Below are 139,767 nucleotides of genomic sequence, written 5' to 3'. Positions count from 1 at the left end.
TTTGCAGTAGCAAAACTGCTCTTTTACAAAAGGAAATGATATTCAACCAGAAGTAATGGCACTGGAGTCGTGCAAAGATGTGTTAAAACCTGCTGTGAATCCTCCAGCCGTGCAAAATCAGACTCTCTTTCCATTAACCCTAAAATTGCACAAATCAAACTTGCAAATATAAAGTACGCCTAATGGGAACACATCTATTTAGAAAAAAACTCAGATTTTGCAAATTTTTTTATGCTGGCATGAGGAGGCATTTCATGTGATTTGAAAAAGCCATATTTCGTAAAACTGCAATAGAAACACTTTTTTGTTTTTATAGGTCACATGTCGCTATGGCTACGTGCTTGTTGGTAGGAACTGGATCCCTCATGATGCAGCAGGAGCTACAAGAGCTGTTATTGCATCACATAAAAGTCCAAAAGTTTTTAATCCACAATTCCTCTGTGAGCTTGTGGAATTTCACCTCCCAGAAATCCCCCGTATGTTGCTCCTCCTACGTATAGGGGCCTTGCCTTTCCATTGGCGCTCCATAACATGCCTACTTGGCCTTAAATCGCTTAATTTTTGAGCAAATCTGTAATGGAAACCCGTCTACTGCAGGGTTACATTGTTGGTTTTAAAACATGTCTCCTTCGATATACTAGTAATCTGCTCTGCCAGTTGCGTTTACACATAGCTGTGAAATTGCTGCCCGGGTGATGTTTGTATTGTGTATAAAGTGCTATATTGTTGTTTAGTTATGTTTAGATCTCAAGGTTCACATAATGAGTTTAGCAGGAGCAGAAACTATGCAAGGGGGAGACATGGTACGTTCACACCAAACACAGAGCCATTTTTTTTGCATCACACGATTACAAACAGTTAATGCAAAGATGTAAATAGATGTCAAATTCATTCAAGCTGAAATTTTCCAACTTGTGTGACGCTGTGTCACGAAAGCCTTTAAACATGGAAATCAGGTGTATTCTCCTGACGTTACTAAGAATCAGAATTGGAGAACAGACTCATTACCACCATCTGTTGACTCAGTCTGTTCTCATTCTTAACTCGTAAAATAACACCCCTTTATCAGTGCATTTGGCGTAAGAATGTAGCGCCAAGATATGAGGGCCTGCTTGGGACATTAAACGCTGTATGCTGTTATCTTACAGGTAACTCTAGTGTGTAGTGTAATAGTGTGTGTGAGCGTATTTCACTATGTTATGCAAGAGCATTTCAATCATGTGTGTGAATGGTTTTCAGTTGTGTTTGTGAGCATTATTATTCCAGTTGGTTGCGTGGGAGCATTTCAGTTGTGTGTGTGTGTGAATGAGATTGGTTTCATATGTGTTTGTGAGAGGTAATTCTGACGAATGTCCCACACGGCCCCTCATACCTAGAGGAACCTTTTGCATGCACATGAAATGCCGCTGGATGGCGTCAGGTGAGAGCAAAGCTGGGCAGAACTGGTTGTGGTGTTATTATATGCTGGTGGACCGCCTGACAGCAGATGCAGAAGGATACCTAAAATGTAATACTGTATTTAGATGCTGAGATCCACTAACAAAGGTGCAGCATGTGATTACTTGAGTTGAGAACATCAGTGTTGCACAGAGCAAAACAGAAAGACACAGAGAAAAGTGAGCGAGGCCATCGGCTGGATCACAGCACTGAGCCTCGAATCACTTGATTCCAGCTTTTCTACAAATCAAACTGAAATAAATATTAGTGTTTGCTGCCTTTCCCAGTTAGTAAGCACAGCTGTTAAGGGCAAATATTTAGAAGTTGTGAAATACTGCAAAAAACACTTTAGCAGCTGTTTTCACACAAGTAACAGGAAAGGAAAAATTCACTTAGCATTCGGTGTGAACACACCTTCACACCCAGAACATATCACTCCTGATGCATGTTACTACTAGGCTGTTCTAACTTTATTAGTAACTGAAGGCTGACATTCAAAATTGCTGCATATTTCTGAAGAAGAGCAGAGAAGAGGTCTCAGCATTAACTGTTCATGAACACGACAGATCAGACTGGATCACTAGCGTTTTTCCCACGACGGAGCCAAAATAGATCTTTACAATATTTATTTTTTCTGCAGTGTCGCCTGGTTTTGTGGATCAGGACTTCCTCATGCTGTTAGTCAACATGTGTCCAGTCTGTGTGTGTATATATATATATGAACATGTCGTGTGACTCCTATAGTCACACAGCAGTCTAGCAAATGTAGTCACCTCTCTAAATAAAGAACGTCCCGTGTACCTCATATGTCCAATGAGACATGGCAGCAGGTTACTCAGACTGAGGTCTGAATGAGGAATCACTGCAGTTTGATGGAGAGGATTCAGCAGAGGTACAGAAATGCAAAAAATAATAAAAGTAACATCTACTTTGAATGTAGTATATTGAAAATATTCACATTCTGTGTTTTTTTCATCTAAAAACGTATCATGAAAAAATGTGGCATTTAAAGTTCTGAAAACTAATGAATATTTGATATTTATGATTAGGACTGATGTTGGTTAAAAAAATAACTCAGTGAAAGTAGAAAATTCTATTAATATAGACTATAATATTTTTCAAAGCTTGATTTTAAAATTGCATTTTGTGTGCAGGGTGATATGAGTGTGTGTAATATTAAAGCAGGCCCTAAGGGGTTAATAATAAGTAGCCCTCGAATACAAGTTCAAGTGCTTTTATGTGAAGTGCTGGTGAACAAGACAATGAGCCCTATTTGCTATTCAATAGCTCATGATGCTGAAGTGCATTTAGAGCGTGTACAACTCCACTTTGTTAGTTAAATTAAACTAACAAAGTGGGCACAAAGTGAGGCGCGAGGGGCAAAGGGGTTGTTTTTAGTCTCTTAATTAATATGTGTGTTTTGGGCTTATGCTTTTGTGTATTTACACTGTGATTTTGACAAACTGGAGCATTTTTTTCTGCAAAGAGTGCAGCAGTAGGAGCAGTGATGTGACTGCAGCAAACATCAAACATCATCAAACATGTGTTTCTTCACTTTTCAATCTGACACACAGCACCCACGCTGTCATGCTGGCCCACAAGCACCGACATTTGACTTCTCCAGTCCTTATATACTGCAGACAGATGAAGCATATCACTCTCTGTGAGAAGGAGGAGGGGAGGGTGGCACCTGGAGAGGCACACACGGGAAAGCACGCAGAAAACAGGCACCACCTTTCACCCGTAACCGACAGCTATAACTTCTTTCATATAAGTGCAGCATCCGTTTCTCAGCTTCGGTGCTCCTCAAGGTCACGATGAGTAATCTGCCGCTGTGAGATCTCTGATGTGTTAAGATCTTTGGTGTGTTGAGCGGCTGCAGCCTCTCATCACTGACAGCTCGCTATCTATATGACTGATGGCAGTTTTTTTTCTGCTTGCTGGATTTCACCAGAGTGCATTTAAGCTCCTTTAAGACTCTTCCTCCAGGTGCCTCTACAGCCACTTTAGATAATGAGACTCATGGACGATAGTGTCTCGATTGATCCATCATCCAGGACCGACCCCCCTCTCAGCACCAACCAACAAGCAGCAGGTCGTGACCTGTGTGTAAATGCATGTGTGTGTGCGCGTCAGGGGGGTTGATGAAAGGGGGGATGTGATAGATTTATAATCCAATACTCCTTACGAAGGTGGATAGCAGCAGTCGATGGCTCTATTTTTATCTGCAGTGTTAGAAAATCTATTAATATCTCCATACTGGATGGAAATGAATTCCTATAATCCAAATGTCCTGATGTGAGCAGCTGCAGACATTATCTAAGTAAACGGAGGCCACATTTGGTGTAAATTCCTGTTTTCATTTCATTACTCTGCGAGGCCACATCTGTTTCCCATTTTGGGGCTCGCTGTCAAAACCACAAAACTGGAAGCTGCTCAGCTCCCAAGATCCTCTGCTCCCGTCATATGATCAAGTCGCTGACTCAGGCCATCACGGGACGTCCGCTTCATGCCATTACAGAACTGAGTTGGCTCTGAATAATGAGAAGTAATCTTACATCACTGCAGAGAGAACCAAATGACATCCCATTTTCTATATGCATCCCGATCTATATGAGTCCCTCTGGGACAGATTACGTAACTCTAATGCTGTCCCCTGTTGAAATGAATTGTGTTTAAGCACCAGGAGACATTCAGATTCTTCTCCGCTGCCAATCTGCTAAGAGAGAGGCTTTAAATCCCGATGTGAACTGTGTGCACTTTTCACTGACCAGTTCAGAGATTAGAGCACAGACACCAAAGAGGTTTAAAAGGCTTGTTTTGATTCCAGCAGATTAGACTGTGTTGTCTTTTTTTTTCTATTCCTGCTCAGATTATTTGTCGCAGGGAAAAATAGAAAGTGTGCTAAAGAAGTTGTCGTCTGGGACGCTCTTGTCCTGATTTCTCCTCTTTTGGAGTGTGTGTAAGTATTTTTATTACAGCATATTTCATTCCCCGATCCTGCTCAGGGGATAAAGGGAGTAACAATAAAAATGAAACTAGGAAAAAAAGAAAAAAAGACAAGTGGAAATGGGTGTATAAATAAAAGATGGTGGTGTTTGATGACGTGATTTATCAACAAAAACAAGGCAATAAAGGTGTACAAAAAACTTTCTTTGAAAAGAACAAAAGTGACACTTAATCAAACAACTAATTGACTAAATCAATAAACACACAAGAAGATCATCACCCTTCCTCCAAAACAAAGGAAACAAGCACGGAAATAGGCACACAAAACTTTTAACTCACTCAACTTTTTTTTCAGATATTTTTTTTCAGATATTCTAGAAACAAGGACAGAGAAATTAAAAAGTCTGTAGGTGCAATTAAATTACATATATATATGTTTATATATGGAGGGAGGTGGAGGCTGAGCATAACTGCAGCATTACGGGACTACGGGCAGAAAGAGAACCATAATTAAAACAAGAAGCAGTAAGATGATGGTGTGAGAAATAAATTACAGACCCCAACATGCACAAGTAAAATCTTCCTGACTGAACTTTTGCTTCATTTGTCAAAATACGGTATGCAAAGTTAAGAAAAAAGAAAATTCATGTTTACTGTGATCCAGTGATAAATGTTTTTTTTTTTTTTTTTGAAGAGGCAGCAAAAAGACGGTTGAGACTACTCGGAGGAATCAGGTCCTTCAACCAGGAAACTCAGCAGGGGGAGATGGATCAGATCAGAGCAGCTTGGATTACCAAAAAACAAAAAAAAAAAAAACCAAACATCTTTTTGACTTCAGACTCTTCATCAGCAGCATGTAACCTCTTTAACTGCCTTCAGAACATGCATGTGATTATTTGTGAACTGAACTGTTTGTTCTGTCCTGTGAGCAGTTCAGACAAGAACAGCAGACATCAGAAAGCCTTTTAAGTTCTTTATTCATCCAAACAGATTAACTTTAAACCTTTTGATACTAAACTGAAGCTGTGCACTGAAAAGATCATTTCATATCTGAAAACAAGTTGCATTTTAATGTTGTAGCATTTGTTACTGTATACAATGCACTAAGAGACTCATTAGACGAGGATTTATTTAGGAAACTGTGACCTGATTTCTGTAGCTGTGTAGTCAGACAGACGGAGGTCAGCACTGCCAACGGGGAAATCAACCCAGGAGAGAAGAGGCTTCCCTGTTAGCACAAGTTAAATGTCTGTATTTATGTAATTGAGGTTAAGAGAACATGACCAGAATGTAAAATGAGTTTGAACGAAGCAGACTGTGCTCAGTAGGTTCATTAGAGTTGGCTGAATTAGCCTAGAGGAGATCCAGGAGTCCTCCTGGTCACAAAGTCACTGTGGGACAAAAACTAGAAAAAACAACAAGAACAAGGACACACAATACACAAATATTTATGCACAAAACATTCATGTTCTCCTCTGAAACCACGGTGGGGGGTGGGGGGATTGTTACTTTGGTCGAGGTAAAATTTGCACCCCTGTGCTCTGGTTTTTTTATTGCAAATGAGGTAATATGCAAAAAAAAAAAGGTGCAAAATTGACCCCTTATGTCAAGGCCATGAACTTTTGTGTTAAAATTATGTGTGGGCAACACAGAACACTGCAAATGAAAAGTCATTTACGATACTTTTTTTATGGTGGACACACAAACTCCATGATTCAACCACTCCGTGATTAATGTTACGACCCAACAGGCAGTAAAAAAGGCCATAAAGTCGTACAGTCGACGTACAGAGGAAGTCGTCGAGGGGTCAAACAAACCCCAGACTTTTACCCATGAGTGTACTCTTTGTGTCCTGTGTGAAATGTGGACCTCCTTTACCTTTCAACTTTCAGTTATTTTAACTGAAAACTGATTTTTTTCTAAAAAAATAATAACAATCCAAATCCATCTTCTCTCGTATTGTATTGTATCATATCGTGCATCACAGTAGCAGCATCCCAGAACGTAAAGAGCAGACGCAGGATACCTAAAATGTAATATTAATGGAAGTCCACTGACAAAGCTGCAATATGTGATGACTTGGGATGAGAACATGTTGGTAGATATGTACAACTGAAGGCAGATGACCGGGAATAGCCTTATGAATAAGAATGTGCCGATTTTTAAGTCTACAGGAGGATATAACAGAACATCCAACCCAAGTATTCAATGTTGAGAAAAGTCTTTGAGATTTGTAATAAGTCTAAATGCTCCATGGCAGACAATGCCCAACATATAGAGGCATTGTTAGGATGTATGCATGAATAAAATGTAACAATTGTTCAGCACAGACACAATATTGGAAGCTATAAATCTTCTTCTGGCCTCAAGGGACAAACAAGACTTGCTGGGAGAGGAATACAATGAATAACATGTGTGATGTTTCAGGTGCGCACACTGATTAGAAAACTCTTTAGCATTCACACCTCAGGGGGGTCAATGTAGCCAAGCTGTACATCCAATATGTTCCCTCAAATTGACATCATTAATCAGTGTCTCCTTCCTTTGTAGGTTCGTGCCAAAATAAAAACGTTCACAAACAGACTGATTCCTCCTCTTAGACAGCATGGTGACTCTCAGTTGTTATGTAATACTTTAAAATGAATTAAACATGCACATTTTTATGACAGAGCTGTGATTGATTTCTCTTCATGTCAATAATGCAATCGAGAATGAAAGAGTGTTTCATGCATAGAGAATATTGACAGTTTAGTTTGCAGATAAATGGGTGAAATCATTTTGCATTACTGCAGGATTAGTCTCCAGTGAATTTTTTTCTGTCAGTGTGGGTGTTTTAATGCAGAGCCTGCTGGTGGATCTGTGCATGAAAGGTGCCAGTTCTTTTTAGAGTAATGCTTCTGGACTTTGGTGAGTGGAAATGTTTTTATATGAACTGAAGCTCCTGTTTTTGGTTTATTTCAATTCCCTAATAATGCATTTTCTACAGGGTCCCAGGTTCAAATCTCAGGCAAGCCTCCAGCACGAGCCCAGCTCAGGCGAAGTAACATTAAGGAAGAAACTGAGTTTGAATTGATGAAACTTTAAGTTTCAAACAGAAAGAAGAAGAAAGGGGAGAGTGTGCCCCCCTCTCGAGCCTGCTGGCTGGCTGGCAGTGTGGCTGACAGAGAACACTGCTGGGTGAAGGAGGGGCTTTTAAACCCAGGTAATCAGTCCAGATGCCAGGCATCAGCAATCAGTGCTGGTAGGCAGGGCTGCACCCTGATTCACCTGCAGCCGGCAGAAAAACAGGCAGAGAAAATGTCCCAGGAGACAACAAACTAAAATCTTACCTTGCTTTCATTCATCTGGCCTATTTGTTTGATTTTTTTTTCATGTTGTGGTTCTTTTGAAGATATGATTTAATAAACTCTGTGCTGCATCAGACTCATTAACAGTTGGAGTTGAGCTGAAATGCACATCTTTCATCCAATAGGTGAAAAGATAAAAGATTAATTTGAATGATTTAAAATCAAGCTTAAAAAAAATAAAATATACAGATCGGTTAATGAGTAAATATTTGGATAAATATGTAAAAAATTTGAATACATAAACATTATCATCTAAATTACAGTCACCGACCAACATGGAGGAGAGAGGTAGGTAAGATGAGTTTTGTTTTTCAAGTAATTTTAGCATTATTATTACTATTAATATTATTAGTTCTGTGAGGTGTTTTTTTTCCTTCCTCTTTTTAAGACTGATTAATTCATTTTAAATAATTTGACATCACAAGCCATTGTAAGGCAGCCGGGGTGGGGAGGGGAAGTTTACATTTTTATTTTGGTATGTTAATGGCCCCATATGGATGAGCTACGGCTGGGTATATATGATTTGTTATTACACTAATTGTTATTATTTGTAAATATATAATAAAAATTCGATCACCAACCAAAACATCTGTGAATTATCACCTGTCAGGAAGGTGAGATCCACAATTTAGCAAACAATCACTGCAGAGGATGTATTTAACGACAGTAAACAAATAAACAAAAACATGAATCAGGTGCACTCAGAAATGAAGCGTGACATGAGCACTGAATCCAACTGACATCTGTACAGTCTGTGAGTGTGTGTGTGTGTGTGTATGGGCCTCGGACCATCAGCTCGCTCTCAGCCTCCCCTCTCTTCATCTTTTCGTCACGTGCTGCTGAGAAAATCATCAACGAATCCGAAACTGGCAGCAAAACAAAGTCATTCATGATTCCTGGCATCTAATCTGAGGATGTGGCCTGGTTGTTGTGCGCCTGTGCCTTCCGCAGATGCACACATGTGCTGCGATGTTTAAGGGATTAGTATTTATTCTAAGCAGAGAGAGAGAGAAAACCCCCCATATCACGCACACTCAAATGAAAGCCCTATTCACAAACACAAGCTGCCGGCACACATTCATAATTTCTGCGATGGCTGATCTGTCACGTGCTGATCTGTCTCCAGGTTCGCTCTTCAGGGATTAGCCGTCGACATGAGATTTTTAAGTGCCTCACGCTTCTGTCCTTTAAGTCATATTTTTAGATGAGCAGAAATGCTGACACTGGAAAATTAAATGAGCTCAAGGCTTGTAGCTTAAGTGATACTCTCTTTATAGTGGTGCCAATACTTTAACCCTAAAGAGTACTTGAGCGCTGCGCATTAGCTGGACTCTCATTAAAGGACGCGACAGCTGAGACCCTGACATGGATTTAAGAGCTAAAAGGTCTATTTGTGCATGTATGCTTCAGTGTGTGGGACAGCATTAGTGCGACCTTTGAAACCAGCTAAAAGTCCATCACAGCTTCCATTCATAAAGACAGAGATTTACATCCACGGGTTCACTAAGGTTTAATTGTCAAGAGGCTTTGAGCCATGTTGGAAAATGTTTAATAGAAAAACAATAAAAGCGGGATTAAAAAACATAACCACCAACCTTCTGGACAATCCCTACAAGTGTTAGGGAACAAGTAGTTCAGTATTTTAATTTGCTGAAATTGCTGTTTGTCACGAATGCGCCGCCATTATGCAATCACTACATTTCTTTTTATCACCACGTTGGTTTGAGGGGCGGTCTGTTGTTTGTTTTCTCTCTGTCTCATTACAAAAAAAAAAAAACATTAGAGGAGGGAAATGGATCTGCAGAAAAAGAAATAATCCCTGCATAATATTCACGGTTATAAGAAGAGGCGCGGCCCGTGGATGGCAGCAGGACGACCAGATGTCACTGGCAGCCATTACAAAAGGATGAGCACTTCAGAAGCCCCCCCCCCCCAAAGCACTTCCCATTGGCCCCCTGTGCTGGGGTGCATGCTGGGCAGGAGCCAGTGTTGCTTTGCTGATTCAGGGGTTCAATTAAATATATCAGCCAGTCAGCATTGTGGCAGAGTTTTGCAACACATTAATAGACACCATGGATCAAAACACCTCAAAGAAGTTTCTGTAGAGAGTTTAAGTTCTGAATTTTGCTTTTTTTTGGGTGTGGCTTTTACATCCTGATTTAAGAAAAAACAACATGACAACCCTTAACCCTTTGAAACCTGTATCAACATCACTTTTCTTGTGCTGCATTCAGACGTCTTCACAATTATTTAAATCATGAAAACATGGGAAAAAAGAATATGGGCAACATGATAATTTTTTGGGTAAAATGTAACTGTAAGAAGACATGTCTTCATTAGTAAAATTCAAAACAGGAGTCTGGAACCCTTTGTTTTGTATGTTATATATGTACATCATAAAATGATTCAAGTACGTCATGTGGCAAAAAAATATGTAACTGACTTAAGTATGTTAAGTGAAAAGAAGTCCAGATTGACTTTTATTTTCAAGACAGGACACAAACAGTTGACTTCCGGGTTAAAGTCGGGTTTGTTTGACCAATGGGCAGATAAGGAGACTGTGGGCCCCTGGGCTCAGACATGCCAAGACTCCACCACTTATCCAACCTACGAGGAAAACTCCATCCTCATTTAACCTCTTTTTGTTGTTGCGTTGTTTCTCTTTATAGTCGTTACACATTTCTGTGTCTCTTTGTAGTTATGTCACATGTCTTTGTTATCATTTAGTTTTCATTTTGGTCTCTTTGTAGTTGTTTTGCATCTCTGTAGTAGTTTTGTATCTCTTTGTCATATTATGTCTCTTTGTAGTCATTGAGAGTCTTAGTGGTTGCTGTATGATAGTTTTGCCTCTTTTTGTAGTCGCTACCGGTCTATTTGCAGCTATTTTGCATGAAATATAAAATCACTGGCTCACACACAAGCTGTATGGCTTGTAGTGTTGGATCATAAACATGCAGAATGGACATTATAACCCGACAACATTACTGTCATCTGCTGATTACACCCATGCCAACGCCGTCTGCTGCCACTGCTCCCTTCACCATCACAACCAGTTTCATGTTGTTGGTAAAAGGCCCCCCAAAAAAATCAACTCAAAATACTGATTAATGACACTTTAAATATGATTAATTACAGGCAACAGATTGTATTGTCTGCTGACTAAAGATCTAACTTTGGTTTATACTGAAATCGCAGTGTTAGGGGTTTCAGTCCTGTTCCCCTTCATGAGTTTCTTCCAGGTTTAATCATCGTTCCCCAGTTTGTACCATCAAATCAAGCAAAGATGGAGTTGAAAGTCATCTGTTTTGCACACAAACATGCACGCATGCACACACACACACACACACACACACACACACACACACACACACACACACACACAGACAGGAAAACAGAAGAGGGCAGTGGGAGGGAACCAACCCACTAATTATTCTCCTCACATTGCATATGGACACGATGGACATCAGCTGTTGATTTTTGTCTCGCAAAACGACCACATGCTGTTGAAAATCTGGTCACGTTTCTGCCTAATCATGCAGAAACAGTTCTCTACAAATTGTACTAATTTAAAGGGTTGGGGATGGAAGCAAATGAGGTTCACAGGTACACTGTAATGCCAAGAAACTGAGCTTAATTTTACAGCTGATATGCTTTCCCTAATCGCACGGCTGCAGAGTGAATATATAAAGACCACAGCTCTCTGTTGACTAATCACTTGTCTGTCTCTGTCAGTGCTACTGTGAGTTTTAGGATTTGGACATGAGCGCCTCCTGGGGCCAAAGGTCAGGCTTCATGAGTCCTCCCTCCTAATTGGCTCAAGTTCCTCATTGTTAAATGCAGGCAGGGCCGACCCCTCCCAAGGGGCCAAATCTAATTAAACCCCCCTGGAGTTTACTGAGTGTACTCCTGTCCTAAAACACTGACGGATGCAGTTTCATATGTAGATTGCTGGTTTACCCTCAGGCTACACTTTCTTTCTATGTACAGCTATTGATGGGCTGTTTGCACCCTGCACGTCTCACTGCTGCGTCGAAAAAATGTTAAAATTCAGGCTACATATCTAAAAATACATCTGATTTATTATCATTTTACTGTTTTGTTTAGATCTTCTCTACAGTTGCTTGTGTGTAGAAGCTGCCTCAACATTTGACAGTTCTGTTTGCTCAAACTTAAAAACCTTTTGCACCTTTGCTCTTCATCGACTGCAGCCTCCGTCCTCTCGTCCGTCAGGAGCGGCTTCCTGCCTGGCAGATGCCCCACGTTCTGCTTCAGGGAAAAGAGGAAGCGCAAGGCTGCCCCGCTCTAATCAGAGAACCACAGGCGAATGAGGATTAATTAAAAAGGAAAGTGAGGTTGAGCCCCAATCCAGCATCGCCTACTGGGAGCCAAATGCAGAACTCAAAGCATCCTGAAAATCTGCTTACGTTCTGAGAAAAACAATCTCAGCGTTGCAAAGAAAATCCCCGATTGCATATACCTTTTCTGCAGATACTGAGCGGACACTTTATCAAAGTCTTTTCCACAGTTGTTGTCGAGGTAAAAATCTGATGCAGAAGTGAAATAAGCATGCTTGTTTTTATTCTGGCAGGTGGTTGGCTCAATCCCAAACCTTTAAAACTTCAACAAGGATAAATCAATATGAATCAAAGGCCCACATCTCAGCAAGGGACCCCCAAGAGACACTGGCAATGTTTATCTAAATCCATATTAGGAAAGTTTTGAATGGAACAACATTTTCAAGACTTTGGTAGTCTTACTGCCAAACCAAGAATAAGTCAAAAATGTAAAAGCTGTCCAGAGGGTGTTGTTAAAGGGCAGTGAGAGTGCTCAGATTACATAAAGTTCATCAACACCAGCGTCACATGTTGCAGATTTGCAGTTGACTTCTGCATCTACATGTTACATTTTAGGTATCCTTCTGAGTCTGTGGTTTTACATTCCAGGATGTTGCTACAGCATGGGTGACTATGGTTAGGCGACAAAGTGATGGATGGTTAGGATAAGGGCAAGGAGGTACATGGTAAGGTATAGAAAAAAAACATCACATTCAAACAGGAAGTGAACACCAGACACCCGCATCAAGTGTGGGATTGTGGGACCCATCCACCTCCCCTCCCGTCTGCCCTACCGGCAGCATTTCAACCTGAAGCCGTCCTGATGCGTAACTTGTGCACACCACAGCTTCTGTCCGGCCAGGTTCTTAACTTTTGCCACCCATGTGTGTATTGGTTGGACGTGGCCGGTGCCATCTACCGGCCGGTTCTTTCCAGCCACGTTCTCACCTCCTGCTATCTGCCCGTGTTTCATGTGTATGCGAAAGGTTGGCATTGCACTTGTACACCGGAAGCTCTGACAGAGCGCTATTCAAATTTGGAATAAGAACAGGCAGGGGTCATCCTCTGCATGAAATTACTTTCCTGTCAGATTGACTCGAATCTTTCTTGTAAATATCAGGAAAAATGTTGGAAAGATGGATGGACCAACTGACCAACGCTGTCACCCCAGCTCTTTATGAAAGACTGATAACTTGTGCATGTCGCTCTAAAGTGACAAAGTATAGGGGGTGATGGATGATGGATGGCGCTTCACTCAAATGAGATGCCTGCTAAGCTGCAGACTACAGTTCAACACCATCAAACACCCAAACTGGTTTTGATTTAGCAAGGCATTATTATATTGTCAATGGCTCTTTAGCACCCAAATTTGGGTGTTTTTAGCAATCCATTGCTGTTTTTCTAGCAGAATTTGGAACACGAAAAGTTGTTGTTTTTTATTGAGACACTGGCATTGTTTCCAGCCCAGATTGTGTCCCCAAAATTTGGTATTGTAAGCCCAAATATGATCTTTCCTAACCCTAACCAAGTGTTTTTTGTGCCTGAACTTAACCAAACATTAACCACAGTGCTGTTGAAACGTAAAGTTTCAATGTATCCGCTACAATGTACATATGTAAAGTATTGTGCATACTTGCACAAGTAGTGCTCTCCTCCATATGGAGGTTGACTGTGGACGAGTCTACATCAAACACATAAGAAGAAGGCTGACTTTGAGGCCGAAGAAAGAGGGAGAAATGATGTTGCTTTATTTGACTTGTCACAGGGGCTGCCATGTATTAGCCATGTGTTAAAGTATTCTCTAACTTGCCTCCTAGTTTTTTTCTTTTAAATTTGTGTTCTCTTTGGTCGGAGGTTTCTTTTTGAGGGAGGTGGAAGTGTTCGGCACAAAGGTACCACAAAAGTCACTCATTGTAGATGACCGTGGTTTTTCAGATTTTAAGAAGCATGCACCAGGTTTGCCTGCCAGCTGTCCTCATAAAAAACAACTTATAGGAGCATCAAGAGTTTTGAACCCAACTTGCTGAAGTGAATTTAGTTTAAATTCTGTCCATCTCCATAGACAGCCGTGGTTTTGGATCTCTGCTCTCACCTCAGTGTTTTTTCTGTTTCTCTTTCTTCTGTGTAGTCGTCTGTTCATGCTACTCATGAATGGAGCTCTGACAGGCACACATGCTTAAATCCAGAGGGAAGGTCTCTTTGGATGGGTGACTTTGCATTTTAGGCTGGGATGCATTCACTGTGAAAATGTTTCTGCACCCGTTTGCAACAGTTGAATGCTTGAATAGTTCGACAACGGCCTTTGAGGTAAGTTTGCTCCCATTTGGTGGGTGTGTTGGGAATGAAAACCAGCGCAGCTGTGACACAAACCTGATAGAGCAACGAAGGCATTTATTGCACATGGAGCATTTTAAATGTGTTTGAAAACCTTCGTAGTGTTACCAGATTTCTGTTACCAGAGATTCATTTGGAGAGAGAACACATCAGGACGTCAGGTTGTTCTCATGCAACGTTTGTACATTGTCCTATGAAAGGTAATGCACCAAAATTTAAACATATCCCACATGATGAGGAGCCAGAAATTCTTGTATAACTTCGGTTTGTTGGGTGACCAATGCCCTGACAGGAGTAAAGAAGGTAGTGATCCTGAGTGGTCCAGATAGGATGCAGGTTGAGGATGGTGGATGAGTCACAAAATACAGGACTGTCCCTGCCGACTGATTTGAAACTTTAGTGAACTTTAAGTGAACTTTAGGTAAATTTAAAGTTCTAAAAAAGTACATCCTGACCATGTTTCTTTTCCCAAAACTAGCCACTGTAACTTAAAGTTGCTTACATCGATTACAGAACGTTACATTAAGAACATAATGTCATCGGTGGGCCTCTAATTCATTGTATATCATACCATTGCAGTGCATTCATTAACCCATGTAGTGGCGATCAGCATCAGCGCTTTGCAACAACAAATTCAGTCCACTAATGTTGTCTCCAAAAACATTGATTTAGAATCTAGAGATACAAAAAGTGCATCTCAGATTTTATCAAAAGACAAAAGACTTCTGCCAAAACAATTCCATGTATTGTGTGCACGCCCGTTCTTATTATGAATTCATAAAATAGCTTTGTCAGCACTTTCGGCATAAGTGCACAACAATGTACCTTTTACGTGCAACACAACTTGACAGCATCAGGTGAGAGCTGAGGGCACCTACAGCCTGGGCGGGAAGGATGGGTTCATTTGGGACTCCAGTGTTTGCTTCCTGTCTGAATGTTTCATTCTTTTTCACCATCTTAGCACGTGTCTCCTTCCCTTAATCTAACCATCCATGCCAGCATATGCTTTTGTTGACATTGCGGTGTTGGTTGGTTATCTTTGTTCAGAAATCAGTTAATGTCTTGGTATTTTGGTGCATAACAGTCACAATGTGAGAGGAAAAATAAAAAAATGAAACAAGAGCAAGTTGTTCTAAGGTCAAGAAGCATAAATATTAAATAGAAATGAACAATTTGTACATTTGTGTTGTCCAATCCATCTTTATGATTGCAGCAGGCTTCCAGTAAAGCCATTCAGAGCAGCTAAAAACACTGCTCCCATTAGAGTTGGTCTGAGAACACAACGTACCAGATAGTCACTGCTCACAAGTACAGTAAGTACAAATGTGTGTGTGTGTGTTTGCAGCGTGAGGTCCATGCTAAGCAGGTGAGTTTTTTTTTTTTGCCTGCAGTCTGAACGCAGCGTCTCTGTTGTTCTGACAAAAGGTCAGTCCACAGAGGGAAGCTCAACAATACGGTGATGAGAAGGAGTCACTTTGTTCTGAAGGATTCTCGTCAGTCAGACCTAATGAACAGCAGCTGGAAACCGTCAGCTCGTTTACTTCACAGTCTGAGCAAATGATGTCTGCATGACCACAGTGATCCTGGTTTCACAGGATAATTACCTCCCAGGACGAATGAGCTGAACTGAGATGCTGATGGATTTTGCCACCAAGGACGTTAAAAAAACAATAATTTTAGTGTTTTAATTCAGAAGCCTCATCAAAAACAGTCAGTAGCGTGATTTCCATCATAGATTTGCATAAAACTTAAGTGATATTTTCAAAATGTCATTTAAAACAATTGCAAGACATCTGCATTTCCATTAAGTGATATTCTGCAGCATGGCGATGGATGTTCAAAACATTAGCAGCTTTACTTCCTTTGCAGCCATTGCACTAGATGTCATCATTTCCAATCCAAAGCCATGTAGATGTGTTATGGAGCGATAATGGAAAGGCGAGCCCCTTACACATTGGAGCGGCCCCATATAAGGGATTTTTAATTTCACAGATGAATTATAGATTCAAAACTTCTGGATGATCTGCTCAGCTTTTGCAATAACAGCTCTTGTAGCTCCCGCTGCATCATGACCTACTGACAAGCGCATGGCCATAGCATCGTGTGACCTATAACAGCCAAAAAATGGTTTCTGTGGCAGTTTTGGAAAATATGGCGTTATCGAATCGCATGAAATACCACCGCATGAAAGCTTAAAAACTTTTATTTTTTGTGATAGATGGGATTTTTTTGCGAAATTGTTGTGTCTCTATTACATGTATTTTATATTTGCAATTTATTTTTGCGCAAATAGAGGATTAACAAAACCCCACCCATTGTGTTTATGAGTGTTTGTCCATTGTCTGTGTATAAATGAATGTGTGAGAGGAGGAAGGGGATGTTCCTCGCCTCTACTACAGAGTCGAAGCCTACTCATCTTTATTGTACCCAGCTGTTGTTCAATCCAGAGATTTGGCTTACCCGCGCAGATCTGCCTATCTCTCCCTGCGAGCTGTGATAGTAATGTACTGTCCTGGAAACATGCCAGCACTCACTCAGTGTGGCGGATCAAAAAAAGAAAAATCACAAATCCCCTCAGAGCTGACAGCTTGGGGATTTTGCCACCCATATTATTATTATTTGCACGTCTCGGGCACCCTGGATGTGTTTTAACAGTTTTATGAGCCTGCTGGGACTGAAGCTGCGTTCAGACTGAAGCACCTCTGTGTCAGTTTTCTTCACTTGCTATCAGCGCTGGAAGAAGATCTGTGATCTTCAGTGTTTTTCACTAACAGCAGCACCATGTGAAGGAAACTTTTATAACTTTCGTCTATCTTTCATAGCTTTGGCCGTGCAGACTGCTCATCCTCAACATCTGGCTGCTGCCTGCCCGCAAAATAAACAGCGTGCACATTATTGACAGTTTCAGTCTTCTCTGGTAACATGGACATCTTTTTGGTGCAGATGCTCTCCATTTGAAAAAAATCTAGTTTATAATCTATCCATGCTTCCACATCCACCTGCTCATCGCGACATCACAACAGGCCCATCCATCGCACCGCAATCTAATAGTGGTTCTACACGTTTTTTTAAAGTAGTTTTTACTGGTTTAAATTACCTGGTCCCTTTGTTTGGGGAGGAGGAGATCTCTGTGAATAATTTAGCTTCTGGCAAAAACCTTCTGAACAATGAACACTGATGGAATTCTAACCAGGAGAAGTTTCAGCTGGCTGAGTTTAGTTTTTATTTATTAATTTACATAAAAGACAATTAAAAAGTTTAAAAACTTTGCAGGAGAGGTTAGAAGCCCAAAACTGCTTATGGAGATTCCCAGGGTTAGTTACTTTACAGATTAAGATTTTGCATAAAAACACAAGAGTTCATATGTTGTATGTTTTCTAATTGTTAAAATGCCAAACAGCGGCAATGAGTAGTTGATTAATCAATGAGCTGATCGACAGTAAATTAATTGCCAAATATTTTTGCAGATATTTATGTGTTGAGGGGACGTTGTTGAGTTTTTGGGGTATTATTTTTCCTAGAAAAATGTTAATTTATTTACTAGGTGTTTTTCATTTATTAATTTATTCAGTTTTTGGGATATTTTTATTTTTTCTTTGTTTTCTATTTTTTTTACAATATAATTTGATGGATTTTTTTGGTAATTATTGTGAGGTTTAGTTTAGTTTTAAATTTAAATTTGTGGGTGCTTTTGTTTTAATAGATTTGAGTTTATGGGTGTTTTGTTTGTATTACTTATTTATTACTTATTTTACTGATTAAACTTGCTTTTGCTGATGTAGGCTGTGTATGTACTTATCAAAGCAGGACTTCTGTTTGTAAAAGAGTATTTTTGGGTGGTAATTGTAGAGGACGGCATATGTCTTTTACAACTGTCTAACCCAGCTTTAAATAAGCCCATTTTCTTTACTTTCATTGATGCACAAAAGTATCCTGGTGAAAATGTGTTGATGTGAAAACGAACAGGATGCTGGGATTGATCGTTTTATATATTTATAAGAAAAAAGGCGTTCTGTTAAAATAAGTAAAAGACTTAATTCGTGTTTGTAACTGTAACAGATCCTTTCTCCGTTACACTACTCGTCCCGTGGGGATTTAAGGGGCTGCCACATGGCGCAGGTCCAGCCTTAAATCTGAGGGATTGTTGCTCCAGCTGAGCGGAGGGATGTGGATGCGGAGGGCGCAGCAGCATCAGCATCAGCCGCATCAGAGCCGCGGTCAGACACACACAGCGCAGCAGCTCCAGCGCACACAACACACACACACACGCACACACAGTCGACCTAAATTATTTTAGTAGCGCAATTATCCGAAAACTCCCTGAGGTGTTCGGCAGTCGGAAAAGGAAATTAATGAAGAAGGAGGGCGAAGTGACTGTGATGTGACAGATGTTGGAAAAGTCTGTTTGAATGTAGACGGAAGAGGAGGAAGAGGAGGGAAAGTGTCCTGAACAGAGATGTTTTTCTGTTGGAGACGGACGATGGGAGCTTTGCTGCGATGTTTCCTTCACTGACAGCTTCAGCTGGTGAGTTCAGAATCTCTGATCCCCAAAAACAAAAACTACTGCTCAGGTTTTCACCACTTTAACTTGTTGTTAACCCGAAATTTTCCTACATCTTTTAGTTATTTACAGCATTCCTAAAGAGGTTTCCTTTGTATCTGTGATGCCTGGTAACTGAGTTTATTGTATTTGATGTATTTATTACGATGGAATCACTACAATAATCCCTAAGTGTGCCAGAGGTTTCTGGTGTCATATTTGCGCATTTTTATCATCCAGACGGATCACAGGATCACTAATTATTTTCCTTAAACGTTCATTTCAATCAGATTTAAGGTTGAACTAGCAAAAGAAAAGTTGACAATGAGCAGTTGGAGGTTTTCTCTATCTGAAGCAAAGGTTCCTGCTTATTTATTGCTGGCTAGTTTTATGATGTTTTTTGTCCTCATTTGCGTAAAAAGCTTCCCTCATATTTAGGTACATGATAGTCCAAAATCTCTCTGAGAAATCCCATTTTAATGTGTATAATATATGATGATATTGACCTATATTAATATTTATTAGAGGTGGAGGATATAAATCGTTACTACATTGTATCACATTGTATCGCTATATTTTGTGTGGCAATATTGTATCGATATGCCAAGTATTGATTGTTTGTTAAATATTATTTATTTATGTATTCATTATTATTATTATTATTATTATTATTATTATTATTATTATTATTATATATCATATTCTCCTTTAATTAATATATACATTTCGTATTTCATTTTCTCCTTTTAAATATATTTTTATTTCACGTTTAATGTAGCCGTAAGCCGCTGTAACAAGTGAATTTGCCCAGCATGTTGATCAATAAAGGCTATCTTATCTTTTCTTAAAATAGATATTGACAAAGTTTTCCTTTGAGGACAAAATATACAGTTGGAAAAAGGTCATAAATCACAATATATCTCAATATGCTTTATTGCAATACCCATGTCTAATATTTATATTCAGGGCATGCGCGTGCACTTTTGCCACTCTGTAAGCAAAAACAGCGTATGCCGTCCCCCAATTTCTAATGTGCCACCAGTAATGCCAATAACACACAAAGACCAAACTGCCATACATATATCGCATTCAGCAGTAACAACAAATGAAACTAAAACTTCAACAACCTGGTTCAGAATGAGAGAACATAGCTATTTTTTCAGAACAATACAATTTCAGCTCCTTAAACTATGGAGCCATTTACAGGGCAACGGTTTTTGCATGAAACGTTACATTTTTGTTGCCGTTTGGCCTTTCGTTCACATTACAATGGCAATGGGGACCTGAAAACACAAACTTTTAAAACCAGGTTCCAGAGTGTAATTTTTTAAAAACGCCACCCCTTCCGTTGCCGTGTAAACTGGCAATACGCACGGATCCTGTGAGAACGGTGACATCATGACTGCACTTCACGCATGCTCGTGGTCTTCTTCTGTGGTGTGTCTTTAAAAACCTGCACCGCCACTCACTGGCCTGGCATGTATGGTACAGCGTTTTTGGTTGTTTTTGCAGATCTGTGAGCACGAGGATCGTCCTCACCATGTTACTTTTTTAAATGCAAAGGAAATACCTTTCTGTTTAAGGATTGTTCTTGTCTAAATGTAGCCTAAATAATACTAGTGCAAATCTCTCTATATACACTAATTTCATGTGTGCAATTGTGCACAAACACATCTGACTAATGGACTACAACTTAACGACTAGAGAGCAAATGAAGCTTACTTTTCAGGAGTGTACACAACATTTTGTGTGGCCAAATATATGTCTCTTTCCATTCATGAAAAATTTCTGTATGCTCAGCTAATTTTTCATGGGCAATTAGGATGCCTGTCATATTTTTCAGTCTTCAACACTTTCACTTGCAAGAGCTTATTTTCTCTCACTTACAAGAAAAGAAAAAAAAGTTCAAAACAGAAGTCAAATGTAACATCCTTGCTTGCTGAATAAATGAGTCAGGGCATTTTCAGGCTCCCTCATTTTGCTGTAGTTGAATGTATAGTTGGATGTTATAACAGCTGCAGGTGTATTACGATTGACAAAACATCTCCACAATGCATTGTACTTACAGAAAGCATAGCCTAGTATGCTAGGAGCCTGCAGTTACTGCTATCGGTCACTGTGCAATTTCACTCATCAATATTTGGCACACATTTTGCTGCCACCCTAGGCAACTGTAGCCACATTACAGTAGATAAAGACAAAAACTAAAATTACAAAAATTGTAAATTTACATTTTAAAGACAGTACAGGCAGTCCAGTTGCACTGGGGCCCATGAAGTATGTGTGTGTGTGTGTGTGTGAGGGGGGCAAAAATGTATTGACTGGAAAGGAGATGCTTGTGAGCGAGTCAGATTGCCACCTCAAAAGTGCACCTTTGTTTAAAGAAGTTTAGTTAAAAATGTTGCCATTTACTTTATATCATCGAAAAGGCAGACGCCACCTGCTCCATGGTTTTCTTTTGTTTTTCTTGTTTTTAAAAAATTCTGTAGCAATCTGTAACAAAATTGAATGCTTATTCTACATAAACTGTCAAAAATATAAAGATATAGCCTACGTATGCAATATGATTGTTGAGTAGTATGTATGTCATTATTGTCCAATGTCAAATCTTAATCTGATCATGTGATGATACAGTCGCTAGTTTGGGTGCAAGATCCTGCCAGGTGGGCCCGTCATATTGTGCACTGGGGTCCATCAAATCTACCTGATGTCCCTGCTTTTTTTATATTTCCCGTATTGTTATCAAAGATCTTGATCCATTCTAGAAAAATGTGCTGTTACATCTTTACTCTTCAGCCCAGTTGTTTGTTTTTTTGTGTCTTTTTGTGGTTTTGTGCGGTGTGACACTGTCCATGTGATCAGTAATCCTTAGGAGAGTTTGTTCCATAAACCTAAAAAGGGCCACAGCAGACTGAGTTTTAACTGCAGGATTACAGACATCAGCAGCAGCAGCCTCATTTTCACCCGGGGACACTGTGAGGCTTTTAAAAACTCCGATCGAACCTCTGTTTGTCGCCCAGAAACTGTATCACTGCCACACTTGGCCCCTCCTGTTAGATTTGACGATGATCTCACCTGCAGGCTGATATAAGCTTGGATCAGCGTTTCAGAGAGGGCGCAGAGGTGAGCTGAGAGCAGCAGCAGAGTCTCTGTCCTTTCCTCCTGTTGTAATGAGGACACACATTGCATCGGCTGCAGTGTGGCTCTGGAGGAGCAGATCACCATCAAGGGAGAACCAAGCATTTGACGCTTGGGATTCTGCCAGATGGGCAATTTAATCAGAGGGCATTTTATGCACAGGAAGTATGTCAGTCTCCTTGTTAGGGGATGATTTATCAGGACTGTTATATTGGGCAGCTGCTCCAGACCTCAATTGATTTCAGCTTCAGGCGAAGAAGTAAATGACAAGTCCTTAACTAGTTTCTTTACTTTGCCTTTACGGCCTTGGCGGTAGAAATATGCAGCCAGGCGTTAAGTGTTTGTGCACAACTTAAATCACCAGAATAAATGTTGGAATTGTACGTTTCTGAAAACCACACATACATTTGCATGTTATTAGATAGCAGATACATTGAAACTTTTACATACTAAAAGAATGTTGTCTCTGGCTGGTAATAATACACCCAACCCCCTCTTAAACATTATTTGAAAAATATCAGCTTATGCCATCACACAGGAGATTTAGTGTCCCACAGGCGCGATAAAACAGGTTTGTTCCTCAGTCTGTCAACCTTTTAAATCAAAGAATGGTATTTAAGTACTCTCAGTGAGCCTGGGTCGATAAATAATAATACTAAAGTGCCAATAAAGTGCTGCAGGGATGACGTTTTTCTGTAGTTTTCCTGAGTTTAATGTCGCTTTCGTTCCCTCGTCAAAAAGCCTATGGGATGTTTCCATTGGAATTTGGATTGCTACAGAAAATAAGCTCTGTGGCAAACAAATGTTTATGATGCTTTCACTTTTTGGTCAGCAAGATACTCTTCATAAATGAACAACACTTTTATAATTTTTGAAGAATAAATGCAGCTGCCAGATGTAAAAGGCTAACATGACTTCATGTCGCTACCATGAGAACGTAGAGCCGTGTTCGGCATGATGACGGTCTGTAGTCTCATTCAGCCACTTGTTAGCAACTGCTTCTTTTAGGATACACTCCCACGTGTAAGGGGCTCACCTCTCTGTTATGGCTCCATAACATGCCTACGTGGCCTTGGATTTGAAATAATGACGACTACTGTGGTGGCTGCAACAGAAATAAAGCTGCTAATGTTTTGAACATCCACCGCCATGGTTACTGGGATGTTATCACCAGAGTAGAGGTTGCATAACATCAGTCAATGAAAATGCAGTCATCCCTGTTTTGTTAACATTTTGACAATACTGCTTAATTTCTGAGCAAATCTGTGATGGAAAGTTGCCTTGTGTTCGCAGCTGTAGTTGTACTGGTATTTTTAAGCCAAAACATAATCTTTTCCAAACTGTAAACATGTGATAACGTTACCTCAACATAGCCACGCAAACCACACTGCTCGTGGAATGAACAGAGATGTAAAGTTTCAACATATCAGCTACATAATGTACAAATCTTGCTTTGCAGAAACATTCAACATCTATTCAAGAGTACTGGCTTTTAGCTTGAAAATGTTTTAAAAATATCTTTCTTTATAAAGCCATATGCTGCTTGCACGCTCATTGTCCTGTTGGAAGAAAAGAGCAAAGTGGGTGATGGATTATTTCACTGCAGCTTTGACTTCTTTCCAACAGCAGCGCCTTAATGCCAGGCATAGCTAGAGATGTTTGGGAGCTGTCTGCATGGGAGAAGATGTATCTGAGCCTGAAACAATGCAGCCGCACAGCTACCCACGATATTTTTCAATCCTAACAGCAATGAGATTAACACCTCAGTTATGTTCAGCACTTCTCTTGTTTCTGCAGAGGATAAACATCTTCGTGATTTCTGAGTTGGTTTGGTGCTCTTTCATGTGAGCCTCCAGCAGACCTGCAGTTGGAGGGTTTGCACATGAAAACAACTATCCGGGCCAGAATCTGCGGTGCACAGCACTTTTGAACCCACAGCGCACAGACACACAATTTCAGGCCACACAGTCATTTAAAGTCTTTTTGAAGATGAATAGGAAGATCAGATGTTCACTGCCACTGGAGCAATGTAGTGAGGGCATGAATAAAGAGCTGAATGGCACTGGCCCGGGGCTTGTGTCAGCAGAACCCTTGTGTTGTTTGGCCATGAAAAAAACATCTTTATATTTGAGGGCTTCTTTTGTGCTGCATGTTTTTCTTTCATGCCACGTTTCCTTTTCCAAGATGTGCGCTTCCTTTCTGGTTTGATTATATTCTGTTTTCACTGCAGGGGCTTCTTGTCTCATAGACATTTTACATTTTTTAAAACTATCTTCACAGTCTGTGTTTTAAAGAAATAATGTTGTTCTTGTTTAATTTATTTTTTAGTTTCTTTTTGTTGTTGTTGTTTTTTAGTTTCAGTCATGGAAGGTGGTGGTGTCTGCTAAACAATCCACCCTCATATCTCATGTGCTCAGTGTCATGTTTCTTGTGCAAAGGCAGGAAGAGAACCCAAATACAGGCACAGCAGGTTGAATTAAAGGACCATAACCAGAGCCAAAGAGTAATGAACAGGCTTGGCAGTCCTTAAATGCAGACAGATTTGTAGAGGCAAGTTTACAGAACAGAGAGATGATTCTGACAGGTGGGGATGGCTGGAGAGCTAAAGAGGCAACAAAGATCAGAGTGGGAAAGTGGCTGGTATATGCACTCTTAATGAGGGAATGAGGGGCAGGTGTGGCAGGGAGGAGCTGGGCGGGGTGATTACAAGGACCAGGAAACTCTAGGGGCATCTGGTGGACAAGTTGGGAACGACAACATCTGCAAACATGCAGAGGGCTGCAGGAACAGTCCTGTTTGCCTTCTATAGAAAAGCTTAGGGATGTTTTTGCTCTTCTTTTCCTGGAGCTTACCTGTCTGTCAGTTAGTGTGCATGTGGCTCTATGATGGCTTTAAAGCACATGATTTACATCAGGCGGTGCTCTTTTTGGTGCCCATCTGTCAAGCTGCGTCTGTTGAGTCATGGATGCTATTTATTCCTCGACATGTATTAGAATATCATTTATTAGTAGTATTATTGAACAGCATGTGAAATCCCCTCCCTCCACATCTCTCCAGTGTCAGGATTTGGGGGAGGTCCCATCCAACAACGCACATGACTTTCTGAAACCAGTCTGATTGTAACCCACGCAGTGTGTGTTTGTGTGTTTGTATGTGTGTGCGGTGTGTGTGAGAGAGTGTTGGGGGAGTTAGGCATGGTTTGTGCTAGATGTCAAGTAATAAATAACCAGCTAAATAAATCTGCAACATAATTCTTTTTAGTCATTATTTTGCTTCAGAGTCAACCTGCAATTACACAATGACATCACCTTGACTTCCTGTATGGAGCCTCCATGCAAAACAGTGATCAGAGATGGGCGGTACCTCTGATACCTGTACAAGAAATATGTAATATATGTATTATAATAACCATGTTCTCAAGTGACGCCACCTGTGCAAGAATCATGTGGACACTGCAGGTACCATCCCTCTGTGGTATAATAACACAGCGCCCACTTTTATCCAGCTTTGTTCTCACCTTACGCCATCCAGCAGCATTTCATGCACATGCTAAAGATGCCTTTTGGCATAAGGCACTGACAAAGTTTGGAATGACAGTGGGCTGGAGCCAGTTCTTACGTGCACTGAACTCCTTAACAATTGATCCACTTATTGGTAGATGGACCTGCACTTGTGTGGTTTCTTTCTAGTCTTGCAATCACTCAAAGCACTTTTACACCACAGACCTACATTCGCACACACTTTTTAACACCGGTGGCTTATCTTTCCTTAAAAGGTGCCTCCTGCTTCTCACTTACACATTCAGCCAAGCAATTTGGGGTTCAGCATCTTCATCAAGGATACATCGACATATAGATTAATGGCAGGTTATCTGATAAGTAGACGACCCGCTCTGAACCACAGCCGTCCCTCTTCCTCTCTTCATTCCAGGCAAACTGATCTTGCAACCGTTGGAAACGTCACTTCCTGACCAGCAGAGGAGAACATCAAATGTGAAAGCCACCATTTCATGGCTGTATGTTCAATAATGATTTCCATTTTCTATATCCATTTAATCAAGGTCATGTGGGCTGGAGTCTGTTTAGCATGCAGAGAGGCAGGATCCCCGGAGAGGTCCGTCCTTCATGGGGCTCCAGTCATATATTATCAAAAGAATAACTAAAAGCACATGGTGATGTCACTGTTATGCAATCAGTAGGTGCAGAGAGGAAGGAGCAGTCAGATGATCAGGTTGAAGGATCTTTCTGCTGCCTGTTCAGAGAGCTTTTACTGCAGCATTTCTCTCCACATGCATCACGCCCTCTCTCTGAAAGGACAAAACACCAACACTGTTATCACCAGAAACAATGACAGCAGCGGTAATTTGTTCAAATGCTCGAAACGATTGCCGTCTAAGTGTTCTTGACAAGTGACCTCTTGCAGTTGTGCGATTGTTCTCTTGCAGGAGCAAAGTCAGGAGCAGTGTGACATTTTATACCTCTGCAAAATGTTGTAAAGGTTGTTTGATTTGGTGAGTTTTTGTGTCTCTAAATCAAGGTTCTGAGCACTGAGGGAATCTGTGAGCTGCACAGATTGTAAAGCTCTTTAAAATTAATGAATAAAGCTGATATGATTTGATTTGACTTACAGAGGAGGTCAGGCAGGAAAAACTCTAACAACAGAGTCTCCAACACTTAGTGCTGCCTCCTTTTAACACGAAGGAGATTGTTTCCCAAAATTAATACTTTCATTTGAGTTACCTGAAACTTACAACAGGCCTATTTTAACCTTGCTTGTGATTGTTCAGAGGGATGTATGAATATTTTTGCTTCAGTTTTGTACAGTGGTAGTGGAAGAGAGTGGAGACGCTTCATCTATCTTTATATAAAGTGTATGATTTGCACATTGAGGTATTTGGTCAGAGTGTGAAGGTAAGAAAAGAAACTAGTTGAGCTGTTTTATAAGTTATTTCACCCTCTGTTCCCCTGATGCTGGAGGCTTGATGTTTTCTGTGGGAAGTGATAGCAGTGTTCAGCATGTGTCAGAGTCTGCAGGGAATCGAGTCTGTGACCTGTCAGTTACAGGAAGTCTCCAATCCCCTCCCACACACACGTACAGCACCATGACGTGTCCGCCACCCCCTTTTGCTCCGCTAAGGCTCAGTTGGAAACCAGGTGGGATTGTGGATCGGCTCGCCCAGATTAGCATGCAGACCGGTAAGTGTGCCAAAGAGCAAAAGCTCCACCTGCACACTAGTGAGGGCAGATTATGGAGTTGATCGCTTTTCTGTGAAATGGAAATCAAAAAAAAAAAATTGTGATTTCTTTCCGCTCACCTCATTTCCTCGTAACCTGCAGAGCTGAAGTCTTGTTGAGCCATGATAAGTCTCTTTACAGATTTCTTTGACATAAACTGTAGTTTTTGGAAAAATAAATTTGACTCTTGAGTTCACTGAAAAATCTGATGAGTTGATCTTAGAATAATCTTACACTGAAAAAGAGAATTATTAACCAACTTGAAATAATTACTTCAGTCGGTAACACATAAAGCAGTTACGTTTTGTCAACTCAATTTCCAAGCAGATGTGTAAATTTAATTTGATATCTTGATTTCTTGAAAAAATTATCTTGAAAAATTTATCTTGAAAAAAAAAACCCTGATTCATTTATGTGTTACCAATTTAAGTAATTATTTTAAGTTATGTAACAGTTTTATTTTTTTCAGAGAAGAAACAATTTCCCTGAAGAAGAAAAGAAAATATAAATATAAATCCTAATTTATGTTTACTTTATATTCAATTAAGTTTACTTAAAATCTAGCTATGTTTACTTAATTTTGCGAAGTTATTGCAACTTAGATATGACAAGTGAATTATCTGATTCTCTCTAAGTTCTGACAACTTCAGTAAACCGAGTTAGTTTTACTTATCTATGAGGAAAAAGAGGACTTTGCCAATGATGAAGTTAGGAGATCTACAGGTTGTGTTTTGTTAACATGTTTAAATATGACTGACAGATATATAGATAAGTAAACTTGGTTTTCTGGTGTTGCTAAAATTTAAAAATATTTATTTAATTAAACTTGTCATATTTAAGTTGCAATGACTAAACATAATTAAGTACAGATGACAAATTAACAATTAGATATAATGGAAACATAAATTAAGACTAATAGTTGTATTTACTTACATTTTTTCAGTAAATTGGTTTCCTAGATTTTTGAAAGAAAAATTAACTTTTCAGAATTTAGGGTTTAGAGGTCGAAGGTGAGGACGCTTATTCAAGTATTGCATATTTTGTATATTTTGTACTTTTCCCCACATTTCATCTTTTTTTCTCATTTTCTTTTGTTTTCTCACCTTTTTCTCCTCGATGCTTTTGTTCATTTTGCTTTCTTTGCCTCATTTCTTTTTTTCCACATTGATTCATTTATCTTGCTTTTTCCGTACTTTTCTCCTTATTGTGTTCTTTTTTTGTTTCTTTTGGTGATCTGAAAAATGAACTTGATTGACACTTTTGGAACTTGTTTACTTTTTTTTGGTGAAAATGTGCCATTCTTTGCTGGGCTCGGCCTGCTGCTGTCACTCTCAGATCTGAGTGCTTGTTTTCTCAGTGGGCTGAGGGACGTTCAGTCTTTGTCCTTTTATAATCGAGGCCATGTGTTTGATATCTGACAGCCAGTGAAACACCAATAATCTGCTGTCCCACATTTTAAGAGGAGTTGATTGCAGTTGAAGTCGGTGCTGAAGTTTGATCAGTGTTTGACCTGTTCCAGGTTCAGAGCCCATCAATCAGCTCCACTTTAACGCGTGACCTCCCCTCATCCCTTCGGTGTACATCGACGGATCCGATGCGTCGCCGCTGTTAGCTGAGACGACCTAATTTGTCACATCACATAGGCGCTGCACTGAGACTAATTCCCTTCCCTCATTTATTTGTGCTATTATTAATATTGCAGACGGCGCACTTTGCGTGACGTCGCGCAGAGTCTTAACTCTCTCCTCATCAGAATGAGGAATTACAGCAGAGTGCTTTACCCAACATGCAGTCTGGGACAGGACCGATGTGAGTGGATCTGTCACTGTGACCCACTTCCATAACACGGTACATGAGTGTCAATACTCAAACATACCCAGACTTACAATGCATCTGTCCCTCTGTCTCTGTCCCTGTGTCTTTCTCTGACAAACATTTACTTTGTCACATGCACACAATCAATTTTGATTTGACATTTTCACATGTTTCAAGATGGCAATTCTTGTAAATATGGAGAAGACAACTGAAGACAAAAGGAACACCAATTAAAGGGATACCAAACGTGGGTAGTAAATGTAGATCAACTGCAGTAAACACAACACGCTGTCATTCCAACTCGTCACATGTTGCTGCTCTGTCAGTGACCTTCTGCATCTACTTAAGAAGTTTTAGGTATCCTTCTGCGTCAGGTGTTTATGCTCTGGGATGCCGTTACTGTGATGTCAACAAATGCACATGGTGGGATGAAGAAGCACGGTCTTTATGTTTACACAACAGCACATGGCAACCGACGGGACTTTCATGATGGTTCGAATTTGGCAACCAAGTCATGGGCGTTTAGGATTAGGCAAAAGAGGCACATGGTAAGAATAAAAGAAAGAAAAAAAAAACCTTCTACACGAGAAGTAAACTCTGGACTCCTGCAAAAAAGTGGGTAGTTTGTTGGGACCCACCCACCTTGCCACCTGTCCGATAAGCGCACTCACTCCTTGTATTACATCGTCATTATCAACTTTATTACCTGACGCTGTTTTCAAGCGATGCCCCCCCATTCATGTTGCATGTGGAAGAGCCTGGTGCTGTCTGGCCATCCGTTAGCATATAATAACAACGTCACCGGTTCTGTCAGAGCATGTTCTCATCTGACGCCGTCCAGCCATGTTACATTTTGATGCAGAAGGCACTGAAAGCATTTACAGGGCAGAAGTATTTGATGAGTTAGGAGTGAGAATGGGCTGTGTAGGGCCTAGATTGGGCAGTTGTCAATATGTTCTCATCCCAAATCGTCACATATTACATATTACACAGGTTTCATAAGGTTAAATCTGCTCCAAACACACAGCTCACATGCACTCAAACCACACCCTATAACTAGTCTGAAGCCAGCGAAAAGGTAACTGTCACAGCAGATCTAACTTCAGTTTTAAGTTGAGTAAAATCTTGACCATTTCAAAATAAGATACATAAAATCCAGTCTAATCCAACATGCAGACGAAATAAACGTGTTTCAGTGTGCAGGCATGGAGGCAAACAATTAATCTAATCCTGTTTGTCACAGACACAAGCTCACAGCCACACTGACACACACTTCTCTTTATCTCTCCCCACACACGCCACTTTCCACACTGCACCCTGCACACAGGGCTGTCCTCGGTGACATTAGTATTCATGGGTCTGCTGTTTCCCCACAGCCTTTTTAAAAAATTAGTGAATTAGAAAATAGCTTTTTTAACCTCCACATGGTCTGTAAAATGTTCAGCAACGAGTGCAAATATTATGTAATGTAGACGTGAATTACGTGAAGATTACTTTCCTCCAACACAAACTGGATTATGTGATGACAGCAGATGCTCAGTGCTCACCTGTACATCATCGTGTCTCTCACTGAGTTTAGATTATAATTAAATTCAGAGTCGGCAGGTGGACAAATAATCATCATGGTCTCAGTATGCAGCCTGGTCTCATTGAAACACATAAAATAACTGCAAAGTCTTCACGTATTTCCTGGTGCTGGCATGAAATGTGTTAAAATGATGTGCAGAAAAAACAATGTCAAAGCAAAATCAATGAGGATTTTTTTTTTTTTGTTGTGGCGGACACGCTAATCAAGTATAAAGAGCGAGGATGTCCACATGTTAGGGTGGACCGGTCAAACAAACAGGGACTTGCAACTGCTGTTTGTGTCCATTGTGAAACCAAAGGTCAATGTAGTGATGTGACTCTACACAATTTACTAACTCCTTACATAGCGTACATTGTTAAAACCACAATCTTTTCCCAAACTCAACAAAGTATTTGTTGATCACCTCATCACTGAACTCATCATGCTGTTTAGTTGGAGGATCATAAGCATTTATTCCCACTGGACATTATTTTCTTTTCATGATATGTCAACACCTGCTGTCTCATCAGCAGCTGTTCACTCAGGTCTGTGTTAGTCCTGCAGTGCAGCAAACAGGAGGTCTAACAGGATTCATGCACATATTAACCAATAAGTTTCAATGACTTTTCAGTGACTTTTCCATGACTTAGAAGCAAATTCTGGAGACCATACATTCTCTGAATTGTACATTGATACTTATGGTTCTTTTTCATTGCAGATATATATTATTTTAATTGTGTGGTTTTTTTTTTTTTTTAAAATTGCTGATTTGATTTGTTGAATTTTCAGTCTTCAAAAAATTCAGACTTTTCCTCTAAATCTTTTTTTTCTGTGAAAAAAGGAACACATTTTGTGATTTTTTTCTTTTAAAATTGATGATTTCAAAGACCAACATTTATATAATTTTTGGTTCTATGAAAATGTACAAAATTCTGGCAATTTTTAAATTTAGAAAATGTGATTATTTATTATCTAATTTTTTTATTATCACAACTAGAAACTGTATGAACAGAAATTAGTTTTTCATTTTCACATTTCTGATGGTCTTTGGATACATCATGTGTTATAATACAGGTTTGTGAAACAAAGTTCCATGACGTTCGCAAAACTTTTAGACTATATTTAGTTTTCCAAATCTTTTACAGGCCTGGAAATTGCTATCTGCAAATTCCATGACTTTTCCAGGTTTTTGTGACCGTACAATTCCCGTCTAGTTTGTTTTTCTTTGATGGCCATCCTCAGTCAGACTCCTTTCTTAGGTGGAAAAGTTTTCTCTGTTTTTTCCCTCGTGTTTCAGACAATTATTTGTTTATTTGACACAGACACGACTCCCGACATGGTCTTGTTTACAAGTCCTTCCCCCGACAAACCCAGAGGGTAAAGACCGCGGGACTTTTGTTTTCCTGCTCTGCACCCGACAGCTGTTCTGCCAGCAAACCTTTTAATATTTGCTGCTCGCATGCAGGAGGTCTCTGGGGCCGTCACACTGCAGCAGGTGCCAGAAGCCCATAAAAAAACACAAACACACACATACACACTGACTCCATCACACACTCCAGCACATTTCTACACACAACAGAAAGCACACAGCAGTGCAAAGACACAAACTCACGCTCTGTGATCCCCACACTGTTGTTCTGTTCCAGCCGCTTTAATTGGGGATTTGAGCCAGGCTCTTGTCTTTCTCACTGTGACGAGCTAAAAATAGCTCTTTGACAAGTGTCAGAAAACCCAGCCGGGCTCAGACTGTGCTTCTCTGTCAGATGGGCTGCTTCAAACTCAGAGGGAAACAAAGACTGTCACCCTGCAGCCTCTCTGAGGTCATGTTCCTGTTTAATGCACCTGTTGCAGAGGAAGTTTCCACCTAAAACCAACCTGCTGCCTGTCACATCTTACTCTCACATTTTGCTGCAGCTCCCAGAGTAACAGGCAGAGAGCGAGGCAGAAAAGGTGTTACTTAAAAGAGCCGAGCTCAGAGAGAGAGAAAGAGAGGGCGAGAGCTCCGTCTCAAAGCTAATGAAGCCATAACGCAGCCGAGAAGAAGAGTTCAAGTCAATTGAGAATCATTGCCTCTTCTTTGCTCCTGGCTTTGTTACAGCAGGATGATAATATACGTTGCTGTTCACTGGAGCACTTTGTTGATTATGATCCTGAGCAGAAATGCTCAAGTTAGCAGTTTGGTGAATTAGATGGACACTAAAAATGTTCCCGCAGAGCTGAGCTGAGTGATTCTGAGCATCGTGATGAGAAAACAGACACCAATAGATAGAAACACTTCCTGCACACCAGTGGCATCAAACATTTAAAAGACACCCCCCCCCCCCCAAAAGCACCTAGGGTTCCAAAGAAGAAAAAAAGAGGTTGTGCAAAAAATTTTAAGACATAAAAAAAGCCAAATAATTGTTAAGAAAAAGAAAATCACCAAAATATGTTAAAAAGCACCAAATGTTTTCAAAAAAAGAAAAGCCTAGTCTTTTAAAAATCACTAAAACTTTTAAAGTAAAAATAATTTAAAAAACCCCCCCCCCCCCCCCCCCCCCCAACCCTACCCCCCCCCCCCCCCCCCCCCACTACCCCCCCCCCCCCCCCCCCCCCCCCCCCCCCCCCCCCCCCCCCCCCCCCCCCCCCCCACCCCCCCTCCCCCCCCCCCCCCCCCCCCCCCCCCCCCCCCCCCCCCCCCCCCCCCACCCACCCCCCCCCCCCCCAAAACCCCCCCCATCCCCCCCCCCCCCCAACCCCCCACTAAAACCCACCCCCCCCCCCCCCAACCACCACCCACCCCACCCCCCCCCCCCCCCCCCCTACCCCCCCCCCCCCCCCCCCCCCCCCCCCACCCCACCCCCCACCACCCCCCCCAAAACCCCCCCCCCCCAACCCCCCCCCACCCCCCCCCCCCCCCCCCCCCCCCCCCCCCCCCCCCCACCCCCCCCCCCCCCCCCCCCCCCCCCCCCCCCCCCCCCCACCCCCCCCCCCCCCCCCACCCCCCCCCCCCCCCACACACCCCCCCCCCCCCCCCCCCCCCCCCCCCCCCCCCCCCCCCCCCCCCCCACACCCCCCCCCCCCCCCCCCCCCCCCCCCCCCCCCCCCCCCCCCCCCCCCCCCCCCCCCCCCCCCCCCCCCCCCCCCCCACCCCCCCCCCCCCCCCCCCCCCCCCCCCCCCCCCCCCCCCCCCACCAGATCCCCCCCCGCCCCCACGACCCCCAACCCCACCTCAATCCCCCCCCCCCCCCCCCCCACCCCCGCCCTCCCCCCCCCCCCCCCCACCTGCCCCCCCCCCCCGCACCCACTGCCCCCCCCATCCTTTTCCCCTTTGTCCCCCCCCCCCCAACTCCCCCCCCCCCCCCACCCCTCCCCCCCCCCACTCCCCCCCCCCCCCCCCCCCCCCCCCACCCGCCGCATGACCCCCCCCCCCCCCCCCCCCACCCCACCCCCCCCCCCCCCCCTCCCCCCCCCCCCCCCCCCACCCTTCCCCATCCCCCCCCCCCCCCTCCCCCCCCCCCCCCCCCCCACCCCCCTCCCCCCCCCCCCCCCCCCCCGCCCTTAACCCATACCCCCCTCCACCCACCCCCCCCTCACCCCCCCCTAACCTCCACCCCCAACCCCTAACCCCACCCCCCCCATCCCCCCCCCCCACCCCCCTACCCTCCCCCCCACCCCCCCCCCATACCCCCCCCCCCCCCCCCCCCCCCACCCCCCGGACCCGCCCCCCCCCGACCCCCCCCCCCCCCCCCCACCCCCTCTTGGACCTCCCCCCCCCACCGCCACCCCCACCCACCTCTCGACCTTCCCTCCCCCGACGCCACCAAAAAAACACACCACACACCCACCCCCAAAACTCCCCCCACAGCCTCATGAACTAACCCACCACCCACCCCCCCCCCCCCCACCCCGCACCCACCCCCCGGGAACCCCCACTACACCGCACCACCCCAACCGCTACCCCTCCCCCCCCCTACCTCCCCCCCTCCACCGCCTAATCCCGTACCCTAATAACTCCCATCCCTTATCCACCCCTCCTTATTTCCATATCCCCATCCATAATCCACATTCTTTTTACCATATTCCTCCCCCTTCCTCATTCTCCACCCTACATAAAAAAAAAACACCCAGATTCAAAAAACAACCAAATCAACAACCTAACTTTCTAAGACAGTAACAACACCCCCATCTTTCCCCACCCACTTCTCTAACATACCATTTTACCAGCCGTGACAACACCTTACTCTCCGAGCACTCGCCTCGTCACAATGCCGTACGTGCGTCTGTTACTCTACAATTTGTCTCGGCAGCTGCGCCCAAAGTAGTGAGAGCATGAGACAGAGAAGCGACGAGGCAGCAGAGTAAGGTGTGTTTTTCTCGTATAGGCGCGAATAAGGTCCATCTGTCAACGGAGAGTCGCACACTTATAGACAGGAACAGTGAACACGCACAGAGGCTGCGAGCGTATATACAGTCTTGATGAGTCTCCCTCGTGAGATGTTGACATCGCAGCTCCATACTGACAGACGAGAAGTGAACACGACGTCCTCGTAGCCGCCAGCGGCTGGCTGACATTCATGACACGAGTGTCAAGTACGAACATTTGCTAAGACTTATCTATTAGAAGCTCGTCACAGAGTGAGAATAGACCTAAGACCTGGCTCATTTGTCTCTCTCAACAGTTAACAGCAGGATTATCTTAGTAATCAGACAGTTATGCAGTAGATGGGCATCACAGACTGGCGAGGCGAGCTATGAGAGGAGATGTAGTGAGTATGTCGTCTGTTGCAGCATGTGCGAGCGTGCAGCAGTCGAGCGCAAGAGGGACAGTTTGAAGCGAGGGGCGAGTTGCGCACGGGGGGGAGGGCGATAGTACACAGGTCTGTATGAGAGAGTGGAGCAGGAGAGGAGTGGAGTGTGAGTTAGGGTGGTGGTTTGTTTTATTATATATTATGAAAATCTATGTCTGTATGAGCGTGCGCGCGATAGCGCGTCGAGTGCGAGTGCTGAGCGTGATTTTTTTATAGGGGAGGGCTGTATCATAGGAGAGAGATGAATCTGGTTTTACATTTTCAAAGCGGTGAGGGTACAAAGCGCAAGTTAAAAATATAAGTAGTTGTTTATAGTTAAATAGAATACTTCACAAATGCTATCATCATCATTTTATTGACAAGAGTTGGAAAAATAATCTGTGTTTTTGTTAGAAGTGGAAGAATTACATTTAGCCAAGAACAAGTATTAACAAATCCAGGCTTTTTTATTAGTAGTAGCTGTTTGTTATATGTGAGAGGAGAGGAGCTGGTGCAAAAATAATTCTTAAAGCGTTGGGGAGGGAATTATGTTTTTTAAAGAGCACATGCCTTCCAAACCCACAGGCCTGTGAGTTTGAAAGGCATGTTTTCTTTAAAAAACATAATTCCCTCCCCAACGCTTTAAGAATTATTTTTGCACCAGCTCCTCTCCTCTCACATATAACAAACAGCTACTACTAATAAAAAAGCCTGGATTTGTTAATACTTGTTCTTGGCTAAATGTAATTCTTCCACTTCTAACAAAAACACAGATTATTTTTCCAACTCTTGTCAATAAAATGATGATGATAGCATTTGTGAAGTATTCTATTTAACTATTAACAACTACTTATATTTTTAACTTCACATTTTTTTAAAGTTAAAAAAAGTTTAATAATATTGTTTGATTGTTTTTTAATCTTATTAGTAGTTTGATGAATATAATCCTTCCATAATCTGAACCATTGAAGGAACATAAAGCAACAGTGGAGAGCTGATGACTAAATCTGCAGCTGTGAGCCTTAGCTGAAGAAAGTCCTAATTTTAACACGAGGTGGCAACTGTCCACCGATTGATGTAAGACGATCAGGGCCGAGCCGAGAGACTTGATGAGTTTTGTCTGATGACAGAGGATAGACGGTGAATGGGGCACACTGAGGAAGTTGAATTATTTCAAAGAATTAAGGGACAGAGGGGGTTGGCCCAAAAGACGGCCGGACGCTGCCAGAGGATTGTCTGCACAGAGGTTACGTCCGATTGGATTTGATATTGTTTGCATTTTGGCATGGAGAGGGTTTATTAGGTAAGAGTTGGCTCCGGCTCGGCTTCAGGAGAGTTTTGCACAAAGGTTACATCAAATGGCAGCTTCTCGTTGGGTAATCCAGACTATGCAAGCAAACCCAAGCAACACCTGGATTAACAGACGTCCTCCAGGAACGAAACAATATTATTATCAAACCGAACTCAACAGAAACGTTAAGTGGACTTCTCAGAAGTGATTGCAAGATAGACGACAGGAAGTTTGATCACTAAAGATCACTTTTATATAAACAGACGGCTGACAAACAACAGCTGTTATTTAACTGAATTTAACAGAAACAGTCAACAAATGACAAACAGCAACAAACGCGACGACTAAAAGATAAAATGTTCAATGTGCAATTTCAGAACAGAAAACAATGATAAAAACAATCCTCAGACCAACACAACTGTTGTGAACTACGCAAATTACTTAAATTAAAATTAAATTAGATTAATTTCAATTAAATAATATTGACTATCATTAATAAGTTAGTTAGGTTTTTATTTTGACAATCCCAAATAAAATTAGAGAGCAAAATAAAAACAGAAGCAAGAAAAACAACACCAGAATGCCCACTGAAAATATTCATGTAACAAACGTAAGTATTTCAAATGATTTCAAATGAAGGAAATTAACTTATCAAATCCTTTCCCCCCTTTTATTTGTTGCTCATTGCCACCTTTAACCATTTTTGGAAACAAATCTTTTTACTCAGATTTCAAAGGGTTAAAGCCATCTTGCTGCTTTTTTCCTCTAAATTCTGCTTGTAATTTCAGAGACGTTTTGGGCTTATTTCTGTCTGCATTATTCAGAATGCATGAGTGTGACTCAAAGTTGGAAATAGAACAAAGACTCTGAATGCAGGGACTGTCATATCGATACTGACTAATTCCTGAAAACATTGTGGTTATAAAAATAGATTCCAGTCCATTTGACATCAAGCTGTTTTGTTTTATTTTTAAGAAGGAAATCACCCATTTGAGCTGTTTGGAGTTCTCTGTGTTTCCCTCGAAGTGACTGCCGGTGCTCTAATTTGAAGCTGCATCATTAATAGAAACAAGCAGTGGCTGCGTAATAGAAAATAGTTAGCAGAATTAAGAGTGTAACGGGACACTCCTGTGACTATCCCCCCCTCCCCAGGGTGACAAATACACGTCCAAATTACAAATGCGTCTATTCCTTCACTTTCTAATTTGACGGACGGGGTCAGTGCTGGCCCTGACTTCAGGGTCGCCACCTTTGGCTGGAATGAAGCTTTTATGATGTGTGCAGAGACGCAGAGAAGGAGCGGTTCTGATTGCTGATTGGTTGCAGGGTCTGAGCAACTGACTGCACGCCCGCCTGAGATATCACACACCTGCCAGTCTGTGTCTCTCACGAGTTGGCTCAGCGGGGATCAACACGTTAAAATTTTGAGCCCCTCCCATGAAGAACGCAGAGAGGAGAGGAAGGAGACTGATGGAGGTTCTTCAAGGCTGAGAGCTGATATTTGATAATGAGTGTTTGTTGAAAGTTTGCATCCAAAGGAGAGAGCTGTAAGACCATCAAATCATAGGGTTCTTTAACCCTTTGAAACTTGAGAAAATTGGCATTATTTTTTTAAAAACATGGGAAGACGGCAACGAGCAACTTCACAAGAAATGGCCCCAAAAAATTTGTAAGAAATTAGAAAAAACTCAAGAAAATGACCTTAAAATGAGCACAAAAATAGACAAACAAGAAAATGACCTTAAATGGCAAATTTGTATATTTTCCCACAACATTATTTTAAGAATATAATTGAAAGAATCATAGATATATTTTTCTAGACAATTTCTCTATTTTTAAAATATAATATCTAATAATACCCCTCAGCTAATTGCCGGGGTTATTCTTTTGTTATCTTTTACTTTTTTAGCAATTTGCAGGATATTTCTTTTTTAGTCGCTCAATAGGTTTTTCCGCCAAGAAATGAAACGCATTTTCTCAGGTTTGAGATTTAATTGCTTGTTAAAGGTGTTTGAACACAGCACAAGAAACCTGAGGTCGATCCAGGTGTTAAAAGGTGAAGGTACTACCACCTTATCATGACGGAAAAACTCAATATCTAAAGGTCAAATGTAGTGCAAGCAAAGCAACTAAAAATGGACAAATGAAAGTAAAAACGTATTATTTGGGGTCTCTTCAGACTGTTTTCCTGCAGCTGTTGCAGAAAATGCCTCCTCTCGATTGAGGGCGGCTGTCTGAAGTTGAATAAAAAGTCAGTATCGGTGTCTGGTGTGTGTCTGCACTCAGATATATCGGTCTAACAGGAGACCTGGGAGTCTAAGAGCACAAGTGTTGGGTTGTGAGTCAGCGCTCCCAGCCAACCAGTATAAGAGCTGTGTGCATGAGGAGCAGGGACCAGATAAAGAGTGCAGCTCTGGGACTGTCGACAACTGAGAGGAGAGGCTGCAGCGAGGGCGACTCACCCAACTGTCTGACTGTGGAGAGACAGAAGCTGCAGCTGCTGCAGGTTAGACTCACATTTGGATTGTCTCAGCTGTATTTCTGAAGGGTGAAATATAATTCCTTGGCTGGTTATGAAACAGTGTTGCTCTGTTTGAATGCACTTTCTTGCTCCGAGTTTTCTGTGCAGTGGTGGGGCGTTGTTGTGTAAAGATTTAGAGTTGAGTTTTTTTTAAGGGTTAGTTCTCTTGGTTGTGCGTTGTGTAGCAGGTCTCAGCGGTGGTTGTTGGAGAGGCAAATACATAATTTACATCACACACTTTCCCAGCACCTGTTTATTCAACTAGAAAGGCCCGACACCAACAGAATAATGTAATTATGTAATATTTCAGGGTGCAGCGTTTCACATTAGTGAGGCTCATTGTGTGTGTGTGTGTGTGTGTGTGTGTGTGTGTGTGTGTGTGTGTGTGCGTGCAGGCTGCTTTTATTCTGTATTCAGTGTTATCATCAGTAACATTATTGTTTATTTTAAAGTGTCTGTTTCTTATTTGTCTCTTAGTGTTCATATTTTAAGATTTCACATCCACTTCATTATTTTATTTTTAAATTATTTATTAATTGTGTGTTGCTCGCTTTATGTTTGCTTAATGACTTTGTTTGCTCGTTTGTCTACTTTTCTTGGTTACGTGACTTTTGTATTTATTATTATTGAGGTGAGAGTCTTTATGGAGTTGAAGGGGGTTTGTAATCTCAGCATCACATCCTTGTCCTCTTTTGTTGTTGCATTTGTTTTGTTTTTTGTGGAAATACAAACATTAAATCTCAAAATCAAAAAAAAAAAAAAGGGGTTTTCTCTTTTTTACTTGAGAAGAACAATTATCAAGTCATTGTGGCAACTCTGTTGTCCCATTGTTATTTATTTCTAAATGCTCAATTATTCAAACCCATTTTATTATTTAAGTCTATGATTTTAGCCTGCTCTTCCTTCAGATGAGTGATTTCATAACTCGAATTCAAAAGATGATTTCTATTCACATCAGGACTTAGAGCAGATTGGGCATCATTTTGTCTTTTTTTACATCAGTTTCTTACTTTAAACCACAGTTCTTCAACATTTAAAAAATATTTTATAAATTAAAATATCTGGATTCTTTTAGAATCGTTGGGTTTAACTTCAAGAGTTGTTTCTTTATAAAAAGTCATTTTTTCCAAATGTAGAGACAATTTAGCTTTGTTTCCTGTTTATAGTGACTTCGCTGTTTTGATATTATTTAATATAATATGTTATTTTTTTAAAAGTGATTCCTTGTAGAATTTACAGCATTAGTTGTCTGAGAATCTCTTTAACTTTCAAGCAAAATTGATATTATAACTGCAATATTCCGAATCTAACTGAGTCAGTTCAGGAACAGAGTGGCGATTTTCAGCTTAATGAGTGAAGTAAAGTAAGGAAGCACCAAATCACAAATGTATCTCAAGGGGCTTTGCAGCTTTGACAGCATAATCTACCAACTTTTAATGGACTTTTAATTAGGATTAAAAAACAAAACAAAACAAAAAACTCTTGAAGGATTTATGGGAAAGCAACAGAGAGATCTCTCCCAAACCCTAACCTTAACCCTAATGAATTCATTTTATTGCTTGATTGTAGGTTTGTTGCATGGGACTTTGTTTGGGTTTGGAGCACTTGTTTTGTGACACTTAACTGACCCCCTAACATGTGGCAGGTCTTGTACATAAAGTGCAGACAGAGTCCTCGACTCTAACCTGATTCGTCTACAATTTTTGTAATTCTCTTAACTCGCCCTGACTCCATTTGGCGTGCCCAAATCCAGATGCCCGGGCCAGGGAGTAAAGCTCTCATCCCACCGAGGCCTCATCTGCACAGAGACTCCGCGCATGAAGCCGGACGCACTAATACTGTTTTTTTTTAGGACAGATCATACGTGGACACTTCCACGGGTGTTAAGTCCTGTTAATGGTACTTTCCCAGTCTTTGGAAGGATAAAAACAGGATAAAAAGTGAGTTATTCTTTGATATTCAGTTAAATGGGGATTTTGTTGTCTGTGGTGCAGAGATGTGGGCCGCTCTTATCAGCTGCAACATCTGCTTCACACCGGACTCTCTGTGTGTATTTTTTTGTTTTGTTCTTTGTCAAAAAGAAAGTGGACAACACGCACCGAGGGAGCAACAGAAATTAATTATGGGACGTTGTCTGCAGCAGAAACGGTGTCACCATGTTATTGTTCTGGTCTTCTGCACACACAGTTTGATATTTCATCCACTGCAACTCATAACAAGCTCACACCACAAGAAACAATTAGAAACTGTTTGTCTTTTCCTTCACTTGAGATCCACATTGGTGCCCCAGTCACTCGTCTCTGTGAGACCAGCTGGCACAAAATGAATTATTGAAAACCAGGGCAGGACCGCCTGCTCATAAAGTCGAATTTGTGGCTGGTTTTTAATTCATCTGTTTGTCCTGGTTTTCCATTAGCAGCAGGAACACGTCCCAGTTGAAGCACCAAGATGATGGACAGACTTTTTTCTTGTTTCAGTTTATTCAAAGTTCTCCATTTATATTCTACCGAAAGTGTATGAATAAAACACTATACTTGTAGACTGATGATATATTCCCTCCTATACTGTGGTGGTGAGCAGTAACATCCAAACAGTGCTCTGAGGATGCTCAGAGCACTGTCTGGATGCTGTTTTGTGTTTGGACATCAATTTAAACTTGTGCTTGTTTCTTTCATTTTATTAAGACTTTTTTCTCTCTCTATATATATTGTGCCCAGGCTACTCTGAAAGGGATGCTACTGAAAGAACCACATCTGCACAGAGGACTTAACCAAAGTCTGATTCCAACGTGACGGGCACTGGTTATGAGAATCTGCACTCTGAAACTGAATCGGTATGTCTTACAACAAGTTTAAACCCTTAAAACCTGGAGCAACATCGGTTTTCTTGTTCAGCTTTCTTGCGCCTTTCCTAATATTTTAACCTTTGAACCAAAATTAGCATATTGATATGATTTCTTTCAAAAATGGGGAAAAGTCCATGAGCAACTTGGCAAGAAATGTTCCACAAACTTTAAGAAATTAGTACATTTAGAACATTATTTCTTAAAAAAAAAGCTAAGGTAAAATGTCTAGGGATAAAGAAAAAAAAGCCGGTGTAAAACTGTTACAATTACAATTAAATAACTACAATAATTACATATTTAAAATGATGTTACAGAATTATATTGATTTTAAGCACTTTTTAAACTTTCTCTTTCTTCTTTTGCTTGTTTTGTTTTGACTTTTTATTTAGCTGATTTTTTAGGCAATTGTCTTGCATCTTTTATACATTTCTTGTTAATGTTTTGGCTTTTTTTCCCTTGGTCTTTGCCTTTCTCTCATAGTTTTTTCTAAGAAATCAACATGCTCAGGTTTCAAATGGCTCCACTAAATGAGGAAAATAAATTCACCAAAATATTTCCAAATAGGGTTGTTATACTATAACTTCCAAAAAAAATCCATTAACTTGTCTGTCTTTATTGTGAAAAACATCAAAGCTAATGTCTTGTGTCTGTGTGTCCTCTCAGGCTGGGGGTAAGATGTTTGTGGAGTCAGTGGTCCGATGGGGGGCATGGAGCATCCTGCTCCAGTTTGGACTGGGTGTATCTGCAGGAGGCTGCCCTCCACGTTGTGTGTGTCGACCTGAGGCTAAAGAAGTGATCTGTGCTGGCAAGCATTTGAACTCTGTGCCAGAGGGCTTTTCCAGCGATGCCAGGCGTTTGGATTTATCCCACAATAAGATTAAGACTGTGGGGCGACGCCAGTTTTCCGGACTCCTGCAACTTCAAGAGTTGGATCTCAGTGATAACATAATCTCCATGATTGAGGTGGAGGCCTTCCAGGGCCTTCAGAATCTCAGGACGCTTCGGATTAAGAACAACCGACTCAAGATCATCCCGGTCGGGGTGTTTTCTGGTCTGTCTAGTCTGCGCTTTCTGGATTTGAGCCAGAATGAGATTCTGGTCTTCCTGGACTATACCTTCAAAGAAATGGTGAACCTGCAAACGCTGGAGGCTGAGGAAAACGACCTTGTCTTCATCTCCCAGCGGGCTTTCTTTGGTCTGCAGAATCTGCAGGAGCTCAACTTAGACCGCAGCAACCTGACCTCTGTTCCCACTGAAGCGCTGTCCCAGCTGCAGAGCCTGACGTGTCTTCGCATGCTTCGCCTCACCATCTCTACACTGCCCAACAACGCTTTCCGACGACTCCACCGGCTGCGAAGCCTCCTGATTGCAAACTGGCCGGCACTGGACACTGTGGCGAGCAACAGCCTGATTGGTCTGAATCTGACCTCGCTCGTCATCAGCAGCTGTAACCTGAGCACCGTCCCTTACTCAGCACTCCGTCACCTGGTGTACCTGCGCTACCTGGACTTGTCCTACAACCCCATCACTGTTATCCAGGGCAATCTACTTGGGGACCTCCTGAGACTCCAGGAGTTACACCTGGCAGGAGGGAGCCTGCTACGAATAGAGCCAGGGGCCTTCAGGGGCCTGGCCTATTTTCGTATGCTCAATGTGACATCCAATCAGCTCACGACTTTGGAGGAGAGCGTCTTCCACTCTGTGGGGAACCTTCAGGTGCTGCGGTTGGACGGGAATCCCCTGGCATGCGACTGTCGGCTTCTCTGGGTGGTCCGCCGCCGAGTGCGCTTAAACTTTGATGGACATCAGCCCACTTGTTCGTCTCCTGATGCGGTCAGACAGCGTGAATTCAGAGACTTCTCCGAGAAGGAGCTCCCGAGACTGTTCACCTGCCGCCCAGCCCGCATCATGGACCGCAGGCCGCAGGAGGCCAGAGTGGAGGAGGGCACCACGGTTCTCTTCTCCTGTAAAGCTGATGGGGATCCGTTCCCATCCATCACCTGGATCTCATCTCATAAAAATGTGGTTTCTCCAACAGGACGGATCAGAGTTTTGCCCAATGGTACTCTAGAAGTGCGTTTCGCCCAAGTTCAGGACAGCGGCATGTATCAGTGTCTGGCAGGCAACGCAGCCGGCAATGACAGCCTGACCGTGGGTCTGTACGTGAAGGGGCTCCCCCGAAACAGAACCATGCCCTTCTTCTCCGAGGAGGGCTGGGTCGAGCCTTCAAATTCCCAAGCTGCCAACTCCTCCGCTCAAATGGCCAAACCGTACCCGTTTGACGCAAAGACGCTGATCATCGCCACCACCATGGGCTTCCTGTCCTTCCTCAGCTCAGTGGCCATCTGTTTTGTCTTCATGTTCTTCTGGAGCCAGAGCAAAGGTCAGATCAAGCACACGGCCACTATTGACTTTGTTCCTCGGTCTTCGATGGGTGGAGGAGGGGACGGAGGCGACGGTGGCAGGTTCACCATGAAACTCATTTAAAGTCATGGAAGACCTGAAAGGGGTGTCCATAATGACTGTGAGGTCTTCTGAGCTTTGGACCCCAGATGGGACACTGAGGGACAGAGACCTTGATTCAAAGGCTCCTTTAAGCAGAGAATCAGAGCTGGTTTGTTGAACTCGTCTAATTTTAGAGTGGAAGGTTACATCTCAGCAGCCACTTCTCTACCGAATGAATATCTCATGATCTGAGAACAGAGAGATGTGAACAGATTGTAGGCAGAGCTCTCTCTCTCTCAGTTGCTGTGCTTTTTATTTTTTTGTTGTCAGCAACTTATTTCTTTGAACATGCAAATGACCACTCACCAATCACAGATCTCCTTTTTTATGTAGCATGTAACTATGAAATAATTTTTTGGACTAACACATGGAGACACAGCTTTCTGCATCGTCCAAACATATCAGGTGCTTGTTTAATTGTCTATATTGTACAAGTGTGCTTGTATGTGTTCACTCGCCAATACAAGCCAAGAAAACATTTGCCCTTTTGACCCCCGGGTTGCTATTTCTGCTTACCCACAGAGGATCATGTCAAAGACTGCCAATTCAGCATCGGCTGGAAGTGTGTGTGTGTGTGACTACACAGCTTTTGATACTTGCAATAAATCTATGGAATAGACTAGCCAAATAATTTCTGATGCTCAGCTTTATGGTTTTGCAGCATGCTTAATGTGTGCTGCAGTGGAGATATGTTTTCTGCTATGAGCTACTTTAAATGATTACGTAGCAGTGTAAAGGGACTGATGGCGTATCATAATGTACATAGGAATGTTTTATTTCCCAATTAATACTTAACAGACTTCATCAGGTCCAGGTTGGACACTGTCTTTCTTTTGTAACATACTCTTTTATCATGTAATGACAATAGATGAATCTTTGTTCCATCAGTTTGATTTCTCATTTTTATATTTAAAAAAATACACTTTTTTTTTATTCTGTACCCACAGAAAACACTGACTAATGTGCCTCAGTAACATTCTCACCATTGACAGAGAGAATGCTCACCTGATCGTTGTTATCCTGTAAATATTTAGGTCAAGGACGTTTGTGTGCGCTGGGTACATTTTTATCATTTATCTAGTAGTTCTGGATTAGTGTCACTCGCACTCTTGCTGTGTAGAAACTGTAGATGGACGACGCACAAAGCAATGCTTTAATATGCCGGAAGAGGATGTAAATGATGATCACACAAAACACTGACAGATTTGTTTATTTGCTATCTTCTGATTTTTTTTTCATTGGACTTTATTAAATGCCTATATTTAAACCGGCCCCGTGTGTGTGTGTGCGTGTGTGTGTGTGTGTGTGTGGATTGCCTTGCATTGTTTCATGTAATATTTTGGAATGGTATCAAATGGGGAGAAAAACTGATCCAATCATCTCAAAACTAATCTCTCGGTGGATCTTCTTTTGAAATTACTCAATTGTTAGGAAACTGGCAAGAGATGGAGACTTTTTTCTTGCATAACCAAAGCACTTAATCTCTGCGCTGTGAGTCCATTGTGAGGACGTTGTGTTTCGATTCAAGACAGAAAGTGGCCTTGTTGCTCCTTTTGTAAGACGACAAAGCTCCAGCTGGCAGTTGGCCATGCAATTGTACGCCTGTCTTCTTTTTTTAATGATTGAAGATGGAGGATTATGTGAAGAGGAATACCGTCGTGTCTGTCTGTTTTCTGTCAGAGCCGCGTTTAACCCTCTGCTGCTGAAATCTGAACGACTCTCTTTAGATGTTTACTGACATTTTCTGTCTGCGGCTGCATGTTCTTCACTGCTTGCCACACCCAGCACAGTTGCCAGAAATAAATGTTGGCATTGTACGTTTAAGCAGACCACATATTGATTATATTTGCATTTTTTTATACATATTGTTTAATTCCTAAAGGGATGTGTGCTGATTTTGTCACCTTGAGAGATTTCTCCAGCACCATGGAAATAAATTGTTCTCTTTTTACAGAGACATTGTGGCATTTCCAGCTGCCAAAATCAAGCCGAAGTTGTCAAATATAGCCACTTGGTCAATGATTTCCATGTCAGTTTGAAACGCCGCTGGATAACAACACAATATAAGGAGCTAGGTAGTTAGTAAGTCATAGAACAGGTGGGAGGGGAGGTGGATGGGTCCAACAAACCCTGGACTTTCACCCAGGAGCCTGCTCTTTGCTTCCCATCTAAATGCTAAACCAAACCAGGATGTTTTTTCTAAACTTAACCAGTTCATTGCACAAGTGAATAAACGTAAATACGAGGTGTTTTACCAACACGTTCTCATTCCAAGTTGTCAGTGTGTGTCTAAATATTATGTTTTAGGTATCCTTCTGCATCTCATCTATACATTCTGGTATAGTATGCCTGGTGGGATGATGCTGCATGTGGTTATGTTTAGACAACAATAGCACATGGCAACCAATGCCGGGATGCAACACACATGCTGACTCGGATGGTTAGGATCAGAGGAAAGAGGCACATGGTAAGGTACAGAAAAAAAAACCAGACGGGAAGTAAATACCAAACTCCTGCATCAACATTCAGGTTTGTTTGACCCATCCACCACACCTGCCCTACAGGTGCTCTTCCTATATTACATCATTATCAGCAGTGTTTCAACCTGACAAGGTCCCACCGCATTTCGGGCAGATGTGGCAGATGCCGTCCAGCTGTCTACCGGCCTACAATAACACTGCTATCGAGCTGCGTTTTCACTTTACACTGTTGCAATCTTACACCAAAAGAACTGACAAAACGGCGCTATTTTAAGAGTTTGGAATGAGAACGGCCTGGTTTTACCAACATTGTAAGTTTTTCTTTTTTTTTGTTAAAGATTGTCATCATCTAACAAGCAGAAACTGAACACTTCCTTTGAAAACACACAGTGCGTTTAACAAACTGACAAACCATCCGAGAACGTCAACAAAAGATGCTGGAGGATACAGTGTGACAAGTTGGGAGTGCGAACGTGATGCCAAAACCAGGTATTTTAAGCCAAGAAATGATCATAACCAAGTGAACCATAACCAAGTGATTTTTGTGTGACCATCTAAGCACAAGATAACAACAGCAAAACATACAAATGTTATGTATTTGTGGTTTGCAGAAACAGACAATGCATTTTTTTTCTGGCAATTAAGTTGCTTTCCCTGTAGTTCAAAGACTTGCAGTGAATCCACTGGATAGAAAATCACTTTTTCTGTGTGATACAGTTGCCCAGAATAATCCCAAAAAAAAAAAAAAAAAAGAAAGAAAGAAAGGAAACTGATAATCACGTGTATGAGCAGAGATTTAAACCCTTTTGGATTATCTCTGCATGTCTCAATCTGTTATATAGGTCTGTCTGCTGGGTGCTATCCTCCAGCCCAGCTTGGACTGTCATATTATCTATTTTAATACAACTATTTGCTCCCATTGGACAGAAAGCCAAAGGGGCAGATTAAAGTGGTGTTTAAAAGCCACTCCCTCTCCAATGACTGGCATGCACACGCCATCGAGGACGCTGTGGTCTCTTAGCATCTGCTGTGAGGTTCATTTCAGGCTCCTCCTCCATTTGGAACATTTCTTCACAACACGAAATGCATTTTACATTTACGTTGTAGGCATTTGGCTGACACTGTTATCCAGAGTGTCGGGGGAATAGGCTTAAATGATTAGATGACCTAAATTACAAGTAGCTACAGCAAGGATGGCAAAGCTGAGGTGCTGGAAATAGAACAACAAGTAAAGAGAGGACTATATTTGTCTTTTACAAAGCAGAAATACTTAATTATCAATCCCCTTATTGTCATTAAAGTAATCAATTTCTCTCTCGATCATGGTATTTCTTTATTATTTTGAAATACACTTGAGTCAAATATATTTCTTGGAGTTTTGTTTTCCCTTGCACTCACTAAAAACCCTAGCTTTCCTCCTAAAATGTCAAATTTCATGCACTGATTTGTTGAAATGGGAGATTAGTGTAAAACCTTTACAGGATCTGGCTCTCTCGTCATCTTTAAGTTCTTTTTTTTATTATTCTGGTCTTGAAAATGTCTCACTTTCCTCTGCCTACAGCCGTCCCTGTCTCTGCTTTGATTGTCCTGCTTGTGGCTCAGTTGGAGTTGACCTGCACAGGATGAAGGTGGTCTCTACAACCCTTCAGCAAGACGATGAGCGGTGATGAGAGGTCCTTGAAAAGATGAGAGAGAGAGGAAGAAAATCCTTTCTAGCTTAATTACAGTGACAAAAGTGGACATGACTCTACATATTAAACTGGAAAAAAAACTTCACTCTGAGGGGCTTCACACAGACACACATTCCTGTTTGAAACATTGTATTAATTTCTCTTGCCTGTCACAGAAATGTTTATTCCAAACCAGAAAACAGATATGTTGGATGGATAAATAACAAAAAGACAAGATTGCTTTACAGTCCTATGATAAGAAGGGCAGAATGTTGTCACCTTCTTTAAAGGGCTTTATCCCCTAAATTATTTTCAATAGCTGAGATCACGGTGAGTCTTCAGTCTTTCCACAATTTCTGGGGCTTATTTTGGGATGGTTGTCTCCTAAAATGCCTGATTTCACAGCAGTTTTGCACTTGTTTGAGCATTTTGGTTTTTTTTAAATTATTCCTAATAAATAGTGTGAGCAAGTGAAAAAAGTAAAAAAAAAACTTTTTTGTGTGTAATGCAATAAAAAGGCAATTTGTTCCAGTGAGAATAAAACCACACGGTTCTGAGTTTGTGATTTATGCAACACTAACATTATCACTGATCATGTATATTTAATGCAACTCTTCTTGATCCTTTCAACACCTGCAATAAATCTAAATGCAAAAGCCTCCGTCACGGCGTTTTCTCATTTGTTGTTCGCCTGTTTCAGCTGTTCTCTGGTTGCGTTTTGTTACTGAAAAGTTTGTCACTTGAGTTTGTTTCTGTTCCACCACAATGTCGGTGCAAAACCTTTTATGCCCACTTTATTCAAAACATCAGGGAGTCTTGCAAGTTCTTTAATGGTAATTTTTGTTTGTAAATGTGAAATATTTGTGTTGCGCCTCTTCAGAGCCAGACAAAAGGAAGTGAGCTCAGAGGACTGCCATGGTTGGTGAAGTCTTTGGAAATTGCAATGATTTGTCAGATTTGCAGAAAAAAGTTGCAGTGATCGGACATAATTACATGCAAAATTCATGGGAATTTGTTGAACATGCATCAACTGTTTGATTGCAACATCCTGGAGGGTCTGATCTACACAGACTGCTTTATTGTTCGGTCTAAACGGAGGTGAGTATACTTTGAGCTGAATGCTGATTTTAAAAATAATGGACGTAGGGGGATTTAGTTTATTTCTGTAACCTGTATATGGCTATTTCAGATTTATTTCAAAACTCCTAAAATAAGCTGCAGGAAACCAAGCAACAGAAGTCTAACCAAACATGAAGACAAGCTGACTGAGAACAAAGGAAGTGGGCAGGTATAAGTAGAGAAAGACTGATTGTGGGAGTGAGTTCAGCTGTGCATGAGGTGAAGCGACTGCAGTGAGGGACAGGTGAAACTCATTTGGGGAAGAGCAGACAATTAAGAATGGCGGAAAAACACCTGAGCAGGAAGTGAAGTGATCTGAAACAAGAGGAGATATGAGTGACAAAATAAACAGGAAACATGAAGCATGGATAAAGAATAGATTTAAACAAAGGAAAAGCATGCACCTCAAGAGGAGGACAGAGCCGACTGTGACAGCTACATTTACAGTTTGCCTATCAATCACACACTTACACTCACACACTGATGGGAACAATTTAGGGTTCATTGTCCTTCACATTGACACTTTTGCATGTGGATTGATCTGCCAATCAACTCGCTTTACCTCCAGAGCCACAGCGGGCGCAGGCGCATACACTTATGTATGTACGCATTATGTTTCATAAGCAAAAAAGAGTCAATAGCATTGAAACTTGTGAAAATGAGCTGAAGAAAAAAATATAATTATTCTGTCAAATAATGTTAAATATATAAACATGATAATTAGAAATATAGTATTCTTAACATTTTCCTTTGCTTTTTTTTTTAATCTAAACCTACAAATTTCTTGAAATTTGTACATTTCTTGCCAAGTTGTTCATTACATTTTTTTTTGCGATATTTTCAAAAGACATCTAACCAGTTTGCTCAGGCCACAAAGGTTTAAATATTTGTTAAAGGTGCTTGAATGCAGCACAAGAAAAGATGCTGATCCAGGTTTCAAAGGGTTAATAAGACTGCACAGACAGACATCTCCACAAAAAAAAAAAAAATCCAATACTATGTTTTGGATCACCGACCTTTGCCTTTAGTCATATAAAAAAGATATTATGATTCTCCTTGTGTAGGGTATAATTTAAATTATCTTCCCGTCCTTCCTCCTGATAGTGAAACCTTACAGGAGCAGCAGATGATTTCGCCCTCAAACCTTCTGTTGGAGCGAGCTCATCGGCATGCTGCTCAAGGAGACAGATGACTCCTGTTGTGATTATTGAGGAGGCAAAATAATTAACTTGGAGTGATGAAATAAAGATTGAAAGTCTTGCTTTTGCTGCCATCTCGTGGTTAAAGTGTTCCCACTCCAGTGGTGCACTGACTGCATGATGCACAATAACATCACTGTGGAGTGAGGTCATAACAGATTTTAAGAGCGGTTTCATCACCATTTAGGATCATGTCAGTGTGAAGGTAACGCAGGAAACCAGGCGAGAGGTTTAGTGATTGATAAATGAGATCAAGTGTAATTAATTTGATAATTCTTATTAAATGCAGTCAAGCTGAGCTTTCATACTCACACTCACACTCACCACAGACATGTATTTATCTGTCATGGTTAAGACTCAGCTGGCTTTAAGTACTAGACGTCTGTAGGCTAAAATCAGCCAGTTAACAAGGTGACGGATTCTCTTTTACAGCTTTGAAACTGTTCATGACTGAGGTTAAATGTGTGTGTCGACGTAATGAGTAAAACAACAGAAGCTGGACCCCTGCACTTTAGAGTTTGCTATTACATGTGAGTGTAAGAGATTAGGTCCCTGACTGAAAAGAAGCTGATTTAACTCTTTGAAACTTGGATCACCATCAGTTTTCTATCTGTTTAACACTTTGAACCCTGAGCAAACTGGTTTGATTTTTTCAATATCATTATTATTATTTGAATTTTGAAATGTCCAGAACACTATATTCATGTCTATAATAATTATATAAATTCTATACATGTAAAAAATGTAAATCTAAATTTAAATTTATGTTAAGAAAAAACTATTTATTTTTTTTTTCAATTTTCAGCACCTTTTTGGGTCATTTCTTTTCTTTTTCTTTTTTTCAGGTAATTTTTTCTTTTTTCTTTTTTTTGTTTTTTTTTACTAATTTATTGCTAATTTTAAGGCTATGTCTTGTTATTGGTATGTTTTTTCAAATAAATGAATACATACATTTGCTCAGGTTTCAATGGGTTGAAGGGGCAACATGAGAGACAATTAAGGCATTAAAAAGATGTTTGAAAAGGGGCATTGCCCCCCTGGCGGGAGGGTTTTCAAAGGTTTGCTTCTCCCGAGGACCCACCTGTGTGTGGCGTATAACACTTTGTGAACTGAGGAAAAGCAGGGACATCTTTCCTCGGTCATTCAAAACCTCCTCATGATGATTTCTCCCTGCAACAAGCCTTCAGCTGCCAGATTGCTCACAGAGAGCCAGATGAAGCTTTAGACGGTGCAAAGAGCAATCTCCTGGAAATGGAAGCATCTGTTTGGTTGCTTCCACCAGCAGCCATTCAACCATCCAGAGTGGTTAAATTTTTCAAATTTGAGTCAATTAACTTCACAAATGCAAACGCAGCAGAGCCAAAGTGCTGATTCATTCGCAGTCAGCCACTCAGGCACTATTGACACATATTGATTAGACATTACAGCAGAGGCAGTTGCTGAGGCAATATCATTATTGGCTGCTGGTGTGAGGGCGTGTGTGCAAACACAAAATGGTCCTGAGAATATAGCCTCATATATCAGACTGTCATGTGAAATTAGGGCGTTTCTGCATATGTTGTTTATGTTGTTATTTTTGCCCCAAAACAGCAGAAAATTATTATTTTTATTAAATATTTTCAAAAAGCCTGAGACTGGATAAGAGAATCATGTGTTGTGTAAAAAGATGTAATTTGGAAACGACGATTTTAACAGTCAGATGCATAAATGATCTCTCAGCAACAGGTATGACTACACGCCTGTAATTATAAAGTGTTTGTAGGCGATTTTTGCAAACCCACTTCTCACCCCTCCGTCCCTGCTGGAGGGCTCCACTCCCCCCCCCTCTGCCTTTTGTTTCCGAGGTGGAGCCTGACACCCCGACTTCTCCAAACTGAACTGCCGGAGAAGCAGACGGACGAGATAGGACTGGGACCAGCAGTCGGTGGCACAGATCTGGGACGCAGCATATCGGGGAGGGACCATAAGGAGACTGCAAGGAAAGAGGAAGGATTTTGAGGAGCGCGTCGTTCGGTTGAATCATTTTTACAAACCGGTTACGCACGGAGAGAGCTTCAAGAAAGATGAATTCTTTCATCCTGCTGTCGCTTTTTGCCACGATCATCGCCGGAAAGTCACCTCGGCTCAAATTTGTCGTGCACGGTAGGCGCTGCTGGGTACTCTGCATGTTGTCTGCTTTAACCTCAAGACATTCAACGAATTATTTATGTCGCCAAGCGTGTTTTATTCATCTGTGTTATACGTTATGAATGAGTGAACGGATGGATGAGTGAATGGATGAGTTTAGTCACACGATGATGGAGCCAATTATTCTCTGGTTCTTCTCATGAACCCATGTTGTCTTGTCCTTTGCGAAAGAGGCACAAACAGTCCAATAAAGCCACAGTGAAGGGGCTGCCTCTGGATTCATCTCCTAAAACATCGCCCTCCCCCCCACTCACCGAGTAGTAAATTACGCGCTCCACCATTCAGGCCCCGCACACATGTTCACCGGCTGAACGGCATCAACATCTGGAGGACAAGTAATTATATTATCTCACTGTGAAGAGGACATCATGCACAAAATATGTTTTTAGTGTTTTCTCATTCAGTTTGTGTTTCCATCTCCAGGTTGCATTTTGCGTACTTTCGCACGATGGCACATTTGAATGATTTGGATCTGATTTGTGCAACTTGTAGCTTTTCTGTTTTTGACAACTTGTATATTTATCTCAGTGCGCTCACTGCAAGTTCACAATGCTGTAAATGCACCATCGCTGGTTGTATCACTCGGGGACACACTGGCGTTGATTGGTGACCGTCCCTCCATCTCCTCACCTCCAGGCGCACCGAGCGAAATAAAAACCAGAGGCACTTAAAAACAACCTCTCCCCTCCTTCCTTCTGGAGGAACATGGCGTCTGCTCGCCCCGCACACACTGTGAGGCTGTACCCTCTAAACACCCGCCTGCCACCGCCGAAAAGCATCGTTACCGTGAAATACGACTCTTTGGAGGTTGACACAGTCATTGTAGCTCCCGCGTCCTTGCGGAGCTGCAATGCGGGACACGGCAGCTGCTTCACACTGCAGCAGAAGAGTCCGGCTCCCGGAAAAAGAGGGTTGCTTTAGGGTCGCAGCCGCCATAAATACATGTGTACATTTACAAATATACAGAGATGGAGAAAAGGGGGGAGGGAGGGGAGGGCACTGAATGGAAAATTCCAAGCCGACTCCTAGTTATCTATTCCACTCACGCCTTTTTACACCTCACACACTCCTCTAATGTATTCAGCAATCAGTGGAGATGGGGGCTGTGTGTCAAGTTATCTGTACCCCTCCCCTCCCCGCACATGAGCACAGTACAAAACGCACAAGATGACGGCTCGGGACGTGCAAGTCATATCAATCAAACTCGTTGTTATGCAATTGCAGGCAGAGCTATAAATGCCTGTTAGGGCACGCACGCGCACACATGCACACAGGTAGATAACTGTCAAAGGGAATCCATCACAGGCACAGTCTGAGCCTGAAGTGCAAAACCTTCACGAGGAGCCGCTTCAGAGCTGGCGCTGGTTCAGCACCGCGGACAGCGCCGAGGTCCTCATAAACCACAATGACCTCAATCTGCATGTTTCTGCCAAATGAGGACATTTGGCGGGTTTTCACAGCTCCAAGGAACTTTCTCAGGACTGGTTTTAAAATGTAGGTGAAACTAGGGTTTAACCCTTTGAAACCTGGACTGACATCAGTTTCTATGTGCTGCATTCAGCCACCTTTCAAACGTATTTAAACCGTTAAAACCTGAACAATTGGGAAACAGGCAAAGAGTAACTTGGCAAGAGATGTACCACAAATTCCAGGAAATTGGGAAAAGGTGACTGCAGCCATGTTTCCAATAACCCTAAAATGCGCAAATTAAAATTGCAAATATAAAATACGTCTAATGAAAACGTGCATTTAGAAAAAAAAAATTCCATTTATCGCAAAAAAAGTTTTATGCTTATATGAGGGGTGGTATTTAAGGCGATTCAAAAAAGCCATATTTTGCAGAACCTCAAAGGAAACCCTTTTTTGTCCTTTCTAGGTCACATGATGCTATGGCTATTCACTTTTTGGTAGGAAATGGCTCCCTCATGACACAACAGGAGCTACAAAAGCTGTTATTGGATCGCATAACTCTTCAAAAGTTATGCAGATCATCCAGAAGTTTTGAATGCACAATTCCTCTGTGAAATTGTGGACTATCAGCTCCCAGAAATCCCTCATACGTGGGCGCTCCCACGTATAAGGGGCTCGCCTTTATATTATGGCTCCATAACACACCTATGTGGCCTTGGATTGGAAATAATGACGGCTAGTGCAGTGGCTGCAATAGCAATAAAGCTGCTAATGTTTTGAACATCCATCACCATGGTTACTGCGATGTTATCACCAGAGGAGAATTCACATAACATCACTCAATAAAAATAGAAGTTATCTTGCAAATTGAGTTTTATCGACATTTTGAAAATATCACTTAAGTTCTGAACAAATTTGTAATGCAAACCCATCTTATGACTTGAAATCAGTTACAATATGTTTTTTTACAGAAGAAAGAAAAGTATTATTAATATATATATTTGAAAAGGGGTAAAATATCCAGAAAATGATATATTTTTAAAACTTACAGTTATTATGATTATATAGGCCCATTTAAAATTATCTTGGTTTTTTTCTTTTTAGCACTTTTTCAGGTAATTTTGTTGTTTGTTTTTTTTTTTGGTAATTTTTCCCTATTTTCAGGGTATTTTCTTATAGCTTTATTAATGTCTTGCTCATTTTGGACAGTTTCTTGTAAAGCTGAAAAGGAAATCAAGCCAATTTGCTCAGGTTTCAAAGGGTTAATTTAAGGTTTAAGGTTAGCTATTCTATGTTGTTGTAGGGCCCAAGGAGTACATTAAATGGCCTTCATTTGGCAGACACTTTCCCTCAAAGCTATTACAATAAGTGTACTGAGCCTCCGTAGAAACAGGGCATCATCAAAAATCTTAAGTGCATTCCTTCAGGATAAACTACTGAGAGCGTACCAGTGTACTCTCAAGGTCACTGTTTTCAGTTTTTAAAAAACTGATTTAGAGAGTTTAGTCACCCCATATTGACATGAATGATAGAGACAAAATATTCTGCCTTTCACTGTAAAGCAGTGCAATTCAGCAGCACCACAAACAACAGCCTCCAAAATGAGCATTTAGTTTAATCAAAAGTGAAAACAGTTACAACAAAAACTGATTCTCATAACCGTAAGGTCATTCAAATTAAACTGTGTTAGTTTTAGCCAAGTTTTCTTTCTTTCTTTAGCCAGGTTTTCTTTAGGCTGAAATCATATGGGCCAGGTTGTTCAAAAAATTCAATCTGAATCAAAATGATCCAAATTTGGACATCCTACGTTTTGCTATAGGAATACAAAGTTTTCCAGATTACCAAATTCGGATAATCAGTGCTCTAAATGGGACTTCATATCACTGTGTAGGATACTGGCTACGTAATAATAACCCATTTTCAAAATTTGAGCCAATCCTACAGTCAAATTCCAATCAGATTATTTCTAAGAACTGGGCTCTGGATTTGAAATATTCACCTACCACAGATAAACATTGACAAATACTGTTGATTATTATTAATGAAAAAAAAATATTGTAACTATATTGTTAAAGCAACTCTTTTCGTTTTGTTCTTTGGCCACAGACCTCCTTCATTAGATTACCGTCACACATTTTTTTGTCATATGTTTTCTTATAAGGTTGATAAAGTGTTGGTTGGTAAGTATAAAGTTGATAAACAGCTGCTTAATTACACACCCAGCACACACAGAGCAACAACAGCGTGAGGTCTTGTCTCTGTCCTGATTAATTAAATTCAAACTTTTTCTCTGCTTTTAGCCTTGGCACCTCCTGAGATGCCAGGGACTCACGCCGTGTTTTTTTTTTTTTTTTTTAAATATGTATGAAAAAAAGCTTCATTTACAGCTTCAGCATATCTAGAGATACAGAATCTCGCTGATATTTTCGCATGACACATGCAATTTTCAGCAAAAATAGATAGGGGACACTAAAATACCTTTTACTACAATTTACAGTTCCAATGCCTTTATCTGTCTTTCCTGTTTCTGTTTTAAAATAAAAGCCCCCTGACAATGTTTCTGTGGATAGAATCCATTCAGTTTTTGACACAAGGCATTTTACTGTGATACATTTGCAGGCATGTGTTGTAAACAATGCAGTAGCTTTGATGGCCTCATTAATGAGGGGAGTATTGGCTTTTAATTGTAGAAAACAGTAGTTACAGCAGCAGGCAGCTCTGCAGCAGCGCTGCAGCAACAATGCTGCGAGCTTGGAAAGTGTGCAGGCTGCAGCAGTTCAGCGATGTTGCTGTCACACACTGCTCATACATGCAGTAGGGCCCTAGAGTCAGAGGCTCTTGAGCAGCTCAGTGCTCCGTTATGTTCACCAGCTGGTCCCCAGCTTTTGTCTGTGGGCTGTTTGGTGCCGGTCAAGTAGCCTAGCACAATATTAAGAAAACTGCTGCTGGTGGGAACTGAATAAAGATGACACTGAACTGAAACAGTGAAGTTTGAGGCCAGGAAACTAAAACAATGAGCCAAAAGATGTTAAAAAGAACCGTAGAGCAGAAGGGGATAATTCTCTGTGGGTTTATCACCAAGAGTGACTGAGTTTATATTACACATAGACATTTTCACTAATAATAATATACAAAATATTGATTAGTGCAGCTTTATTAAAAATGAAAATAATGTATAATAATACATATGTGAGTGCATATTCAAGCGACTGCCAGGATTAGGCGGTGAATAAAGAGAGAGGAACTGAAAGTCTGCCTTACTTTCCTGCACACTGTGTGTACACACCTTTTGAATACGTCTGCTTGAGAGAGACAAGGATATCAAAAGACAGAGGCAAAGCAGGACGTCCACAAGGAGAGAATCTAAATCAGAGACTGAAGAGGGGAGACGGAGATGAGACATCGAGACTAATACAGAGAGACAGAGAGGGTGAGTGAGGGACTGAAAGAGAGACAACAGCTCATCTCAACGCTGATTTGACATCTCCTAAATATCAGAGCATTTTGGTAAAGTTCAGCCATTGTCTGTGTTGACCTTCTCTCAGTTGGAAACCTGAACACCACGATATCCTATTGAACCATGAAGCCTGATGGATTTTCGTGTTGAGTTCATAATGGAGGACATCGAGGTCCATCTGCAAAACAACTCTGCAGTGACGGACTCCATGGAAATAAAATAGCAGCCATTATATGACGCCAGAGGAGGAAAACTTCAAAAGCCTCCAGATCAAAACATGTCTGACTTTGCTTCTGCTGTTTTTTTTTCAATAAAAAAATGATTTACTCATGTACAAATGGGAACAATGTTGAAAAATAACATCTGCACTTTACTCTTCTCTAATCAGCGCATTTCTTAGTGCAATTAAGAATTAGTTGTTTTTAAAAGTGACTCACTAATTTGATAATGTTTTAACTCCATTCAAGGATTACACGGCCCTCTGAGGGTAAGGAAACTTTACAGGCCCTGAGCTTAATGAAGCCTTTTTTTAAGAACAAGCCAAAAAAAACAAACCCCAAAAACAATGCTGTTTTTCTTGTTTCCTGAAACGCTGACCTTTTGAAAATTCAAGGTTTGCACCCGGTAGCAACGATTAAATGTCTTAGGAGAAAAGAAAAAGAGATGCAGGCTCACAGTTGGAAAGTGCAAGAGAGAAGTTAGGACTTTAAATTATATCCAGAATGCAACTTTTCAGATCTCTATGTGTGACCCTTTAGAGCAGACGTTCTCAAAGTCTGGACTCTGCAAATCAACCCAGACCCAACCCACATCTCATATTAGGAATACAATAATACAATGTAATGACTTGTGCATTTCCTACTTTGAAAAAAAAAGTTTTATACGTATCAGTAAATTGATAGGTTTGTAGAATAGTCTATTGTCATATTGTTACAGTGATCCTGGCCTGAGATTATATTTCCCAGCGTATGATGTTTAAGTCATCATGTGTCAGAGTTTAAGGTCGGCTAACAGGCATCTCTTCACAATTAACAAGTTAGTTAACGGCTAACAGGCGTTCACGTTCTGTCCTGCAGCCATGAGAAAGCAAGACTTTGGCGTCCTCTCTCAGTGTATATTACGTCATCAATTCTAGGATGTCACTATCCAAATGTGTAAATAAAAGAAAACTTGACCAGAAAAACTTAATTTCCAAAGATGAGTGAGGAGTGCTTTGGTTTAAGCAGCTGGTTGCAGTCAGCGACATTTTTTTTTCCGCTAGGCTTGATTGTATTTGTTTTTTGAATGTGCGTTGCTTGTAAGTTATGCGTGAGTTTGATGAAAGTCATTTGATTATCACCAATCATTCCAAAATCAATTCCACTGCATTTTTGCAAAATATTGCTTATATTGTCGGAAATACCACCTCATGGGAGCATAAAAACTTTTTTGCAATAAATGGGAGTTTTTCGATTGGCATGTTTCCAATACGTGTATTTTATATTCTCAGTTCAATTTGTGCAAATTGAGGATTAATGGAAACCCAACTACTATCTTCACATAAAAAATAGTTTGCTGCTCTGAATGTTGCATAGAGAACCTTTTATGTGGGAATGTCTAAGAGAAAATGAACTGTTATTGAAGCCAGGCTGAAACAAGAGGTAGGCTCTACAAAGTTTTGCTTGTTAATGTCTAAAGTAATTATTAATATCAGTTTGTTATTGTGCTGCAGCTGCAGAATGTTCCTCTCCAATCTGCCAGACAGTGACATTAATATGTATGTTGTCACCTATAAGCCACGGCCACATTGACCCTCCTTGTGCAATCTTTACTTCCTTGTGAAGTGTGCGCCTCATCAATTAGATTCCCGCCAATCAGAGAGGCCACTGTTTCCATAGAAACTTAGTTGGTTGGCTAGCAACCTGTACCAGTGATCAGCACCACTTCATCCTGGCTCCACTGTCAGACTGTGGATGTCTTTTTATTTCAGGGATGAGAAGAAAATCATTACAAATACCATTTAACCATGACTGAAACCATGACTGTTTAATCACTTCTTGTCATTATTAGTGAATCTATTTATATTGAGACATGGAGGGCTAAATGCATCATTAGTTTGGTATTAGATTTTAAACTCAAGATGTATTTTTGTTGGAAATGAAAGGGGAGGAAAATGAAAGCTTGTTTTCTGCCACTCAGATTTTACAGTGTTATTATTTTTTAATCTACTGCCCGGAGCTCTAACAGGTAGCTGGATGGTTTGCTTCAAAGCTTTTAAGATCTTCAGACTTTTCTGAAATGTCTCTTTACCAAATAAATGTAAAAAGGCTGGAGGGCCTATTAAAGAGCGAAACTTTGATGTTTTATAAACCCATCCTTGGATTATAGAGCATTATCAGACATGGCAGTTTTTTGAAGAATCTTAAACATGACTGTAATCTGAATGTAACCACATATTTCCACATATTTTAAATAGCAGCAGTGATTTTATTTTGAAAGCAGGCACAGTTGCGGCGTAGGAAAGTGTGAGTCTGATTGGATGAGTGAATCAGAAATGCCAAACTGTACTTTCGAGACCTCTGAAGGTGTCATGAGAGTAATTCAACCAAGCATCTGTGATGGGATTTGCCCACATGATTATTTCAGTGATATTTATGCTCCCACCAAATGCCCTTTTCTCCAACACTCAGGCCGGGTTTCTGCAAAGGCTCCCTGTTTAATCTAAAAGCACAAAGGGCACTAACGTTGGACCGAGTGTTTCGGTATATTAAACCTGTTCATATCCACGAGTCCTCGAACGGCTCCTATGTCGACGGCAGATTAAATGCAGATTAGGCTCCAGAGGTTTGGCTCTTTGCCATGAGAGATCCTAGACGTTGATTTGACCTGAAGAGTTTAGGCCGCACAAATCTGGATCAGCTTTTTTAAATAACTTACTGAAACTCAATTTTGCTTTCATGCATTTTAAGCTTTATGAATCCTTTTTTTAATTACAGTACCTTGTTTTTTGCTTCAGTTGTTGATCCGATTGTTTTTCTGATAATGTTGCTGCTAATCACTGACTTTCCCAGGTTGTGATCAATAAAAAAAATAAATAAATAAATCTACTTAGCATGTAGTTTATTGAAAATCACTCATTTTGTGTGTTTTCTAAAAGCATAGTGGGATCATGACCTGATATTTGAAGGGTTAAAATTCTGAAAATTAATGAATGTTTGATATTTATGATCAGGACTGATGTTGGTTAAGAAGAAAAACTCAATGAAAGTAAAATAATATTAATGTATTATATCTCTAAAAAGATTTTGAAAAACACATTTTGTGTGTAGAGTGATACATGTGTGTAATATTAGAGCGGCCCTAAGGGTTAATAATTTACTTTGAAGTCAGAATAATTAGTAGGACAAATGTTTTGTTATTAAAATATGAAATGATTCTGTTTCCTTTTTAGAGTTAATCTAATTGAGTTCAGTTCATTCATATTCATTTGACTTATTACCACAGGGCATAATGTCCTTAAACTACCTGCTGCTGCTCATATCTGTCTTATGTCTGTTTTTGTGAAGCTATTATGTAAGTAAGATGTTCTGTTATTGCGTTTGCTTTGTTGAAATGTAATTTATTGTATTTCAATTGCAGCTCACGTCTACATGTTCTGCTTATATCTTATAACTGATGTGCTGTACATCCTGATTCCTGTTTTCAAACTTGAAACAGGAAACTCGATTTTTGCTGCCAAATTCACACCTGTCCAGGGACTGCAGATGGAAACTAGCCTCCTGGCTAATTCTGGCATATTTACCGAAATGTTTATTAATAAGCACTGTCCCAGAGAAATTAACTGAATAAACACAACTATTTCCATTGCACAAACAAAAACATGCATTTCAAAATGTCAAAACAACAAAGCTCTTGTCTGCTGGGCTCATCTCTCTAATTTCCTCTGTCGTGATCCACAGAGCCCTCCAGGTTCCACTTCAACAAACCGGAGAACTACATCAGCATGTACCACCAGGAAGGGAGCGACACGCTGTACGTGGGCGGCCAGGCGATGATCTATGTGTTGACGTTCACTAACAGAGGGGTCCGCGACCTGCAGGTAAACTTAACTTTCAGCTGCTTTAGCTGTCGCGCATGCAGACACTTTAATAGGACGTTTTGGGAGATTTAATCTCTCAGTTTGAGGCAGTCTTTTATAATGGAAGCACTCAGCTGCCATGCAGAGAGCAGTTATGAACGACCAGCTGCCAGCTACAAATTGAAATATTAAACGTCGTCTTTAAGTCAGTTCATTTCACAAAGCACTTGCAACTAACTGATATTTGGAGAAGCTGTTCAGTCATAACACTCAGGCAGCAAGGACTTGAACTTTAAAGCAGAGGTAGAGGCCCTGCAAACTTTTTATATACAGACAAATGCAGTTTCACTTATGTTGCCTAATTAACCCTTACACTAGCTTTTCAATCTCTCAAACCTGAAAAAAGTGATTTGATTTCTTTCAAAAACATGGGAAAAAAAACATAATCAGGAACTTAGCAAGAAATGTTCCGCAAACTGCAAAAAAAAAAAAAAAAGACTGGTTAAAGGAGAAAATGAGGTGGATTATTAGAAACTTTCAAAGAAATGATGGAAAATATCCAGAAAATAATATTTATGATTGTCTTATTATATTTGATGTTATGTTACAGAATTACAAGGTTTTTTCAGCACTTTCTTGGTGTGATATTCATTAATTTTTTAGCTTATTTTGCAGGTAATTTTTTGGGCCATTTCTAGTGAAGTTGCTTGTTGCCCTTCCAATGTTTTTGAAAGAAATCAAGCCAATTTTCCCAGATTTCAAAGGATTAAACCTCCTCTTCAAACTACTGTATGTGTTCTGTGTGTGCTTCATTGACAGTAAGGAAAGCACTATGCTGCGTTCCATTACAAATTGGAAGTCAATAATTCGTTTTTCCGACTTCTGATCTAAATACGTTCAAGTGCATCTGCCCAGGCAAAACATGGATGCCTGCAGGGAACTCATGTTTGTTTAGCTCGCCACTGAACATCAGAAGCATGCATGAGAAACTCCATGTCCAATTAAAAACTTGATCTTTGGATCTTACATTAGGCTACCTGCAAATTTATTGATGTAGGTCGCTAACAGAGATGGGAGGTGTAGGTTAAGAGGCTACAACAAGCTTGAAAAAACTTCTATAAACACAAATCAGCTGAATGGAAATGCCACTACAAACTTGTTATAGCACATTTAGCAACACAAACACTAGAGTTAAACTTGACGACCAGGTAATTCTGCTTTCCATTTACTGTGTGTGCTGCCACACTGCTGTGACCTTAACTCTACTGACTTGGTGTGCATAGATCTTTCCTGAGTTTCTGACTTGGAGTCCCGACTTGAAAGGCCAGTCCATGGCACAATTTGGAGTCGGAGGTCGTTTTTGTTTGTACAGGGATTAAACAAGCCAGCTATGGGTCAATAAGTGAGGTGTTGGTGTATTTTTGAATTTTGGAGGGAGCCAGGCTGGTTGTGTCCTCCTGCCTCAGGGTTCTTTTACCCCCAAACATGGTACACCAGCCTCTTCTGGATGACAACAAATATAGTTTCCCTCCTGCTGTGAGGCCGCCACGGTGAGCCAGAGAGGGCAGAGAGAGAGACGAGATGGCCGACCACTGACCCACTTCAGCAGCCGAGGGCAGGAAGTTGGGTCATGCATACATTGACGAAGCGACACATATCTCTCCCTGTGAGGAAAGAAAACATCATTCACAGAGATAATAATGTTAACATAGGCTCCAGATTACACAGTGTGGGGGCTGCACTGTTAGCACTGACAGATTGAAGTGACTGTAAGTGATGTTTCATCCAAATATGACTATGCCCTATTTCTTGGAATGATTACAGGCTTAGTGTCTGGTTTTCCTCCGTGGAGACGACGACAGGTGGAAAAACACCAGTCAGTGATGTGTTTGGCATTGAAGGATGATTTTGATGTTTTACGGTGTGCTTTTAAATGACATTTTGTAGAGAGTTATTTCAGGTGCAGGATAGTTCAGCCGAGCGTGACTGTAAAAAAAACAACGATTTCCAGTTCTTGGAAACAGCAACACAGAATGAGAGAGTTCTTCTTTTGTGAGATTCAACAGTAGTAGTGGGAGACATTCATTACTGAAGGGTCACTGAAGTCAGTTATCTGCTTTGCGATGGAGAGACAAAGCTTGTTTGACTGAAGGGCACGTTGTGCAGCCGTTGTCTCAAAAGGATAAATTCATTCTGCCTCTTTGTGCTGCTCCATCTATTACTCTCTTCCACCTACATGCACTGAGATCAAAGTTGGCGGCCATTCTTTTGAGGGTTGTTGAAAAGGGATTGTGGGAAATGCGTAGTACAGGAAGCAGGTTGAAGAAACACAGGTTTGCAGCAAAAACATTAAAGACAAACTTAATGACACAATAAGTCCTTGAATGCAGTAAACATCACAGAGTGGTGTTAGGCAAGAGGGTGGATGTTTTCTGTGAGGATTGTGTTTTAGCAGCTGCAGCAAGGTCACAGATTTCTTGCTGAAACGGGGCAGTGCAAAAGAATTTGGCTCAAACTAAATAGTCCTTCCTCCCACAGATCCCAGCAGCATCTGACCAGACTGCTATTGATACCTGCAAAGCAAAGGCTGCACCACTCGAGGTACAAGCTCACCCCCACTGTCAGCACCTCCATCCCTTCTGCAAAACGCCTCCCTCCTCCGTCACTGTGTCATCATCATCGTGATCAATGTCATTATGTTTGTCATCATCATCCTCATCATCCTCTGCAGTTGCACCACAGTCAGTTTTTTGAGTTTTAATTCAGTTATGTCACTTTGTTTTTTGCCCACACTTAAATCCACACAGCGGAATATAAAGACAAATAAATGCATAAAAAATGCAAATATATACAGATGAGATAAAATTACACAGGAGACAGCTTCACCTCAAAACAAACACAGATGAGTGAGCTGTTGATAATTGCACTGCATAATTGCATGAGATTCCATAGAGAGACTCGCTGAATACCAAGAGATTAATACAATATTCACCCTGAGAGAACAGCGTTAATGTGAAATGCTCCGAGGCGCCGGAATAATCTTATGAAGAAGTACCTGCTTGTCACAGAAAATAAAAAAATCCAAATGACAAAAAAGAAGAAGGTGCTTGACAAAAGAATCAGATATCTTATTTATTTTTTTTTACTATTTCACATCATTCAGTAATCCAATAGTTTCCACATTCATTTTGAAACTGTTGCACGATTAAAGGAAATTAACGAGATCACTGAAACTAATTTCCATTTTACCTAAGGTCAGATTCTGCATTTGCTCAATACTTAAAGGGGAATTAATATTCACCTGCTGTGACCCTGCTGAGCCACATTTGATACTTCACACACTTTGGATATTTAAGGCTTTAGTTGACCAAAGGAAATCCTGGTTGACTGAAATTGTATCGACTCTTCAAGCAGTTGATTGGTTGATGGGGAATTAAAAAAATCTGCATGTTATCTCTTGATTCACCAAATAAATTGTCACTCTACCCGGCAGTGTTGTGTTTCCACTGGGGATGTCCCAATCAAATCAAGCCTGATCAATGCATTTTTTTATTAATCGGGATTGGTTAGTTTGAGCACGCGCCCCATCCAATCGTTCATTTAATTCCACCGTCACATAGCGTCATAAATGGAGTGCATGCTTTGCAGCAGATGTTCAGATTTTATTGTCATGCTGTTACTCCGATAAGTAGAAACTGATCTTTTATTCATGTTCAATTTAAACTGCTCCACCACTTTAAGTAGAACTGACATTTTGGTTGAACTGTAATACTATAATGAGCTGAATTGTGGCCAATTTTTATTTGTTGTGACTGAGAGTTTTAAAGTTCGGCTATAACATGACTTTGAAGTGGAATTCTGATTATATTATTCATTCATAATGTTCTGTACTTATATTACAATGTTGCACAAAGTGGATTTGAGAGCAATTTCTGAAGGCACATTTCAGTTTGTTTACTTGGTTATTCTGTTGAAAAAAACAAATGCCACACTAAGTGGAATTGCGAGCAATTTCTTAAGACATTTTAGTTTGTTTACTTGGTTATTTTATGAAAAAAACAAACAAATGCTGCACTGAGTGGAATTGTGATAAGAGCTTCATAAAAGTATTTCTAGAGTGTTTACTTTGTCATTTTGTTAAAATAAAATAAAAAACCCTGGAACTGTTGAATGCAGAATTTTGCAGAGCTACTAAACTGTCAAGTATACACACTGGATTCATTTTAATAACTTTAAAGTACTTAAAGTTTGCATTGTGCAGCTGGATTATCCAAAATAAATAAATGCAAGTGTCAGGTCGGCAGATCGTGAAAGGGGGCAAATAATATTGATCGGGACATCCTTAGAGTCCACTAAAGCATTGCCTGCATGTTTGGTGTTTACGTTCTGGTTGCCGAGATTTAAAAAAAAGATCAACTTTTGGTGAAACGCTGCTCTCAGGAGGAGACAAATACCGCAAAGACCAACCATCACATCCTACTGGGACAAGTGCTGAACAACAACAGTGGATGTGAATGAATACTGCTGGCCACACACTGATTGATTTGACCTCTTTCTGTTTGTGTGGACGTTTTTTACTTCTGGGAATATTTTGTATCATAGCAACAAGACCCAACCAAAGAGTCTCAGCTAAAAAACAAACAAACTGCACCTCAAACGTGTTCTTGCGCTCCCAGATGGTCGTTTTCAGAGGAGCGCTTGGTGTTTTCAGCCTGGAAAAAAACACTTTGGTGGACACATGGCCTCAAAGAAATAGCATCGACCAATGAGAATTTCATCAGAAAAAAGTGACCAACTAATCAACTAGCAAGTGGCCACTCTACAAATGTGATTATGCTCTCTATCGGGATGTGAGCATTCTTTGCTGTTATCAGAATTTGAACCACTGATTTATAAAAGGTCCCAAATAGTCATATCAGCTTATTATTTTCATGTCATTTATGTGTGGGAAACCTTCAAAAATCAGTCGGACTTGGTTGCTACTTTTTTTCAAAGTGTGACCTCATCTGAGAGCTGTGCCCAGAAAGCAGTGCTGAATACAAAAAAATAAGAAGATAAGAAGAAACACAGAGCAGAGTGTAGAGTCTCTGCAGATAAATACAGCGCCACACACTGAGAGCAGGTCAGAAGTGATGATTGAAAGGGATTACCTCAGTATGAGTCTATACATTGTTTTTCCTGCAGTGTATACCTTGAAAGTAACATGAGTGCTTTGAAAGTAAACTCTTCCTTATATCAGATTTACTGTAGCTTGTTCAGAGGCTACATACAGCTGTTAAAAATCAGTTTTCCCATAGTTCTAGTTCTGAGATGCTGAATCCCGCGTCTGCACAACAAATTCACCCTCAGGTGCTAATAAAGAAACCTTGAAGTTCAATGGGGTCTGTCGGGCCTGTAAACTGCAGTTAGGTTTAACAAAGGAGAGATATTCCAATTTTAACACAACATAAAGTGTTCTCTGTAAAAGCAGAATGACAACCAGAGTCTAACATGCTGTCATCAGGACATGAATGCTTTTACAATTCAAGTGGCTTAGATTCTACCATTTCCACATTTCCACCCATATCGGAGCTAAAACCCTTCACAGCCGTGAGCAACATCAAAGCAAAGTGTTACTGGAGTTACATCTCGAAACAAAGAGGGAACCGTCAGAGCAGCAGCTTCCAGAGACTCTGACAGTGGCAGATGGTGGAAAATGAGAACGCTCTGAGTGATGCAGTAAATTTCCCCCCAATAAAGCCGATGGCGGCGGGTAGGGGAATGAAGGACAGGATGCAACATCCTTCAGTGACAGACAGCAGCGAGGATTGTGGAAAACATTACTGCAGAGTGAGATGAAGATCAGAGGTTCACAGAAGGTAACACACCTGATGTGACAGACGGTATTTCCAACTATCTCCGAGCTTTAGTTTGTCTGGAGTACACACATTCTCCCAAAGCTCCACGAGCAAATACACCAACAGCAATCCTTTACACCAAACTGTCTGCATACAAACCACAGAAGCGTTTCCTAAATTAACTCTCCAACAGGTGGATGACAGAAAAGCTTGTGTATGACCATTAACAGATGCAGTTTTAAACATGTTTTAAAACTGTCTTGCACCAAAACGTTTTAATGTCAGAACCACAGTCCTAGATTTTGGTCACAGGCCAGAACTTAGCAAACATGTCCAAACTCACAAAGTATTTCTCTCAAGAACATAAGGAGACAAAGTAAAAAGTGTACACTCGCACACAAATTACCCAGCCCACCCACTCGCCTACACATCCCCCTACACATCCACCTACACACACTTACACAAGCTCTGGTCCTGCTTTTTGGACTTGGCGATGTACTTCCTCCATCTCCAGTTTTCACTCAGATTTTTTGATTTGATTTCTTAAAAGCACTTTTTTGTTAAAGACAACAAACGTGACTCAATGCTAGCACCACTGCGACCTAAAATCAGAATTCACCCTTCAGGTTGTCTTCAGTATTCATTTTCATCCTCCATCCTGTGATGCCTTTGAGAGAGCAGTCCATTTTCTGTACTTAATGAATAAGTGATGCATATGGAGTATAGCAGTGCTGTACTGCAGGGCTAAGCCTCCTGTGTGCTGTCTGCCAAAAATGTTCAGTGCATGGATCACCTCCAATTTTTCTTAAATCTCTCTCTCTCTCTCTCTCTCTCTCTCTCTTTAAGCAATCTGCTTTTTCTCTCCTAATCTGTTTTATGTTGTACTCCTGCTTTGTTTCTCCATCCCTCTGTTCCACCTTCCTCTCCTCTGTTTGTTTTTCTCGCTCCCTCACTCTTTCCTTGTTTTCTCTCCCTTTGTGCTGCCTATTTCTCTCTAATCACTTTTTCACATATTCTCTACTGTCTTTATCTCTTTTGCCTTCGTGTCTCTCTGTATCTTTAATCCCTCTCTCAATCTGACTGTTTTTACTCTCCTTTTTTCCTCTCGCCTCTGCCTCATTTTCTGCCTTTGTCCCTCTGTTTCACCGCCTCTTTCTCTCACAGCTGGAGTGCGATAATTTCATCACCGTCATTCAGAAAGTAAACGACACAATGATAATATGTGGAACAAATGCTGGAAGCCCCAGGTGCTGGATGCTGGTAAGAGTTTCTTCAGACACATTCCTTGAAATGATATTCTATATCCTTTTGCAGCCACTTTGAATGTGCCACTCTCTATTGGTTGCCGCTGAAGCTGCAACTCCTCGTGTCTAAACAGTGTTACAGACGATTGCAATTAGCATTTATTTATTTGCTCACTTATTGCTTCTGCTGGTTTGATGAAGGGTGGGGGTTATTTATTTCTATGGAGGATGTTTACACTCAATAATGAATATGTGCCCTTACAGAAAGGTTTAAATCTTCTAAACCGTGCGTGGTGACAAACAGGTCTTTGGTTAACAAACTGCAAGATGTTTAATGCATGATGATGATTGGCTGCAATGAACAGAGTTTAGACTTTCTCTGGGCTCCAACACTTCCTCCCTCCCCTCCTGCAGGTGAATGACACTGTGCTGACTGACGTCCAAGGCAACGGGCAGATAGCGTCGGCCTCCGACATCTCGCCACCCTACCCTTCCCAGAGGTCCATCAGCCTGCCTGCAGGTAACAAACGCAACAAAAAAATACACAGGTCTGCCAGCAGAGGTTCATGATTCACAGGGAGGAAATAGAATAAAACATTACAAAAACACAGATTTTTCATGGTTTTGTATCAACACAAGGAAGACACTGCTATAAAACATCCAATCAATTTCAATTTAATTGTATTATTTGTCCCAGAGGGGAATTTGTGTTGCAGCAAGTGTAAAAACATAAGAAAAATAATTGAAAGGCATTAAACACATAGCATACAACAGCCAACATTAATCTGTGTGCAGGGAGACTTGCATCAATGCACAAAAAAGCTCCACAGGAGCAGATTAATAAGAGTCCACCAGAACTCTGTTGGGCCTGTAATAATTCAGCTGACATTAAAAATGACAAATATATCCTGACAATGTAACGGTTTCATCACCATTAACAGGTCATGACAGCATATAATATAATGCAGCATCAGGACCGGCAACATGAAGGCCGAAGCTGCAGTATAACTCACAATATATACTGTTACTGTCACTCTACCATGGATATCGTCATCATCATCAATACTACAAGTACAATATGTAATACTACTGCCATCCAATCATTGTCGTCATTATCAATACAATACATATAATATGTAATGTTACAGATTCCTGACCAAGACTAGCTGCCAGTTACTATTTAAGTCATTTTAAGGACCTCACCATGTTTCTTTTCCCTAAACCTAACCACGGTAACTTAATAGCTGAAACCAAACCTCCATACCATAACGTTTATCTTTATGTACATCATTTGTGGGGTGCTGAAAGCAAAAGGGTTTATAAAATGTAATAAGACACATTTTAAATAGAGAATAAAAAGAAGGGAAGGATTAGAAGAAATTAAAAAATTTAAAAATAAAAACAGGGGTAAAAATTGTCCAATGAGTCGGCTAAAAGGATAGCCCAATAAGCTACATATTAAAAACCAAATTAAAGTAAATGAAATAGAAAAATAAATAAAGCCAAATGAAAAGCTCCCTTGGTTTTAGACACAATTTGCCTCCCAAAGTTCATCAAAGTTGAGCTCAGTTTGCCACAAGGAAAGCCTCTGATGATGATTATGAAAAAGAACTGAATTTGGGATTTGGCCATCGTAAAATGCTAGTATGACCAGAAGTAATAACTGTGATCTGAAGCACTGAGCAGTTTTTCCTGATAGACGTCTTACTGAGTTCCAGTTTATCAGAAGAAGCGTCACCATCTCAGAAGTCTCATCTTTTTTCTTTTCCAAAGGTGTCACTTTTTCAAATATCTTATTTTGGAACAAAGCTGTTTTCAACTCTTTATATTAACTTTGCTCATTTGAGTCGGGAGCAGCAGAGCGACACACTCGTGAGTCCCGGGAGTGATCCGGCTCTTATTATCGCTCTCTATTCATAACATGCAAATGAGTCGACGCTTTTAACTAAAGTACCTCACAATCATTTCAAAGAGCCAATCCTCCAATAGATTGGTCTGTTAGTAGAGTTTAATAAATCACGTAGAGCCTGGATAAAATATACCACCTTAAACAAGAGCGAATATGTTGCCTCTAAAAAAATACATGCAAACTGGTTAATCTGCCTGCAAACATCACTCTTACTTTTTCCTAAGTTTCGAGTAAACTTTTTGAATTAAAGTCAGGAAAATCATTTCTGACTTTGAGACCCTTAATTTGAGTGAGCAGCTTTTGAATCAATTTTGCAATAAAATGAGTCTCACTTAAGTGAAGGTTATTGAGTGAGTGATGCAGTTCAGTGCGGAGCTGAATCAAGGTCCTTATCTCTCAGTGTTCGAGCCTCTCTCTACCTACACTATTTATCTGCATAGAGAAGTTAAAGAAGAACTTTATTAATCCCTCTTGGGAAAATTCAATTTTCAAGAGAACTGGACAAACCCAGTTTAAAGCATTACTGCAAACACATCAGTTTTATTTAATTAAGCCCAAAACACTAATTTGTCTCAAAGGCTTTTGCAATTTGTACAGAATACAACAACATCTTCCCTCAGACCCTCTGAAGATACAGAAATACTCCCATCTTCATGTTTCCTCCACCAACTATCCCAAAAAGTATTAACAGGAAGAGAAAAAACACTAAATGAATGGGGCTGACATCACCTGAGGACGTTCTGAGAGGATTTTACTCGACATGATTTGTAATTATTGTCTTCCCGTGCCTCAGCAGATCATACGTGTAGCCCAATTTGTCAACTGTAACATCACCAGGGGATCTCACCACCCTGAGTGCCAAAGCACACGAGAGTCAGCCATCTGCCGCTGTGCACTCACATGGAGAAAATCATGTAAAACTAAAATGGAGCTGTAGCACAGCTGACTGCACAAACAGACTCAGAAAGAATTCAAACATAAGTTTTACAGACTCCTGGATGCTGAGAGTGGAGAAGGATGTGTAAATTTCTTTTTTTTCCCTGTCCACCGATAACCAGACTATCCTCTGAAGTCCTGGTGCATCAGATCAGGCTGACACATCCTTTAAGGCATGTGTATGCATGTATCTGCCCTGCAGGTTTATTTGACTCCCAGTGCTTCCTCAGTGTCAAGGCACATACATATGTATCTCTGGAAACTCAATATCTGGCCACATTTTTACAGACTGTCTGCTACATCGCATCAGTCAGTGTCGTTGCCAATGGCAATCTTCTCAAGAGTTTTATTATTTTCCTCTCAGCATCACAGCTCTCCCGTTACACAGCAGCCACTGTTCTTCACTTTGCCACACAGCGACAGTGAAAAGGTTGTATTATATAAAGAAGTGAAAGTGCATATCCTCTATAGTGGCAAACTTGAACCATTTGATAATAATACAAGACTGCAAAGAAAATCAACTCAGTCAGCAGAATATATGTTGTGCGTTTCTGCAAATGACAGGTTTATTTTTTATGTATGGCGGGTACATTGAAACTTTACGTTTCTTCATGTTTCAGCAACCCTTTTGGTAAACGTGCAGTTATGTCTTGGCACAAAACCACTTGGTTATAGGTAACATTTAGACGAGAACATCCCTACTAAAAACAGAAAAGTCTCTCCTTTGCATTTTTAAAAATATTGGCATTCATATGTTAACGTTGTTAACGATCCTCGTGTACACAGATCCGCAATAACAACCAAAAATGCTGCAGTATGCATGTCAGGCCAGTAGTTAGCAGCAAACTTTGCAATGACTCACCGTAGTAGAAGACCATACGCATGAGCATAGTGCAGCTGTGACGTCACCGTTCTCACAGGATCCGCTCATTGCAGGTTTACACGGTCACAGAAGGGGTGGGGTTTTCAAAAGATTACACTCTGGATCCCAGTTTCAAAACGTTGCCTTTCAAGGCCCCCAAAATGCCGTTGACAAGTGAACAAAAGGCCATTGAAACTGCCCCATAGTGAGGAAAAGATCATGTTTTGGCCTTAAATACCCATTTTTTGTTCCACTATTGTGGGAAGAAACGTAGCGCATTTTTAAAAAATCAATCACTTTTTTTGGCAGTATCCCTGGTGGACTGCTTGGTCAGCACTGTTCACAACTTCATATGACACACTAGGTATCCCTCTGCATCTGTTGTAGATGTCTGAGGTCGGCGTGTCAATTTACACCTGTTGAATGTGCCTTTTTAAAATACTCTTCAAACTTTTATATCCTTGTGCAACAAAAGTACCTAGTTAGGTTTAGGAACAACTGGTTTAGTTGATCATTCATAAGGGAAGCAAACAGTGTGCTCCAGGGTGAAAGTTTGTTGGAGCCATCCACACCCCCCTCCTGCCTGCCCTATAGGGACTTTCTAGCTCCAGCAACAAGTTTTGTTGTTTGCTGGTGTTGAACAGTGGTTTGCAGCTCAGCAGGTGTCTCTCTCCTGGGTTTCATCAATCCACTATCCCCTCCAGCTCCTGATGACAAAGTCAGCTCATATATTACATCACTTACATCACAAATGCTGATATGATATGTATGAAACATACAGATGTAACATATTGCAAAAATGTGCATCCATCATTTTTTTAAGTGAGTAGGCGGAATACAACGCTATGTTTTTCAAACCCAGCTGAGTTTGAATGAACAAAAGACTGTTGTCTGGGAAGTAATTCATCAATTTCAAAAGCCCACCATAAGGACTTGAGTTCCCTACACCTCTCCACAGGGAGTGAAACTCCTAATTGTGTGATATTGAGCAGTGCGGGGGTCACATTAACTAAACAGAGACATTTTAAATTAAAACAACCTTCCAGCCGATGACAAGGGGCAGACAAAGTGTCTGTTTGTTAAACCGTCCGATGCAGACGGATCGTTTGTGGAGACACTCAGAAATTAGTGAGAGGTTAGTTTGCGCCGCAGGACACTTGCTCAGAAGGAGATCGATTGTTGGAGACGACCCTTTGCTTGAGTCGAGCAGCTTTCTAATAACGATGAGACCTAATTAAGATGTTACTGCTACATTTCAAATGCTTCCCCGCCGCATCGCTATGGAGACAGAGCTCTAAGTGGGGTTGTAAGGATGTGGTGATTGGTGGCGTCTCATCAGTGCAGTCAGCTGCTCTGCCTTGATGTCTTCTTTGCTCTTGCACTCCCTTTCCTCCTTCCCCAGTTTTTTAATACTGTCTTTGGTCTCCTGGGCCTCCTCTTTTCTGTCTTCAATCTCCCTGTCGGTGTTTAATGTTCTCCCTCTGTATCTGCCTTCCCTGCAGCTTCACTCAGTCCCCTCTGTGTCACTGCCGTCTCTCTTCCGCTCCCTCTGAACCTTTGTCTTTTTTTACCCACTCTTCACCCTCTCTTCTCTCCTCGCTTTGTGTCTCTCCGTCTCAGATGGAAGTCTGTATTCTGCCATGTCGTCGGTGGCGGGTCACGCCGGCTCCATCCGCCGTACGTTTGGCTCCCAGAAACTCCTGAAGACGGAGAACGTTTGGCTGCTGAGTGAGTAGGAGGAGAGTCACGCAGAGAATGTACAGGTTTAGACTAATGAATGTGGAGATGGTGGGTGGTTCTCTCTGTAAATCCACCACTATCATTCCCACATGTAGGTGTATTCACTGTCACTGTGTGTATGGTTTGGATCACGTTATATATCCACTGAGATCAGACGTTTACACTGCTGACTCTAACATTGACACTTAATATCAGCATAAACCTCTGACGCTCTGCTCAGCTGTTTGGTAGGGCACATTTTGAGTCACTATATCTTTATAAAAAATGCAAACTTAACTATCTGAGCTATCTTTACCATTCAGTTTTTTAGCTTTGTTATGCTAAAAAAAACAAACAAAAAAAACCCCACTAAATGTCGCTGTGTCTTTAAATAATCTGCTCTTACAGTTTGCCTCCGACAAGAAATTACACTGCAGACATGAGCAGTCTGTGTGGTGGGATTTTCAAAGACATTTTATAGTTTTCAGTCATCAGATTAATGTGACTTTATACAAAAAATAAAACTCTAATAAGGGTCCAAAACTTGCTCTACCAAACGGTTGATTTGGCCCTTTGTGGTAAAGGGAGTGAAGCTAACCAACTAAAATCAAAACTGAATATTTGCTGAAGCATAAATAGATTTCTGATCATTCATTTTTGTTTAATGGTATTATCCATCATGTATATGGTGAAAATATATGAAAGTATATTTTTTAAGGTTTAAAACCATGTTTTACTGTTGAGCTGGCCTTTTATGGTAAAGTAGTGATGCTTAGATAAAAAAAATTACATTTTTATGAGATAAAAAAGGAGTACTATTCACTGCTAGTAAAATATATGAAATGCTATTCCATATATTTGATCAAATAAATATTATCAGCATGACATTTCATCGTTTCTGAGATGTTTTTTAAGTTCTGTAATGGTAAAATATATAGAATACATACATGAAAATCTTGGAAATCTCTGGAAATCTCTGGAAACAAACACTGATTGTTGTTTTTATCCGGAAACAAAGTGATAATTTCTCATCAGATATGTTTAAATCTTGTCACCAGATCCACAGTTTGCCGGTGCAGCCATAATCCCATCTTCACTAAAGTACAAAGAGGAGATCTACTTCTTCTTCAGTGAGATCAACAAAACAGCCAGAGTGGACGAGGAGCCATACAGGGCTCGCATCGGCCGGATCTGCACGGTAAAAATCATATTATGCTTGTGTTTGGGGGAATGTGAAAAAAGTTGGGTCTTTGTGTTTATCTACTTTGCAGCTTCTTATGACATTGCATATATTTGAGCTGTGAGCAGACAGTCAAAGGATGCTTTTCCTTGAGAATAATCTGTAAAGGCCTGGAGATTTTGAGAATGCTGAAAGAAAACCACAGTTTTTTTTTTATTTTGGGTGAACTGTAAAGGATTAAACACTTCAAAGTTTGAGCAAATCCCAAATGTGCAGAGTGCAGCGTAGTACAAGGTGACAGAGCACTGCTGTCTTTTAGAGTTTGTTTTCTTGTGTCTGCATTTTCTAAACATGTTTCTGGTTTTATATTCTGAACAATAAATGGACAGAATGTCAAACTGTGGGTTTTTAGAGAAGTTCTGCATGATTTAAGCGCTGCAGCAGCAGCAGCTCTGCGAACAAACTGGAGACCATGTGGCCTTTTTAACACTTTCCAATCAGTGTTAAAGCCAAAGCAGGTGTTCTCCAATCAGCTGCCAAATGCCACACACCTACTGCTCTGTGTGACTCATGACTCCCTGAAAAACTCCTCAAAAGGAATCCACACACATTTAAAGATAAATTAAAACAGCAGAAAAGTATTTTTTTCATTACCTTTTATCTGTTTTGCAATTTTTTTTAAACTTTTTTTTTTTTTTTTTTTTTTTTACAGTTTTACAGTTTACAGTTTTTGTCTTTTCTTTCTCTGGTATTTGTGTGGTTGTTTTCTTTTGCTGATTTAACACTTTTTAACCTGAGCAAATTGGTTTGATTTCTTTAAAGAACATGGCAAAAGGCAATGAGCAACTTAACAACACATGGCTACAAAGAAAATGGCAAGAAATTTGTAAAAAGTCATAAGAAAATATAGCTGAAAAAAAAACAAAAAAGGATGATAAGAAAAGTTAAAAAAAAAATAAAAATCTATCATTGTGATAATGATAAATATCCATTTCTGGACATTTTTTAAAATTATTATTAATATTATCATTAATCATTATTATTATTATTATTTATTTTATCTTTTTTATTTTGTAATAATCCTTTTTTTATTTTGTAAAAAATCCCTTTTTTTACGAATTTCTCAGAATTTGTGGATGCCAAGATGATCATTGTTTTTTTGTTCCCCATGTTTTTTTTAAAATAAATCTAACCAATTCACTCAGGTTTCAGTGGGTTAAAAAGCTTGAAAAGGCATCTGAGCGCGGCACAAATAAACTGATGTCGATCCAGATTTCAATACTCATCCTAACTTAGACCTGCACCAGAACTTTATTTTCATAAAGCTTCAATTAAAGTAGACAAAATATATCTTGGATCAATCTGAGGACTGAGTGCTCAAAAATAAAAGCAAGCAACATCTCTGTTTCCCCTCCAAAATGCCAGAGTAGAGGGAGGGAAAGGGACTCCTGGCATCCCGGGTTAGGTGTCAGCGTCAATTCCTGGCAGGGGACACAAAGTAAAATTCTGAATCAATTTGGCGACTGGTCTGTCCCGTTGCGAATTTGTTGTCACGGTGCTTTTATGTTGTTTCCAGGTGGACGAAGGGGGCATCAAAGCCCTGCTGACGGACTCGTGGACCACCTTCATGAAGGCGCGGGTGATGTGCGGTGCAGGAAACACTCAGCAGCAGTACAACAACATGAAGCAGGCGGTTGTGCTGACAGCGCAGGACAAGAGGGCCGGAGTTCTGTACGGCCTGTTTTCAAACGCATGGTGAGCCACAGTTATGAGAATTACACCATGAATTTCAATGTTTTTATGCTCTTTCAGGTATGTGGGGAAACAAAACAAAGCACAAAGAGGCTTTGTTGTGTGACTCACCGGATGTACACTGTGGCTATAAATCTGCCTGTGGTCGCCCAATTAAGCCAGCATGCTTCCTTCCTTCCGCTATCTGCGTGTTACCCATAGATTTATAATTATACCAAGATATTGGACCCCAAAATGGTGCCTATTCTGTCCAATAGAGTTGCTCGGTTGACACACACACCAAAAAGTTTCTAGCTTCAAGGTATTTCTGTGGAATACGGCCCACTGGAACTGCAAAGTAGTGTTTCTCCTGTTGACTCTTGAGTTCCCTCTCGGCTCATGAGCTGTACAATTTAAAGAGTTTAAATATAACACCTCCATGGATCAAAACTTCAGAATAGAAAGAGTCATAAGGCGTCCTATCAGCATTTTAACTAACACGTTCTCATCCCAAGTCGTCGCATATTGAAGCTTTTTCAGTGGATTCTGCATCTAAATATTAAGGTTTAGGTATCCTTCTGCATGTGCTCTTTATGCTCCGGGATGCTGCTACCGTGAAGGCATCACACTCAGATGGGAAGTGAAAACCAGACTCCCACATCAAAGTCTGGGGTTTGTTTAACCCATCCACCTCCACTCCCACCTGCCCTATAGGTGTTCTCACGCTCTTATGTTACCTCATGTCCAGCAGTGTTTCAACCTGAAGCCATTCTGCCACATTTTATACGCACACGACAGCTTCCATCTGGCCAAGTCCTGAAGAGACGCTGCCTGTGCACATACCGTATAATAACACTGCGACTGGTTCTGTCTGGGTGCATAATCACCTTACGCCATCCAGCAGGTTTCATGCGCATGTGAAAACTGCATTTTGGTGTTGTGCTCTTATGCAAAAAGCACAGATAAAGCGGTGCTATTTTACAAGTTTTGAATGAGAATGGGCTGGTCTCTTTGTAGTCTGTGAGGAAAATAATTTTTACAGGATTTTGTTTTGCTGCAATACTGCAAGTGACCACTGGGAAAAAAATGTCTGCAAAGGTAAGCTATTTTCCTGGGGGGCCTGGTGTTACTGTTTTCAAAATCCCCTTCGCTGCAGGAAACAAAAACAACAGCAACCTCTGAGCTGACAACCTACATAATGAAAATGTCAAGTTTCAAAGATCTGGATCATGCATAAATCATAACGGCTTTGTTCTCTCAATGAATTGTTATAAAGATTCACAAAGCAACTTGCGAACGCACGTCAGAAAAGCCCAGACTCAGTCTTACAGGATTCTCATGCCTGATGTTGATCTGTTTTCTGATACGGCCAGTTGGAGTTGATTGTCTGCATCTTGTCAGCAGCAGGCACCACTAACACTGTACTGACGCAGCGCTGGAAAAAGGTCAGGCTCCATGAAACTACATTGCATGAAGCTGTAATAATATTTCTCCAAAGAAACTCCTTTCTCAAAGATGTTGTGGGTAATCACACAGTGGGTTGCAGAGGCCAGCAAAGGGGAATGTGTTGATTACTTGGCTATACTCCTGTCTGGAGGCAGGTTTGAAGTGGAGATAAAAACAAAGATAAATTTGCTCCCTGCAAGAATAAAAGGAACAGCCAGCAACCTCCATGTACACTTGCCAAGGTGCAGCCTGGAGGAGCATTATTTGTTTGATGTATCTTTTTAAAGCTTAGGCAAAAATTAAGTCCTTCTTTTATCTCATTTAGTTTTTGGTAGTAATAGGGGTTGTTCAAAAGAAGCTGATTTTGGGTCAGGCTGCAACAGACATGCAGGCTTGTTGGCTGCACTCCATGATGTGGAGCTTCTGTTCCAACACATCCCAAAGGTGCTCTGTTGGATTGAGATCTGGGGATTTTGGAGGCCATTTGAGTACATAGAACTCATTTTCATGTTCAAGAAACCAGTTTGAATCTGAATTTTATGACATGGTGTAGCTGCTGGAAGTAGCCATCAAAAGTTGGTAAATTGTGGTCATAAAGGGATGGAAATGGTCAGAACCAATACTCAGGTATGCTGTGGCATTTAAACATGCTCAGTTGGTACTAAAGAGCCCAAGGTATGAAGAAAGAAAAGAAAATATCCCCCACACCATGACACCACCAGCAGCAGCCTGAACCATTGTTACAAGGCAGGATGCATCCATACTTTCATGTTGTTTATGCCAAATTCTGACCCACCATCCAAATGCTGAAGCAGAAATCAAGACTCCTCAGACCAGGCTACGCTTTTCCAACCTTCTGCTGTCCAATTTTGGTGGAATTTAACCTCAGTTTCCTGTTCTTATCTGACAGGAGTAGCTCCTGGTGTGGTCTTCTGCTGCTGTAGCCCATCTAGGTAGCACATCAAGGTTTGATGTGTTGTGCATTCAGAGATACTCTTCTGCAAACCTCAGTTATTTTAGATTTTGTTTTCTTTCTATCAGTTTGAACCAGTCTTGCCATTCTCCTCTGACCTCTGGCATCAATAAGGCATTTTTGCTGCTTACTAGATAATTCCTTTTTCATACCATTCTCTGTAAACCCTAGAGATGGTTTTGCATGAAAATCCCAGCAGATCAGCAGTTCCTGAAATACTCAGACCAGCCCATCTGGCACCAACAACCATAGTCACTTAAATCACTTTTCTTCCTCATTCTGATGCTCGGTTTGAACTTCAGCAGATTGTCTTGATCATGTCTACATGACTACGTGCATTGAGTTGCTACCATGTGATTATTTGATATTTGCGTTAACAGGTGTACCTGATAAAGTGTCCAGTGAGTAAATTATTACATTAAAATTATTAAAGTAAATTATTCACAGGAAAATGGATTGTCATTAGAAGAAATTAAGTGGCAAAGGTAGCTTGGTATCTATCAGACTAATCAGTAACATCACCCACACTGAGTGCTTCTGCACACTGAAACTGTTGAAACTTTTGACTTTAAAGACAATCAAAACACACTTCAGTCATATTCTTGAATGAAAAGAATCTACAGATATTTCACTCTCACTTAGTTTAGATGAAAATCCTTTTTATGCAGATTTTTGTTGCTCAAGGACAGAAGAGCATATTGTGATCACAACACACGAGAAGAGGAGGATGGGTTATTGTCATACAAAGAAACGAGTAAAAAACAAACACAACACCAAAAAATGAGTAAATTCCCTTGGTTGTGAAGTTTTATACAGTGTAATCAGGAGGAGAGCAAACATAATCCAGAGTTCAATATTGACTCGATGGCAGATTAAATATTGGCTTTCTGTGTATTCAGAAATTGCAAGAATCTGTCTGATCTGTCAGGACATGAAAATTATACAATGAAACAAACTGATGAGACAATAAAGAAAACAAAGCTACAGAATCGCACAGTAACTGACACTCATCTGCCCACACAGCAGAGAAACACACACCACACAGCCACACACACACCACACACCACACAGCACACAAGTTTCTCATTATGTCAGATCTAGAATAAGTGTCAGTGTTAGTTTCCATTTCATTTGACTGTAAAAGCAAAAATAATAATCTGCCAAATAATAGTTCTCAAAGTTTGCAGTGAAATCAGCCGTCATTCATCTGCTGAAACAAGAACAGAACACACCGTGGGCTCATTTTCTGCAAGATGTTGTTTATGTTTTTAAATGCTTATTATGGTATTTGTCCTTTTAAATGTTTTATTTGCCCGTTTTTGTCACAAACTCTCAAAGTGACACACATTTAATTGCAAAAATATCTGTTGAGGTCGACCTCACAACAGCAGTATCACACAAGTGTAACTCATTTTGGTGTGTGGCTTTCAACCACAAAACAAATAAAAATAATAATTAAAAAATAGTGTAAGAATACAAGGACAATAAAATTAATCCACTGCAAAAAAACACAAGCACAGGAGTAAGCATTAAGGTAATTCAGTTACAGTTTCATTTGTGGTCCAAATTTAGAAAAACACATAAACAATTTAAGAACACTTGAAGATTCAGAGGTTTCTTTAAAAAATAGAGAACTTAAAGCTCTTGATTGGTCACAAATGTTAGACCTGTTGAACTTGTGGCAAGACATAGCAACTAGACACTGTTATTTTGGGGGTATTTTTGAATATAGAATATATAATATATTGAATATACTGTAGTTGAAAAATCCAGTTCACAAAAACTTTTAAAAAGAAATAATTTTGATCCAAATGAAAATGCAAAAACACATTTGAAGGACTGTCAGGAGCCAAACCCACAAGCACAACATAAACCTAACCTGCTGCTCGTCTGCTGTCCGCAAACAACATAACTCGGCAACTTAGTGTCAATGAAATTTCCCAATTTCCCACACAAAATGATGACTTCAGAGGGCCATTAATAGCCTCCAATATTTCTGCGCATGTGAAGGCAGCATTAGAGCAGCACCCTTTTGGTCACGTCTGTCTTTGCATGAAATCTTGTCTTATTTGTGATGCCTCACAGAGGAGATGTGCTCACTGAAACCAAAATCTCAGTTTACGTCAACACTAAGAGTGTTTCTGAACATCTCCAACCTGCGGGGAGTTTTACAAAAGGTCCATTTTCAGTGACAGAAAACACAGTTTGCAGGTGGACCAAAGACCTCACACACAGAGAATGCTACTTTTAAAAAACACCCCTGTACGTGCAGACTGGGCCTAATGGATCCACTGCACCAGAACAAGTTAGGGATTATAGATATTTACTGTTCTGTGGTTGGCTGTGAATTTCTAGCTGTGCCTCAGCGTGTCCCTCTTAACCACTCACTCTGCTTTTATTGTTGATGTAATTACTCCTCTGCCTGCCTTTGTTCAGGGGCAGAACGGTGATCTGCGCCTACTCCATCGAAGATATCGACCAGGCTTTCTCCACGTCCAAACTGAAGGGCTACAGCAGTCCATTCATCGGCAGTCGCCCCGGGATGGTAAGATTTCTCTTCCCTTTTCTTTTCTGTCACACTAATCTGAGAAAAACAGCTCTGAGATAAAAAAAAATGTGCAATTGCATGAGTCAGCCTTTATTCCAGAGGTGAAAAGATTGGAGTGCTATTTTTGAAAGGCACAAGTTAATAAAAGAGAAGCAATTTCAAACCCTTTGTCCAAGGGCATTCTGTTTATTCAAGAGCCCAGCCTGCTCTGAATCGATTACATCATTTTTCCTCTCAGTGCGTACGCAAAAACTCGACAGCGGGAGGTCACAACGACATCAAGAACCTCGGGGTGATCAGATACCACCCAGAAATCGAGGACGTGATCCGACCTGTTGGTGTGGCTCCACTTGACCTGCCTACAGATGACCAGATCACACACACTGTGGCCGACATCGTCCTGGCCGTCAATGACGAGCACTACAGCGTCCTGTACCTCGGAACAGGTGTGTGTGTTTGAGCATGTATACGTGTGTGTTAAAGCTGTAGCTAGTTGTTATGGAGCAGGTGTGTGTGTTTGTGCATGTATACGTGTGTGTTAAAGCTGTAGCTTTTTGTTGTGGAGCAACAGCGCCCTCCTTCTGTTTTGTGCTTTGATGCACTTGGACAGATTCTTCACTTTCACATTGAAAATTCTTCGACCTTGAGCTTTTTTTCTGACTGGCTTCATGTTGTCTTCGTTCTCAATGATCTCTGCCAGTTTTGGAAAATTGTCAGGAGAAAAACCAGACAGGCCAGCTGACCTGACCAGTCGCAGCTCTTGTTTTCTTCATGTGGCATCTCTGCAGCCGGTGATATGTAGTTACATTTCAGGGCAGTGCATGTCAGCTAAGATGGCCACATGCTCAGCTAACTCTGAGTGGATCCCTTCCCCGCAGCAGTGAGCAGGAGAATTTTAACATCTTTCATTTTAACTCTATGATGGCCCAAACTGAAAAATAAGACTAAGGTTTTTAGAGGTCCAGGGTGTCAGATTTAAGGGGATTTAATGGCTTCTAGAAGTGAGAATTACACATAGCAACCCGCTGAAACTTTTTCCAATTATAGTTCCCTCAGTGTTCATTGTTGTTTCCTGGAAGTGGAATTATCTTCAGAGGTCCTATCCAAAACAAAGAGATATAAGCGATATAAGCGATATAAACCCGTAAAAACACAGAATAAGCAGTTTTGCATTAAAAAAAGGATGTTTTTCAGACACTTCGCTTGCAGAGGTGCTAACCACCAGCCTGTTCATCAAATAATACTGTTTCGGTAAAAAAAGCCACGTTTTGCAGCCGCATGATATGCAGGTGGACGGCGTCAGCTGAGAACATTACTGGACAGAATTTTTCGTGATTTTATTATCTGTCATTGGACAGCCGGACAAAAAATGTCATGTCCACAAAATATGCAGCTCGGTGGCTTCAGGTTGACATGCTAAGATTCTTATAGGGCAGTAAGGAGGGGTGGTGGATGGTTTTAACAAATCCTAGACCTTTATCCAGTCATGCAGGTGTTCCCTTCCTGTCTGAATATGATGTTTTTTCTTCTCCACCTTACCATGTGCCTCCTTCTTCTAATCCTAACCATGTGCTTTTGCTGCCTAAATGAAACCACATGCATCATAATTCCACCATGTGCTTGTGTTTACATCATGGTAGTGGCATCCTGGAGCGTCAACAGCATATGCAGAAGGATATCTAGAAGAAAACATGTAGACGCAGAAATTCACTGCACAGAAGAAACATGTGACAATCGGAATGAGAACATGCTAGAACTATGGTGGCCGACATGAAATGCCCCCATCTAGAGCCAGTGTTTGGTTTGTCTGTTCTGGGCTACTGTAGAAACATGGCAGTGCAACACAGCGATCTCGATAGACAAGGACCTGCTCTCTGTGTAGATATAAACAGCTCATAAACACTAAAGAAAACATACTTGTATATTATATTACATTTCTAACAATATATCCCCTTAAATCCTTCACACTGGACCTTTAAAGCAGGACCCTTTTTTGTTTATATTTTTCTGTCATGTGACTGCACCTGCTTTGTCTCTGTTGGATGGTTATTTTGGCAATAACAGTGGACAAAGAGCGAGGGGAAATCATTTTCTCTGCAACTGATTAAAATGCACAACAGCATTTGTTCTTATGTATCAGGACAGTGAGTCATTCAGCGAAAGGTTCTTCCAGTTTAGCAGGACAACACTGTGAGCAAGCAGGAGACAGAAACATTACAGGTATTTAATTAATGCTCCTGTACACGGAAAAAAACAAACACACACATACAAAAAAAAAAACCAAAAAAAAAAAACAGCTGGAAGATGTGCTTAAATTCCTGGTTGGTGCACTGAATAGTAGAAAGTGTGAAAAACTGACGCAAGGTCAAATATATATTCTGCTGAAATCATACTCAAACGATTTCAGGCCTTCACACGCCTGTTTCTGTTTGATCAAAGCAGTGATGCTGAGGCGCTGCTGTTGCCCATAGCAGTTGTACTCCAAAAATTGCCTTGTGCTTCAGGGAGATTACTATGGCAACCATCACAAGTCATATGCTCATGTGTGCATGACCGTTTCACCACGCCAGAAGTTCACCAAAAGATGAGCAAGTGTCATCTTTCTGAGCTCGGCTTCTGCTGTGGCGATGTGCCTGTCGTTCGTCAGGCACTTCTGGGTTGTTTCTAATAATAGTGCTTATAAAAAAACAACGTGGTGTTAAAAGCGACAGGATGGCCTCACGCTGTGGGCTTTACTAACTGTGTCAGTGATAGGAAGGAGAGGATGGAGAGCTATGAACAGCCTCCGGTGGCCTAAAAAGAAACTAGAGCAGTTTGAGTCGCACTGGTTTCTGAGGCCGGAGGAACAGGTTGTACTGGAGAGCTGCTGCTCCACACTCACTCGCTGCTGCCTGTCTTTAATTATTTCCAGTTTCCAAGAACAAGCATGTGAAAGAACATGTGTTGGCGTTCACTACTTAAAGGGATACTTTGCCGATTTCAACAAGCTTTGTATTGTAACAATGTGGGTAGTGTGAGTAATCTGGATGACGAATTTTCTGTCATCTGGTTAAATTTCCCTCATGGGTTGTTGTTCGAACTAAATGCCGTACTTCAGCATTTTCTTACTGCCCGCCACCGTGGACAAAGCGAGTTTAGAAGCAGATCATGAGACAGACCTCCCTCTTTCTCTGTTTTTCCAAATTGGACTGAAATCCAATCAGGCGATAAAACTGCAAGATACGAGGTAATTAAAGTTGCCCCTAAATCCTGCCACATCTTTTTGGCATCCTCTGCTCCTCCGTAGTCTGGTAGTTTGGCAGCAGATACTTGTGTATCTTTTCCCAGAATGCAGCAGACACCTCACTTCACCGAGGTCACTGGTGCTCTGTAGATGGGAACCAGTGATGTTGTGGGCAGTTTTAATCACCCGCTGTAGAGCTTCCTGTCATCGGCCGTGCACGAACAACGCCAGTTCCTGATGTTTCCAGTCAGTATGCTCTCTATTGCTCCTCTGCAGAAGTTAACCAGGATCTTGCTCTGGAATTTAGTCTTCCTGAGTTTCCTTAGGAAGTAGAGCCTTTTCTGTGCTTTTTTAACCTGGGTGGTGATGTGCGTTGACCAAGAAAGGTTCTCTCAGTGATAACAATTCAAAGGAACCTGTAGCTGTTCACCTGCTCCACCTCAGCTCCACTGATGTAGACAGGAGTGTGTGTCTTTGCTTCCTTCTTTCTAAAATCAACAATCAGCTCCTTGGTTTTGCTGACGTTGAGTAGTAGGTTGTTCTCTGTTCACCACTGACAGATTGTTGATTTCCTCCCGGTATAAACTCTCATCGATGTTTGTAATACGGCCGATGATGGTGGTGTCGTCGTCATACTTCACAGTAGAGGTCTCCTGATGTCTGGGAGTGCAGTCATGGGTGTACAGTGTGAACAGTAGCATTGGTGAGTGCTAATCAAGATTACAATGCTCCACTGCCTTTTGCCTGAAATGTTTTTGGAAAGACATTTTAGTGCCCTGTTTAACTGTAATGCACTAAGAGACACTGATCAAATATTAACCACAATTTTGTGACTGAGTTGTCTATTTCTCAACTTAAATGTTTCAAGAAACTTGATTTAGTTTTTATTGTTTAGCCCTTTGGAACCTGCACAAATTGACTTAAAATTTAATTGACATGGGAAGAAGGCAATAAGTGATTTAAAGAAAAATAAACAATAAAGTAGCAACAAATTATAAAAAGTACAAGAAAATTACTTGAAAATCAAACAGACAACCACACCAAGAAGGAAATGGGCTGAAAAAACTGCTTAAAAATCATAATTCTGTAAAATAACTTTAAATTAAAGTTCTTTGGACATATGTCTTTAGATTAGAGATAAAGATAATTTTCTAAATGTATAATTATTATTATTATATTTATTTATGTTTGTGTTGCTCATTGCCTTTTCCCTCATGTTTTTCAAAGAAATCCAGCCAATTTGCTCAGTGAAAGGTTCCTAAAAGCAGCAGGCTTCGAAGGGTTAACTGGAATACAAGATTGTTTGTTTGTTACCAGCCAGCTGCCTTTGTGGCAAACGGATGAGTTTGCATTACGTCACTCACCAACAGGAACATTTATTGGTCCATCGTGGTGCAGTTCTGCACATTCTGATAGTTGAAGGTTTTCTACCATAGTCCTTTTTCTCTGTTTTCTCTGGTCATGTGGCACCAAAATACTTGTGTAATTTAATGTGAGGAGTGTCTATATATCAGTAAAATACTTATTTAATAGTTCTTCTCTTGATTCTGGAGAGGAATGAAACAAAGTCTTGAACTCCTCTGATCTTTTCTGAATTCTGGTTTGATCACATTACTTTTTTTTTCTTCTCCTGTTGAATATTGCATCACCTTCACGTCGGGGGCACCAGATATAAATATTCACATTATTCTAACAAGTCAAACTCATCAGTCTGCATAATTAATTCCAAACATGCCCTTGTATCTCCACAAATGATGGAGAAAAGCTCGCTCCTTGAAATAATCCAATCTTTAGCAGACACACAGACAGACAGACAGACAGCTCTTCGTGACAGATAGTTGCATTAGAGCACTTTAAACCAATCAGAGTAGAAGTGGCGAGCTCGAGTCCACCTCCGGACTAGTGACAGTGAGATCGAAGCTGATGCATTTTGGGTAGCCTTGGGGACATTAGTCTTCCCTGGTGATGGAAATTCCAATAAATATCCTCCACAAATACGAGCGCAGCGACACAAACCGCAACGTTAATCTTTGTGCAAGAAAGAGCAGCGACTGATATTAGTGAGGGAGCCTGGAGGGCAAAGATGGAGCATTCAGACAATAAATATCTCTGAAGGGGATGAGATCACCCTTAATGAGGCTCCCTTTGAATTCTATTAATCTGTTTAGTGCTTTTTAAATGAGCTGCGGTTCCTGTTTCTGTTTGCTTCGGTTGAGACCAAACAACATCAAGTCCACCTTACAATCAAGCCGGATGTTTACCTCCAAACAAGCACTGGTGTGTTTGTTTATGGTGAGAACACATAGCAGACCAGCTGGTCAATATGTGACATGAATCCAAAAACAAATATTTTTTTTATGTAATTCGTATGCTGATTGTGGCGGCCATATTCCTCCTCATCATCTCTATCTGCCAGAGCTCCTGTTGCTGCTTCTGAGGGTCAGACCTCATTTAATTTCTAGGCAGCACACAGCAGATACATCTTTAATTTAATGAGATCACAAAGTGGAAACTTTAAATGTTAAAGCAGGAGATAAATTTAGTGTGAGATTAAGCGAATCCTTTATTTTAACGGGTAGTCTCATTGAGATCAATCTTTTTTAAAGACAGAGACACACCAAACTGACATTAGAAAACTTGTGGTGATGAAAGCCAACTGTTTCAACGCATCACATCGCCTGTGTCTCGGCCAAAAAGTTGAACACACCCCAAAGACTACAGCTGATGACTAACCAGCACGGACATCGTGCGCCTGTGTGAGAGGAAATAAGATGGCGGTCGTCTGTAGTAATCATTCAAAAAGGGAAACCGAAAGACTGTCAGGACGAATTTAAGTTATTATTTAACCAGTTAGCACATTAAAAACACAACCTGATGTAGAAAGAATAAATATTTACCATGAACCAACGAACACAAGGGTGCTAACTTGTCACCTTTAAACAAAAATCACAGTTTTGAATCCCGAAAAGGGCATTCCTGTGATTCATCTAGAGCCGGTGATTTTGCCAATGGAAGATGTCACAGGGTTAATAAGCCAACTTTGCCACACACTTTAATAACACATACACTGATTGATAGCATTTTGTTTTGCATTTACAGTGTGTGCTGTGTGGCAGAATGCAACGTATGACTGTCAATAATTAACAACTCTGTCATTGACCCTTGCTGTCCACTGTCCCAATGGTTAAGTTTGCTCTGTCTGAAGCTCATGACACAGCTTGATCATCAGTGTCACTGCTCAGGTACCGCAGAGGGGACTTCCAAGTCGTTCTCGTCCCAGGTCGTCACATATTGCTGCTTTGTAGCTTAATATTACAATTTAGATATCTTTTTACATCAGCTCTGAACGTTTCAGGATGCCGCTATCATGATGTCAACACAAGCACATGGTGGGATGCACATGGTTATGTTTAGACAACAAGAGCACATGGCAACAAACGCCGGGACTTTAACAAACACACATGCTGGATTGGATGGTCAGGATTAGGGGAAGGAGGCTTATAGGTTGGTAAAGTAAAGTTCATACTGTAGATGAACACTGGAGTCCTGCATTTAAGTCCAGGTGTGTTCAACCCATCCACCGCCTCCCGCACTTCTTATATCATGTCGTTACCGTCAGAGATTCAACCTGATGCCATCCTGATGTGTTTCATGCGCACGCAACAGATTACAGCGAACATTGTTCTCAAGTGACACCACCCACGCGTGAATCGGGTGGATATGGCAGGTGCCTTTCAGCATCCATCAGCATATGATAACACCGTGCCTCAGACTGTTTAGCCACGCTGTCACCTGACACTGTCTGGCAGCATTAATATGCACATGAAAGGTGCCTTTTGGCGTCACTCTTTTACACCAAAAGCACTGAAAAAGCAGCACTATTTTACAAGTTCATGATGATTTGTTTTCTGATTTGCTGCACCTGTGCACTCAACTAAGAGAAGTTTGGTGAGATTTCAATCTTTGAACAAGGTGCATGTTATTTTTGACTTGTTGACGGAGCCATCTGTGAGTTTCTTAACGTGAAATGAGCCATGGACACCTTGCAGAAACTGGGTGGAAAGATGCTCACTAACAGTTTAGTGTGACCCGAGCGTGACATAAAATACATTCTGTCCCCATTAAAGAGCTGAATCATGCTCTAATCTTCACCCTCGTGTTTGTAATGCTTCTGTTTTTGTGCCTGTTTCTCTCTAAACTTGTATCGTTTTTGCTTCATATTCAGCTGATCAAAGTAAACACACTCTGGCCGCTCAACACTTGAGCTCAAGTGGAGTGACTAGACTGTGGGTGCCATGCTCAAGGGCACCTTGACGGCAGCTGTTATGAAAGTAGAGAATATTAGTCATCCAATTTCTCTACACATCTTGTTTATTCTTGTCACAGGCGGCAGGCAAAGTGCTGTTGATCCTCGGAGGCTAAAGGAATTCAGTCTAAAATGTTGACCCAGAACAAACTGACAGGGCGGTGCCATGCTGAGCCCTAATTAGCTAAAGAGCTAACTGTATACTCTGAGTTTGAAACTCTTTCTAACTAGTCTCCAGGGACTCCCCCCGTAAGATGCAGGCTGACAGAACGCTGCAGGCTTTGAGGCACTTAATTTCTCTCTCTTTTCATCAGCAGACAGCAAATAATTCAGCAGAATTTATGCATACAATAACCAGCTACTTCAATATCCGTCAGTCTGAAAACATGACAGACAACGTTATTCACGGCGAGCTGATGCAAAATGCTTTCACACTCAGAACTGACTCAACGTTGTGCAGTGTTTACATTCATTTTGACTCAAAAAAAAATCAAGTTTTAGTTTTCTGATCATTTAAATGATTGTGACCTGATTTCTGCCATTTCATGGCATCTTGGTTATAGTCACCTTTCTCAGACAAACGCCCTCCAAACATGCAGGGTTTTGTTGTCCCACTTAATCACTGGTATTTTTAGTCTTTTCTTGTAGATCTTCTCAATTTCTCTGGCGGCCCTTCAGGTCAGAAGTGTCTGATATTTACAGCTATAGATAAAGATAAAACAACTTTAGAGACTGAAGTATATTTAAGATCAGTCGAGTCTGAGGCAGTTCAAGACCAGCTCCAGAGGCAGAGATCTAATTCTGGGCCGAGTTTTTGGCCACTGGAAGAGAAGCTGAGTAACCCTTTCATCACAGAGAACATTGGCCTTGGATAAATTATGTGAAACAAAAAAAAAAAAAACTAAACACCTTCAAGAGCTGTTTGGCTCTTTGTATTCACACCATCAAAAGAAACACTTTAGTGATGTACTGTTAGCCACCCTGCAACACAACTTATGTTTGACAAGTCGTTATTCATCCATTCATCCATCCTCTTATTTGGGGCCAGGTCTCAGGGGCAGCAGGCTGTGCAAAGTACTCCAGATGTTCCTCACCCTATCTCTAAGGTTGAGTTTTTTTGTGTGTATTTCAAAACGATCTCATCCTGACTTACATGTTGCCTTTTTGCTGTGGATGTCCGTGTCTACATATAAAGGTCTAGGTATCCTTCTGCGTATGCTGTTGATGTTCTGGGATGCAGCTACCATGATGTCAACACAAGCACATGGTTGGATTACGCTGCACGTGGTTATGTTTAGGCAACAAAAGAACATGGCAACCAATGCAGGGACATCAACAAACACACATGCTGGCACAGAAGGTTAGGTCTAGGCAAAAGAGGCACACAGTAAGGTGTAGAAAAAACAAAACATTCGGACGGGAAGTGAAGACCAGACTCAAACTGCAATCAGGTCTGGGGATTGTTTGTTTCATCCACCGCCCCTCCCGCCCACTCTATAGGGACCTTCATGCTCTTTATATTACATTGTTACCAGCAGTGTTTCAAGCTGACACCATCCAGTAGCTGTCCTGACATTGTCAAATACTCCAGCGGCAGTTTTTGACAGCTTTGGAATGAGAACAAGCTGTGTATTCACACCTTCAGTGGGATCGCTGAAGTGACGGTATGCCAGCGAGCAATGCCCAACCCAGTCTCACTCCGAAGTCCTCACATAGTGACGGCCGGGCAGTGACCTTCCGTGTCAAGCTTTGACGTTTTAGTTATCCCTGCCACTTAAACTTTGACGTTCCTAGTTCAGAGTGAGAGCAGGTTGGGTAACCACGTAATATTAAGGAGCATGAGTGCGCTCACAGGGTGGGCTGAGATGAGTCACACAAACAACTCACTTTCGTGCCGGAGTCCAGAGTTTGCGTCTTGTGTGTGTGTGTGTGTGTGTGTGTGTGTGTGTGTGTTTTCTACTTTCTACACTCTACCATCTGTGACTTTGGTGCCTCATCCCAACTATTGTGACAGTCCACACTGTTGTGTGAACATATGGACCATGGCACTTGATTCCACCACAAGTGCATGTGTTCACATTACACTAACGGGTTGCATCATCCCACCATGATGTCATCCCTCATTTCTATAGTGACATCCCGGCACATTATAGCTTTATGTGGGAAGGATACCTAAAACATCATAGATTGATGTGGAAGGTCACCTGACCGAACAGCATTAACAAGTTCGGAGTGAGAATGTAACAGCAATGCCACCTCCACTTTGAGTTAAAATCCATCCATCCATCTATTCATCTATCCAGAGTCAAAAAAATGTTGTGTTTATGCTCAGTAAAGCCTGGACTGTCTGTTTTTTACAAGGCTAACAGGCTTTTTAAATGGTGGATGCCGGTGCTGCATTGGCTCATTTGTTCGACCAATCACAATACACTTCGTACACACCTATTCTGAAATAGGCATTAAAACAGTTGCTAGTTCTAGCAGTATGGGCACAACTTACATGGGATTCTTAGAAATATGAAGAAGTTTCTGTGCCCCAAAACACCTAATATCTGCAAATCACAACAATGGTAATGTTCGGAAAAGATTGCTGATTTTGCAAATGTTGGTATGGTTAAGGTTAAGCTAAATCGGGATGTGTTAGATGTCCGTCCAGCAACCCAAACTCTTCACCCTTACATATGCTTTGCTACATTAAGAACATGACGTCCTGCATCCAGTGCTGACTATAAAATGTGTTCTGACATGAACCTCATTCCTGGGATAGTGGGCTGCCTAAAACAAGGTAGATCCACAAGTAAAAGGATTCAAACAAAAACATTAAATAAAAACCATCTGAATGCTCAAACTACCTATATACACTGAAAAGATTTCAGCCTACAGCCAGCCAAATTTATCTGATCCTGATTGAGTGGAAATAACTCGTCGACAGTCTAAATAATTGAACAAAAACAAACTGCTGTCTGTTGAAACACACTTGTTATGTGCTCAGAATAAAACTGAAGAAAACGTTCTATATGTGTGATGCTTCAGCCCAGGGTGTTTGGAAAGCAAAGTCAGAGGTGACGCCTCTGGAGAAACCTGAATCTGTGAAATCACTGATTCACTGCAAGGCTCTGCAGGCCGGTGTCAGCTGCAGCCAACAGTGCTGGACACATTGTAAAATCCACAGTTGGCCAGTGAAATTCAACAGCCTGGAGACGTCAGATTGTAAGCGTGTTGTGTCAGGACCCTAAAGAGTCACTTGCAAAAAAAGCAGCAAAGGAGGTGTGACAGGTTGTGGACCTTTGCTCCAGATTTCCTCAGGCTCTCAGTTAGTCTCCGAGGCCAGAGATTGTTGGAAATGTTACAAAAGAACAGGCAGCAGTGAAAGATTTCTCTTCCTTCAGTAACTCTCTGACAGATTGACCACCAGAAGAAGTAAAACTGCTCAGACTTTTCCAGTTCCCCTCGGGGTCGGAGGAAATGTCAGAGCCCAACACTTGTTTCAAGTTGACTTTATGTTTCAGATCAGAAGCTATTTTCTTTTCACACTGTGTGACATTCGAGGTGGCAGTAGCTTAAAGGTTAGAGAGGCAGGCTGAGGTGGAGCACGAAAAAAAAAAAAAAAATCTGAGTTTGAGAAGTGAGTGACTGTGTTAAAATGCTGCTTCTTGCAGAGGAGGGATATTGAGCTACGATGCTGTCAATACGAAATTTAATTTTTATGTGTGTACAACACTACTTCTTTAGCAAGTGTGATTGAGGAGCAACAATCTGCTTTTAATGTTGTTCAGAGGAATCTTTCTGAGTTGAAACAAAACCAAAATGATGTCCTTTTCAAGGTCGAAGATGAAAGCTGATGATGTACATCAAATTTTTACTTAAACCCTTTAACACCTGGATCGACATCAGTTTTCTTGTGCTACATTCCTTTCACCAGCATTTAAAGCTCTGATACCTGAGAAAGTTGGTTTGATTTCTTTCAGGAACAAACATGATGAGCTACTTGGCAAGAAATGTTCTGCAAACTGAAAAAAAAGTTAAAGGTGGCAAGGAAATGATATGAATAATAGCTGGGAGTGGGGGATTATTAGATATTATCAAAAAATGGGGGGAAATGTCCCAGAATATAAATATATATATATACATACAATTCTTTTAACTATATATTTTAAACACAACACAAAAGAAGATTTTTATTTTGATTTTTTAGCACTTTTTGAGGTTAAAATAGGTTACTTTTTGCTCTTATTTCCAGGTAATTTTCTTGAAACTTTTTAATAATTCCTTGCCATTTCTGAGCCATTTCTTGTTAGATTTCTCGTCTTTTGGGGTTTTTCTGGGTTTGTTTTTTTTTCTTACAGGACAATCTGTCATTTAAACATCACATCAAGTGTCTCAGGGAAAGAGATTGTGAATCTCAGTGGGATTATTCCTGGATAAATAAAGGTTAAATAAAAAAATATATTAATTAATAAGATTAGTTTGAATCTTTAGCTCGAAAAATGTGAATACTGACTGCTGGCCGTCTGTCCAACAGTCAGACCTTTTTATATAATGGGTGTGTGCAGCTGTATGGATGCAAAAAAGAAGGTAAGGTGCTTACTGTAAAATATTTTGTGCTCTCAGCAAACTCTCCCTGGGTAAATAAAACTGTTTCTCTCAGCAGATGCTGCATGAGTTCAGCATTGTCACCTTTTCCTCCCCTCCAAATGTCTTGCTGCTATCTTTGTACTGATACACTGTTGTGATAAAAGAGCTGAAAATAGCTGTAGACAGGATTAAAGAATCATAGGAGAATAAACTGGATGAAATTGGGAAAGTTATCTTTGACTACAGAGAGGAAAAAAAGAAGATTTGAAGTTTATGAAAAAGAGACAAGACAGTTTGAGGACAAAAGCAGTCTAAGTGACAGCGAGGAGCTGCCTGCCTAATTACAAATGAGAAAGTGCCTCATGGAAGGAGGGAGCACACAGGAAATGAAGATGTAAGATAAAAAGGTATCACTGTAATCGCATTTTCACAGTTGGGGAGGTAAAATAATCTCAGACGTGACAAAAGACTAAACAAGTCCCAACATCTTTCTGTAGGGAGCCTTTAAAGCTGTCGAGTCATTATTTGGAGAGGAAGTATGCGATGAGTAAGGAAATGCAAATAGTAAGTGACTGTGGGAGAACATTTTCTCTGGCTTTCACTCCACTAAAACAATATGCACCAAAAAGGCACGAGGCCATGAAGAAGTAGAGCCTGTAAACAGTCTGTGAGAGTGATGCTGCACTCAGCTGTCTGCTGCTGTAATGCCTTATTGCACAAATGGAGTGATGGCTCTCAGCTGCAGGAATGACTCCTCCATTTTTGAAATCAAGCTGCATGCAAGACAGCACTATCGACCGACAGTGCATATTTGAATGAAGGCGCGGCATCTTCCAGCAGGTCTGCGAGTCTGCTCACGAGATTTTTGCTGAAAACAGGAAACTGAGTTCATGAGGCAAACTTATTTGCTCCGAATGACAGTTGGAGCAAATATTCACACAGACGCACTGCCGTATGTTCATGTGTGCAGAACTGAAAACTATTCTTCCATGTTGAAAACACAAACACAAGTACGCTGTCATTCCTGGCACATGCAAAGACTCAATTCTTTCACTCAGCTTCAAAAACAAAACGAGTACAGGAGAGTAAAGCTGGACTCCCAGCTAGCAGGGAACGTTCCCACAACATTGGCTAATCTTACCTAAAAGTTGCAATAATGTTTTAAAGAAAGCATTTATCTAATGTTCAAAGAAGGATGTTTATCTTTTCAAATAATGTTCCTGTAAAGTTAAATGCTGACTGAGATGGTGCCTTGTACCATTCAACATTAAGAACCAAAATATGCTAGCTGAGCTTACACTTATTTCAGTGATAAATCATACTAATTTATTCATTGAATTTATTGACAATAAAGTTGAGTGTATATATATATATATATATATATATATATATATATATATATATATCTACTAGAGCATAAAAGAGTCTCATGGCTTTAACTCAAACCTGCAAAAAAATGAGAGCAAAAACAAAAGTGTTGTGTTCATGCAGCAGCTCTTAATTGGTGGGTATCTGTCAGCTGTGAAGACCTTTCTGCCCGTTCTGTTTACCACCATTTGTGAAGCAGGTTTTTGACACAGCAAACGCACACACATCTTTTACTGCAGCAGCCACAGGAACACGAGTCTTGAATAGAACTGATGAAGGAGGAACACTACTGCTGTAATTTATAAGCACAATGTTCAATTAGTGAGAAATTTCAGCCTGTTTCTACATGTCGCAGACTTGCTCAGATAATTAAACAAGGAGAGTGCACACAGGGCAGGCAGAGTGGATGTAAGCTGCAGGAAGAGTGAACACCTGAGCAGCTCTTATAGCCTCAGGGTCCAGGTGAACTCAATCAGCTGACGAGCCTCCCGGTGTCTCCTCTCCACACTCTGTGCTTCACAGTTTTCCTATAATGAAACACTATCTGCCCTCAGGTCTGATTTAACATGAATCAATTTAGATATTAGCAACATGTAAGCATGAAGCTCTGATAATGAGGGTCTCCAGGCTAGATTTTGACACAGGGCCCCAACAAAACGGGAAGCACATTAAGGTGCGCGTCACGTCTGTAGATTATGTGCTCCAGTGGTGCATCTATGCATCAACATACATTTATTAAACAAGCGCAAACCAGTTAACATACAGTTGGCCTGTATCTCCTGATGCCGCTGGAGGTCTTGTTAAGTTATTTGAATGCTTTGTTTGTAATCACTTCATACTAAAAGAAACGGATACTAAAAGTGCATTTGTTTGGGGGGGCACTTCTGCAAAATGATTAAAAGCCAGGAGACAGTTTCAACAGCCCAATACGTGTGTAGGATTGTAGGACATTTCTAGAATCTTATGAGGGCAGTTCATGGATTTGGGTACATTTCAACGATTTAAGGGCATTTCTAGGATTTTAGGATGTTTGTAAGATTCCAGGACGTTTCTCAGATTTAAGGAAGATTTTGGGGTTTTAGGACAATTCTATGAATTTTATTTTTTATTTTGTTTGATGTTTCAAGGATTTCAGGACATTTCTGGAATTTCAGGACCTTTTATGAATTTTAGGACATTTCTATAGTTTTAGGATGCTTCGAGGACTTTATGACATTTTTGGATGTTTCTAGGATTTTAGGATCTTTCTAGAGTTTTAGCACAATTTTCGGATTTTGGGGACATTTCTAGGATTTTAGGTTTTGTTTTGGGTGTTTCTCGGATTTTATGACATTTCTAGGATATCAGGACATTTCTAGTACATTAGGGACTTTGTTTGGACCTCAGTGAAGGGGTGCAGGAAATTGGCGCTTTTTTTGATAAACAAGCTCTATTTTGATGCTGTTTTATGCACCCTGGGACCTTATATACGAAAAGTACAATAACAATTCCACGTGTGAATCACTTTATTTTTATTGTGAATTATAAAATACCTGGGGCCACACAGCAACCTATCTAGGGGCAGATTTGGCCCGCAGGCTGAAAGTTGATTTCACTGTGGGATCAGTTAGTTTTTACAAATGATTCAATTTAGTTTATGAAAAATCACTTTTCCATCAGTTCAGAGTGTCTAATCATTCATCTTTAGCTGCTTCGAAAAGATCCCAGCTGAAGACAGGACTAAGAGTTTCTGAACATTGAATGCTCCATCATTTCAGTCAGGAACAAAACTTGATTGATCCAAAATCCCAAAGTTTTTTCTTTTATTGCAGCTAAATGTATTCAACAACTTGTACAGAGTTCAAACTCTTAACTTCAACCTCCCATCAGCAGTTTGTGTATCACTCTTCCCCTATTGGATCACTGCAGCCAGTAGTTTACTTTCTAGAATGATTTTGGCTCCATCCAAGGTTGAGGTTAAACAAGTACCGTTACAGTATTTCTCTCTCTCCAGAGCGGCTCTGCTTCATACACGCCTGCTCAAAAAAGTCTCTGAATCTCCAGTCTACCACTTTGCCTTTGGCCTTGGAGCTTATCTTAAAAGTGGAAGCTGTCCAAGTCAAATTCATGTATTTATAAAACATTTTGGACCAGACAACAAGGGCCTTAACTCCAGCAAAGAGAGAGGACACCAAAATTCACATATTCTAACAAACAGCTCAGATGATTTCTTTTCTATGTGTGAGAGCACTTGATGAGTTTAAAAACTGCAAATCTGTGATCCACCCCTGCACCCCACTCATAATCTGTCTTCTTCTTTACTCTTACAGACCAAGGCAAAGTTCTCAAAGTTCTTCACACCAGCGAGGAAGTCTTCATCATATCTCAATACTCTCTGTTTCACAACGAGGGCCCCGTTCTAAACATGGCCATCGACTCTCCAAAGGTAGGAGGAATAACGGTAAACTGTGGTTTCAGGGTGTGTCATATAGCCTGGTAATCCTGATGATGTGAGCTCAACATTGTGTTTCTCTCTCTGTATCAGTCTGGACTCTCTGACGCCCCAAACACTATCGGTGTGCCAGAATACTTGTCTTGACAGACAAATTATTCAGCCAATCTTGACATAAGCTACAACGCACAGATGTTGGGAGTTGGACAGTAACAGTCGATCTTCATCACCAACAGAGCCAGCTGATAAATCATGCTTTTGCAAAATTTAGTCAGAGAAACAACAAAAACGTCTTTTCCTCCAAAAACTAAACTGCATCCTCTTGTCCTTGTTTAATTGCTGTTATAGACTCTATTTCTGCAGTAACGTCACTTATTGCTGTGCTAATTTTAGAGTTAGCACTTGTTGCTTCAGGAGCCGCGAGACTTCAAGCATTTTACGTCATCAGCTGCAATGCAGTCCCTGATTGGCTGCTTACGTGTTGAACGACTGCACAAATCCCTGATTGGCCCAGATTGGATTTTAATTTCTGGACACAAGGCCAGGCGGCAGCAGGTTCACACTGATACAGAGAGCGAAACAGAATGTTGAGTTTACGTCATCAGGATGGTCTCACAGGGCAAGCTCACACTACCAAATAAATGAAGTATGACTATTAATTAGTGGTGTTTAATCAGGATTCAGTGCTCTCTGCGATGTTAAGGTAGCGTGATAGTCGCTGCAGCATCGCCATAATGTACTACTACTGTGATTTTACCGTGACACTTGATGTTTTAAACAAAAAGAATTGGTGTATGAACAAATCTGAAAGTAAGAAAAGAATAATGTTTTATTTAATGGATGAGGCTGTTAAATCATTCATTTGGGATAATATTATCACTGATGAAATATTAAATATCAAGGATAATAGAAATTCCTCATATTGGGTTCTAGTTGGGTTTTTTTTCATGTTGGTTTGATAGCTGTTTCAGCTACAATAAATATGAAGATACAGTGACTACTCGTAATTATTCTCGTAAAAGTGTGCAGTTCTGAATAATAAAAATGCACTAGAAGATTTATTCCAGTAATACTGAGTAATTTCTTCCTCCAAAGGGACACCTGTATGTCGGTACAGCGATGGAGGTCCAGCGACTGCCACTGGCAGACTGCGGTCGCTATGGCGACACGTGCAGGGAGTGCATCCTTTCCAGGGATCCATACTGCGGTTGGGATCGGGCCAGGAGGAAGTGCATCGCTATCCCACCTGGATACAACGTCACCACTGGGTAGGATTAGATATGATGTCACTGCTGCAGAGCTGTTGGCTGTTTTTACATGTGAGGAGAGGAGGAAAAAAAAATCTGAATCAGTTCAGCCTGATCTGAGATCTGCAGTTTAAGATTGACCATGTTCTAACTGTGGCCATGAGGTGATTGAATACACTTAACCCTTTGGAACCTGAGGAAATTGGCTGCATTTCCTCCAAAAACATGGGAACAAGGCAATGAAAAAATGAATAATGATAATTATAAATTATGGTTTTTCCCTATTTTTTTCCCTAGACATTTTTCCCTAGTTTTTTTTTTTTTTTTTAAATTCCTTGCTATTTGTGAAGTAGTTACTCATTCGTTTTTCCTGTGTTTCTGAAAATAAAATGCACCAATTTGCTCATGGTTCAAAGGTTTAAATACTTGTGATCGGCCTCTGAAAGCAGCACAAGAAAAGTGACATTGCTCCAGGATTCAAAGGGTTAAAATGCAGTTCAAAGAACAACTTGGAGATCATCAGAAATGCATGCAGAGCGAACACTGTGTTTCACTGTGTTAGTAAATGGCTTCGGCTTTAATGGATCTTGTGCATTTCCAATTTTAAGGGAGAATATGAAAATCAATCATGTGCCGTAATGAGCCCCTGACTCCTGCCTCCTTCTCCCCCCTGACATTGTTGAATGATTTGTTTCTGCATGTTTTAATTTGCTTCTAACAGTGGGTTGATGTGGAGGCTCATGAGCCATTTGTGAAACGATTTAATGCCGCTAATTTGTCGTCTCTATTATTTTCCAACAGGACACTCATTCAGAATCTGGACCATTCAAACTCCTCGGTTTGTGGGGAAGCTGCTGGTGAGCCCTTATCTGCTCTCTCCCACTCTCTCTGTGTATCTTAATTAAACCAAAATAGGAACCTTTCTGAGCAGCTACAGTAAAAAGATGATTATCATATAATTGAGCAGAGTCCAAAAACCCACAGGGAGGGTTTCTTTTTTTACATCATGGCTTGCCCTGTTTTCAAAGCTCAAAACCCAGTTCTAACCTCAACTAATCATGACAAAATACCCCCCTCTGCAGGGACGGCTATCTCCTTAAGAGATCTGATGTGAACCATGCATTTATTTCCAGTTGTGTCACTGATGCCACTGTATCCTGCCTATGGATACAGTGACAAGTTTTATCTATCTATAAAGACCTTTTATAGTGAAGCACTTTTAACTAAACATTTTTTTTAATCTAAAGGCCTTAGTATCATTATTTTATTGCAAGTCTTTTAAATTATTTTTGCTTTTACTGTTCCATATATCTCTTTTTAATTCTATTGTTTTAACTTTGAGTTGAGCTGTTCTTTGGTATTATGTTGTCCTTCTTCTCTCAGCACCTTGAATCTACTTCTGTGCATGACATGTGTTTTCTAATCATATAATAATTGCCTTGCCATGCCGAATTTTTTTTTATTTCTTTGTCCCTTCAGCTCTGAAGCAGCGTCGCACTTCCCCTAAAGAGGTGTTGGTGCAGTCCAACACCACCATCTTCCTCCCTTGCCCAGTGCACTCTTTCCACGCCACCTACCGCTGGGAGAAAGACAACTGTGTCAAGAACTATCCCTGCATCTTCTCTGGGGACTTCTGCGTCCTGGGGCCGGTTGTTGACACGCCTCTGAGGGATGGCGTGTTCCGCTGTATGGCCACCGAGGACGGGTTCAAGGTTGAAGTGATCTCCTTCAGGCTGAGGAACGACGGCAGGCTCCTGGCCGCCTCCCTGGCCTCCATCTTGGGGCCATCGCTCCTGCTCGCCATGGCTACCCTGTGGCTCCATTAACCGCAGCTACCGCTAATGCTAACCCCTCATCCTTACTGGCTCCCAATGACAGAGCGACAAGGAGCCTCTGTTAGGAGGTGAGGTTCGCAGAGCATCGAAGGACGTGGTTGGGTTGGATGATGAAACCTTTTTTTCCAAATCAATTTTTAGTGAGTCTAGACGATTAAATTCTGTATTTTTTGCATAAAGCGAAATACCTGCAGCTACACCTGTCTTAACAAGACCAGAACTGGAAAATACATTCATTAACAATCAGATTAAAGTTAACAGGAATCCATGAGTTGATGTCTCGAACTCAATTCAACCATCTTTAGGTGCTTTGCGAACTTTTCCTCTCTGACTCAAAACATATCGTATGAGTTGGGCAAAAAAACACCAATACCAGGCCAATTCTTTTTACCATTTCTCTACTTATTTTCAAATTGACTTGACTGTGCTTATTTGTGAATATATAAACCTTTAATACCGCTCCTCATCTAATCATTCATCTCGATAAACTTCATTGGTATAGCTCATTAGTACTTAGAAAAATGTCTGGTATTGAGATTTCAAAAGCCTTAACACTTCTGGGACATAAACTCCTAAGCACAATTTTGCAGTCGAGGCAGAATACTGCAGCCTCGGTCGGACTTGGCGCTATAATTAGTGCAGCTGAGTCTGACAACATCGCTGGGAGGAAGTGTCAGCTTTTTGACAGGAAGTAGGCGGATGGGCAAGAGCTCATTCTCGAACATCACTGTGTCTCAGCACCTCCTCCTCAGACGAGGCAGTTTCTTGCATCTTTTTATCAGATGGTATCAGACATCGTTATTACGCCTTGTTCACAGCTTTGTCCGCTGTTTTTCCTTTTTACATGCCATCGTCTTTCCTCCTCCCCAGAGCATCGGAAACAAAACACTCGCTCTTACAGGATGTGTAAAACACAACATCGACTACAGCTCCTTTGGAAGAGAAGTCACTTAATATATTGCAGTTAGGAGCAAAACACAAATTAAATTCACCTCAATTGACCTGAAAGTTTTGAAATCTGGATCTAGTTTTGTTGTGGAGAGACGGTGGTTGCAAGTCATGTGAAATAGCAGTGACCTTTTTGCTTATTCTGGGTACGTCTGCAGCAGTGCAAAATCCCGAGAGTCCGTCAGTTTTTAGGAAACAGAGCGGAGAGCGACAACAAGAGCTAATCTGCTGCAAATGACACCCAATTTCTGTCAACCCGACAATGCGTAAAGATGTGAACAAGGTGTTGCGCTATAGCAATTTCAATAAACACACACTTACATACTCATGAGGGCAAATGAAGCTAAACGGAAACTGCATATTAGGCTTGCATTTTATAGTTTGCTTGGAGGAAAAAAAAAAAAAAAAGGCTTGTATTTAGATCTGTGAAGTGTGTTCTGTATTTTATTGCTCCGCAGCTGCTGATTTCTACCATTGCTGCCTCTGTACGTGACATTTTGTCCTGATCGTTTGGGTTCTTCTGCCATAGTCTGAATTTGATATGTAACCATTGACTGCTTTGCCTCTTTCCCCAGGGACATCAGTGCAATTAGGCAAGAATTTTTTTTTTTTTTTGTCAGATCTCGATGCTGTGAAACAAAAAGCTTGACAGATTCCAGCATGATGCTCCGCTGATGTGCAGCAGCAGCCACAACCGAGAGCAGTCCGCAGCATCATCCCATAAACTCGTCTCTAATAACAAACTTTATGAAGACTAAGAGGGCAGTTTTAAGCTGAATGTGAAATGAGAGTTGCGTGACTGTAGCTGCAGTTCAACAGTCTTGAAATGCCAAAAAAAGTAAAGCCAAACCTTCTGAATACTGATCAGCTGACTGGAAAAGGAGGCTTGTGCTGTGATGAATTATGCAGTGGATTAGCATGTTCTCCAGAGCTTTGAGAATTATCATTCAGTAGTGTTACATAAATCTGCCTTCCACAGTGGCAGAGATGTCATTAATAGCTAATAAGACAATAGAGCCGGCTCGTCATGCACCATATTAAAGAATTTATTTTACACCGTCAGGGATATGAGCGGCGAGCGTGTTCTCGGCTGTGGAAATGTCGAGGTGCTGTCGCGTTTCTCACTCAGCCCGGTTGTGTGTTGCTGCTGGGGGATCTGCTCGCTATCTTCATTGCACTGACGCGGGCGACTGACTGTGCCAAGTAAAGAAAACATGATGCAACAAAGCTATGTTGAGCCAACTCATCCTCCTTCTTATGTTCACCGACAGAGTCCTTTCGCTCCTCACTTGGCGTAATCGTAAACTCCTGAGCGTGTGTCGGTCAAACCCACATACACATACTTTGTGTGCAGGTCAAACATGCATACTGTCTTTGTGTCGCCGCCAGTGTGGAGAACACCAGCCACGGGTTAAGTGCTGGTAAACATTTAGTCGAGGCTCGTAAGACAGAGACCTTTGGCTAAACGTTAACTTAACATACACAACTATAACCTCCTTTATGCTATATATCTATAATGCTGTGATTGTTTCGCTGTGATCAGAAAGCTGATATCACCAACCAATATGAGAGGAGGGGCCAGTCAGGCAAACACTCCTGTGCTGCGTCCAAAATCACATACTGTGCATATGTGTACCATCATTCAACATACTTTTGTGCAGGTTGGGCTAGTTTCCATTACAGTTTTGCACAAAATGTAAGCGTTATTTTCAAAATTTCAAACACATCTGCGAGATGACCGCTTTCCACTGAGTGATGTTATGCGACTTCTCATCTCACAATAACATAAAGGGAAGCTTGGCCATGGATGTTCAAAACATTTTCAGGTTTATTTCATTATTTACAATCTAAGGCCACATAGGTGAGTTATACAAGTGGAAAGGCGAGCCCCTTACACGTGGGAGTGGCCACATATAAGGGATTTCTGGGAGGTGATAGTCCACGATTTCACAGAGAAATTGTGGATTCAAAACTTCCAGATGATGCCCTCAACTTTTGAAGAGTTATGTGATGCAATAACAGCTATTGTAGCTCCTGCTGCATCATGAGGGAGCCAGTTCCTACCGACCAACGCGTAGCCATAGCATCATGTGACCTAGAAAAGCCAAAAAAGTGTTTCCATTGCAGTTTTGCAGAATATAGCTTTTTTCAAATTGCCTGAAATACCACTTCATGGGAGCTTGAAAACTTTTTTTGCGATAAATGGGGGCTTTTTCGCAATTGATGTATTTCCATCAGCCATATTTTCTATTCGCAATTTAAATTTCTGCAGTTTGAGGGTTAATGGAAATCCGCCTTGTGACACACCATCCACCATCCCCTCCACTTCTCGATGAAAAAGTCAGCTAATAAATTAAGTCCTTATAGAAATGTTATATGATACCTATGAATGTTACGTATATGTGGATTGAAGAAATGTACAACGCCGCCATATATTTCTGGCAGCTGGTCTGGAAAAGATCACAGTCATAGTTTAAATAAATACTTTTTAGTTGCCCAAACATAACCCGACCTTAAGGACAGAGGTGACAGTCTCTCTGATTAATTTTGAATGCATTCAAAATTTATATGTATTCATTGTGCAGATGAAAGAGCAGAGAGTCTGTGTTAAAGTATCGATTTAGGGCATACAGTAGGTGTGTTTCCTCAGCAGGAGGGCTGATCTCGTGCCACAGAGTGTAAAATGTGCTCAGACAGTTGTTGCTGTGCAGAGCTGATTGTATTTCCTCTCTGCTCCTCCGGCAGGTGGACTCAAGCTTTCATCATTCAGCACTTTACCCCCTCATCATCCTCAAACCCACAAGGCTTTCCTTTAATATCAACACTCTTCCAGCAAATGCGTGGAATTAAGATTTATAGCATTTAAAGCATTTACCAACGCTCACCGTCTACAAATCTCCTATGTGTTCAAGTCCTTGCTTTGATATGGATATCCACACAGCTGCTTTATCAAAATTCAGTTATCACTCACTCACATCCGTCATCGTCAGCCCGTCCGATAAAAGCTAATCTCCTTCAAAGCAAGCTCTTGATTTGCCTTCAGGAAACCAATTTAATGGATCACGCTATCTGCTGTAAACCAATCGACAGAGAGAGAGGCGGGTGGCTGTTTTGTTTGCTCTGGGGTTTTTGAGTGTCAAGTACTGTACATGATGTGTGCCCACAATTCTGTGTCTTGATATATCTAATTTTGAAAGTAACATGCCAAACTCTATTATTAAAAAAAGAGATTTATATTGGTGCCATGCCAGTCGAATGCCATCTCATAACATGTATTTTTAAAAAAATCAGATATCTATAGTGCAATAGATATTCATGTAACAAATCCATATTGACATGTGTTTCCCTGAACATGTGCGGTGAAAATTAATAAAATATAAGTATAGAGAAAAGGTTTTTTGTGTTTATTTTATTGAATCCTCTAATTTACCTTTAAATTACATTAATTTAGGAAGAAAAAGAAAAGACCTACCTTTTTTTCAAAGGGAAATTAAAAAAAAAACTAGTAAAAAATGTCCAGAAAATTACATTCATAATTATTATAAATATTTATTTAAAATCATGTTCCAAAAAACATTTTGTTGTTGTTGTTGGGGTTTTTTTTGTTTTTGTTTTTTATTTCAGTATTTTTGGGGGATCAGTTCTTGTTTTTATTGTTGCTGCTTCTTTGTTTTTTCTTTTTCTTTTTTTTTTTTAAACTTAATTTCTGGCTAGTTTTTGGGCGTTGTCCTGTCCAGTATCTAGAAATACATCTGGAATACTGAACAAAAATCCTCTCAGAAATCATGAAAATAATTTGGATTTAATCAAAATCCTGACCCTAACAACACCTCACATAGGTAAATAATAATTTGTCCAATATTTGGTTAATTTACATTTTTTTTGCATTAAAGTTGTTTAAAAGAATAGGAGTTGCATGTTGTGTGATATGCAGACTTGAATCCAAGCAGAATATTGTGAAAATCTGCACTCACACTCCAGATCACAAAATGGTTGACACTCAGTCGAGGTTCCTGTCAACACAAGCAGATTGCATCACCATCTGCTGGCCAGTATTTAGTGTATTGACAGGAATATCTAAAAGGATGCACAGCCTCTCTGTACTTGAAATCCTCTGACATGCATCATATATCCACTGTCTGCTGGTTGTTGCTGAAACCTTCTGCTGAGCCCAGTTTTTTTGGAGGGTTGTTACAGTTGTTTGGCTGAAGCGTCTTCCTCCCCGATCAATGGTGTTTCATGAATTTAGAGCCTGCAATCAACTCCACCAATCAGCACCAATGGGTGTCAAACCTGTCTGCTCCGATAATCAGAGATATGATGTAATGCCAGCCTGCAGGCAGCACTGCATGATGGGACTGAAAAGAAAAAGCCGCTCTCTCAGAATGATGAATGTTTTACAGCCGAAATATCCATTTATATCCATCTGAGGAGGATTCAGAGACTGCTGATATTCCTCTTCATTTCATGATGAAGTGAACTATAAGCATCGAGTCAAGTGCTGAAGTCTGTTCCACTTCCACGCTGATTACATACTGTTGGTTTGTCAAGGATGAATTTTCAGACTGATTACGTTCTCCAAAAACACTTCACAGCTATCGTTTAATTGCTCCCCAAATGTCTAATCTGAACAGATTCTCTGACACACAGGTTAAGCTATACTCACTGTTTTATGGATCTTGCTTTTGTTTTCACAGTTTTCAAGTGGCTTGCGCGTTTGTGAGCTTTTCTTCTTGTGCTGTGTTGTGTCTGCGTCACTCTGCAGTTACACCTCTGAACACGACTTGCAGTGATGTTTCTATGCCAAAGTTTTAAGTTCTTATTAAGTGTTGGAAAGTTTGACTGATTCAACCAGGCTCCCAGTAACAGCGCTGAGCTTTGCAACCAATTTCACCATGTTCTCGTCCAAAGCCGCCACATATTGCAGCTTTGTCAGTGGACTTTCGTGTCTAAATATTACGTTTTCGGTTTCCTTCTGCATCTGCTCCTTACGTGAACATTTTTTCAACAAATGCATATGATGGGATGATGGTGCACATGGTTATGTTTAGGCAACAACAGCACATGGCAAAGCAGGTACGTCAACAAAAGCCCATGCTGGCATGGATGGTTAGGATCAGGGAGGAAGTGAACATCAGACTCCTGCATCAAAGTCCTGGTTTATTTGACCCATCAAACATCCCTCCCACCCGTCCTACAGACGTCCTTGCACTCCTCATACTGTTATTGGCAGCATTTCAAACTGACGGAATCCAGCAGTATTTCATGGGCACATGACCGGTTCTGTTCGGCAACGTTCTCAAGTGATACGGCCTGTACCTGCTATAACTCACAATGTTGACAGTGTCTTTTGCTTGACACATTTTCCCCCAAAGTACAACATGCTTACTGTATTATGGGGAATTTCTTGTTTTCACAATTTATTTGCTTCTCAAATTTGAGATAAAAGTCAACGAAAGCATGCCATGCTACAGCATGGGGTACAGATCTACACTGCTGCATAGATTCAATGCAGAAATATAAACCCGTCTTAAGCAGAGTTGCACATTCATGCTGAGGGTGCACTGACTTCAAGAATTTTTTTTTAAAAAAAGCAATAAAACACAAATGTATGTACAAAAAATTAAAATTCCATTTGCAACATGACACTCAAATGTAACTCTTTGCTGTCCTTGCCATAAAATCCTGCAATCATGAACAGCGTCCTCTCTTAGCAGGAAACACAACAACCACTGGATGAATGGCGAATGACAGACTTCAAGATTCAAGATTCAAGATTCAGTTCATTTGTCATTTTTTATGTATTTGCATGAATAAAAAGACAAAATGATGTTATCCAAACCAACACCAGTGCAAAAGAAAACTAACAAAATATATTTGTTAAAATCGCATGTTTATCTAAAACTTCATGTTTAAAGCGACCAGACTAAGACCAGATCTAAAAAACTTGAGAACAAGAAATAAAAATATAGGAGCAGCATACACATCAGCACAGACATTCAAGTATTTAAATCTGAAAGAGCTTCAGTACTCAGGTGAGGAAGCATTACATCAATTGGACCTTTGCTGCACTTTCTGCCACATTTCTGCCAACGATTTTTGCCATCTGGGTACATTTCACATTTTGTTAAATATGCCTATTGTCTTACTTTCTGAGACTGAGATGAGAAGATGGATCTCACTTTCGGCCCTTGAGATCCTCCAGAGGTGAAATCAGCGTGTTGCACAAGTCAATCAATTCCTGAGCTTTTTTACTCAAGAACAAAGAGATGCTTTTATCGAAGACCCCGAGTCTCAATCTCGCTCTGCAAGCTCACGGCTCCACAACACATTTCTACCTAATGTGCAGCTCTCTGTAATATCTCGCCCACTCTGTGCAGATTCTTTGGCTGGAATTAAGCAAGGAGCCATAAAATATAAATCCTCCTTTCTTTTCAATTGATTTCTATTCTTCTGCAGTTATCAGGAGCATACACACACACACATACACACGCACGCAAACAAGGGCAGTCTCTCTTGTGCACACAAACAAACACACATCCAATGCAGACGTTCACCTGTCAGTCTTCTCAGTGGTTGCACTGGCACAGACACAGACACAGAAATAGATTTTACAGCCACGGCCAGAAAACAAATCAAACCATTTTCATTTGGTATTGTTTCCAGATGTCATTTCTCTTGACGCGATGAGGTAATCCAAGCATGACAAATCAAACTGCTTGTATTGTGTTCAAGGGTCAGGTCACCCAAAGTGCAATATTTTCTTATTTTATCTACCAGTGGAGACAGATTTCAGGGGAAACACCGTCTGCCTGACCCAACCGCCACAGTAAAGGTTGGTTCGTTTTTGCAAACCACTGATACATTACATTTCGACATTATTACATAGCAATATACTGAAACTTTCTGTTTCAAAATCCTGAATCATTTGTGAAGAATATGTTGCTGAACAAAACGCGTAAGTATGAAGTTTGTTTACCACAGACCTTATTTCCTGCAATTACACAAAATCCTATGCAAAAACCATAGAAAGGCTTCTTCGCTAGAGAACTAGGGTGACTTTAGCTTCTGGGTTAGCCCACAGAAAAACATCATCCCTCAGGCGTTCTGTTCTGTCTTCGCAGAGTTTGCAAAGTTGTGTGACTTTAATTCTGTTATGTGCAACTAATTGGAGAGCTCTAATTTTCTAATTATTTTTTTACGTGTATTGATTTCAACAATAATGATAACACTGATTATGAAAATATAATTTTCACTCTGTTTTGACAATACACATATGTTTATGTGTGTTCTATAATTAGTTCGATACTTTCATAAGGTAGGTTTCCATTATACAACTGCACAAAATTTTAGCAATATTTTCAAAAATGTTGATAAAACACACTTGCAAGATGACTGCGTTTCCACTAAGTGAAGTTCTCCTCTGGTGATAACATCCCATTAACCATGGCGATGGACGTTCAAAACATTAGCAGCTTTATTGCTATTGCAGCCACCGCACTAGTCATCATTCTTTCCAATCCAAGGTGATGTAGGCGTGTTATAGAGCCATAATGGAAAGGCGAGCCCCTTATGCGTGGGAGCGGCCACATATGAGGGATTTCTGGGAGCTGGTAGTCAACAATTTCACAGAGGAATTGTTGATTAAAAACTTTCTCAAAGTTATGCGATGCATTGACACCTCTTGTAGCTCATAATGAGGGAGCCAGTTCTTACTGACACGCACATAGCCATAGCATCATGTGACCTTGAAAAGGACTTAGACACACATTTTTTCTTATCACCTGGTATACCACAAGATGTGAGCCTTAAAACTTTTTTTGCGATAAATGAGGCATATTTTTAATTCACTTCACATTCAATTTCAATTTGTGCAAGTAGAGCATTAATGGAAACCCTGCTGTTGCAATTGCGCTCAGGGCACCCATATGGCCAGCAGCGGCCCTGCAACCCAGTAATGTAAGACCAGTGAACTGACTTATATCTGCAGTATTATCAATCAGGCTCAGAGCTGGCTGCTGGAGGCAAACTGTGAAGTGGAATGTTCAGCTTGCAGAGACAAACACATCCTCCATATTCCCAAGAAGTAATGTTTACTTGAGTCTCTGCTAGCTCTCAAAAAAGTTCTGTGTGGTTCATGCATGCACACCCAGCACAGCATGGATTCATTCATTTTTTAAGTATTGCAACACAAGATTCAAACAGTAACAGAAGTCTTCTTACTGGTTACGCTGTTCCAAAAGATTCCCTCTTTCTACAGCGACATCAACTGAAGAAAAGCTGCCGATTTTTCTGCCATCAGCAAATACAATACAGAGATGTTATGTGGACAGTTCGGATTGATAAAATTATACCGTGAAGCATAAAAAGCGGCAAGAATGAATATCCCCGTCAATTCTTTTTATTCTGTCTCTTTTTTCAGCTGTTTTTTCAGCCACAACTATTTTCCACCCACTATAATTCATCCTCCCCACACCTGTCAGACGTGTTGCTGCTGAAAAGTTTTAACGTCAGTTGTTTATGTTTTGAGCAGCACAAATTAAATTGTTTTTCCTGGTTTGAAGGCAGGAATTCATAACTCAAAACCTGGACTGATGAAACCAAGTCTTTCTCCAAGGCCTCTCTCTCTCTCTCTCTTTCTCTCTCTCTCTCTCTCTCTCTCTCTGCTTCTCTATATATATATATATATATATATATATATATATAAAAAATAAAATTTAAAAAACATCTCCTAATGTAGTGACAGTTTTCCTCTCATGTTTGCCTTAAAGTTGTTTTTCTGTCAAAAAAGCAAAGTCAGATTGTGGAGCTTCTCCAGACACAAGCAGACAGAGAGAGAGAGAGAGAGAGAGAGAGAGGGGAAATATTTGGGCTGACGGAGTTGGCACATGCTAACTCATACAGGGTTGAGTCACTTCTAACAGAGCGTCTAACACACCACACAGGTTAAATGTGTTGTGAAAAATCAAACCGGCAAAGAAGTGAAATCTGACCGACCATCTCGGGGTGAGTGAAGATTTTTATTTATTTAATTTTCTGTTTTTAAATTGTTGTTTTGACTTTTAAACTGCAACAAACTTGACTAAAATTTATTAAATCTGATATACAGGTAACTTTTACCATCCTTTTTCATCACTCAGTCATCACTGGCCAGAAATCTGACACACAGTCTGATAGAGAGAGATGTTTTGTTGTTGTTATTGTTTGTTTTAAACCTGCTATTTTTTATTGCATTTTGTCAAACTGTGTTGTAGTTTTGACTTTAACTGCAAAATATGACTTTCAAGCTGCAAACTTGTATCAGTTATCTTTCCTGTTGACTGTTGAGTTCATCTGTCAGGGTTAGAGAACGTGTGTCACCATCATGTGCTTCCCCTTTTTGCTGATGACTCCACTTTTTACATAAGATACAATCTACAAAACAACCCAAGATCAGTCATTACCTTCTCAGAAACGTATTTCAACACACCCACAAATCAGAAAACGGAAGTTAACCCACCTAGTGGTGGATGTCACAATGATGTCAGAAAGACATTAGACTCTTAATTGGATAGAAAATCGGGCTGATGATTTGTTAAAATGTGTGAAAATATAAAAATCCCATGTTGTATGGACGTTAATCTTATGGCATTTTGCATTATGACATTGGGTTTTGTTATCCAAACCTTAATATAAAATTACTTTTGATACTCAAGTAAATATCAGATGCTTTAAGACTTTTATTCAAATGATATTCTAATAGGTCACTTTGACTTATACATAAGTCATTTTCTGGAAATATATCAGTACTTATACTCAAGTATTACCTTAAGGGGTACTTAATCCACCACTGATCTTGATGTAGAATAATATCATTTAGTTTTAAAATGATTTAAGTATTAAAAGTAAAAGTATAAGTAAATACTGTTAATGGAAAGCAAGTGGTCAGAATTCGAAGAATTATGAAGTATACTTCTTCACAACATACGCCACCTTGAATATGGAGCATACATTACACTCGGTCTTTATTTTTTTTTTAATTTAAAATTTAAAAAACAAAATTGAGTTTTCCTTCTATTTCATTCATTTATTTCATTCATTCATAAAGAATAACAGCATACATATTATTTAGGAAATTAAATGTAGTGGAGTGAAAGTGAAAATAGACAGAAATATAAAAAATGTAAAGTACACATACTCCCCCAAAAAGCTTAAATACTTTAACAAGGTATTACTACTTTGTAACATTACACCACTGTTCAAGCTAATGATGGCATGACACATTTTAAAGATGTTGGATTTTGGTTATTTTATAACACAATGTAACACCAACAAAATATTAACAATATCTGTCTTCAGCATATTTTACGTCACATTTATGGCATTAGATGTTGTCCTGACATTGAATTTTTATCACATGGCTTCACAACCCAAAATCGACCAAATATCAGCTTCTGATGACGTGGCCGTCAGCTGAGAAGAAGTTTCAGAGGATGATCCTAACAATTAATTCATTACTCATCTCACACTTTTCAGGCTTGGCTAGTTATTAGTGTCATTTCACACGAGATACAGTCTTTGAACCGCTGTGTTATCTGTCGGCCACTGAGCAGCTCCACTCCAGTAATTGGGGGTTGACAGCTTCACTCAAGGGCCCTTCAGTGATGGTAATGAGCGGGGACGAAAAGTGCAGCTTTTTCAGGCTCTCTTCCCAGATTTTTTTTTTTTGTTTGTTTTTTGGGGTTCTGAGTTTGAACCTACTGTACGTCAAATCCACAAAATATCACATCATGTTAATCCTGCAGAGAAAGACAGGTTAAACTGGTAAATGTGGCGCAGCTCACTGATGGGTGTTCCTGCTCAGTTGTCAGTTCATGACTTTGCTCTGGACTGAAATATCTTCCGAAATATCGGATCCATTTGATGGAAATTTGATACACACAACTCAAGTTCTTCACAGAATCTGTTGAGTTTCTTCTGTAACAGTGTGGGGTACTGATATTGTAAATATTTTGGTTGAGTTCAAGCTGTGGGTTTTATGAGAGAGTAGAAGTTGTGTCCGAGGCTTTTTAGGGATTTGTTTGTGTACAGAAGTCAACAAATTCCTGCTGCTGTTTTGCCCACTTAGATCTTTTTCAAACTTTTTTCATGCTGCACATTGTTGTTTATCCAAGTTCTTCAGCATTTCTGTTTATGTTGTATTTTTAAAGGTCATTTTGAACAAACCAGCTTTTCAGTCTTCCCGTTTTATCTCTCAGTTCTTGGTGCCATGTGGCCGGTGAGCTGCTGTGGTCACTTACATGCTTTCAACTCAAAGAGCCGCACTCTAGCTCAATGGGAAGTGACTCCCAGACTCTCAGTTTGAGTCGGACCAGTGATCCTCTTGAGTGTGAAAGCGACCACCTGTTTGCTGGGTTCGTCTGATATTAGTTTGATATTATTGAGCAGAGAAAAGGCAGATGCTCGGCTCCACTTGTGTCGGTGTTACTCATTCATTTATGACTAATTCACTGGCATGCAGGACAGATCACGGGATAATGGTGTAGAGGTGGAGTCTCGAATCACACTTATACATTGTTCTGTGCTCAGCATTGTTCTCTTTTGTAGGTCAAGTATAGCATTATTCTGATTTTTGTGAATGAAAGACTTCTCTGTATTTTGAAGCCCTAAAACTATTGTTACTTCGTGACTACATGACTCTTTTTTGTCCCCGAAACAAAAACATTAAGTTGGAGAGAAAATAGATGACCCCCCATGTGTTCCCAATCTAATCATAAGAATAAATGTTGGCATTGTGCTTTTATGCAAACTACAGATATGTTTTATTTATTTGTTATTATGTAGCAGATACATTAAAAGTAAACGGTTTTGTACAAAAAAAAAAATCAAAAATTGCAACAACGAAAAAATCCATCAGCAACTTGGCTAAAAAAAAATGCGTTTTTTTTCCTTTATTTTCTTTTTCTTTTGTTATTATTATTATTATTATATTATTATTATTATTATTATTATTTTATTTAATTTTGTTTATTTAGTTTTTGTCTTTTTTTTATCTGAGATGTCTTTCAGAATATGGAGAAACACTTTGCTGTTAGGTAAAAAAACAAAAATCCATTAAAAAAGGAATTTTAAGATGATTCATATGCAACATAATGCAACATGTCTGTGGTTTGCAGAAACAAACGATGCATATCCTCTTCTCGTGATTCAGCTGGTGTCCAGTGTAAAAAGCCTTTTCTCTCAGTGAATATTTCGTCTTGTCATGTCTGACAAAACAAAAGTGAACTAAGTCATAAATAGCTCTCTGTTCCGGTAAAGTGAAGCAATAAGCTGTAAACATGAGTCAGCATGTGTGACTCTGGAGCCCTTGAGCTAAAACAACCAAACAGAATTAAAGGTAGCGCTGTTAGCAGTCGCACCAGTTTGACATGTCAGATGCTGGAAATGACACCAGTAACTTTAGAGTTATTAGTCACACTGTGATTTTCCTGCTGTGAAATATCTGCTGCACAGAAAAAGTTCTGTGATGTCCGAAAGTCTGATGTTGTGACTTTGCTTTTTTTCAGTGACTTGAGGACACAGATGGGAAATTGTTTTAATAGCAGACTCAGGAGGTTTATAATTTCACTTTTGGGGTTTGACTCCTAACATTCTCATGAAATATGATGTCCTGCCCTCTCCGTTCCCATCTGCAGCAGATGAAGAGTCAGAGAAGTCCATTTATACTTTTTGCAGTGAAAAGGTTGCATAGTGCACGTTTAACCCTTTAAAACCAGAGCAAATGGACTTTTGATTTCTTTCAAAAACATGAGAGGAAGGCAATAAGCAACTTAGGAAGAAATTATCCAAACATTAGTACAAAGAAGTATAAGAAATAAATGAGCAAAAAAAACAAAAAAAACAACAAAAATAATTTAAATTTAAATAAAATCAAACAGCATCAAGGAAATGACCAGTAAGAAATGTGCTTAAGAAATAATAAGAATAATTCTGTAATATTTCATCTCTAATATTTTGAAAGATTAAGATAATTATGTCTGGTTTTTTGGGACATTTTACATTCTTTTTCAAAAATTTTTTTTTTTCTAATTTCTTAAAAATGTATGGAACACCTTTTGTTAAGTTGCTCATTGCCTTTTTTCCAATGTTTTCAACAAAAAGCAAGCTAATTTGCTCAAAGTTTCAAAGGTTTAAATACTTAGACATATAAATAATTCAAGAAGAGATGTCAATCCAAGTTTCAAATGGTTAAAGGTAAACTTCACTTTGTTTTTTTTTTTTTTTTAAACTTTCCTGTTAGCATTTATGCAGAGAGCTTTGGTTTCATTTATCGAGGTTTTTAGCGAGACATTTCATCAGCCTCTCTTTGCTGTGGAGAGATTTCATTAAATCTGTTTTATAACAAATAATAGTTCCAATGAAAACTGCTGACAGCATGTCCTGCAGTTTATCCAGAGACATGAGGACACTGTCTCTGGGAGGAAAAGCAGCTTTTTTAAATTAAGAAAAATCAGTGCTTTGAGCAACATAAATTAAATTCATTTCTGCAACTAACCATTATTTTGATAATTGATTAATAAGTTGATTATTTTTTCGAAGTTTCCATATGAAACGTTCTCTCTGCCTCCGCCATGCCTCCTCAAAACTACCGCTTCTCCACAGTTGATGCTACAATGGATCATCCGGAGGGAAGCAGGCGTATCTCCGCCGTACCTCATCGAATGCTCACAGCAGAATCAGCCAATCACAGCAGCGTGTAGTTTCTGTCAGATTTTGTCAGTTTATCCGTCTCATAGACTGTATATAATATCTGTGTCTTTACATACAGTCTACGATCTGTCTGCACATTCCCGTTCAGAAGTGTGACTCCGCAGAGATTCTCTTCTTAAAGAAGTGGAGAAAAAGTTTATTCCTCACAGCGTGGAGTGGCATCACAGTGACAAAGGTGGAGAAATTAACAGTGAACAAATTATTTCTGGCTAATGTAAGATATAAGCCAGGAAATGTCACGTTAGCTACAGTGCTGTTGATAAACGTTAGGTCATTTTCCGCCCATGTCTCCACAGTTGTCCTGTTGGTGTCCACTCCGTTCTCATTGTCTGCCGATGTCTCCGCCGGTGTCTCTGCCGGTGTGTGTGCCGGTGTCTGCTCCACTGTCACTCTCCGCTGGTGTCTCCCCCGGTGTCTGCTGCACTCTCATTGTCCACTGGTGTCTCTGTCGGTGTCTCCGCCGGTGTCTTCACTGGTGTCTGCTAAGCTGTCATTCTCCACCGATGTCTCCATGGTTGTCCCGTCAGTGTCCATTCCACTCTGATTATTAGCCGGTGTCTCTGCTGTTGTCCGCTCTCGCTCTCATTCTCCCCCCGTGTCTGTGCCGGTGTCTCCGCCGGTGTAGTACATCTATACATATTCATAGGGGTATCTAGTTGCATCAACCCTTCTCCACTGCTCCCGTTTGCATGTGATGTAAACAATGCCGCGACACAACCAGTGATGTAATAATTGTGCGACACAATGAATGGATTTATGATCGATTATAATCGATTTCATCAATTCGATGTTGCAGCTGAAGGCGGCGGAAGCCTTTAGAGACGGTGGGATATATCAAAACCCTGACAACAACAAATAACAGGAACTGTATCTGTGGTGAGACAGCGCCAGGTGTGAGTGGGAATATAGTTTTGTGGTTTTGAAAAGGAAGAGATCACTTGATGTTTGGCATCAACAATCACAGAACTTATACTTATGGAGACTATGTTTCTGTGGAGGACAGACAGGACAACCTGAGTGTCCAGCTGTGTTTGTGTGCAGCAGTGGCACTTTCTGGCCCTCAGGGTCCGAGGCTTTAGCCAAACATGTTTTTTCAATAGCCCTGATCTAAATATATATCTATATGGCCCAATAATCTGTCAGGCCATTCATGCATTTAAGCCCTAAAACCTAATATAAAATAATCTTTTCATTATCATTGCCAAATATTTTTAATAGAAACCAATTTGCTCAAGTTTCAAAGGGTTAACTGCTGGATCCATCATTCTAAAATAACGTATTACTGATTAGTTTGATTATATTCTGTGATCATAATCTGAGTCTCCAAAGTCACTAAAGCTGTTGAATAAATGTAGTGCAGTAAAAAGTACAATATAAGTAGAAGTATAACATTAAAAATAGATAAATAAGTAATTTCCTGTCATTTTTAATGATAGTGGTTGCAAAGTTCATGATGCATAAATAATCTGAAAAGTATAAAAAAAAATGTTTTAAGTGCAAATAAGATGCTGGGGTGCATAAAAAAAGCTTTAAAATATATTTTTCTATATCAAGAGGAAAAAACAAAAAAACAGAATCCCTCCTACAGAGGCCTCCAATGTCCTTAAATCCTAGAAACACCTGTGAATGCAGCATGTGAACACGTATCATCGTCAGTGAAGAACATTTCTTGGTGAAAACAGTCTCTCACTGGATGAACGTGTCATACAGAAGTGGAGGGCGCAGTCCTTTCAACTCAATGAAAGAGCTGTGTGCCACCGACTATTGACTGCTGGGTAAATATCATCCAGTGAGCTCAAAGCTCTATTTCTGTGACTGACGCCATTCGCGGCATATCAGAGAGATATCAGAGTTTAATCAATGATAGGGACATTTATTGTTTCGTTCGCAGCCTGGTTGCTAATTTAGTGCAGGACTACCAGCTCACAGCATGAAGCCCAGCAGGCTGCTTGGACTTTGCATTGTGTTGCTACAGACTACACAGTTTCAGCGTCAGAGCACCACTTTGCTGGCTTCTCATCCTCATCCTGCAGCTTCAGCCTGAACACAGTGATTTCTTTTATTAGCTTGCTCACTAACAAAGACTACATTATATGCATGATCTAAAAGAGGACATGTCTTGGACCATCTTGTTGTAAGGGGACAGTGCAACTGAGCTGCCCATCTGCGAGGGAGGAGAGAAGAAGAGCAGGGTTTGGAGGGAGTGTCGAGAGAAGAGAGACAAACAGGAGAGGAAAGGTGAGACGCACCTATATAGGCCACAGCAGGTGATTGCATTGATGAGGCTCAGGTGTTTGCATAGACGAGGTGCAGGTGATGTGAATTAGGAGGAGACAGAAGTGTGCTCTTGTTGTGACCTTAACTTGGCTTTAACCCTTTGAAATCTGGATGTGTTTTTCTCATGCTGCATTCAGGTGTCCTTACAAGTCTTTAAACCTCTGAAACTCAAAAAAGAAGGTTTAATCAATGCTCTTCAAAAACATGTGAAAAGGCAATGAGCAAATTGCAAGATACTGGTAAAAGTGGAGAGGAAAACAGCCTGAAAATGTTTTAATAAAGGAGAAGGAGAGTGATATTGAAAAAATAGAAATTTATGTTCAAAATATAATACAGAATATATTATACTGTTTTTAATTTTTTGCTTTTTTAAAATGTATTTTTATTTTTACGTCATTTCCTTTCTTTTCAAGTTGCTCATTGCTGTCCTCCTATGTTTTTGAAAGAAATCAAGCTGTTTTGTTCAGGTTTAAAAAAGTAAATTATTTGGACCATAAGAAAGTTTTGGCTAATATACTGTTCCAACATCCAACACATAGAAATTATTGAGAAAAATATACATACCACCCATAGTGACAGCAATTTAATGACATTTCAGAGTCAGGTTGTTAAGTTCAGCTCTGTGTGGGCATACTGGGCTCAACTTTTTACTCATAAAAGTCTGTTTACTCATCTTGAGGAGAACAAATGCACATGTGAAAAGAAGTTGTGTAAAGCTGTTTGTGAATCTGCAGCGTAAAGTCTGATTAATTGCCTTAAGTTATGTTTTTGAGTCAGTGTTATTTGGGGATATATTTATCCAAGCTGTCTTTGATTGCACTTGGTGGAGTGTCCTTTGGGGCTTTTGGCCAAAAAGTCAAGGTGTGCTGTACAAACAGGTGATGGAATCAGAATGTACTGAATTAAGTAGATAATGTCTGGTTCTGCTGCTTCAATTTTGATCATTTTTCAAACAAAACTGTCCATCCTGAGTCCAAACAACCCTTTCTGTTTCCTGCAGGGATGACTGGCTTCCTAATAAACGGCATGGCGTGCTAATTTAAGATTTCACAACATCAGCTCTCACTTTTTGCAATTTGTGAGTCATTGATCTTCTTCCAGAGTCAAACAATGAGACCTGCTGTCACACTGAAACAGTTCCAGTTCGTGTTGTTTACTCCTTCATACCACACGACTGACTCAGGGAGGTTTAGTGTCAGCTGGCATCCTTGTGCTGCAACACTCGTTGAACTGCGTCTACAGATGAACAGTGTCATTGTTGCCAGGCAGCCTCCAGTCTATAGATTCAAAACATTACAGGGTGAGTGAAAGCTATCTCTGGGTTGCAGAGAAAACAAATATTTTCCTTCTCCTCTTGCTCCTGGGGGATTTCAATATTGTCTTTCCAGCTCAAACTATATGAACTAAGCAGCAGCCAATCAGCACGTGAAAAACATTGACCGGGAAAAGAGCCATATGTCTTATGTGTGCACACACTATCCTCATGTGTTTGTGTTTTAGACTGTATGACCCAGAAATCTACATGCCTGTAACGTTGAGTCTAGAGTATGTGGGGGCTGAGGTGATTGCAACATGGACTGCAGTGAGATCACTCAAGGAAGAAATAAAAAGCAGCCTGCAGCATATTTGTGCACATTCCTTTAAGAGATAAGGCTGACGGAAACTGCACACACACACACACACACACACACACACACACACACACACACACACACACACATACGAGTCTGAATTCTTGACATGAGCTCCTGACACAGAAACTCTGTCAGGAAGTTAATACCAAACCAGTAGGAGGTCAGGGGATGTTGTTGGGAACACAAAGGTTTGGTTGACCTTGGTCACCTCGTCAAACGGAAGAATTCACCCGCGGCAGGTTTCATTTTTTCACCTGAATCATGACCAGGTGCACTGTAAACAGAGAAGAGACCATAAAGAATGAAAGGTGTTTGTCTTCTTCAAAGTCTTCAGTTTGATGCACTCACCAGGTTGAAGGTTATTGGAGAGACAAACTGATGTATGCTGGTGACAAAAAGTCTGCAGTTTGATTCTTGCTAAAGTCAGATTGTTCATCAATCAGAGCTGCAGATGTGAGCTTTGACCTTTGACCTGACCGTGGTTGTGAGACTTGTGACTCCACAGTTCTGTCTCTTAGAAAATAAGTTTATGTTTAACTAATTTGAATCAGCAATTACATTTTGTGTGAAACCTAAGCAAATTATGTTATGTTTTCTGTTAACATGAGGAAACCGTTCTCACTCCAAACTCATCAAATAGCGCTGCTCTGTCAGTGCTTTCGGTGTATGAGCGTGACACCTAAAACCACTTTCCACATCCAACCGGAATAAGGCTCAATAATGTCAGATGAGAACCTGCTTGAACAGAACTGGTGGCATTGTCATTATAAGCCAGCCGGATGGCAGGGCCACACGCAATGTGCATGGGCGTCATCACTTGAGGAACACGGTCTGACAAAACTGGTTGTGTGCATGACACGGTGAAGGACGACAAATGCAAGTGCATTTATATGGCGGGCAGCTGGGGAAGTGGATATGTACCACAAACAGCAGATTTTCGGGTGGATGTCCTAACCATTGTAACGGTTGGTTGCCATGAGCTGTTATGTAAATGTGCTGCTTCATCTCACCAAGTGCATTTGTTGGCATCACTTTAACATAAACAGCTGACACAAAAGGATACCTAAAACGTCATAAGCAGATGCAGAAGGTCACTAACAGAGCGGCAACATGTGATGAGTTGGGATGAGACCTTGTTGGAGGAAATGCTGCTCATTAATGTAACTGGCACAAATGTTGACGCTGAATGCATCAGCAAAGCATTTCAATTGTTTCTGCAAATCTGCATTCCTGCAACACACTATCCACTCTTTGTGGGTAATGTATTGTCATCTTTATCTGCTGTTGCAGACAAAGAAACATGATGAAATCTTTGGCCCGTAATTTAAAACAGTGGTCTTAGATTACAAATACATACATGCATCAGAGTTCTGACAAGGTGAGATATTTATGACTGAATCAACACTGCATGTCTACAATGCATGTCTACAAAAGAGTTGTAATATATAAGATTTATGTTATGTCTGCTAATTGTTTTTTTTTTCTTGTTTCTGACTTTTTGTGTTTTGTCAAACAGACTGAAGAACAGTTTCTCTCACATTAGAATGCTAAACTCAAACAATTAAATATAATAATTTTCAATAACAGTTGAGATCAGTTGAATGCCTCGAATGTGAACAGATTTTTAAACAGACAAAACTGCATCGATTATGGAAGCTTTGTTATTGCCGGATGATATTAAACATCATTTTACAACAGGCACGGTGTTTCACTAAGTCAATATTATTGGTATGCATCTAATCTGCTGTCAGTTTCCAGGAACAGGTGTCCACTGTTGACCAGATCGGATAGTCAAGGAGTGTCTCTGGTTTCCTTGTTGAAGCAGCATCACGGCTGCTATTTTCTCACACAGACAATGTTTAGATGTCAAAGACGGAGGACACAGTTAACATTCATTGAGAGGATAAAATCGTTCATTTGGTGTCTTGTATTTGTCTCTAAAATCTGTTGACAGTGAGTTATTGAGATGGCCTAAGAGGAATGAGGAGTGATTGGCTGAGTATGAAATGAACACCTGTTGGAAGAAAAATCTGGCGTTCAACATCACAAATTATCTCACTCCTCAGTGCTCATGAGGCAGAAAAATTCCTTGTTTTTTTATGTGTTAAATTACAAAGTAATATCAGTTACTAAACCCTTTCCTAGTCACTTTTTTGCAGTTTGCAGGACATTTCTTGCTTTTTTTTTTCCTGTTTTTTTTTTTTTTTAAAGAAGTCAAACCAGTTTTCTCCGGTTTCAGAGCTTTAAATGCTCATTTAAGGCGTCTGAATGTGGCACAAGAAAACTATCCAAGTGTTAAAGGTTTAATTATACTGAGATCCATCAAATCTGAAAAAATCTACAAACAGTATTCTCCATCCTCCCCTCGATACCAGTGTTTCTGCAGCTGCTATAAAACAATTTCCAGTTCTCATTCTAATTCAAACCTAAATTAAATTAAATGTATAGATGTCCCACTCTGGTGGTTGTCCACAGATGACCTAAAACAAACAAGGAAACAATATATTTCTCCACCGCCCACATCCTCACAGACATAAATGTTTATTCAAGACACGTCACTTCTGGACGAGATAAAAACTAACACTGTTTGTTTAACGGGGGTAATAAAGTTCAACTGCTCCTCCACGTGAGGACCAAAACAGTGCGTAGCCTCGTAGCAGCAATATAAATAAAGGTTCAGGGGATCAGAGAGAGTCTGCATTAACAGCCTTGAGCAGGAAACTAGTCCTGAGAGGGTGAGTACTCTGCAGTGTCTGATACTGTGAGTGCTGCTGTATATGTGAAGGACCAATGAAAATGTCTCTTTTATATGGATGACTGGTGTTTTCTGTGTTGCCTAAGAGCACATCCCGCCTGTTGTTTGTTGCACGTCTTGCAGAGTTCACTTACCCTGTAGTACAGTCTAAATATTATTCTGCACATTTCTGATTTAATGGGAAGTGATGGAAAATTGATCAAAGATCTGGGAGAGTAAGAGATGAAGATGCCTCTTCCTCCATCACATCACGTCTCTATCATCCTGATTTCTCTGCTGTCTCTCAGATCTATATTTAGTAATTTGGGGTTTCTTTGAGTGGAAGTTGGAATTTTCCTACTTTTTGCAGAAAGAAAAAAAGAAATCATGCATCTTATAGGAACGAGATGCCAGCTCATTTCGGAGAAGTGGTGTAGTGTTGTGGTCACAGCAAAATTCAAAGAGTCAGGTCAAGTCAAACTTTTTTTTGTAGAGCACGTTTAAAAGCAACCACAGTTGAAGAAAATGCTGAACAGGCACAAGATACTTAAAACTGATGAATACAGATGCAAACAATACAGACAGAAGAAAAAGTAAAAATAATGGTGGTTATTTAATGCTGAATAATGGTGTCAGGCTCAAATCAATTATATGCCAACAATAAAAGGCGGCTCTTAAGCAGTGACTTTCAGGTTTCTGAAGTCTGAACTGACTTTATTTGAAGAGGAAAGTGGTTCCAGAATTTAGGAGCAGCCACCACAAAGGCTCAGTTGCCACTGTTTTTGTGTCTGTATCCTGGAGAATATCCAAGGGCATTTGATTTAATGGCTTCTAACTGGAGTGTGAAATACAACAGTTCAGCTAGATATGGTTTAAAACAAGCAACAAAAACTTAAATTAAATCCTAAAACATAGAGGACGTTGGTGGAGGGAGGCATTATGTTGTCCTGTTTTGTTTTTTTTTTCAGTTCAAAGATGCAACTGCATTTTGTACAAGCTGTCGATGATGTAGTGACGACTGATCTTACAAAAAATACAATAGTCAAGCAAAGAGGTGATAAAGAGGTGATAAAATCATGAATTGTCCTTTGGTCGACTACGAGATGCTCAAGCTCCAAGAAACCAACACAGTCAACCAATCGTTTGGGTCATCCGAACATAACAACCGATGTCTTATTTTGTTATGATTAAGAACGTTTCACGTTCAGGTGGAAATTTTCTGCCTCTATTCTAGGGGATTTCTATGCTTGCAGATAAGTTAAATATGGAGGTGAGAAAATGAAAAAAAACACAGAAAGTACGGAGAAATAAAGGAGAAAACTAGAATGATTGCAATGAGCACAAAAAGTACAGTAAAAAGTAAAGTATTTCTTTCTGAGATGTACTGGAAGAAAAGAGACTGTCACAAAACGTAAATGAGCAGAAAGAGTACCAATATTTCAGACTTGCAGTTGAGAAAATGTTCTTTCTGCCTCTCTGGAGAGAGGCAATAACCGTTTAATGTGAAAAACAAAAAAGGAAACGCCAGCCTCCAAAAACAATTTGGGTCAATGTTCTGTCACGTTTTTGTTTGAAAACAATAAAATGCCAACATTTAATCTCTCCTTTTTCTTTTTTCTTAGCAAGCCTGTCACGATGATTTGGAAATTGATTCATTTTAGTGCTCTCCTCCTCGGGGCACTCGCTTCTCCGACTCCATCCTCGCCCACCAGCACCACGAACGCTGACGGAGGACCCTGTCACATCTACAACTCTGGCCACTCTGCAGACTGTCTGGGAAGACAGCTCGACAGTGTCCCATGGAGACAATTTCCATCCACACTGGAGGACATAGATCTCTCCTACAATAGACTTCAAGCTGTTCATGCTGACGACTTCCTCCGCCTCCCTCAGCTCCGCGTCCTTGTGCTGCGGTACAATAACATTTCACACATTGACAATGATGCCTTTAAAAACAACAAGCTGCTGGAGCATCTTGACATCTTTAATAACTCCCTGCAGGAAATTCCTGCCATGGCTCTGACTCCTCTTCTGAATCTGAAAAAGCTTTTAATGTCCAATAACCTTTACAAACACGCCACTTTGGATGGCAGCTTCTCCAAATTTGCCAAACTCGAGGTTCTGTCCATGGGCGGCCCTCTGGTGGCGGGTCTAAAGAAAGCCGATTTTCTGCCCCTGAAGGACACCGTCTTACAAGGCTTTGCTATCAAATGCTCCCCCAGTCTGAGTTACTATGAGCCTGGAAGTTTAGAGGTCATCCAGACAAAGCAGATGGGCTTTGATATGGCCATAGATCAGCTGCCCAATGCTCTCCCTCACATGCTACGAGACCTTGCCAACAAGACCTTCAGCGCCATCCAGTTCCGCAACCTTTTTGAGTTCATGTACTACATGGGAGAGGAAGACATTTTCCAGGGTTTAAAAGACATCACAGCCCATCAGCTCATCTTTCACAGAGGAAAATACAACGAGAACCTCCTGAGGATGGCTTTAATGAACTTACAAGTTGCCCCTATCAAGTGGTTGAGACTCCAGTACATCGACTTCGCCCGTTCACCCACATTTGTTGATAGCGGAGCAGGTTCCAGCGTTACAGAGCTGGCACTGGATAAGTTGGATCTGTGGTAAGTATCTCCTCATTTTGGAGCATCATTTGTTAACTACATAGCATATAGGTTTGCATATTAACTATAGCATATTGTCTTAGCTTTTGTCACAAGAAACTGCATCATGATGTTTCACAATACAGTTAAGAAGTTTAACTATCAATTCTGCTGTTTTCTGCTGTGAGTTTACATATAAATTTAAGTTTAATCTATTACTAAGTTATTATTATTAAGTATTCACTGAGTAATAGGTATTGACTCCATCCAGGAATTCATGATCCTGCAATCATAAGAACTAATGCAAATTTGAGATCTTGCAAAATAGAAACCCCGCAGTTTTTCCCACAAATAAAAATCAGTTTGTAAAGTGCCAATTTAACCTACTGCATACAATTTCAATCACGTTTAGTAGTCAGTGTCAAATAAAGGTAAATTTTTTTGGCCATGTAACAAACTTTCTTGAAGCTTAAGTGCAAAGGACATTTTTTCTTTGAGCTGGACTTGCCCTTCCTCCCAGGATAAATCACTCTGACCAAACTCCTTGGATGACTGTTTGCCTTTCATGTGCACATAAAGAACATTACGAATATTTTTTTTTTCTTGTAGGTATATCAGTAATCCTGACGTGCTGCGTTTCGACTGGCGCTTCACCTGGTTCAACAAAATTAAGGAACTGTCTATTCAGCACGTGTACTTCAACTCTGTTCCTTGTGATGCTTGGACTGAGATGGCAGGTGTGGAGTCTCTGGATGTCTCCAACAATCGACTGCAGAATGAGTACATCTTCAACCAACAGTGTGATTACAGGGGCACCATGCCGAACCTTCACACCTTCAAAATGAACTCCAATGAACTGAGCAGCCTGAAAGCCTTGTCGTCTCTAACCAGGGAGTTCCAGCAGCTGCAGGTGTTGGATTTTAGCAACAACAAACTGGGATCTGCAGAAAAAAGTCGGGGCTGCGTTTGGCAGAAAAATATCACTCGTCTTATCGCTCATCACAATCAGTTTGTGAGTGAAGCCCTGCGCTGTCTGCCCACCACAGTGCACTACCTGGACCTGTCCAACTGCAACCTGGACCAGCTGGATATGATGTACTTTGAGAGAGCCACCAACCTAAAAGAGCTCCTGCTGAGTGGGAATAAAATCAAGTTCATCCCATCTAAATGGACAAGTCCGTCACTGCAGTCACTAGCTTTGGATGGGAACTCATTCGGTCTCATTAGCAAGGCGTCCTTCCAGGACATGCCTCAACTGTCTCAGCTGAGGGCTGGGAATAATCCTTACCACTGCACCTGTGAGCTCCACGCTTTTGTCCAGGACACAGTTTCAAAGGGGAAGGTTAACCTCACAGACTGGCCTTGGAACTACAGGTGTTACCACCCAGAGGCCTTGCTGAACACAGTTGTATCCAAATTCTTCCCAGGTCAAGTGGCATGTGACATCAGACTCGTCATCATCATCTGTGTTGCCACCACTGCAGCGGTGATCCTGATACTGATGCTGATTTGTTATATTTTTGACCTCCCTTGGTACACTAAAGCCACGTATCAGATCATCAGGGCCAAATACAGAGCTCACAAGGAGAAGTTGGCAGGGGAACCAGGGACTTTTGCTTATCATGCCTTCATATCCTACAGCCACTCTGATGCAGACTGGGTGAGAGACCAGCTCTTGCCCTGTTTGGAGAACAACAGGAACCCCTATCGTTTGTGTATTCATGAGAGGGACTTCATGCCAGGGAGGTGGATCATCGATAACATCATTGACAACATCGAAAATAGTCATAAGGTAAAATATTAATCAAATACAAAAATACAGAGCACAGCTCATCATATATGTGGAAGAAAATATTGCATTGTACTACATGTTTCCTTTCCCTCCTTTTCCTGGTCTCTGAGCCTCTTTTATTCAACATTTACATGCTCCCTCTTGCTTAGATTATCCAAAATTCTAACATCTTATGCTGATGACAGGTGCTCTACATAACAGTGTCACTATAAGACTACAGTCCCTTAAATTTGCTGAGTGCATTGAACAGATTGATGAATGGACGTGCCAAAATTTGTGAAGTGAACAAATTTTGGCACGTCCATTCAATAACTATATTTGGCACAAAGAGAATAGAAGTCAGTTTTCACCTTGAATCAATTGAATCAAAATTTACAAATCAAGCCAGAAATATTGGTTCACTTACAGACTCTGACCTCAATTTCGACAACCAAAGAATTTGTCTAAACAAGATATAGAAAAACTTGTTCATGTGTTCATTTTCAGCAGGCCAGATTATTGCAACGGTGTCTTCACAGGTCTAAGTAAAAAAAGCAAACAGTCAGCTGCAGCTCATCCAAAATGCTCCTGACTAACACCAAGAACGTGGAGTTCATACATTAGTCTTTGACTCACCGCACTGGCTTCCTATGTGTCGAAGAATACATTTCAAAAACCTTTTACTTGTCTATAAAGCACCAAATGGTCTCAGGCTTAAATATATTTCTGATTTACTTGTGCATCACAAAGTATGCAGACCCCTCAGGTCATTTGGGACAGGTTTGCTCACTGTTAACTCTAACTGTTAACTCTTACTTATTGTAATGTAATGTTTGAATGCAGTTTAAATATTTTCATATTGTATTTAATGTATTTGTATGTCCCTGTAAAGCACTTTGAATTGCCGTAGGTCTGAACTGTGCTGGAGAAATAAATTTGCCTTGCCTCTATCTTTAGGTTATTTTTGTCCTCTCCCGGCACTTCGTTAACAGCGAGTGGTGCAACTATGAGCTGTACTTCGCTCAGCAGAGAGCCATGGGAAAGACCTTCAGTGACGTCATCCTCGTGGTGAAGGAGCCCATCGATCCCAGTTCTTTGCCCAGCAAATACTGCAAGCTGAAGAAGATGCTGAGTACCAAGACATACCTGGAGTGGCCCCAGCAGCCCAACCAGCAGGCATTCTTTTGGGCGCAGCTGAGAAGTGTCCTGGGCAAGCCGACGACCACCCGAGAAGGGAAGCACAGTGTGAAGAGCAGAAACTCATCTGTGGGGGGTGTTTCTGTGATTGGACCTCCCATTGAGGACAGGAGGCCAGAAGTAGACAACACTAATAGAGACAAAGAAGCAGCACTTGACAACGAATTTATTAAGAGGAATAATGATGAGCTGTTAAATCAGAGACACATTCCTGTGGTGGCATTTTGACCAAAAGGTTAGAGAATAAAGATTTTTTCAGTATTTTCTTTAGGCCTGAACTCAGTTAACCTTTTGTGTGGGTTATGCCAAAGCTGGGAGCAAAAGCCAGTGTCTCATTATGATGACAAAAACATGATCCCCCGCTTGCCCATGGCATTCTGTCATGTTATCCCCAAGGGCCGGGCTGATGCCCTCTGCGCCGCTCTCCCTCTGAGCGTCTCGGGCCGGGTGCCCAGCTGACAGTCGCTGAAAGGCCAGAAACTCAACGGCTCAAATGAGATCTCCCATGTTGCACTCTGGATAACAAGCGAGGTGCCAGGAAGATGTGGTGACAGGAGGCACATTGTGAAAGGACCGTTCTCTGTTACATGTTTGGCCCTCAGAGATATGAGATCATGAGTGTTGCAGATCTGATGGTTCAGAGCCAAGTCAAAGGCCACCACACGGGACACATGATACCAGTACTTCACAGGAATACTTAATGTTTAAGGAAAATAGCTAACCTAAATGGCAATGTAAAAATCTAAATCCCCAGTAAATCTTGGTGCAACTGGGATGCCAATACTGATGACAGGATGTTAACAAATGCACATGGTGGGATTACAATTAAAAAAAAAAAAAATATGTGGTTATGTTAGGGCAACAAAAGCACATGGTTGGGATTAGGCAAAAAGGGGTGCATGGTAAGGTGTTAAAAAAAACCATCACATTCAGTCAGGAAGCACACATCAGACTAAAAATGGCAAAATGACTTCAAGAGAGGCGTTATTTGACAACTTCAAATAAAAACGTAGCCTATTTTGTTTTCGAAATTATTTTAAGCATACAAGTGATAGTGTATAAAAAAAATTGATTTTTTCCAGCACTTCAAAATAACAAACTAGTTAGCTCACTGAAAGGATGATAGAAACTGGCTCTCTTTACATCTTTTAATGTTACAAGTTGGCTGCTCCTTAACTCTTTTGTGTAAAGTCAGAAAATCCTCATTCCATCTTTGTCTATTTCTGTTTTTTTTTGATGTGATTCAGTTGTTTCTATTAGACCCGTGAAGTTGCTTTTTCCAGTAGGAGATCAAAAAGAGCTTTGTGGTGTGTTTTTCTTTTTGTTGAAGGATTTGAGTTGAGTTCACACTTGTGTCATAATGATTCATGTTTCTTGAGAGCATTTTTTATTTTCCATATGAATTCATATCTTTCACTTTAAGTTTTAAGTCAGTATTGTGCAACACCTTAAAAACATTTCATCTTTAACTAGTTGAGATCAACAATGTGGCCGTTTGTAGAGTTTGCAAATGGCCAGCAGATGACACCATTGAACTTATAATTTTCTGGTTTCTGTCCGATAGACAGACATATACTATGTAACAAATGCATTTTCTGAATAAAGGTATGCTAGCATTGAGTTAATTCTTTAAAGTATTAAGCGTGTTGTGTGCAGAATTATACATGCAAATCAGACGTGTTTATTTTGTATGCAGTAAGTGCCTCATTTTTATAACTTGCAAAGAGCTGGACATTTATAATGACTTGTACTGATTTTGTACTTATTGGGTTAACAAATACAAATTGTTTCAGTCATGACAGTTAAAGTGTGATTATGTTGGATGGCTGTCACACACTCACTTCTCTGCAGCTGATTTAGACCAACTCTGATCAGTAATCAGAGATGCTTGCTTTGGTTTCTCACACAAAAGAGAGTTGAGAGGCTCTTTTTCTCACATCCAGTTTCAATTAATCAAGTCAAAGAATGAGTTTCATCTTTACTTTCCTGCTACTCAAACCAAGAAGAGAAAATGTATCTCTGATCTGTGAAAGTTTCAGGTTTTCATTAATAATGTAGCCAAATGTTTAACCAGGAAACATCACTTTGATTCAAGAGGATGCCAGTTCGCAAAAGACATTCACTTTGCATTGAAACCTGGGAAATTAATGTGATTTTCATCCATCCATCCACCTATCTGTTATATTGTATATGAAATATTGTGGGGGGGTTTTAACTTGTGCGTCTATGCTGAAAAGCTAAGGAGACTCTCAGATGACCTCATACTGTGACTCCTTTGACCTTTCTCTTTTTTTACAGTGCTGTATTAAATATACTTTGACTTTAAGAAATGAGGCACCAGTTTAATTTTTAAGTTGCAGCATGCAAATATCCATAAAACCTTTCTAATGGTCACCTGAAGATAAGGATGTAAATCAACCCCGATGGTTTGCATTCGGTGAAAGGCTGATTTCAGTTTACCGGCCTGCACCTAATTTGTATTGCTACTCAAGTTGCAGTGTCATTCAAGCATAATCACTCCCTTAATTGCAAATGATGCTGCGGGAAAGCATTAGTCACACCTAATAAACATAAGTGAGGCCTAATAAAATGAACACAGGCAGCACACAGTCTGCCTTCCTTTTCCTGTTTCGGGTGTTATTTGCCAGTAGACAGTTAACAGTCACTTTGCTTCATTGGCTGAATTTTTGCGCAACAGTGTTTTGCTCTGAATGTACATCCACAGAAATATAACAGCTTAGATCAGGGACAACAAAACTTGATACATAAAGGGTAGGGAATGGACATTATTGAATATTTTATTGAATATTTTGAATATGTGGATATGCATATGCATCCACAGCCTACATGTGTATATGGTACAGCACACATGGTTTATATATTCAGACAGAGAGTATAAATCCCTCTAATGTAAATGTTTAAAACAGTGTGCATAAAAAATCAAGCAAAAAAGAGTAGAAAGATACAAAACAAACAAACTGAAAATTAGCAAGAAAAAGAAAAGTGAAAAACAACACAGAAATGTAACCAAACCCATCACTAGGCAGGTTTCGATTCCACATTTGCACATTCCACATAATTTCAAAATGTAGAAAAAACACAATTGTGACATGACTGTGTTTCCATTGATTGATGTTCTGCGACTTCTCCTCTGGTGATAACATCCCAGTAACCATGGTGATGGATGTTGAAAACATTAGCAGCTTTATTTCTATTGCAGCCACCGCACCAGCCCTCATTATTTCCAATCCAAGGCCATGTAGGTGTGTTATGGAGCCATAATGGAAAGGAATCCCTTATACGTGGGAGCGGCAACATATAAGGGATTTTGGGAGCTAATAGTCCACTATTTCACAGAGGAATTGTGGATTCAAATCTTCCAGAGGATCCACTCAACTTTTGAAAAGTTAGTTGGTGCAATAACAGCTCTTGTAGCTCCTGCTGCATCATGAGGGAGCCAGGTCCTACTGACAAGCACATACCATAGCATCATGTGACCTAGAAAAGCCAAATTTGGCTTTTTCAAATCACCTGAAATACTCTCTCATGCCAGCACAAAAACTTTATTGTGATAAATGGGAGTTCTTCATAATTGAGGTGTTTCCATTGAGCAATTTCAATTAATTAATAGAAACCTATTAATACCTACAACAGGGTTCTACACCTAAATGGTCACTATCTGTGTAAAGTAACAGCTGTGCTTCTCCTGCTATAAAGAGGTAAAACTATGAGTGGTGACAAAAAGTGTCTGACTGCCTTTTATGGCCCTGTAGCTCACCTGTGCAGCAGGTGCAGCTGTCCAGGGGGAGGGGCTTATCTGATAGTGATTAATTTGCACACAGGTGAGAGGAGGCATATAACTGATGAGATGAGAGTTGAAGGCACTTCCTCCTGCACCTGGTAGCATCACTGTTCAGGTGAGTTCCTGTTTTTAGAGTGTGTCTGTTTGACTGCAGAGGGACAGGGCGCTTTGAGAAAAACATCACATCTGCGAGGTGACGTAAAAACATGGTTTTTATTTTTATTTAATTATTTTGACGTTGAGTGGCATCTGCTGCCGGTTTTTAACATTTCCAAAAATGTTCGCGCTTTAGTTTCAGTATCAGTTAATTAACAGCAGCTTTGCATTTGACATTCAAAGGCTTTTAATTAGCTCCCCGATCGCAGCGGGAATAAATGATTAACGGCAATCATCGAGACTAATTAAGGGAATGTGGCGCCGCATCTTTCAGAAAGTGATGTCGCTCTTCTCACCGCAGATTGTTCCCGCTCTCTCTCTCAGGCAGCAGGTTTACTGCAGCTCTGCATTATTCATTTACTCACATAGATAAGAATCAGGAGATATTCAAACGATGAAACATGACCAACAGTTTATCCGCAGCGTGCAGGCAGCGGGTAGCTCCTGGGAGGAAACGCAAACCTCGATCTACATTGAGGTTTGCGTATTTGATGTGCAGGCTGCCCAGCAGGAGGTCCGTCCTTTGTCCTGCACAGGTTCATGTGGGTGGGAGATGAAATGGCTCAGCCCCCCTGTAGCAGTGTCTCAGGTGTCTGATAGTGAAGGCAGGTGTAAGGTTAGATATTTAAACTGGTTCAACTCAGACCTGTCCCTCCGACTTTTTTATTCTAATTCAAACTGAGTGTGGCACAGATATCAACAGGTTCCACCAAAATCTGGTTTCATGGCTGCGTTCATGAGTGACTGTGGGTGTAATGATACAACAATCTGGATCAATGCATCGATTCAATGATTAACAATCAAATATTACAAAGTGAAAACAGACAGCCCCTTCCATTCCAAAATCCTGTGATTCTGTCAGATATTTTGACATAAATGTGCTCCTTTCACGTGTGCATGAAAAAGAAATCAGTCATGGGAATATTTCCAATCGCTGCATATGGGCATTTCCATTTTCCAAACTTCTATGCTCCTTTGTGTCGTGCATGCCCGATCATTATGAAAACGAATCCTGGGGAGAAAACAAAGGTAAGGCTGTAACAAGTTATTTGTTTTTGGGTTAACTGTAATATCGAATATTTTCTTAGTAACTGTTAAAGAAGTTATTAAGGAAAGCTTAGCCTGCTCTTATGCCGAACTTGGAAAATAGTGCTGCTTTGTGAGTGCTTTTGTTTAAAGAGCGTGATGCCAAAAGCTACCATTCACATGTGCATGAACTGCTGTTGGACAGCATCAGGTGAAAACTGCTGAAAGTGATATGATATGCCGGCAGACGACTGGACCGGCTGCTGCATCAAGAAGACAACTGCAGGGGCAGCGTCACTTGAGAACGTGGCTGGAAAGAGCCTCTTCTGTCCACATGAAATTCGGCAGGACGGCTTCAGGTTGAAATGCAGGCAGTAATGACTTAATAAGGAGTGTGAGAGCCCCTATAGGGTGTGCAGGAGGGGTGGACTTTCATGCAGGAGTCGAGTGTTTGCTTCCAAACCGAATGTTTTTTTTTCCACACCTTACCATGTGCCTCCTTCCTCTAACCCTGCGTTGACGTCCCGACTTGAAAATGTGTTGAAACATTCATGCATACGGTCATCTTTAAGGTACGCTTTTGTTTCTAAATTCCGATGGCACGTCTGTGTTTGAAAATCAATCTTTATTTCAAACATGTGAAAACAAAACTGAACTAAACGAAACAAATCGCACAAATATAAGCAAACAAACATTGAGGCCAAGTGCAATAAACAAAAAGAAAAAGCTGTGTATGAAACCTATGCATCAATCTCAATAACAGATACTCAAGCCACTTAAAGTTAAATATCACAGGACTGTGTGTCCATTTCCCTACTACTGGTTTGTTTTTTTTTTCAGAGAGCTAGGCTATTGGTTTCCCCTTCCTTCCTGTCTATATGCTTTGGTATGGTCTTTTCATCTAACTCTCTCTTTCAAGGAATAGTTTGGCATTTTGGGATTTGCTTTCCTGCAATTTGTTACGAAAACTCAGCAGTAGAAATTAATTTTAATGAAGTTTTGTAAATGTGGGACTTTGTCAAATAAACCAAGTTTGAAATGTTTTGACAGATTTTTTTCCTGCATTGTATAAAATTAACAGTCCTGCTGAGAGAAGTAGATAGGTTGACAGCTGATGAACTTGGAAGCTGAAACATAATTAAGCTGAAACCTGCAGTGCAGCCTGCAGTGAAGCGTCAGAGATGAAAACATTTGAGGTGATGGTTGCTCAGGGCAAATCTAAGCCTGCCAAATGTCTTGTATTTTTTTTCACTTATTTCCTTTCCAATTCATGCTTTTGAAAAGTTGCATCAACTATGTGCCAGTGCACAAAAACTTCAGCAAACCTCCTCACCCTCTGCTCTTTAACAACACCAAAAAGTTGCATCTTTGGCAACCTGATAACTGCAATGATTTCTTTTCTCCAGCCTCCCACTGAAAGGCTTTTTATCCTGCTGCACTCAAGCGTTTCTAATGCACTCGGGCTGATGGAGATGACGAAGGGAGCTGGACCTCTGCACACACATCTGAATCACACTCTTTGATTGATCCCATCTAACCTGTCTTCAGTTATTTCTTGTGTTTTCACAGTGGAAATACATAAAATTGCTTAATGGTATTTTCCTCAAGACTTCAGTGTGTTTTTAACAGTGATTCTCTTGATTTGTTTTTCCAGGCGTTGATTGTGGGACTGAAAGAATCTAAAAATGTCGAACCTGCAGACAGCGATTGAGGGCCTCATCGATGTGTTCCACTCTTATTCTGGAAAAGAAGGCGACAAGTACAAGCTGAGCAAAGCGGAGCTGAAGAACCTGTTGCAGGGAGAACTCGCTGATTTCCTGGCAGTGAGTATCGTTTACTGTAACCAAATGTTTTGTGTCGCCTCACAATATTTACAGCACGACATAATATATATGTTACACCAGTAAGGTGCAGTTGTTGTTGTTGTTGTTCATCTTCACAGGGTTGATACAACCACAGATTTATTAAATGCAGTCACAAGGCGGGTTTCCATTAACCCCCAGTTTGCACAAATTGAAATTGCGAATGTTAAATATGCCTATTGGAAAGGCATCAATTACAAATACCCTCCTGTTTATCGCAAAAAAGTTTTTACACTTGCATGAGGTGGTATTTCAGGCAATTTGAAAAGGCCATATTTCGCAAAACTGAAACGGAAACACTTTTTGGCTTATCCAAGTCACATGATGCTATGTTTATCAGTAGGAACTGGCTCCCTCATGATGTAACAGGAGCTACAATAGCTGTTATTGCATCACATAACTCTTCAAAAATTGAGTGGATCCTCTGGAAGTTTTGAATCCACAAACTCCTCTGTGAAATTGTGGACTATCAGCTCCCAACTCGCCTATATGGCCTTGGATTGGAAATAATGACGGCTAGTGCAGTGTGCAACATCCATGGCCATGGTTACTGGAATATTATCACGAAAGGAGAAGCCGCACAACAACAGTCAATGGAAATGCAGTCATCGTGTTTTTATCAACATATCGCTGAAGTGCAGATCTGAAATGAAAACCTGCCTACTGTCAGGATTTGATCTTTCTTTGGTTTGATTTTCATCACGTTGCCTCTGTTTTAGGCCACCAAGGACCCGATGGTGGTGGAGAAGATCATGGCCGACCTGGATGAGAACCAGGACGGTCAGGTGGACTTCCAGGAGTTTGTCCTTCTGGTTGCTGTGCTGACCGTCGCCTGCAATGAATTCTTTGAGGACTGCCATAAGAGCGACATGAAAAGCAAAGAGGGTGGTTGTTCCTCAAAAGATAAAGTCTAAAACTTCACATAAAATCTAACCCATTTCTTTTCATAATTTATTACAGTTTGGGATGTGAATGGTTGAATCTCTTCTCCATTACAGCACTATAATGTTACAAAGATACATCACTGAAACCAACTTGATTTATTCTTTGCTTTTGGTCCTTGAAAACTCAATCTGAATAAAGATGTCATCCTGTTTTCACATCTCTTATTTAAAGAAGTGAGCCGCACTGCTCAGTACAGTGGCCTTGAGAGCTCAACAAGTTAAGAAAAAATGCAAATAGACACACAAGCAAAAGAAGAAAGATCTTCACCAACTTGATGACATGTGCAGTATTTAGGAAAAGCATGTCTGAAGCTTACAACACCAAAAAAAATATTGTTTTGGGAACTCTAAAAGTGATGCATACAGGAAGGAAAAAGTGCTTGTTGCTGTTTGTGGCTTATGGGTATTTCTTGCTTATTTTGACATTATCTGTTATTATTTGCAATGAAATTCAGTTTCACTGCCTGAGCAGTGTATAAATAGAAAAAAAAGACTAACTAACCCTTTGTGGCCTCGCCCACCCTGACATCAAACCATGGCAGCAACAGGGGCTGCATGTGTGTGCATCACGTGTTAGTGTCCCCTGGAAACAGTTTCCATCGTGCAGCAAGTCACTTTGCAGCAGTTGAAGTGAAGACTTCACTCAGCTGATAAACACTTTGAGATTTAAATAACGTGGGAGCTGATCACATGTGGAACACTCTTTATCAGCGTACTGGCAGCCATGAGCACCACCCAGCGTCTGACGGGGATAATTCACAACAGCCAGCTGTCACGGTTCTGACGTCATCTCTCCTCTTAAACCAGCAGCTCACTGCTCACCAAGCAGCTCTGCTCTTTGTTTTTTTTTTTGGTTTTTTTTTCCCTGAAAGGAAACGCTGGCACAGTAAATGACGTCAGTCCTGGAGGCTTGGTCCTTCTTTTATCAGATACATTGTGGCTCTGCATTGTAGAGAGAGAGAATACTGTAAAGTCATTGGGGCAAGCAGAAAAAAAAGGAAAAATCCAGTGTTAATCATAGCTTAATTAATATAGCACCTTTAGAGTTTACAAAGTGCTTGGACAATGAGAGCAAAGCAGAAATGGGCTACATAGATGACGATACAACAAGGGAAAGCCAAGTTAGAGTTAAAAAAAATAATGGGGTGTAGGGCGTAAAATGTCAATATAAAATAATACAAAGAAATTGACCGAAAACAACAGAAGCAATAAAACTTAAAAAGGTAAAAGAAATAAGAGTTAAAGCAAAAACAGTGTTTACCGTGTAATGTTAAATGATAATTATGCAGATTATCAAAGCACAGACCCTTGTGGTGTCTCACTTCCTCTTAAACAGCTATACATCGTCTTCAAATGTGCACAGATCACACGACAATTTCACACATTCAAAACTAAACTTTCAGCCAAAGTTACAGCAACACGAAATTTAACTGATAACAATTTTATTAACAAATTACAACAGTCATAACTAATGACAACTATCTGTTTAATCTAACAAGCAGCAAATAGAAGTATTCTAACAGATGGACTCTTGATTAAATGTCTTCAGTAAAAGAAACGGCACATATTCTTTTTAATATGGGTTTATCATCCAAAGATATTTGCAGAGAAACATGAGATCTCTTTGCTGAAGACAGAAAATGTGTTCATACTAATAAAAAGTGACACTGAGGATGTTGACATGTCACTCCAAAGCATCTAAACTGATTTACAGAGCAGCCTCAGCTTAAAAAAATGCTCATCTCGACAGGAACTGCAGACATGAGACAGACTCAGAGACGCTGACGGAGGAGACTTCCATCCTCCGTCTTCATTATCACAAGTAGGCCAGAGAAGCATTTAAGGTTAAACGAAGCTCTTATGAGGAGTCCGCACAATGCAGTCTGGAGAAACTTAATACGAGTCCTTACAAAGTTGTGAAGCTCCATTAATTATAAAACAGCAGCTTGTCTGACAGACTGGATAAATAGCACGTACATGTCCCAAACTGTGAGGAGTCCTTCAGCTCATCACCGAAATGGCAAAAATAAAGTATGTGTCCAGTTTATATTGCTAAGTATTATAATGACTAACTTTGTATATCATATAATAATTAAGGCAAGGCTCTTGTTTTTGTATAGCACATTTCATACGAAGGATAGAGTCTTGAAATAAAAAGAGTAAAGAGAAAAGATATTAAAGGTTAAATAACTTAATAAATAATTTACAATTCAAAACTATAATAATAAAAATATACATCATCATAATCTTATTTAGACTTGACTTTAATTTTTTTAATTTTTTTTTTTGTCTTTGCACCCCCTGTCTGCACTATTTTTTTTGTGATTTTATATATATATATATATATATATATATATATATATATATATATATATATATATATATATATATATATATATATATATATATATATATATATATATATATATATATATATATATATATATATATATATATATATATATATATATATATATATATATTGGAAGGACCAGTTAACACGGTGAACAAGCTTCTCCATGAGGAAACCTCGAGCTCCACTCAGAGACTGACGGGTGTAGTTCCTGTCAACCACTCGGTCTGACGTCACCTATTCAACAACACACTGCTCATCCAGCAGCTGTGCTTCTTCTGTGCTGAAAGGAAAATGCAGGCGATGCATTCAGGGGCCGTAAGACGTCGCCTTTCATTCATCAGACACATTATGGCGGTGCATTTCAAAGACAGAATACTGTAAGGTCACTTTGACCAGCAGATAAAGCAGACATTTATTGAAGCAACACACTGCAGGCTCCACAGGCTTTATGCAATTAGGAGAGCATTTGCAAACCATTTGAATTCCTCTCTGAATGGGTCTTGTCCTTAGACACGAGTACACTACATCATACACCAGGTACTTTATGATTTTGACCGTTTTTTCCAGTGATTCAATGATGCATTTCTTCTAAAATGCAGTCAGTGGGACTGAGCTGCCTGTGAATGTATGATTGTAAATTAACATGCAGTAAAAACCACCTACAGTTCCCTCACACTGTGTCTGCTGATCCAGTGGTTGCTGTTTTATTTTAAATTATTAATTTAATTATTATTTTATATGATCAAAGCTCAGAACTACCGAAATTATCAAGATCGCTCTTGGTCCTTGAGGTTGCCAGGCAACTGCACCCAGCCAATAAATGGGCCTGCACATAAAACAAGTTGTGTTTTTCTGAAGGTTTTACACTTTGGTTTTTGTTTGAATTGAGCAAAGAAGATTGAAAGGGTTAGTTATTGAGCTTTAGGGAAGATAGTAGCTGGATTTTATTGGCTTTGGACAGATCCAGGCTTCCTTGTTTCCAGTCGTTATGGTAAAGTAGCTGACAACGGACGTCAATATGATATCAGAAAGATATTGGACTATACATCACACAAGCATTAAATTTTGCTTGGAATAATATTCAGGTCAACGGTATTTTAAATATCTAACAAGAATTAGAATTCCATGTTGTT

At 40.5% G+C, this 139,767-nt stretch overlaps 4 protein-coding genes and 1 pseudogene across 6 annotated transcripts; all 5 read left to right on the top strand.

Moving 5' to 3' along the window:
• Positions 1-33,245: 33,245 nt before the first annotated feature.
• Positions 33,246-34,555, top strand: LOC121945685 (annotated as a pseudogene).
• A 4,644-nt stretch (positions 34,556-39,199) lies between these two features.
• lingo4b (leucine rich repeat and Ig domain containing 4b) lies at positions 39,200-44,608 on the top strand. Its single transcript, XM_042490822.1, has 3 exons — positions 39,200-39,261; positions 41,994-42,109; positions 42,785-44,608. Exon 3 carries the CDS (start codon positions 42,797-42,799, stop codon positions 44,606-44,608), a length of 1,812 nt encoding a protein of 603 aa, XP_042346756.1. The 5' UTR covers positions 39,200-39,261; positions 41,994-42,109; positions 42,785-42,796.
• Positions 44,609-53,016: 8,408 nt separating this feature from the next.
• si:ch211-113g11.6 (uncharacterized protein LOC559008 homolog) lies at positions 53,017-104,448 on the top strand. The gene is made up of 14 exons (XM_042490821.1): positions 53,017-53,236; positions 62,087-62,226; positions 64,744-64,806; positions 69,207-69,302; positions 69,701-69,806; positions 74,614-74,721; positions 75,771-75,910; positions 77,469-77,647; positions 82,479-82,587; positions 82,829-83,036; positions 98,372-98,487; positions 99,589-99,761; positions 100,542-100,597; positions 101,220-104,448. Exons 1-14 carry the CDS (start codon positions 53,158-53,160, stop codon positions 101,564-101,566), a joined length of 1,920 nt encoding a protein of 639 aa, XP_042346755.1. The 5' UTR covers positions 53,017-53,157; the 3' UTR covers positions 101,567-104,448.
• Positions 104,449-111,439: 6,991 nt separating this feature from the next.
• tlr18 (toll-like receptor 18) lies at positions 111,440-129,350 on the top strand. Of its 2 annotated transcripts, none has more exons than XM_042490820.1 (4): positions 111,440-111,529; positions 124,544-125,541; positions 126,130-127,312; positions 128,249-129,350. In XM_042490820.1, exons 2-4 carry the CDS (start codon positions 124,553-124,555, stop codon positions 128,714-128,716), a joined length of 2,640 nt encoding a protein of 879 aa, XP_042346754.1. In that variant the 5' UTR covers positions 111,440-111,529; positions 124,544-124,552; the 3' UTR covers positions 128,717-129,350. The 2 variants fall into 2 exon arrangements, with proteins under 2 accessions (XP_042346754.1, XP_042346753.1); XM_042490819.1 differs by having other exon boundaries at positions 124,540-125,541.
• A 2,960-nt stretch (positions 129,351-132,310) lies between these two features.
• On the top strand, positions 132,311-136,431 carry s100a1 (S100 calcium binding protein A1). Of its 2 annotated transcripts, none has more exons than XM_042490825.1 (3): positions 132,311-132,405; positions 135,127-135,295; positions 136,054-136,431. In XM_042490825.1, the coding sequence occupies exons 2-3, from the start codon at positions 135,158-135,160 to the stop codon at positions 136,246-136,248; spliced, it is 333 nt and encodes a 110-aa protein (XP_042346759.1). In that variant the 5' UTR covers positions 132,311-132,405; positions 135,127-135,157; the 3' UTR covers positions 136,249-136,431. The 2 variants fall into 2 exon arrangements, with proteins under 2 accessions (XP_042346759.1, XP_042346760.1); XM_042490826.1 differs by lacking the exon at positions 132,311-132,405 and adding an exon at positions 132,414-132,483.
• Positions 136,432-139,767: the final 3,336 nt, after the last annotated feature.

Source organism: Plectropomus leopardus, chromosome 7, assembly GCF_008729295.1.
Source record: "Plectropomus leopardus isolate mb chromosome 7, YSFRI_Pleo_2.0, whole genome shotgun sequence".
In the NCBI taxonomy this organism is placed as follows: Eukaryota; Metazoa; Chordata; class Actinopteri; order Perciformes; family Serranidae; genus Plectropomus; species Plectropomus leopardus.
This window is presented reverse-complemented; position numbering and strand designations above follow the sequence as displayed.

Coding starts and splice junctions, on each gene's coding strand:
- lingo4b (XM_042490822.1), top strand. CDS start 42,797: ATGTTTGTGGAGTCAGTGGTCCGATGGGGGGCATGGAGCATCCTGCTC.
- s100a1 (XM_042490825.1), top strand. CDS start 135,158: ATGTCGAACCTGCAGACAGCGATTGAGGGCCTCATCGATGTGTTCCAC. Junction 135,296..136,053: donor AACTCGCTGATTTCCTGGCA/GTGAGTATCGTT, acceptor CCTCTGTTTTAG/GCCACCAAGGACCCGATGGT.
- tlr18 (XM_042490820.1), top strand. CDS start 124,553: ATGATTTGGAAATTGATTCATTTTAGTGCTCTCCTCCTCGGGGCACTC. Junction 125,542..126,129: donor CTGGATAAGTTGGATCTGTG/GTAAGTATCTCC, acceptor TTTTTCTTGTAG/GTATATCAGTAATCCTGACG. Junction 127,313..128,248: donor ACATCGAAAATAGTCATAAG/GTAAAATATTAA, acceptor CTCTATCTTTAG/GTTATTTTTGTCCTCTCCCG.
- si:ch211-113g11.6 (XM_042490821.1), top strand. CDS start 53,158: ATGAATTCTTTCATCCTGCTGTCGCTTTTTGCCACGATCATCGCCGGA. Junction 53,237..62,086: donor GCTCAAATTTGTCGTGCACG/GTAGGCGCTGCT, acceptor CGTGATCCACAG/AGCCCTCCAGGTTCCACTTC. Junction 69,807..74,613: donor GTCCATCAGCCTGCCTGCAG/GTAACAAACGCA, acceptor TCTCCGTCTCAG/ATGGAAGTCTGTATTCTGCC.